Source organism: Ischnura elegans, chromosome 7, assembly GCF_921293095.1.
Source record: "Ischnura elegans chromosome 7, ioIscEleg1.1, whole genome shotgun sequence".
Taxonomy (NCBI): domain Eukaryota; kingdom Metazoa; phylum Arthropoda; class Insecta; order Odonata; family Coenagrionidae; genus Ischnura; species Ischnura elegans.
The window spans coordinates 90123883-90268061 of NC_060252.1; the positions used below are offsets into that span (position 1 = coordinate 90123883).

The 144179-nt window shown below is 38.2% G+C and overlaps 5 protein-coding genes and 4 long non-coding RNA genes across 16 annotated transcripts; 6 read left to right on the forward strand and 3 right to left on the reverse strand.

Annotated features, from left to right (window-relative positions):
• The first annotated feature begins 10398 nt into the window (after window positions 1–10398).
• Window positions 10399–14315, forward strand: LOC124163098. Its single transcript, XR_006865717.1, has 2 exons — window positions 10399–10589; window positions 14169–14315. It is a non-coding gene; the product is annotated as an uncharacterized LOC124163098 (long non-coding RNA).
• A 9162-nt stretch (window positions 14316–23477) lies between these two features.
• On the forward strand, window positions 23478–26241 carry LOC124162600. 2 transcript variants are annotated; one of them, XM_046539187.1, is made up of 3 exons: window positions 23478–23665; window positions 24002–24160; window positions 24301–26241. In XM_046539187.1, the coding sequence occupies exons 2-3, from the start codon at window positions 24018–24020 to the stop codon at window positions 26120–26122; spliced, it is 1965 nt and encodes a 654-aa protein (XP_046395143.1). In that variant the 5' UTR covers window positions 23478–23665; window positions 24002–24017; the 3' UTR covers window positions 26123–26241. The 2 variants fall into 2 exon arrangements, with proteins under 2 accessions (XP_046395143.1, XP_046395144.1); XM_046539188.1 differs by lacking the exon at window positions 23478–23665 and having other exon boundaries at window positions 24070–24160; window positions 24290–26241.
• Window positions 26242–40273: 14032 nt separating this feature from the next.
• On the forward strand, window positions 40274–64607 carry LOC124162392 (farnesol dehydrogenase-like). Of its 3 annotated transcripts, none has more exons than XM_046538913.1 (7): window positions 40274–40387; window positions 44598–44782; window positions 50880–51048; window positions 55372–55504; window positions 55988–56117; window positions 60874–61023; window positions 64219–64607. In XM_046538913.1, exons 2-7 carry the CDS (start codon window positions 44651–44653, stop codon window positions 64258–64260), a joined length of 756 nt encoding a protein of 251 aa, XP_046394869.1. In that variant the 5' UTR covers window positions 40274–40387; window positions 44598–44650; the 3' UTR covers window positions 64261–64607. The 3 variants fall into 3 exon arrangements, with proteins under 3 accessions (XP_046394869.1, XP_046394870.1, XP_046394871.1); XM_046538914.1 differs by having other exon boundaries at window positions 40277–40366; XM_046538915.1 differs by lacking the exon at window positions 40274–40387 and adding an exon at window positions 43542–43623.
• Window positions 64608–67280: 2673 nt separating this feature from the next.
• Window positions 67281–83554, reverse strand: LOC124162302. Of its 3 annotated transcripts, none has more exons than XM_046538790.1 (5): window positions 83536–83554; window positions 81119–81281; window positions 75288–75800; window positions 73973–74133; window positions 67281–67805 (listed from the first exon to the last, which is right to left on the reverse strand). In XM_046538790.1, the coding sequence occupies exons 2-4, from the start codon at window positions 81257–81259 to the stop codon at window positions 73981–73983; spliced, it is 807 nt and encodes a 268-aa protein (XP_046394746.1). In that variant the 5' UTR covers window positions 81260–81281; window positions 83536–83554; the 3' UTR covers window positions 67281–67805; window positions 73973–73980. The 3 variants fall into 3 exon arrangements, with proteins under 3 accessions (XP_046394746.1, XP_046394745.1, XP_046394744.1); XM_046538789.1 differs by lacking the exon at window positions 83536–83554 and adding an exon at window positions 81600–81743; XM_046538788.1 differs by lacking the exon at window positions 83536–83554 and having other exon boundaries at window positions 81119–81743.
• Window positions 83555–85051: 1497 nt separating this feature from the next.
• On the reverse strand, window positions 85052–91874 carry LOC124162217 (60S ribosomal protein L27a). Its single transcript, XM_046538677.1, has 5 exons — window positions 91776–91874; window positions 91243–91306; window positions 90941–91038; window positions 86765–86914; window positions 85052–85221 (listed from the first exon to the last, which is right to left on the reverse strand). The coding sequence occupies exons 1-5, from the start codon at window positions 91857–91859 to the stop codon at window positions 85093–85095; spliced, it is 525 nt and encodes a 174-aa protein (XP_046394633.1). The 5' UTR covers window positions 91860–91874; the 3' UTR covers window positions 85052–85092.
• A 1776-nt stretch (window positions 91875–93650) lies between these two features.
• LOC124162891 lies at window positions 93651–94679 on the reverse strand. Its single transcript, XR_006865700.1, has 3 exons — window positions 94325–94679; window positions 93874–94026; window positions 93651–93790 (listed from the first exon to the last, which is right to left on the reverse strand). It is a non-coding gene; the product is annotated as an uncharacterized LOC124162891 (long non-coding RNA).
• A 776-nt stretch (window positions 94680–95455) lies between these two features.
• Window positions 95456–96740, forward strand: LOC124162279. Its single transcript, XR_006865527.1, has 3 exons — window positions 95456–95497; window positions 95601–95808; window positions 96699–96740. It is a non-coding gene; the product is annotated as an uncharacterized LOC124162279 (long non-coding RNA).
• Window positions 96741–97597: 857 nt separating this feature from the next.
• Window positions 97598–99845, forward strand: LOC124162158. Of its 3 annotated transcripts, XR_006865498.1 has the most exons (4): window positions 97598–97616; window positions 97933–98185; window positions 98950–99114; window positions 99196–99537. It is a non-coding gene; the product is annotated as an uncharacterized LOC124162158 (long non-coding RNA). The 3 variants fall into 3 exon arrangements; XR_006865499.1 differs by lacking the exons at window positions 97598–97616; window positions 97933–98185 and adding an exon at window positions 99806–99845 and having other exon boundaries at window positions 98854–99114; window positions 99196–99318; XR_006865500.1 differs by lacking the exons at window positions 97598–97616; window positions 97933–98185 and adding an exon at window positions 99809–99845 and having other exon boundaries at window positions 98854–99114; window positions 99196–99318.
• A 10877-nt stretch (window positions 99846–110722) lies between these two features.
• Window positions 110723–119072, forward strand: LOC124163038 (suppressor protein SRP40-like). Its single transcript, XM_046539821.1, has 2 exons — window positions 110723–110881; window positions 118788–119072. The coding sequence occupies exons 1-2, from the start codon at window positions 110723–110725 to the stop codon at window positions 119070–119072; spliced, it is 444 nt and encodes a 147-aa protein (XP_046395777.1).
• The last annotated feature ends 25107 nt before the right edge of the window (window positions 119073–144179 follow it).

A 144179-nucleotide genomic window follows, 5' to 3' on the forward strand; every position in this document is an offset into this window, starting at 1 on the left:
CATAGAGATGTTTACGAGGGACTTTTTTTAAAGCTCCGATGGGCCATGAACAGAAGACGAAATGATTGATTAAAAATTATTTCATTTCTAAATCTTGAGTACAGTTGTGGTGTCCTTTCGACTTAATTGCGTCGGCGATTGAGGAATTGGTCGAGCCTGTGGACAAGCTTAACTATACTTTTTCTCAGGAAGGTGCCGCCAATGACGTACTACGAATTTTGTCTTAGCCTTGAAGCCAGTGGCGGCTGGTGGTAAATTATCTAGAGTGTGCATTACAGCAGATATACGATGATTTAATTATATTATGTTAATCCTAATCCATGAGCGTCATATTTCGTCGTAATAGAATGCATAGCAAGCAAAACATATCACTGGTACACTCTACCCTTAAAATTGCATGAACAGAAATAATATTAGCATGTATGAAAATAATTATTCTCAACACACATTTACAAGTGACGGTAGTTGAAATTCATTCTCTATTCCTTACACCCTATGAGGAAGTAGTGTAGAAAACGGCTATACAGATGGCTCTGTAGACGGACTAGGATCCTGGGCGCAGGTAGTGTAGGTGGCGGCTACACCACTACACTACCTGCTAGTCAGTCACCAAAAACATGCGCGTGCGCATTCGCATGGTTATGAGGGTTATGAGTCTGCTCCCATCGCTCCTTTGAAAAGCACATACCCCCCCGCTTAACTAGTCCCGTACTAGTAGAGCTCCCTCAAGCGATCGCACAGACCGAAAATGCGCCCGGCACGATGCCACGAGATCGCACATTTGTAGAGCGGTGAATTCGAAAAGGAGATAGCTGTAGCGTTCGGAGGCTCATTTTTCTTGCATATGCAGACAGTAATTTTATCCTTCGCGTTGCAAAGGAATAGTTTTCTTTTATAATTTATTCATCTTTGGGTGTGCACTTGCTAACATGCGTATACGCACAAGCCGCCACTGCTTGAAGCTCATCGCCCGTTTGAAAACGCTTTCCTCTTAGCAACTTCATTGTGTCAGCGTAAAAATGGGAGACGGCTGGTGGCCAAAAATGTCCCATTGAAATTGCTCAAGCAGCGGTTGGGCTTCACTGCATCGGCTTCACTCAGCACTGACATGAGATAACGGGAGTTATCATGGATCAGAACACTTCCAGAAGTCAGTATGTCTCTTCTTTTGTTTTGAATAGGAATGGACGTAATATTTCACATTGTTTCACGATCTAGTCATTAAAATACATTTCTTTCATTGGCATTAAAGTCAAGACATGTCAATTCTGAAGCCATTGGGCGTGTTTTCTGGCTGTATCTCCGTAGTGCCATCTTGTCTAGAGAATCAATTGAGGCAGTGTAGTTAATGACTTTGCTACTAGCCTTAAACTGACAAACTTACGGTCAGCTTGTGGCTCGTGACTTGAGCGTGTGGTACGGAGGGCACGCGATTGCCCTAGACGCGCAGTACCCACCTTGAGGTTGAAAAAGACGCCCTCGTATTTGGATTTCAATAAATTTTCCATTCCGTGCGCACGAACATCGAGAGGAGGTATCTTCCGAGATGCAGAGATTGTCAACTGTCTTGGATGAGTTCTCATAAGGCTCGGTGAACATGCTCTTGAAGTGGTAACTTAATAAATTCCCTGAATCGGAACTATTTTTCAACACATCTCCATTATCGTTTCTTAGCAAACACACGGTAGATCTTTTACCGTGAACTTACTTAACATAAGACCAAAATGCTTTTAGGTTATCCCGTAACTGCTCTACAAGTGTTATTCCTTTAAAATTCGTGACCCTATCAAAATTTAGCTCCTTCAAAAATGAAAACTTTCCGTTCTTTTTTTTATAACTTTTAGCGATATTTATAGAAAACTTGGCTGCTATTAATCTATGGACGCTGATTCCTTAGATGGCGTTCACGTTCATGTGGTATATTTGTCGCTAATTAATCGAGAATATCTTCTCCTCTGTTAGGTACGGAGGCTATATAGCAATAGGATATGTGATGCAATGCACTTGATGAAAAAGCGTGCAGTAACGCTTCGCAAATCACTTTATACACCTTTATTTCTCACTAGGAAGGAAGCTAAAGGCCTACCTATCTATGGAAGGTACATTAAAATCTCCACCTACAGTAATATTTGTTTCAGGATATTGGATACAATTTTATATCGTTTTCAAAATCCAAAATCAATGTCTTATTTTAGTTAAGTAGTCTATGGTCCCTTATTGCACGCGGAAAAGAACGACATTTTAAATATTTCGCTTTTGCAGTTTATTTACACATTCATCGGTCGTCGATTGATCGTGTGGTCAAGCGAAGTGAAGATTACCACTTCTTCTTCTAAATCTTCACTGCGCTTGACCACACGATCAATCGACGACCGATGAATGTCGGACTGCTCTAGAAAAGTCCCACCTTTATTCTCTCTCGCCATCCCGGGAGTCGATGAATTCCGGTCTACGCCCACACTCTGCGTTAAATGACTGTATGACTGTATTTAGAAGTTCCAATAAACAAATGAAGTCAAGAGGATGGCGTCGTACTAAATAGCTTTGCAATGAATCATGGCATGTTTTTTCTGTGCATCGAATCTCTTCCGTTCACATGATTATACAATGATGACTTTGATTCCAAACAGTGGTCGTAAATATGAGTAATTTCCGGCCGTTAGCGACTGTGTTGTGATATTTGTAGGTAATTGTACACGATGCAGCTCTTTGGCTTGGTTCTCCCCTTTTAATGACGTTGATTGTGATTTAATTTGATTTCTTGTGGCGTCAACGGCTACTATAATTACGTACTACTCATTTCATTTCATCGAAAGAAAAAAAGCAATTGTTACGAAATATATTACATTTTTTTATTCCATTCAACTCACTACTCAAATGAAAAATTAAATATTTATATCCTTGTATTTATATGAAATCAAGGGAATTCCCATTTTGCTTAAAACAAGATCGTTCAAATTTTCCTTGCGATGAGGATAGTGTATTCACAGGGCCGAGCAAAATACAGCTATTTGACCGAGGACCATTTGAAATCAAAATATCTCTCCTCATGTATTTGTAATGCAAAAAAATATGCAAAAGTATTTTAAACACTCCTAAAAATACAAATTACATTTAAATGAAAACTAAGATATCATAAAAAATTACTTGTAGTAGCACGTTGAGTATAGTTACAAACAGTGAATGTTAGTCTTTCAAAATAATTTTTCGGACAGAGAACCCCTGTCAGTGGAGTGTATAGAGCCTGACTCTTCCTTCGAAAAAATGTAATCACCGCATTAAATGCTGACTATTTTATTAACTTTATTTGTGAAATCCCAAAATTCTTTTTAGTCATTAAATGTCACGAAACATCGAATAAATCCCAAACGTCCCAAATAGTGTTACAGGTTCATGGAAAAAGTCCTATTTGATATTTAGGTTCCTCCTCTATATAGAGTCGAAAGGTTATTTCCGCGATCTAGGTATAGTCACTTTCAAAAGTCGGTCTACATACCCGGCGGAGCCGTCACCGTTATTCATCGAGGTTGACCTTCGCGTAGGTACTTTTATATTTATATTATTTTCCATTCGATAATGGGTCATCTAAACAGCAAATATATGTTATTAAAAGAAAAGCACGTATTTGGAAAAGGGAGGTCTTGTGAAACTAACCTCGTTCTTTACGGGAGCGTAGATCGAAGTTTATGCACAATTTTATTAGTAAATTCGGAGAAAATGTTTTCTCTAACGACGTGTAAAAAATCTTACGCTTACCGACGTACTATAAAATAATATAATAATAGTTGATTGACGGGAAAATTACCCAATTACAAAAATGTACAGTTATCATAAGATTGAAATGTTTTTAAGCTCTGTAAAAACCAACAATAGAAAAAATAAACAAAGTAGTTAAAAATAATAGCTTGAACAGTCACATATCTCTTAAACAGTGGAAATAGAAATTATCATTATGCACAAGAGCAAATTACGATCTCACGAGAAGAAACTAAAAGAAATAGACTGCAAAGCAGAGAGATTTAGACCGCCATTCCTCCCCGGTACTATTAAGGATAGCAACGGTGTCTCAATCAATAGAATTATTGGCCTCACTCGTGCATGTTTTGTTTTTCTTTTTAGTGATAGACTTGCATGGATTCGCCATAGGAATTACTAACCATTGGCAAGTTATGTCTTTGCATGAATGTGTAGAATATTTCTATAAAATTACGACGTGAAATGCGGCGGTCATCTTGCATGCTGCATGTTGAAGATTGGTCATCCAATGCCAAACACCCTAGAGGTGGCTCGCATGGTATTTCCATTTTCCAGGTCGGAACTGGGTTTGTCATTCTCGGGCGTCTAGCGCTTTGGGCCCGAGAGGACTTCACTACCCAGCCCACAGTTGATGGCTGCAGCGTTGCCAAGTCAGAAGGGGACTTTTATCGCAAATTGGACAAAATTCTTAAAAATCATCGTAGAAAGGCGATCAAAAAACGCCCTTATTTCTGGAGTGATCAAGAAAACGATAAATCCAATAAATTGTCGATAGCACTAAAAGAATTGTAAAATGTAAAGTGTACTACACGTGGCCCAGATGGGTGGGGGCTCTCCTGGTGTTTTGGGTCCGTCCCTCGCGAGCTCGGGCCATCGGGAAAGGGTCGTAATAGGGTCGTCGGTCTTCCCCACGAGAGCGACATAAACCATTTACTCTGCCCATGCTCAGTAGCTATTTCTATAGGATAGGCTGATCCCAAAAACCTAACTTCATGTGGACCTGAACCAGCATCTTTTGAGAGCAAAGTTGAATACCATTCTTGGGTGTCCAATGTTTTGCTCGTCTATGTTTATACTCCTAGCCGCAAAGTTAAATTACGTGGCCCATGAGAATACCTTCACAAAAGTTAAGTTTACAAGAATATATTGCTGCAGAAAGTAAATTGTGCTGCCCTTTAATTGATAAATATTTGTCTCTCTTGTTTCTCTCTAAAATGGTATATTACCCCTTTCAAATTTTCATAGCAGGAAAGTTTGAATCTATCTACAAAGTTTGAATATCTTCCCAGTGAGTAACTTTTCATGATCTGAAGTAGTATTTTTGTAGGCATGCCAAATAATAACCAGAGAAATTAAGACAATTGTCTTAAGTGATTGAATAAAAAAAATTTATTTCATGAAAAAAAAACTAAAGATAAATTGCTTTTACGGCAACATGATATTTACTTAATTCCACAAATTGAACTGGAACGGCATTTTTTAGACAGCACTCCTCTAATTGTATACCTTGCGCTATGTCTGTGGTGTGTATGATGCATCGACATCGACAGGTGTCAGATTTCATTGCTCTGTGCACCTTCTTCTTTTCCTGTGTCTCTACAGTCCTGGAATACTACAGCCAAATGTGGGCAGTGGCACTGCTCTCATCATTAAAGCTCCAGAAATGCCCATTGAATTTTTTCCTCTCTTCTGGTTTGCCATCATCACAAGTCTTTTCGTAACTTCTCCCTCAATATGATTAGATCCGGCCTTGGTATTGCAACTTTAGCTGATCGCTGAGTCCTCTATGTCCACAGACTCTTCTTAAATATTATTAACAGCCAATTCATATCATCTGACTTTCTTTCTCTTTTCCTGCATCGTGTTCCTTTTCGGGCGGCAAGATCAAGTGACCTTTTTCTGTGTTTCACCTCCCATCACAAGTTACCAAAGGCGAATATACAATCATAACAACAAATAGAGATTGAAACAAAGAAACAGAAACATAAAATCATAAAATTTATGTTTCTGTCTCTTAGTTTCAATCTCTATTTGTTAATATGGTTGTATGTATAATAATATGTATATAAGGGCCATGATCTTAACGTTCTTTTCTTTTCAGACTCCCATCTTCCATTAACTCCCATTTAGAACGTGTACCCAATTTTGATCCTTTTCTTCATCCTTCATCTAGCTCACGCCATCTCCATCGTAATTTCCACCTACCTTACTCCTTGCAACAATCTTATGAAGTCTACCATTCTTAGTTATTTATTTTTAAATACCATTGAATATTATTTTGTTCATTGTTGGTTACGTTTTGCTTTATATTTGTCATTTATTTCCTTTGTTATTGTTAGTCCTCTGTAATTGGCCTCACACTGTTTTTGGACTGCATTAAATAAATAAATAAAGGAACAGAAGCAGTGGGATGACCATCAAATTCAGAGTCGCAGAAGAGTATACTACAATAATAGAATAGATGATGAATGAAGAAAGCTCTTTAAGAGACAACCACGGAAACAGCCTCCAATCCCCATACATCTACCTACATAGGTGGACTGCATGGAACACTGCTTTAAATTGTGTAACATTTCACCTTGTTTTGATTAGTACACAAACTAGTTGTCCAGAATTTTAAAATAGTAATTCCAAACTATAGTAATCCAGTAAGACGAGAAATTATCATGCCTGAGGTTGATCAAGGAAATTACTTTTTTAATTACAGTAAAAAGTTAAAAATTAATATCCTGAATCATATTCACTAATGGTGTTGTGATTTACTCTTTATTACTTACATGATAGCTCTCCTGCCATGGTCCAGAAGTATTTTCTATCATGTACATCTTGATTATTTATGATATAATTATAGCAAATTTTTCATCATACACTGTATTCTCTTTCCAATTCTGGCATATCAAGTGGTAACTCATAAATTTTTAATATTTATAGTTTTCATGGCAAGAATGTTTTATAATGCAGGTTTCATTTACCCATTTACCTTGCATTAATGAATTTTAATAATTTATGACATAGTCCAGAGAGAAATTTTTAAAAATATGTATCAGGTGTAAAATTACCTGTGCGACTTGTTTTCTGTATAGTATTTAGTGTCTAAGTTTGATTGAACTTCATATCATTTCATGTGATAGCATCCATACCAATATTTGGAAGCATGCTCACTCTTGTTCATCCCATTGGTGCTTCACCCTTAGGCTACGGGAGTTCACGATTTTAGCAGTGGCGGCTTGCCCATAAGGACTCTCGGACGCCGCCCCTCCCAAATATTTGAAAAAGTAAAAAAAATAAATATCCATTAATTTATAATTAAACATCTAATTAATCAAGGTTTTTTTTCAGTCCCATACATTGAAAGTATTGGAAAAACACGAAAAGAAATGGCGCGAGAAGTTCGTATTTGTAGCCGTGGGGCGCTGGCCAGAACGTCCCAATCCATCCCCATGCAGTTATATGGAGAGTGGTAGTGGTGGGGGCCGCTGGTGCTATGACGCGTCTAACGTTGTGTCTTATGGAGGTCTTGGGACGTCGTCCGAGAATGCGCAGAGCGACGTGTGAGTTGACATCGCTGCGCAGGCCGGCGGGCGTATAAACTGGCGTCTACTTGGTGCTGCCACAGAAAAGGGACGTAAGGAATCAGAATGGTCACTGTACTGGGTGTAGTTATACGATTTTAATTTTTAATTACTGGTAAGTATTGCTACAGAAAATAAATTATCTCATTATGCTTGCGTTTTTGGGTGTTTGAATTCCGGAACACATAAAATCCAACCAGTTAAAGGCCGTATTGACGTAGGAAAACTATTCTCGAGTATTTGCCACAGTTCTGTTATGATTAGGAATTTCAAGAAATTTGGGGAAACTAATGTTATAATGTTTAGGCCTGAACAATGTATTCATATCTTCCCGATGATTAGAAATGCGGTACCTACTTTTCAGATAAATTTATCAAAAGACCTGCAGTATTAGGAAAAATCAGTTAACATTCCCCACTGATTTATAATTTAAGAAATAGGTGCGTGCGTGATAGGGTGAAGGATTAAACATGATTTAACCCGTAAAACGTGACTTTAAATAGAGTCATTCAATGAATGTCAAGAAGTTTCGCGTACAATGCACCTTTTGTGTGTAGGTTCATCATTTTTCTAGCCGTCCTTGTTGTATTAGTTCATGTTCACCTAATTCCTCAGTGGCAGAGCGGTAGCTGTCTGACGGAAAATGTCCACTTGGGTCTGATTTAAGTGGCTTCGAAGAGTTCATATCAGTGCGGAGATCCTTACAGCTCCTATTTGTGGTTCAGAGCCGTCTTCTTTTACGATCTAGAATTTATTTTCTATTATATCATGGCAATGATTTCGAAGACATGGTTATTCCAAGTGCAACCCGTTGGCGTTTCGTGTGTTTGCCACATATGAATCTTAGACTCAAGGAGATGGTGCGTGACGTCTTTTGTTTGCTTGAGTGCCTTTGCTGACCTTAAATTCGTCCCTCAGCTGAATCATCATTTGTGGACCACGACTTCTATCTCCCTTGAGTCTTCCTTAATCCTTATAGTAACGCAAGACTCTCCTTAAGAACGGAGTGAAATGAGTTCAGACATCATTTTTGAGGAGTTAACTGTGCTTAATTGCCGATTAAGAAGTTTCTTAGTGCTAAGTGTACATTCAAGAAGACAATTTTGAATTAATCAACAGTGCTCGTTTTTGTTTTAGGGAAATATAGGGAAAAATTGTCCCCAAATCTGTGTCCTGGCACCTTGTTCTTTTTGGTCGTATTTTTCGTCGGCTCATTTTGTGTCGTCCCTTGTTTATTTATAGACTAGTGCCCTTGCTATGTGTTCAATCGGAAAGAAATTGTTGTCCGGCGCTGATTTCAACGAACGTGTAATTGATCACTTTGCTGGACAAAAGGAAAGAAGGATGGACTTGTGCAATATAACTAAAGGCATGTGAGTATTTCAGATTTTGTTAAAAATGTGTGAGAAATATTTAATTATTGATTTTAAATCATACTGTATTCAAGAAGCAACGCGAACACCGCAATCAAAGTTTACATCTACAATAGCAAAGCGCGCGCATTCTAGTAGTGTTTGTTGCCTAGTGGAAGTCAGTGACACTCCCCTCCCTCCTCAGGTGTTACAAGTGTCATTGCTACCTAAATCTTTGCAAATGTCGAATAGATTTGACAAATAACGCATAATGATTGCAAAACGAACAACATAAGTGTATTGCGGGCATATCCGCACGAAGAATGTAGGCGCTAAAACCTAAAGTTACGTATTTTCGTTTGTATTTGCAAAATATCGCAGCAATTATATTTTCATTCTTCAAGATCATTGATCAGTATAATCGAGAGTCCGGACTAAGCGGATCCGCATGAACGAGAGTCTACCGCATTTAGTATTTATTAATCAAGCTTTATTAGGAAAACAAGGTATTTTTGTTGAAAAAAACGGAACATATGGCATTACTAAATTTTATTCCTAGATTGCCGTAAAAACTTAATAAAATACATGAAATATTAAAAAAGTGGAGTGGTGCCCGGTGGAGTGCGCCCCCCCAGGCATTTGACTCACGAGCCGCCACTGGATTTTAGCTGCCAGCCACTGCAGAAGAGACGCCCTGTGCATGAAGTAACCCCTGCCAGGAGGGCTGGTCCACTTGAGTGTTTACCCTATAGTGATCCTCATGGTGACGGAGAGCACCTAAGTGCAAGATACAGTGGCGTACGTAGCCTGGAATTTCGTTTGGGGGAAGGTCCAAAATCAGGGGGAATTTTTTTTTAAACAGGGTAGTAAGTAGAGGGTTTTAAACTAATTTTAACACTTTTCATAATCGAAATAACTTCATTTTTCAAAGAAGTCTTTTGTAAATTCATGATTTTTCAACATTTTATTTTTATGAATGAAGGAAAATACAGTGGAACCTCGTTAAAGCGAGTACGGGCTATAGCGACACCCCCGCTATTACGAGAGATAGCCGATGCACCGTCAATTGACCCTATAATAAGCGTGTTAAAAAATTCGTTTTTACGAGACCCTTTCGGTGTTGGCTCTCGCCATAGCGAGGGTTTCACTGCCGGAAGACTTTCATCAAGACTCCTTAACCTCTGTAATTCCTAGCGATCTGTTAGAAATGAAGTTAATGGAGTGCTCAGTCTCAAATGTATGTGGTAAACTGTCGTTCGATAAATATAATGATTGACGAAACAATGCTTTGCACGATTTTTATTCAGTGCGGCGCTTATAAATTGTTTGAATAGTTAGTCGTTATTTGAGTAAGGAAATTTAGTGATGCAAAAAAACATCGCCTTTCGTCCGGATTTATGATTACGTTTATCGGATAGATGTTTATCTGTCGCCGCACCACTCCTGTTCCTGTATATCTGTTCGCAACAGGTGTATTGGCTATTATTTGCTCCACCTCCGGTAAAGCGACAATTCGCTATAGCGAGTGTTTATTAGTGCTCCGTGGGGTGTCGTTATATCGAGGTTGCACTGTAATTGTGTTTTTAAATTTTGGGGGGAGGAGGGTCCGGACCCCCCAGATGCCTTGGCTACACCACTGGCAAGATATCAGGAAGCAATAAAAATTTTGGTTGAATGCCGCAGTCAGTGTGCAAAATGTATAAAAACGTTCCCGCACTCTTAGGGTTAAAATTTCATTCCTCCTGTGATTTTGGTGTTTTATTGTATATTATTTTGTTACATACTAAAGCGTAACTCCTTTAATTTTAATGCAGGGTAGAAGTTAGTGACGTGAATGTCACCGGAAAACCACTGAGGAGGGAGAGTGTAGACGATGTGAGCTGAATCATTTTGTGGAAATGTCAATAAGGTAGGATGCTACCAAAGCAGTGTCAAATCAGATATTGCTGCTCTATATACATAACATTGTTCATCATCTTACTTGTAAGCATAATTAGTGAGTAGACAGACTTGTAGTCAGGTATTTGGTTTAGGAAGCATCAAACCTGATATGGTATAGATCAAAGGGATAAACTCGTTAGTTCAGGTCAAACATTGGAGATTTAAAATCACAGTGTCCCAATTCCCAAAAGTTTAGAACGTCATGTTTGCATTGTTTTTAGCCAATCATTATAGCAGGTCTTTCAAACTATACGTAAATGTTCCAAATTTTTATGGGCCCTTAACACGTTGCGCATGGATGGCAAGAATTCTCGTCATTTTTTTCCCGAACGTTCCAGACGGATGACGAAGATTCTTGTCATTTAGGTGCGTCAACCTAAACAATTTTAAAGCGTACAGTACGTATTTGCTAGTACGTTTTCAGTAGTTGTTCGTTATTCATAATGAATTGATGCATCATAACGTTTGACTGGGTAAAGTTATATTCTAAACATTAGCTTTTTAACCATGTTTAAACCAAATGCATATTTCCAATCTCAACACCTCCACCCAGAATCGGCATTCCTAGGAATTTAAATACCCTGGTACGCAACGTGTTTATACTTTACCAATGAAGTACATTCTGTTCTCATGGCTCCCCCTCATTTGCGCAAGGACATTACAGTATGTCCATATTAACTGACCATGGACAGTCCCGGGATAACAGGTTATTCGACACATCTATTTATTGAAAACTTCTGTTACAAAATACACCTCATGATAAACAATCACTTTCATTTGACAATGAGCAACCACCACTTACATTTTCCTGATGGCAAAGTACAGCCCAGCAAAGAGTCATGCTAATGAAAATAAAACCTTCTCAGACAACCACCTCAACATCAATGTTGTCTTCAATGTGCTCAAGACTTGTGGAGATGCAAAATTACAAAATCCTTGTAGCCACAGAAAAATATAAGAAGGTTAGCAGATTAAGAGTTTCCATTGATATGCTTTATTCAATGTCTCAAACCCACCAACCACCAGAGTTTTGGCCATTTCCTGTTATGATCCTTCAGGTTCCATTGAGATAGGGAATGTGGTTGGTAGCCAACTAAAGGCTGACAAATTTGAAGCTAATAGTTACAGAATAAACACCCAGAAATTGAACAAAACACAATCAATATGCCCCACTAGCAACTCATGAGAGCTTTAATTAAGTAGGGAAATTCAAGACATTGCTTTGAGATGCTACTTTGGTTTGGAGCTACATGAGTATAGGCATTTTTCCCGACAGTTATTTTGCAAAAATAAATATTCTTTTTGCTAGATCAACAGATAGAGTTATTTTTTAATGGTATTGGTATATTTTGTGCGTACAACTGTAAAACTTTAGCCCTTAATATTAAAAAGTAGTGGAGTAATGAATTTTTTCTGAAAAAAGCCATGTTTTTGAAGGTCCTACATTCATGACCAGTTTTTAGAGCGCCATCTATAAATTGGCACACTAAAATCATTTGGCTTTTTAAAAAACTATTTAATAAAAATGAAGCACCCAGTAGAAATCCTAAAGTAGTCATATGTTTCGTGCAACTAGGTTTTTTCAGCAAGGGGTAGCAAGTTACCTGGTGTGTCTGCAATGTGGCTGGGCTGAGGTGTGACTGCTAAGGGTTAAAAAAGCATTGGTGTTTTTGATTGGCCACTAAATTTTAATTTTGAAACTTTGTTTCATAAAAATCATTAGGATAAATTCATAGTTCATTATGGTATAGGTTGGGTGAGTAAGTTAAAAAAAATATTTAACATTAAGATTAAGTAATAATAGGTAATTGCACAATATCAATTTGACTTTTTTCCACGCCCTAAGCAAAGGCTTCTTCTTTGAAGACAACTTCAATTAGTAAAATATTGCTCCAGAATAATAATCACCGAATATATAAATATAATTCATTACTGGTATTTTAGGTAATAGCACAGACTAAACAAAATATTAAAATGCAAATACTTCATATCAACTCTGTTTTCAGCAAACTATCATTAAAATTCAATTTTGATTTAATTACACATCCACAAATACAATTTGTTCAAATTTGGAGACTCGAATGGTCAACCGCAGGTTGAATTGAGATGGAGTGACCTGCAAACTGTTTTTCACAACTCCCTTACATTTAATCACCCGTTAAAAAGGTATGATCTAAAAAAATTATCAGGAAATGGGCCCTGATTTTTATTGTTTCATAGAACGGGGAGATTGTCTATATTCTCAGCCATTTACCAAGAACTACTTTTGTAGGTTGTTCATCTAGTTACCTTTCTACCCTCCTAGTGGCATAAAATTTATTACCTCACCGAGGTAGATCACTTTTTTGAAGAGAAAATTTGTGGAAAAATAATGCAATGATGAATTCTTACAAGGGAAAATCATTGATGCTATAGAGTAGTGTTAAAAAGAAATAAATTTAAATTTATAATTAAGAAATACTGTATTCCACATCCCATTCATCACCAATTATGTTGCTGACGGATTTTTCTGGTTCATGTATGTTTATGCTTCTTCGTATCAGTGTATATCTATAGTGGCCAGCACACACGAATACGGCTCAGAAAACTTCCCAGGAAAAAAAATTTTACACATTGCAAAGTGGGGAATTGGGTCATGACTAGACTTTTAAGAATTGTATAAATACATCATTTCCATTTCATTTATTCATGTAATTTAAGTGCAATTGTGTACATTGGTGATGAATATAAATTATTATGGCGTTTCAATGTAAATTTATAGAATGTAATATAAACTTATTATGATATTCAATACAATTTGAATCGGATTGATTTCGAATCCCATTCATGAAAGCGAAACCTCATAAAAACGCTTTCACATGCCCCAATTATTCTTTTTCCATACTCTTGGAAAATTTCATTTCATGTTCATTATTCATTAATATTAATTATTAATATATATGGCATTACAATGTTAATGTATAAAACTTTGAGACCAAGCATCCTCCATTGATGACGTGCCAGACTCTGCCCAGAGCTGAGCGTCATCTATAGATGACAACAAGCTGTGCTCAGCAGCCGCTTCGTTGCTTGATTTCCCTTTGCTCAGTCTTGGATCTTCACAAATGTCAGCAGTAAGTTGTCAGGCATATACTGTTGGTTCTGATTTCAAGCCCTCCTTTACAAGACGTGTTGCCGGTGCCCTCAGGAAGTTCTTGCACTTTTTTACATGGTAATTTTTGCATAATTGTATTGTAAATAATATCTCTATAATTTTTTCAAAATTTTTTCACTTGTTTATTGATAATCATCCTTTGTTTTTTAATAGGCATGGGAATAAAAATTTCCAACTAAAATTTTTTATTTTGAACTATGGTCTCTTGAAAAGTAATCCTTTGATGCAAGTGAATTCTATTGAATTGAGTTTCAAATTTTTTATTGTAATATATTTTTAATGTTTACAAATAATTTTTATATTTATTAATAAAAAATGAAACTAACTTTTACTTGTGATCATTCAGTATACAATTCAATATACAATCCAGGATTTTTTTATTTTACAATGAAGCGCACCACCTCTCTCCTGCAAATAAAGGAAGGCGCCGCAAGAAAGAGACGCTCACAGAAAGGCAACGGAGGAGGACTTCCCTGCGCGAGAGATGATAGCAGTACACATCTGTATCATTCTCCATTGGAATAAACGTGGTTGAAATTATTTCTGTCCACATAGTTGAATTCAGGTTAATTAAACAACTTTCCCAAACCCCGTCAATGGATTTCAATATCTAGTTCTTCTAGGGGTGTGTTACAGTGCTGCTTATCATTTGATTTTTAATAAAGGAACCTTAGTATTAGGGTCAATGAAATATATATTAAGCTAGCTCCTCCTATGGGGAGCCCTCTTATCATCATCATAAGGAGATCTATATATCTCACCCCATTACACCAAAGGAGAATCTGTTTTTCAAGCACCCAACACCAAGTAAAACTCTCTCACGGAAATAAATAAACCTATCAACAGCAGATTAGAGAAGATGTCATCAAGTGTCTTCCTGGCCTTTTTAATAGAGCATCGAAGTTGAAGTCTTGATGACATTCACACAATTTAGCTCAGAATTTTCATTGGATCAAACTAACTTTTAACCCTTTTGATTTCAGATTGTTCTTTCAGTCAGTTTGCAAAATCAATATTTGTTCCTTTCTCAAAACATTTAAATAAGTACTATTGAATTCTTGGTCTTTTGACCAGCATTTACAATTTTTAAATGTAATTCTTCCATAAATATTAACTAATATCACAATTACAGTATAATGCACTGAATAGTAGAGGCCTTCACGTTGTAGAAATCCATCTTACTGATTTGTGAATGAAAAACTTTGCTGTTTCTACAAAAAATTGGAAGCCTATTTTCCTGACTAGTTTCGATACACTGTATCATATTCATAGGACTAGCAGTACAAGTAGCGTTGCTGTGGGTTATATACCAAAAAGGGAGGAAGAGTGGAAGGGGTGGGGAGACTCCATAAACCCAGCCCTCCATAGTGGGGTTTACCAACTAAAATGCAGTGATTGTGACGCCAAATACGTGGGACAAACAGGGAGGAACCTAGCCATTAGAGGCGAAGAACACAAACGAGACTACATCAAGAAAACGGGGATGTCCCAGTTTGCCTCCCACCTCCTTGAAGAAGGGCATCAGGCGGATTTCACCCCGGAGTTGCAGCACCGTGTGAAGAAAGGGTCCCATTCCCATTCCACTCCCTCCTCCTGGACATCCCAATTTTGCACCCGAAAAATCCCCATGACGCTAACCTACGCCACCTTCCCTAAGTACCCTTCCTTTCCCTTTCCTCTCCCCCTCCCTTCCTACGCGAAGCGCAACAATGTAGCGCTCTACAGACATCTCCTCTCCTCCCCTTTCCCCTCCCCACCCCTTCCACCCTTCCTCCTTTTTGGTATATATATACCCACAGCGACGCTACTTGTACTGCTAGTCCTATGAATATGATACAGTGTATCGAAACTAGTCAGGAAAATAAAGTTCCAAATTGTAGAAACAGCAAAGTTTTTCATTCACAATTACAGTATAAGCATCAACATGGAAATTGTTAATGTATTAAATCCGATAATATGTATTGACCATGCAGCTTCATTCAAAATTTGAAAATGCTCAGAAAAAAATGAGAAATGCAATTCGGAGTCTTCAATTTACATGCAAGCATCCATGTAGCTAATTTATATACTTGATCAAATCATAAGTTGACCACAAACTAATGTCGCTGGTAAGGCTATAAACCTAGAAAGGAGGATTCCAACTACCCTCAGAGTCCGAGATAATGCGGACTCCCCACTAGGAAGGGTCGAAAAAGGTTGATGTTGAGAGTGTGTAAATAATGGGTTAATGTACCCTCATCAAAGGCATAGATTCTTTGATGGTAAAATAAATTAATTAACCACTTCGTGATAATGCACCAATTTGAGGGAGAAGGTTAGTATGGATTAAGAGAAATAGACAGTATTAAATATTTTATTAAAAATTCAAAAATAATTTTTATTAACGTTAAATCCAAATTCCAAATATTTTAAATACCTATGAATCTAATCAAATCGAGGTTGAGCATCATTCTTTGCTTGCATCCTCCTGTCCCTTGCACTGGCCTGCTTCAGCCACTCTGCCACTGCCTTCCCAACCTCTTTTTTAGAGTGGTTGGCTAACCTGGGTCTACCCTGTATTGCTTCTGAAATGAAATATTTCAATTTAGTTCGGTGCCATAAAATGCCATAGCACATTTCGCATATTGTTCTCTCGAGGCTGAAAATTCAATAGCCAGTGGCAACAGAATGAATAGGAGTGTTACCACAAAGACAGTTGAGAGGTTTATAAAATTGTGGTGATTTTTTTAATATTGAATAAATCATTGAATTTGAAACTCACTTTCACAAGTCCAAACAATATATGTACAACAATATATATAAAGATCATAAGATATAATTGATACAATCTTTCCATGAGATTTCCATGTCATTTTCCATAAAAAATCAAGATAAATGAAGTTATTTTATAGCTGAAAATTATATTACTCATTACTTGAATAACTTTAATACAAGTACTCAATTTTTTCCCTTGTTACATTTGTACCAAGTAATAGACATTTTGATTACATATTTTATATTTGACATTATAAAATATCATAATAACAAAGGATAATAGAATAGGTTGAAAAACAAAAATATGGATAAAAAAACTAAATAGATGCCTAAATTAATAAACCGCTAACCAATAAATCGTGCCCAAAAATAAATTTTGTGGATTAGTTTAAAATAGGGCAAAATAAAAAATATTGGATCACGGCAAAGTTAAAATTTTCACCTTCACGCTGAAAGCGTTATACCTATAGGCGTGTATTTTGAGAAATATTTTTTTTGCAAAATAATACATTCCACAATTGATAAATTTCATTCAAAAAAGGGGAGAAATGATTTTACATATGTTTGAAACCAGACGGCATGTGTAATATTGAACCATCAACTTTGGGCCTGACTAACCAGATGCTTACCATCTGAGCTATCTCAGTGAGAAATGGGTGGTGGAATCCACGTGGAACCCACGTTGAGTGGTGGATATTTGGTGGTGGTGGATATTGAGTGGTTGGACCCACGTGGAATCCACGTTGATTTCAAGTGGATTTGTGGTGATTAGCGTTAAATGTTAAACAGAATTTCTAATTTGTGGAACTTAACTCTCTGGTGACATTGCGTCATTTATCATCCTGAAACCATACTAGTTATGTGAAAATGTATCGCACATTCTATTTTTATATAATACGTGGAAAGGCAGCCATGAGAGCACATGAAAATTCGTAGACACATATATAGAAGGTTTAGATATAGAGTGGTTGAGGTTTTAATGGTTTTAGGACAGCACCTACTGCTGTTTTAATTTTTCCACCAAATTTCCACGTGGGTTCCACGTTGATTCCACGACCAAAAACACGTGGTATCCACGTTACATCTCCACGTGGGTTCCACGTGGATTCCACCACCCATTTCTCACTGGGATCTCCACTGCATACCATGTATGGTATTTGAAGCCTTTATATCCACACCAATAGTCTTCAGATAAATTTCCCACAATGTGTTTATTATTATTCTGAAGCATTTACCAGCCCTCCCCCTCTCATGTTTTTCTTTGCAATTTATGTGTTCTCCCAGTGGGATCTATAATGTGAATAAAGGAATGTGAATAAAGGACTGGAACTGCATACAGTGAAACCTCGATATAACGACACCCCACGGTGCACTAATAAACACTCGCTATAGCGAATTGTCGCTTTACCGAAGGTGGAGCAAATAATAGCCAATATGCCTGTTGCGAACAGATATACAGGAACAGGAGTGGTGCGGCGACAGATAAACATCTATCCGATGAACGTAAGCATAAATCCAGACGAAAGGCGATGTTTTTTTGCATCACTAAATTTCCTTACTCAAATAACGACTAACTATTCAAACAATTTATAAGCGCCGCACTGAATAAAAATCATGCAAAGCATTGTTTCGTCATCATTATATTTATTGAACGACAGTTTACCACATAAATTTGAGACTGAGCACTCCATTAACTTCATTTCTAACAGATCGCTAGCAATTACAGAGGTTAAGGAGTCTTCATGAAAGTCTTTCGGCGGTGAAACCCTCGCTATGGCGAGAGCCAACACCGAAAGGGTCTCGTTAAAACGAATTTTTTAACACGCTTATTATAGGGTCAATTGACGGTGCATCGGCTATCTCTCGTAATAGCGGGGGTGTCGCTATAGCCCGTACTCGCTTTAACGAGGTTCCACTGTACTTCCCTGAAACAAGAAAAACATAATTGTGTCAATGATATTTCCATTTAAAATTATGAATTAGAGGGCACATTACTGCTTATCACTTTGCCCCCTTCATTGTCAATTAAAGAGAGTTACACAATAAAACTTTTTGCTATCTATTCCACTCCTGTCCCTTAGTTGAAAACCACCATTCCCTATTACTAATTTTAAGTATACTGGGACTAGCCACCAAGGGCGTACCCAGGATCAAAACTAGGGGGGGAGGCAAGCCATGGTTGTTCAAGTTGTACGTAAGATTTAAGCATCGAAAAGGTGAATGAAATCAACATTTTAAGGAAACTGTAACAACTCTTTATTAGTTTTTAAAATTATTTGCTTGAAAAAAATTATTTTCCTTAAAGACATTTGCAACTTTTGCTTCTGGGGGAGGGGGGGGGAGCAGCTACCCCGTCCTGCCCCTCACTGGGTACGCCCATGCTAGCCACGGTGATAACTTTATGGGAGTCATCAGCAATGCACAAATTATGCGAAAAATCCACAAAGAAAAAATCATTCGTCTTGACCAGGATTTGAGCCTCGATCCCCCAATTTACTGTCAAGTGATTTAGCCAGTTAAGCTACTGAGGCATCTTCCTCTCTGTGGATATTTGTGGACACAACCGGACTAAGTGTTACGGACTGCTCAGACTGAAATATGCTCAGCACAGCTTGCTCCACAAATGACAAGGCAAATGACTTTTTCTCTGTGGATTTTTTGCACAATTCCCTGTTACATTGAGACATATCCTATTAGCAGTTTTTCCAATAATTTAGTCAAGTAATTAAGAAAGGAAACCAAAATAAAGTTGAGAAGATTTTCAAGTGGTTAAATTTCATGAAACATCAGATAAGAAAGAAGTCGAAGAAGTTTCAGCCACGTATTACAAATTAAATTAACCTAGATATACTACATATAGAGAAAATTCAAAATGAATACCAATCGCAATGCAGACATGGTAAAAGGAAAAGCTTGACAGTAGCATAGGGAGGAATAGCTGAGTGAAGAAGTACATATTGAATTTAATAAAAAGAGATATATTTTCCATAAGACAATAAAATACAGAAGACAATGAAATACAATCCATAACCAAGTTCCAACCAAATCCAACCATAACACGGGATCGCTAAATGGTAATGCTGGAGTAGGCATAATGCTTAGAAAGAGCGCCGGGATGCGTGTTAAAAGCTACCTGCAGTTTAATGAAAGGATAGTAATGGTGAAGATAGATACTAAACCCGTAGCTACTGTAGTGGTACAGGTTTACATGCCTACGTCAGATTATGAAGACGAAGAAGTAGAAGATGTCTACCAAGATATAGCGGAAGTTATCAAGCAGGTAAGAGGGGAAGAAAATCTTATTATTTTAGGGGACTGGAACGCTGTCGTTGGCGAAGGTCAAGACGGAATAATAACTGGGAAATATGGGTTGGGTAACCGAAATGAAAGAGGAGAAAGGCTACTTGAATTCTGCACGGAGCACAGGCTAGTGGTTGCCAACACTTTATTCAAAAATCCCCTGCGAAGAAGATACACGTGGAAGATGCCAGGAGACCGTAGAAGATTCCAAATCGACTACATTCTAGAGAAACAAAGATTCAGGAACCAGGTGAAGGACTGCAAAAGCTATCCAGGGGCAGATATCGATAGTGACCATAACCTAGTTATGATGAAATGCCACCTTAAATTTAAAAAGTTGAAGAAAGCCGTGAAAAACATATGGCAGGTTGAAAAATTGAGGGAGGTTCAGCATCGACTGGCTTTTAAAGAGGCTGTAGAAAATAAAATAGGGGAGGATCCGACCAACAAACCAATGGAAGAGAGTTGGAAAACCATTAGAAGTGGTCTGCAGGCGGCAGCTGAGGAAGTTCTTGGTAAAAGAAGAGTCGTTATGAGAAAACCATGGATCACGCAGGAAGTATTAGATCTCATTGAAGAAAGAAGAAAATACAAGGCTGCGAAAACAGAGGAAGGACAGAATCGTTACAAGAGGATAAGGAACGAAATATGTCGTAAAGCGCGGAAGGCTAGAGAAACGTGGATGAAAAGCATTTGCGAAGACGTGCAAAACAATCTTAAACATGGAAAAGTAGAGGCCGCCTATAGGATAGTGAGGAACCACTTTAAGGAAAGGGGCGTAAGATGTAATACCCTTAGGGACAAAAACGGAGAACTATTGATTGAAAACGAAGAAAAAGGGAAGAGATGGAAGGAATATCTGGAAGATTTGTACAAAGGAAGTCGCCTCAGAACGAATGCTATCGAAAACGAGAGGGAAGTGGATGCCGATGACATGGGAGCCCCAATTTTAAGATCGGAATTTGATACGGCTGTAAGAGACCTCAGGATAAATAAAGCGTCTGGCATTGATGACATTCCTGCAGAACTAATCAAAAATTCAGGAGAGAAGACGTTGAACCAGCTAAACAAAATCATTAGTGAAATGTATACGACAGGTGAGATACCAAAGGATTTCGAGAGGAACATTATAATCCCTATTCCTAAGAAGAAACGAGCGGAGAAGTGCGAAGATTTTAGGACCATAAGCCTTACTACACATGCATCAAAGATACTGACAAGGATCATCTATAGAAGAATAGAACGAAAAGCAGAAGAGTACTTGGATGAGGACCAATTTGGATTCAGAAAAAACAAAGGCACAAGGGAAGCAATATTGGCCCTAAGACTGCTCATAGAAAAGAGAATGGAAAAGAACAAGCCAACATTCGTTGCGTTTGTGGACTTAGAGAAAGCATTTGATAACGTGGATTGGAGCACAATGCTTGGAATCCTAAAGGAAATTGGGGTTCTTTATAATGACAGAAGAATCATCCACAGTTTATACAAAAACCAAGTAGCCGTGATAAAATCAGGGCCCAGCTGTGAAGAAGCAAGAATTAAGAAAGGAGTGCGACAAGGCTGTACATTGTCACCCGTAATTTTCAATGTTTACATTGAAAAAGCCATTAAGGAAATCAAAGAAAAGGCATTGGGAGTGAATATCCATGGAGAAAAAATAAGCATGCTAAGATTTGCCGATGACATAGCCGTTATAGCAGAAACAGAGAAGGATTTGAAAAATATTCTGGTTAATATGGTTAGGGTAATGAGTAGATATCAACTGAAAATAAGCACGAAGAAAACCAAGATCTTAGTATGCAGCAGAAGAGAAGAAGTCAAGACCAACATTAAAATAGGGAGGCAAAAACTGATAGAAGTGGATGAATTCTGTTATTTGGGAAGCAAGATAACTAGTGACGGGAGAAGCAAGAAAGAAATTATCAGCAGAATAGCCCAGGCGAAGAGAGCATTCCACCAAAAGAGAGACCTTCTTACAGCGGGAAACTTAAATATGGATGTAAAGAAACAATTTATAAGAACCTACATCTGGAGTATGCTCCTATACGGAAGTGAGGCATGGACAATGACTGCAGCGGAGAAAGCAAGGATAGAGGCCTTTGAAATGTGGTGCTACAAAAGAATGATGAAAATCAAATGGATCAACCGAGTTAGTAACGAGGAAGTCCTAAGAAGGGTAGGAGAGAAGAGAAGCCTCATGAAAACCTTAATAAGAAGACGGAACAACCTTATAGGCCACATCTTGAGACATGATGGCCTGATGAAGACAATCGTCGAAGGACAGGTGGAAGGCAAGAATGGAAAAGGAAGATCTCGAACAAAATATATGGAACAAGTAAAGAGAGATGTGAAAGAGAAGAAATACGTAGGAGTGAAAAGATTAACTGATAGGAGAACTGAGTGGAGAGCTGCGTCAAACCAATCCTAGGATTGTTGACCAGTGATGATGATGAACCAAGTTTCAAAAGAATAAATGACCTGCCTATTTATTTAATGAGAGCTGCCATTCTTACGCCTGGTTTACAACTTGATATAAGCTGCAATGCAAAAATACCATTCCAAAATGGACATATGCAGCAATCCGGGAGCTGGATGGCTATATGATTTGGTCTACCCCAAAAACCCATATTTCAATATCCACCAAAGTAAAATTCCGCAAATATATAGTTTTTTTCCTCAGAACAATCATACGAAGAAGTTCAAAGGACATGGCAGGATAAGAATGATGAATCAGCCCCCAAAAGATCTCAGATGACACAAACTAAGAGAGTCATCTGTTTCTTGTGGTTTTCTCATAGAAAAAATTGATAAGCAGCTTATCACTAGCTAAGTGACTTATATAAGGCAAGGATAAGATTTTAGGGAAGAATAGGTAAGGAATGCTGCCAATATCCTCAGATTAACATGAGTCGCTTCTGTTGGAGTGCCAAAGGCAGCATAACAGCATACTACACATGCTACCCTGCTCATCACGACATTAATTTAAAGCCTACCAGTGAAATTCAGCAAGTCTTCATAACATATACCTCAAATATTCTTGGGCTAATAGTAGGTCTTGGTGAAGTATTTTGAGAGAGCATTTGGTAGAGCAGTAGGGTACCACTGGGTCGAGTTTATCAGTCGGAGTCAGTCAGAAGGAGGCATTAATGAAAAGGAAGTGTCTGATGAGAGGACCATTGAGTCAGAGAGTAAAGAAATGGCTGATGAAGAGTCAGAACTGGAGTATTGTGGAAGCAAGAGAAAGGAAATAGAACGAAAGGATTTATAGATAGAATAAAAGGTAATAGGTCATATCATGATGTTGAAGGAAGGGTCAAATGTGGCAAAGGGGTGGGTGTGGCATCACATAAATCAGGGTGTCCTGCCAATCAAAGCAGAAAAATTCATGCATAATTTTAGGTTATCCAGGGAAATTTTACATCATTCCTGGTTAATCTCATGTGATTACAGTGAAAATAGGAATTTTAAAACACCAAAAATTACCGTATTTGTCTGAATATAGTTCCCCCTTTTTTTTCACTAATGCCCTTGGTGAAAGTAAAGGGGGGACTATATTCAAACCCATTTTTTGAATTTTTTCCGGAAAACTCAAGCCTCAAAATTAGGGCGGGGGACTATATTCAGAGGGGAATTATATTCGGAGAAATATGGTAGGGGAGGGTGGGGCACAGTGAAACATGGGGCAGGGTGAAACAATTCAAATTTCCCTCCTCCTGACAATTCTATGAATTAGTGCTCTCTGTGTTATATTAAGGAACTAACACCACAACAGCTGCTGCAGTCTCATGGCTTGTGCTCTTCTAGTCTCCTGTTGATGGATCAAAACCTATTTTAAGGTGAGAAAAGTAAATAATTCCAAAGAATTATTTCACACTGACAAACTTTTCCTTTTCATGGGAAATCTTAACTTATCATTGTATTTACTGTTACCATTTCTTAAGTTTTGGAGACCACCAAACATATTTCTATATCTTCATTTGTTTTCATGCAGTAAGTTTATTTATTCAAGATGGCCTGGTGGGGCACACTGAAACAAGATAAATGGGGCACAGTGAAACATGTTTCACTGTGCCCCATGTCTCATTTAGGAAGAACTATTTGACTTGAAATATGCAGTGTGGATTACTATAGTAATTATTATTGTTATTCTGATGGAATTTCATTATTTTCAGAATAAAGATTCCAAAAATGAGGAATAGAATAAGAAAGAGCCATATTGGATCCTTCACAGATGGTGAAATGCGCGCTGCAGTTCATCTTGTTCTGCATGAAAACTATTCAATCAGGAAAGCAGCCAAAGAATGTAATGTCAATTATGTAACACTCAGTCGGTATGTTTATTTGTTTTTTGCATGTGAACATCTTGTAACATTGAAAGTTTTCTGAAAATTTTTTTAAATTTCAAATAAACAGTAAACGTAAACTGACATTCAAATTTTCCAAATAATAATTTTGAAAAGATTCTTTTCAGGTATGTGAGTAAGCAAAAAAAGGCTAGTGATGAAGGGACTGGTGAACATGTTCGCATGACACCAAAATATCAATCCAGATTGATTTTTACAGCTGAACAAGAAAAGTGCTTGGCTGACTATTTGATAACATGCTCAAAACTCTGTTATGGTCAGTCGACTCGTAACACTCGAGAGCTAGCTTATGAAATGGCAGTGGTGAACTCTATACAAGTGCCAAAAAACTGGCATGATGACTCTGCTGCAGGTTTAGACTGGCTACGATTGTTCTTGAAGCGAAATCCAAATTTAAGCATTCGGCAGCCTGAAAACTGTTCTCTTTCTCGTTGCACATCATTTAATGCACACACAGTGAAAACATTTTTTGACAATCTTGGTGCAGCCTTAAGACGTTCAGAATGTTTTGGTGATGGTTCCAGAATATGGAATCTAGATGAAACTGGTACCTCAACAGTCGTAAATAAGTCTGCCAAGGTGATTGCAGAAAAGGGATCCAAAGGGGTAAATAATGTAACAGCAGGTGAAAGGGGAACTCTAGTTACTACATGCTGTTTTGTGAGTGCATCCGGAAACACCATACCCCCTGCATTTGTTTTCCCAAGGGTCAAGTTCAGTGATCATATGTTGATCAATGCCCCTCCTGGCTCTCTTGGACTGACATCGAAAAGTGGTTGGATGACAGCAGAAATATTTCCTGAAGTTATTAAGCACTTCATCAAACATACAAAAACAAGTAAAGAAGACCCTACACTGCTAATAATGGATAATCACCAAAGCCATATTAGTATACAAGTAATAGATTTGGCAAAAGAGTATGGCATAATGATTGTGACTCTTCCACCTCATTGCAGTGCCAAATTACAGCCCTTGGATGTTTCCTGTTATGCTCCATTTAAGACCTATTATGCCGCAGCAGTTGATTCCTGGAACAAAAGCAATCCAGGTAAAGCTCTTTCCATCTACCATATTGCAGGATGCGTCAATTTTGCCCATCAAAAGGCTATGACTCCAGCTACTATTATTAATGGATTCAAAAAAACTGGAATATATCCATATAATAGGCACATTTTCACCGAGGCAGATTTCTTGAGTAGTTCTGTAACAGACCAGCCTTCTCCTGAAACTGAAGAGTGTGACTTATTGAGCCAAGAATTAAGAGCAACTGCAAGTACTTCCAGTTTAAACAATGGTCAAGGTGAAGATAAAAGAACTTTTCAAAGTCCTGCTCAGTTCAAGGGCTATCCTAAAGCCGCTCCAAGGAAAAATTCAACCAGGAAAAGAGAACCAGGCAAAAGTATGATCATAACAGACACACCAGAAAAAATCCGTATGATGGAAAAGAAAAATACAGCTATAGGAAAAAAAACTTCTGAGGCAACTAAATCATGCAGAAGTTTATTTAATGCCAATGTTGCCATTGATAACTGTGAGGGGCCCCATCAAAATTCAGACACCACGTCAGAGGGAGGACTTTCAAACCCCTTGGAAGGTAATGAGGATATTTTAGAAGGTTTTGGAAATAAAGTAGGTACAGTAAAAGTTGGTGATTATGTTTTGATTGAGTTTTCATCGAAGAAAAAATTCTACTATGTAGGTAGAATAATTAAAGAAGCAAGAAAACACAATGGCGCTGAAGTTACATATTTACGAAAAAGTTCCAAAGTGCCAAATTCATTTTTTTTCCCACATATTGAAGATATAGCATCTGTCAGCATGAAAGACATTAAATTAGTTTTACCACCTCCTTCTTATCGCAAAGGAACTGCAAGAATGAAAAGGTTTATTTCATTTAAAATTTCATTTGCCAATTTAGATGTTCGTTAAGCTTCTAATTATCACTGACTAAGGTGCAGTTTGTTTCATGTTTTTTAATCCATTACTGTATTCATGCATTGTGAGTTTCATTCTAGTGAAAATATTGCCAAAGGTAAAAATAAATGGTATTATAAAATCTGAAAAAATGTGTTTCACTGTGCCCCATAAGTAAAAAAGGCCCTGTTTCACTGTGCCCCACACATGGGGCACAGTGAAACAATTGACATATCACTACAAAAATTGATGTAAATCCATTGCTTTTTTAAATAATTCCATTTTTTAAAGTAGGAATAGTGAAGAAAATGACAAGCACCATTTATATATTTTCATTGTTATTTTATTTTCAAAAGCAATGTTTTTATAGGCAAAATAATAATTTTTGTTTCACTGTGCCCCACCCTCCCCTACTTCAATACTTTTAAATTTTACATTTATATAGTATTTTAAGTTCCTAATTTAAAGATTTACACTTCATAAAAAAAATGTTATGCTTAATTTATGAATGTTTCACTTGGCACCACGAAAAATTCCTCGTAATTTAAAAAAAAATGGGTGTTGAACTGGCAAAAATTTTATGCAAAATGTATTTGAAATTAAAAAATTTGAAATTCCAGACTGCAGCAAAAATTCATGAATAACGATGCATAATTCCAGGGACTAAAAATTCAGGCATGATTCCAGATTCCCCCAGTTTTCCCAGTCACCAGACACAATGTAAACCGGGATTCAAGAGGAGAATTCATACCTTCAATAAGGATTTCATCATTTTTATGATGCTAACGATTATGAAATATCACAAAAACACATATATTTCATATTCAAGTCGCTTAAATTTTAATCAATTGAAGTGAATAACATGTTCACTGCCATTTTGGCCGTAATGACCAAAACGGGTACTTCATATTCTCCCCGTTTCAGTCATAATGACCAATAAATGAGTCACTATTTAGGCCACTAATAGCATGCCGTTGGTACAACTATTTCGGCTACGCATACATTATGTGACCGACATGGCCCACGTAGCCGAAAGCACACAAAAACTCAAATGGAGAGGACCCAAGTATTACAACAAAAGTAAAAAGGAAGACATTTGGCACAATCGAAGAATTCGTCTCAAAATCCGCAGGAGGGAACATGTTAATAAAATGAATACTTACAAAAAGATTGCAATATATTCAAAGAGCATAGAACATATAAGAAATTGAACAAATATTGTAAGGAACTGAAGCAATTTCTCATTACAGCGATTTATCGTTTCAAATTAAATGCAAAAAGAGATAACCATAATATGTGGTAGACAATGAAAAAATAGGTTTAATAGTTCTCGATATGGAATGCTTACCTTGGCTTTAATATATTAGGGATGTGTACTAGTCTAGTGGGTAGAGGGCCTACCTGCTGACCGGAAAGGCCCAGGTTTAAAATACCGAGTGAAGCCTTCGGACTACCACAGCAAAAATCCACTGAGATCAAGGTGACTAAAGGAGCAGTGGCCTAACGAGGAATATGCTTTGGAGGGGGATGGGAGTACTTGGGGGGCGACCCCGGAAAACTTTTGAATAATGACATGCCTGGAAATATATTTAACATCAAATTGTCACTTACAATTTAACTTTAAGCAGATGCAGTTACTGTATATCAAAACTAGACAGTTACAGTAAATAATTTATTTTATTTCCCTGAGGCTTTGGGGGGGGGGGATTTATCCCCTCATCCTCCCGATACTTACGCCACTGCCATGGAGAGAGACTGGTCTTCCTACCTTGAATGTTTAGTAGCAGTCATATTCCAATGATATAGTTTAGGGTGAGCTCAATCCTCACTCATCCTTGCCAACCTTCAGGTTTAGTCACTGAGAGAGTGATCAAATATTATCTATGGGGATATTTGTTTAAGGTCCATTGAATCTGACTCACCTATATTGGTATTCCATCTACATTGGCAGGGAGGGATGAGTTTCTAAAGAGAAAAAAATCATGATCATGCTTGAAATGAAAATACTGGAGAAAAATAAAAATTAATTAAATTTAGCATGTCCTGGAGGCCAGAAGGTTTGATACAGTATAAATAAATACCTATCTGGTGCTTTGAGAATAATAAATAACAAATAATTTAAAAGATAAACAAAAGAAATGGTTCCATGAAGGGCAATACATACTTGTATAATGGCAGTAAAGCTAAGTATGGATGGGTTTAAAAAAGATAACAACTAAAATGTTGGTATAAAAATTCCTAAATTCCCACAATACGGAAAATTCCTCAAAATCTCACAATCCTCTCTTCAGCATTGGGCTGTGACCTGATAAATTGTAGGTCTATCTAGGTTCATCTTTTAAATTCTACTGCGCAATGTGTTACAATTTTCTCTGTAAATCCTGTAATTTTGCTTTTTTATATTCCACCCAAATTGTTCTTAAAGAAACTGTATATCCTATCAATGAGAACAGCAAAACCTGCTTTTATTACTATTTATAGTTCTATTGAATTAAGAATTGATTAAATATAATATGAAAGAGATATACTAAATTCCTTGGAATTGTGATGATGCTATTTTAATTATTCATCTTTCGACAGATTGTACAGATTAAGGTCATTTGGGGGGGATGTAGATCGGGGGGGACGGATTCATCACTTTCCTCAGTGCCTTAGTAGCATGCAATACTTCTCAGCAACAATCAGTCTCAGGTCAATTATTATTACACATCTTTTTAAACTGGTTAAATAAAAACTTTGATTGGAGACTCACTCCCTTAATCTGCCACTGTTTTGGAGTTGAAACATTAATAACTCCTTTCATCAAAGCACTTTATGAAGCAAGACTCTTTATATGCAGTCACACACATGGGTGTAAAGTTACACCAAGGATGAAGTTCTGCATACAAAGTCATGCTAGTTTCATGCAGAGCTTTGAAAAAAAACCAACTAATGCTTCACTGTGTGGTATTCTTTTATAAGGTTTCTTGGCTATTTCACTTTTACTTATACCATTAGTTTACAAATAAACAAAATAAAGTAGGGTTTTTCACACAGACAGTGGCCTATTAAGCACTACCTCTGCCTCATGTGCCATCACTATTGTGATGTCAACACCTTGTTCGGTGAAACCCATCCCGAAGAAAAAATGGCTAAGTGGTGAAACTGGCTAACATGCCTGACTGACAATTGGGGGACCTGGATTCGCATCCTGGATACGTCAAATATTTTTTTGTGGGGAAATCCACCCTTAGTGTATTTTCCTTTCATCAACCCTGTATTAGGTATATATAATGCCTTCTCATTTCAATACTTGATTTGGATTCTGTGTACTCAACAAAACATGTTGGAATGCCAGATGACCTACAACTGCACTGAATCTGATGTGCACGAGTTGGACTTCTTGATGTCTCCATCTCTTATTCTCTCAACCAGATGTTTTGGCTTGGGTCATTTGAGATTTTCCTCCTCAGAGTTGTTTCTGTATCGTTCACTCTCAATTTAGCCATCCCTGAAATGGAACAAAAGGAGTTGTCTATGAAAGAGCATATTGTTATGCAAAAGTTTAAAGAAAAGGCCGACAAATAGCCTGATCTGGAGTGGAGTTTTTTTACAGCACTGGAATGTGGATTTTGAGGTAATAAGACGAGAAAAGATGGGATGGGGCATATTGTTATGCAAAAGTTTATAGAAAAGGCCAACAAATAGCCTGATCTGGAGTGGAGTTTTTTTACAGCACTGGAATGTGGATTTTGAGGTAAGATGATGAGAAAAGATGGGATGCATATGAGATACGGATGTCGAAAAGAATGAAAAAGCTGAAGAGGACGGAGAGGAAGAGAGCGACAAAGTTCTAGACATGGTTTACACACACTTGTCTCACTCACCAGGTCTCAGCTTGGGCATCTGGGAACTTCATTTGTATTAAGTAAGTTTTATTAGCATGGAAGATGGGAGGGGGGTTCCCTTCCACTACTCATCAAATTCTTGGGAATGCCAAACTCGACTTGTTTTCTGTTTCTAATTCCTATGATTAATCAATTGGGCCTAAATACAATAATCCTAATACTTTACTTATGAAATATCTATTTCAAATTATTTGCATGGATAAAGAGAAAATGGTTATAATCCCTAATCTCACGCCTGGACAAGGCTCACTGCCTGACATATATGGGGGTGATAATATTTTCACAGTGTAATGGGGCATTAAAAGCCCAAACGAAGGCTGTCAACAAACCCATCACCTAAACCCATTTTTACCCAACAATAAAATAAATTTTTACACTGACTTGTTAAAGCCGTACAGTAAAGTGATGTACATAAACTGAAACTACATTGCGACAGATTCATGTCATTAAAAATAATTTCAACAGGTACTACAGTTGATATCAATATGGTTATCTTGACTCAATTTGCATCCGTGCTTAAGAGAGGAAAACACTGTTGGCACATAATGTAATGTCTTACATCTAATAATGCTTGATTTTGGAACTCCCAAGTTAGGGCAGCACTCCCAAATTGTTTCAAACTATAGCGAGAGAAAATTTACTATGCTTTGGGAGCTAAAAGTACCTTTCACGCGGCCCTAGACAAATTTCCCCTTTTCTCTGAGTGGGTTTCAATAAGCAGGGGTGGATTAAGGTCATCGTTTCAGGAGGAAGGGGGATGTTATCTGTAGTGCCTTGTTCATATACAACTTTTCAGCGATAATGCCTTGACAAGTGGCTTACAGACATTCATTGACTATTTTTAAACTTTGTTGGTTAAGCTCGTGAAATATAAACTTACATTCAGGAGCCACGTTAAAGTTTGCCATACTTTCAATTCTTACAGAAATTACGGGGTAAGACTCGATGCCTTAAAGTAGTTTGAAATTTTAAGAAGTGTCAAAAATAAGGAAAATATGGTGAACGGAATTTTGTATCCTTTCCACCACTCCCCCTCTTCTAGACCTTCCTTTCTTACACACTTAAAGGAAAACAAACCTTTTTCCGACCTTGTCTCCCCTACTACCTCAGATGACTATGTTTTCATGGATGCACTCAGGGGCATCCACGAATTTCTCACAAATTTCTTCTGGGGGGGGAAAGCACAAGTGCCTGATAGCAGTGGCGCAGCAAGGGGGGGGCTACGGGGGATAAAACCCCCCCCAGAGCTCAGATAAATTTTTAAGTTAAATCCATTTCACTTAATTGGATTAACATTACTTATAAAATAGTGTAAATATTAATAAAATATCCCTCAGAAAGCCGTAAAACTCACCATGTTGAACCATTTACATGAAAATTTTTCAATGGGGGGAGCCCACTCCTCCCGCTAACCTTGGTGGGGATTCCATACCCTCAGATACCCCAATGTTTTGCGCCTAAAACCCCCCTAGCCTTAATTCCTAGCTGTGCCCCTGCCTGATAGGTCTTCTCATACTTGAGATTAAAAACAAAATACCGACCCACACCGCTAATTCCCCTGACCCTTTTTTTTTTTAAGAAAATTGGAAATCCCAAATCCTCTCCATGCTCTTACACCCATTCCAAACCTCTTCAGCCAAACCACCCCGAGGAATTCTACCCCTTGACCCTCTCCTCAGACCGTCGTGTTTTTGAGATTTTTTGAAATAATTTTACTGTCTCTACCTTCTGTGCATCTGTACCAGACGATGACGAGCAACGTCAAAACCTAGGTCGTACATTAAATATTTATGTATAATAACTGTTGGAGATATAGTAACAGTTGATGTTTGCAAACAGTTTGTTATCACCATTGCTGTTCTAGTTTACGTGCCTTTCTAAAGTAAAGAAAAATAAAAGGCTGAGCTACCGAAAAGAATAAGCTGCATTCTTTCTGCGCAAAATCCAACTATAACAAAGTTTTCTTTACTTTCCTTTAAGTTGATGCTTATATACACAATCGGTTTTGGTGGACTGGCACGGAAAATGTGTTTGCATGGACCAAATTACAACAAATTCCATTTTTATTACATGCAATTGCACAAGTTGGGTGGTTCATCAGGAATTTTTTTGCGTTCGTTCATGCATTCATGAATTTGCACATAATCTCGTAAGGGTTGACGTACTACAGTGTAAACAGACCTTTAGAGTGCATCTGAGAGAGAGAGAGAGAGTAGAAAAAGGACATTGCTGAGTAAGAGGGTGAAAAACCCCCCTCCGGGATTCTTCCCGTACTAAGGGCATTAAATTTGGGATCAAATAGGACTAACCTCCCCACACTTCCAGCCCGCTAGAGGTCTACCAGGGCCGGTGTTGGGTATTTCCCCCCTCCCCCGCGGTGAGTGTCGTCGCCCTCGGGATTTTCCAAGGCCCGGCCAAGTCCCTTTCGACTCCTTTCTCATGGTCTCCGCCAAGGGGACTCAACTCACACCCCTTTGGAGTGAGGGAGTGCCGCTACTGAGGGTCAGTAACACTGAGACCCTAGCATCCATGCCCTCGCCGACGGCGTGGGTTTCAAGTCAGTGTTTCGCAAAAGCCGGGATCGTGTGGACGCGGAGTTTTGGTCGTACGATTATTCGCGAGTTGCGCACGAAATAAACCAAATTCGATTGAAGGTGTCCTCGCCTTTCATTTCATCATAACCCGGGGCACACGTCCCCGCGCGCACTTCTTCTGAGCCACCTTCGGGCCGGATTGCGCGAACAGCCGGCTAGCTCGAAAATACGATTTTTACTTTTTTTTATATCTCGGACTAGAAAGCACATTTTTTAATGCGGTTTGCGGCATTTGAAAGCTTATTTAATGGAGCAAATGTCCATTTTTTTCAATAATTTTAAGCGAGACAAGGAGAAATGGCGTAGATTTGAAATTTTTTATTAAAAACGTGTTTTTATAAAATGTTTTTGACAGGGCCACAAGTAAAAAATGTTTTTCGGCGGCATTTTGAGATATCTTTCGGCTAGTGAATTGGGAAAAATGTTTAGGTGGTGGAACATTGCAAAAAATATTAAGACATGCGATTTTGGCCATTTTTTGCTGTTTTTTTGTCCTGGCCCTACATGACACCCTTTACATGTCATCTTACATATATTTCGTCCTTTCATGAACGCCCACACACATAGCGATTGTAATACCTACCAAAGTGACAGAATTTTCTGGAAATTGGGGCCGAAAATGACTTCAGGACCTCCGAAAACTGCCGGAAATTAAGAATATAGATTATGAAAATGAGCTCGATTTGAGTTTTCTCCGCATTGTATCTACTCACAAGTATTGTTTCATTGTGGATATACCGCTGCAATATATCTTCTTCCCGTATTGTTGGAAGCTAGAATGCAGGTCTTCACTGAGATGAGGTTGATCATTCCCTTCAAATATGTGGTCTGTAAAGATCATCTGCTACAAACATCGGATATGCAATGAATGGAGATCCGTTTGTCTCTCCCTTTCACTGCATCGATTAATAAATCCCTCCCCACAGGAGTAACTCCCGAAAAATGTTTTGGATATGACCTCGCTCCTCTTCCCCTCCTCACTCTGCCATCATCAGAACAACAATGACTTCGGCGCCCTCGCCAGAAGCATGCTGATTACACGAGTAGACCGAGCTTTCTAACTTAAGCACCTCAACATATAGGAGACACCAGGGGCGCAGCTAGGAATTAGGGCTGGGGGGGGGGGTTTAGGTGCAACTACTACCGGAGTGTGTGGGGGTATGGAATACCCACCAGGATAAGCGGTAGGTGCGAGATTAATAAATTGCGGAATTTTCAGATAAACGGTTCAAAATGGTGAGTTTTACGACTTTCTGAGGGATATTTTATTAATCCACACACTATTCTATTAGTAATATCAAACCAATTAAGTAAAATGGATTTAACTCAAAAATTTCTCTGAGCTCTCGGGGAGGGTTTATCCCCCAAAACCCCCCCTCGCTGCGCCACTGGGAGACAGCAGCCCATTCGTTGAAGCTATATTTCTGTTGTCACTTTGGGCGCATTTTAATCGGCTTCCAAAAATGTCCATACGGCATCGGTGAAAGCCATCCTTATATTCTAAATACTTGCTGTGTAATACTTACAAATGTTAGATATCTCGTTGACAAGTTAAGAGTATGATAGATAAGGTCATCACAGGTATAACCCTTTTAGTGCCAGCCTATTTTTCCCGGTATGCTGAAGAATACCGGGACTTTTTTGGGCGAATTTGCAGGTTTGGGCTTAAAAATTTACATATAGCCTAATATGCATTTTCAGAAACTATTTTTTTATTTGCTCTTTACGGGTATGTTAAAGCATGACAGATACTAAAAATAGTTACCAAAGCTACATGAAATAAAAAAAATAAAAGGCGTGAGTGTAAAAAAAACCCCGAACGATAGATCGGCCCTCGGCACTCTTCGCACATACCCTCCGGGATGATGGATCGGCCCGCAGGCACCATTAGGGTTAAATTTCGGTTAGCATCCCAAACTATTTATTTCTCCTTGAAATTCAGATCGCTGTCAAGCGACGCGAGTGGCGACTTTTGTAAACCCATTTAAATACCCGGTGGATTACAACAGGCGTAGAGGCCTTCTGAAGAATCCTCTATCATGATTTTCGTGTTGTAGACATTGAGGATGGGTCCTCAAGTCGCTTTCGCCGGCGCCGCGGCTATGAAGAATGTTATGAAGAATGAAGAGGGCTTTCAAAATTGATTACTAAGTGTAAATTTTCATCTTAGCGCAAAAATCTTAAACACAATCAAATACTGTCTGTCAGTGGAAGATTAGAAATACACCGCAAATGCATTTTATTTTGGTTAATATGTACTTAAATTCATGGACACAGAAAAAATAAATCGATCACATTTGATTGTAAATTTTATCATGTCAATTAAATCCTTTCTAACGTAAGCAAATTTCTTCAGAGGCTAGATCTTACCAGTAGGAGCAAAGACTTTGCCGAGGGGGTGAAAGGGAATCTCTAGCAAGCGGTGCGGGCCTTACCGGTGGCGCCGCGGTGCGGGGTGCACCCTAGAGAGTGGATCGCATTACGACGGGCGATATTTCGTAAACGCTTAGGGATAGGTCTAAAAAACAGAAATTAGGTCTTAAAGTTCTTTTTATCACGTTTTTCGTTAAGATAGTGCTTTTTCAGCCCCAAAAAACTCAATTGAGGGTCCTCAGTACTTGGGGCCCTTGGGGCACTGGTTGCCGTTATTTTAAAGTAAACAAATTTTAGCGCGTAATAAGCCTCATTTGGAACATTTTGAGACTAGGAAAACATATCTTTTATCAATTCTGAAAAATAAGGGCCTGCCTACTGGACACTGACTGGATTCTTAGTTAGTGAAAATAACTGCACTAAACGTTCTTTAAATATTCTAGGTAAATTAGAATAGATCGTAATGCCACTAACACATGGCGATTCCAATATTTTTTACATTTTCTGGTACTTTCATCAGATCCGTGGATTTAATGAGTGATTAAGAATAATGGAATGATCTCCTCTCGAATATTGAGATATCCCTGTAGTTCACAAGAACATCTTTTACATTTCATCCTCTTCACGATACTTTTTCTCCTCCTTATTCATCCCCCCTTAACGTACGATACAACAAAAGTTTGCCATCTAATTAGTATTTCAGCAATCCCTGCCCCTACATAGTACACTCTCCATGCATATTATCTGTCTTCTCCTTATCTCCTCAATGAGTTTCCTGACTCAGCATTCGTAGAGCTTTCTCGTTTGTTTTCCCTCCGTTTACCTCCTTCTTGCATTCAAATGACGTACGAAGTCTTTTTCTATTTTCGCGCCTACATTTCCGCACCGTAAAGCGCAATGCTTCTTATCAGACTATTCAGCAACCATTTTATCTCAGACTTAGATAACGATCTTCTTTATCCCGTCCGTAAACACCTCCCGTGCTGAAGGCATTTTCATCCTTGCGTCTTTACTGCCGTGCCCGTTTTCCTCTGGTGTCCTGTCCAGATGGCTAAATTGTTTCATCTGATCAAGTTTGTAAATAACCACTACTATGTTCTTCGTGGTATTAAGGCAGTAGCATGAATATATGTTAATTGATTTTATATCCAGTGGCGCCGACTCCATGGGGCCTGAGGGGGCCCGAGCCCCCTCAAAGATTCGTTTGGGGGGGCGGAGCCCCCTCAATAATTCAAGAAAATAATTATGTTATATTATGCTTTGTGAAATCACAAAAATATATTGGTAATTTTTATTTCCCATGTTTGACGATAGTTACCTTTTAAAATAAATTCAACAATGTGTTAAAACAAATAATTATTAGGTTAAGCAGGTTAACTGAATCAGGTGGTGTGAATCATGATAGTGTTTCGGTGCTACGACACACTTTGAATTTAACCTCTTCCCGGGGCAAGACCTCGGATATGGGCCCCCCCAATATTTTTTATAAGTCGGCGCCCCTGTTTATATCTTATATCCTCTACTTTTCAGTGATACAAAAGAGGAGCATGTTGGAGAAACCCAAAGTCATTCTTACAAAATTGCTATTATGAATAGACTTGGGGGGATCGGGTGGGTGGGGTAGCTAGAGTGTTGGCTTCCCACCCAGCGGGCCCCGGTTCATATCCCGGCAGTGGCAGAGAATTTTCAGAGACTGCCCGATCCCTGCTTGAATGTTGTGTGGAGGAAATTTCAAGCGTAACACTCCGTCCGTCGGATGGGACGTTAAGCCGTGGTCCCCTTGGCGCCTTCCGTTAAGAACAGGCTAATGCCGACGCCGGGTTTCTCTCCACCCTTCCTTCCATGCCCTAACCTCATGGCGCAAATGACCTCAGCTGTCGGTCGCCTCCTCCATATACCATACCATATCATAGACTTGGGTAAGCATTACATCTCGCGCAAGAATGAAAATATTTTTTGAAGTCGAGTGTAGTACTTGAAGACAACTCCCAAGATATTACGTAAATCTTTTCTTATTCTCCGAGAAGATAAATGTAGATAAGCGACCTTTTTGCCTTTCTTCTAGTTGCACGTAGAAAATAATGAAAACACAAAATATAAATTCAGTTTAAACAAAAAAATAAATGAATATTTGTAAAATAAATGTAAGCGTTTGAATGAAAACAATAAGTTTAGACTAGTTGAGACTAAAGATTTCTATCCACGAGTGAATGATTTCGCCTAGATATGTGATTCCAAGGCCTTTACCGCCATGATTTTTTTTCAGAAATATACATGACTACAATAGCATTTCTATGTATTGTGATGTTAATGAGATGTTAGCTGGACATAAAATATATGATATCACCACTACTTGAAATTAAAATCGTACTGATGGCTGCTGAAAGCAAAATATGAATTGTTTAGAACGATTCACGATAGAAAAATAATTATTTCTTATTAATCGTAAAATATTTATTACAATTACTTCTTTATTTTGCGGTTTTTCTAGCTCCTATTTGAAAAACGAAATTCACGCTAAATGGTAGTCCTGGTAAGGCAATGTATGTATCCCTCAACCTGTAATTTTTTCAAAAGTTTAAGTCGACTATATAATCCCTTTTCCATTGAAATATTGTGTCCATGTTCACTTCATTTCGCGCGTTAATTTGCAAGTAACTTCATAAGTTATGTGATGAGGTTTTCATACTTTATTTTTCATGATATTAGTTAGTAAAATAATGAACCTAAAATACGTTTTTCACCTGTTCTTTTTCCAACGTATGGAACTATCACTTGAAGAATCTGATTGATACATCTATTCTTTAATACGACGCTCAAATCCCTCTCAACCGGTCGTATTTTGTTCTTATCCCCGGCGAATCATTCTTCTAGCACTTAAATTACCGTGATAAAATTTCCTGGGTACGTAGACATTTCTTACCCAAAATTATTCTGTATCTCAAAATAAAAAATTACTGGTGAGAAAACGATGAAAACTTCAAGTTTGAGATACAGATAGATTTTGAAATAGGGTACTTAAAATACCCCGAAAATTTAAGGTGGTTGAGTTATATTGCCTCTCAAGAGGGATTGACGCCTCTTCTTGAATGAGATTTTTCAGCCATATCGTGTAAAAATTAACCGTCATTTTAATGGCAATCAAGAGCGCTTTTAAATTCAATATGTGAATGATAAAACGACAAAATGAGAAACGCAAATGAATATTTTTTAGGTGCGCTCATGGAAGATGAAAATGAATTTGAATAATTTTTATTCAATAAAACTCAATTGTTGAATAAATGATGTGCATAATTAACGGCCGTATATATGCTATAAAATCTAATCTGAACTTCTTAAAATGAATCGAATGCCTTGAAATGTAATTTTAAACGATAATTAACTAAAAGAAGTCATGCGAACACTCCTCATGACCCTCATGAACATGCACATGGAACTGGCCTAATGAAGTCTTAATGCTAATGTTCTGATTTTTATCTTAATTGGTGTTTATTCACCAAAACATATGGGCAATCTGACCGAAAATAATATAGGAAATTTTTGTTTTTGATTAAAATGCTGAAATTTTTAAGGAAAATGTCTCCCATTATAGATTTGGGATAAAAATCACTACAGAAATATCCGTACGGAAGGGCAACTTTTCGCATGTATTAATATTAGCTCCGAATATGAAAATCTACATAATGCCCCCAAACCGCCTCAATCGGCGGAAGATGCTAGGACGCCAGCCGTTCAAATGTAACGTTAACAGATGAAATGGGACGTCCAGAAGATTCGTATACTCCACGAGTAACCTGTAGAAGAATCCCACCGAAGAGATGGCATCGCATACACAAGTTCTCAATATTTCGCAAAATTTCTTACGTAAAGAACATTGCTCATTTGGCGTGGTCTCTCGAAGATGAGGTGAAGATTTTGTGATACACTAAGCAGGAGCGCGTGACGTCATCAACTTATCTTCGAAATTCTTAAATAGATTTTTTGCCACGAATATTATATTTGGCGACGCGTCGCGACGGATTGAGAAACGGAAAAATATGGGCCTCTTGATTAATCTCACTTGTCAGTTGCGAACGGCAACGAAAAATATTGACCAACGAGCCCATTGCGTATTTACCGTGAATTACGTGGAATCATCGAATACTCTCTTTAAAAAATCCCAGGGATAGATCATTTACATACATACTACCCCAAAAGCTGACTTAAAAGGTGTGTAAGGACTCCAGCCGTAAATTTAAAAAAATGAAATTAAAACAAAAAAGATATTTGGTTACTGAGTCCCACCCAGTAACGGATACAGAAAAAAACTCAAGGGGGGACGCAAAAGTTATTTCAAGCTGCTTAATCGCTCGAGCAACCTAACAAGCCACGCAAGTAACGTTTTAATTATCTGGCGTATGTTGGTGATGGTTCACCCCCTGCCAAACACCTCTGTAGGTGGCTTGCAGGATAATATGTAGATGTAGCCCACGAGTCTGTAGCGGCTCCGAGACTAATACGTGTAAAAGCAGTGTAACACTCAGCTGCAGTCTTTTACGAATCGCGGAGCTTTCCTCTGTAAATTACTAAGTTCCAGTGGCGGATACAGATGGGGGCGCGCGCCCCCCTTAGTGGGGCCACCCGTATTGCCAAACGTAGCAGAACCGCGGTTGTAACTTTTTTTATATCATAAGATGGCATTGTCTTGAATATGTGTATAACCACTTCAATTAAAAATTTCTGAAGCTCTGCATGTGACTATATAATTTTTTATTACGATAAAAGAAAAGGTAACTCAAGATATCTTTTGCGCCCCCCCCGCCCCGTATCCGCTACAGCTAAGTTCACGGAATATGTCTTTCAGCGCCGTATCCTACATGCTTGCCGAATATTCTAGTTGCGCCCTGCAATTAGAAGTAGCACCTCCCTTTCTCTTTTTCGTCCGAAAACCTTCCTACAGCACGCTTGACGAATAAGATTGGTTTAAAGTCACTGTGACTCACAGATTAGTTGGCGAAACAAAAACGTGAAGGCGCATGAGAAGGCTTTTTCCTTTGAGCGACCTTTTCCGCCAAAATGGGTGTTGATTGCAGAGAGAGTACTCGCTTTTTCATTGCAACTCCCCCTTCCACCCTTTTCTCTCCAGACGTAGGGGAAGGGGGGGCGGAGACGGCCGACGTCCAAGGCGCTCCCACCCCACCCCCGGGGGCCGTTCTAGCAAGGGGAAGGAGGCAGACATCAGTCAGTTCGCTCGCCTCCGTCCGCGGGAAAGGATCGCATCTATCGGTGCACCCAACACGCCACGGAGAGGAAGGGATTGCATATTCGATTCTGATAAGGATCTCCCGCTGCTTGCCGGCAAGTTTAGCAACAATCGTCGACGGATCACAGAGCCAGATAACTCTAACCACCACTGCAGCTTCAAGGTGAACTTTCCACACGACAAGGTAGATCGAATTACAATTACTTTCCAGTCTATGGCGCCGCCTAAGGGGGAACGGATCGCTAGGGTGACAACAGCACGCAAAATATTACTCTATATGGTTCCACGTCACAATATTGTCAAACAAAGTCATGTTATTTAGAAGAATATTGCCATTCAAATTTTTAGATTAACACAGAGTTTTTCGCTTGAAATATTTAAAAGAAATATCTCCATTCTGTGAGTTCAATCACTGATTCATTCCGAAGGTTGATTATTTGGAAGTTGGTTTTCTCCCAATACTAAACCACAAGCGTATGATACCACACATTAAAAAAATGGAGGTTAATTTCTTTCCCAGTGCCACCTCAAATTTATATTTTTGACTCGTGATTTTTGTTTGGGGGGTGTCCGAAGACATGACCCGGGAGTCTCCCATCACAAGGCCAACGACTTCGCAGAGCCGCCATACTCACCTCTCTGGTAGCAATAAGTACAAAAACTTTTGATGTTTTAGTAAAAATAAACTCCTTCGAAAGTTAACCCTTTCTAACCCAGAGCTGCTTCTGGGAGAAATTAAATTTCAAGGCTTCTCATTTTGAAAATGTGAAAATTTTCTACTCAAATATAATTGTGGCAGTTATATACATATTTCGCTATTAAACTTTACATCACAAAAGAACATATAGTTCCAATCTTTCCTGAATAGAGCTGAAAATGTTTAAATTTATCACGGTACTTAGAAGCAGCATTGGGTTATAATCAGTGACATCATGGCAAAATTAGCAGTCCCGGAACGCACTTCCCTTAACTTTTTTAGAAGTGAAACATTACTGTCTTTTTTTTAATACAAGTTATTATTTGCATTTTATTACAATTTTTACTATGGTTATAAATGTATATATTAGAAATTTTGAGGAACAAATCTAATAAAAGTGTTATTTGACTATTACGTCTTTTGTCAACCAGTGCCGGGACGGCGTTTCGGCACCAGAACGCCAGTGTTTATAATGGATTAAGGTGGTGATACCAAATGTTACCGTACTCAGTGACAACAGCGCCAATGAGGCCACTACTTTAAAGGCCGGTTTAGGCAAAGTATTGGCAATTAATAATAATATATAATAATAATTGGGCATAATGTATAATTGGGAAGTTTACTCCGGGAAAGAAATCGATGCGGCTATGAAAGAGCTCAACTCAATTTTAGTGCTCAGATCGGTCTGAAAATTCGTTTCTCGATGTATCACGTGGTGAAGATTCGAAAAATGACATTTTTGAAAAATCAATTTTTTGATCCCCTATATGCCCCAAAAAGTATAGAGTCACTTCGCAACATTAGTAAAATTGGACATTGCAATATTTCCATTGAGTTTTATTTTGACACTAGGCGTTGTTACACACGAAATTTTTAAATGTTATATAATGTTGTTTGTAGCAATGTTTCGTTGTTACAAACAACATTATCAAGTGTTATAAAATGTTTTTTTGTAACAGCGAAACGCGTAGTGTCAAAATAAAACTCGGAGAAAATATTGCAATGCCCAATTTTACTAATATTAAGAACTTCCACCGCATCGTGCCTCACATCATACAAGATATCAGTTGGCAACACTGATGAATAGAAAATTTAGTTTTACGACAATCTCACCTCGTTCACCCCAAAGATTTGTATGAATCAGTCAGTCAGTGGTCGGAAGTGGGTATATTACAGTACACTAGCAGGAAGATAGTGTCCAGAGAAGTGGGAAACATGGAACTAGGAATTCGTATTTAAGACAGGATTTTTACGTTTTCTCATTGAGCGTGTCAAGAGCTGTGCCTAACTGGCTGGATATGGAACCGCTGAAGTTGTATAAAGTGATATAAAAAACTATAATGAGTAAACGCAAGGGACGCGTCATTTGCAACCGAAAGTAGCACTATGGGGTTTTGGAGCATGAGATGCACCCATGTGCTAACCTTGCTTGCAATTCGGGCAGCAGGTTGGAAACGCATTGCGGATAGACAAACAGACACCCTCATTTGTACCTATAGAAGATAGATAGATGCGGCAGTATGATTTTAGAGTTCTGCCGAAGATTGATGACGAGCAGTACATGCTAATTTTTTTCTATGAACACCTCGAAGCTGTGGAACTAGTTTTATCGATAATCCTGATTCATATCTATTGCTAATTTTTATACGAGGGCCGTTTATTTTTCAAGCGCCGATGGACCACGAACAGAAGAGGAAGAGATTGATTAAAAAGTATTTCATTGCTAAATGCTGAGCACACTTGTGGTATCCTTTCGACATAATCGCCTCAACGATTGAGGAATTGATCGTACCTGTGGACAAGCTTAACTACAACTTCTTCATAGGATGTTGCCGCCAAAGACTTCCAATGAATGTTACCTTTGTCCTGAAGCTCATCGCCCGTTTGAAAACGCTTCCCTCCTAGCCACATCTTTATTTCAGCGTAAAGATGGAAATCACACGGCACTATGTCAGCACTGTACGGCGGGTAATCAAAAATGTCCCATTGAAATTGCTCAAGGAGCAGTTGGGCTGCATCAGCGCTGAGATGACGGGCGTTGTCATGGATCAGAGCACTTCCAGAAGTAAGCATGGCTCTTCTTTTGTTTTGAATGGGAATGGACGTAATGTTTTACACTGACCAGCTGCATTAACGTGAAAATTCTCTTTCATCGGCATAAAGGTATAGAAAAGTTAATGCTGAAGCCATTCGGCGATTTTTCAGTCTGTCGCTCCGCAGTGCACACTTCAGCGGGAGAACCAATTGAGGTAGTGTAGTTCATGAGATTGCCACGAACGATAAACTAACAACTTACGGTCAGAAATGACTTGAGCGTGTGGTGCGGAGGACGCACAGTTGCCCTATTCACACAGTACCCGCCTGTCACTTGTATGGTGCTCTTGCTGAGTTATAATAATATTAATAATACTAATAATAATAATAATAATAAAATAATAATAATAATTAGATGTCTTTCTTCTGGCGAGGTTGAGACTAAGAACTCTTCCACTTTATTAGAGTTATCTGAGGTTGAAAAAAAACGGCCCTAGTAATCTGGCCTTAAGCGTGAAAGGCTAACACACATTCTCCTCCCCATTGATAATTGCTCATGTAAATCGAAAAACCCCGCATCTTGAGATTTTATTTCCCATTTAAATTGGCCCTATTATTAGCGTAAGATCTTCTCAAGATCCTGATATTACGGCATGGGGACGAAAAAACAGTGAGTAATCAAAAGATGAGTAAGTTACACAATTGTTTAATTACGACGACTAGATAACTTTATCACGTGCAGTACTTGCCCATCTTGCGATAAGATAATTTAAAGTGAGTAGCCAACTGGGTCGAAAGGAGTTCACCTTAAAGGGAGCACTCGAAAATCCATTTATAAGGTAGATAAAATCCCCATTTTGCCTGACTTGGCTCTTACCGGGTTCTAGCCAAGATGATTGTTTCCATTCTTCTCTTTGTAGATCCATAGGTAAATAGTATACTCGATCTACATGCCAGAATCGGAATTTAAATAAAGAAAAGATAGTAGATCACTTTTCCACAAAAATGTTTACAGCGTACAACGCGTTTCGCCTCACTGAGCTGGTACAAGACGTAAATCTTTTTTTGACAGATGATGGCTCAGTGAGCCGAAACGCATTGTACGCAGTAAAAATTTTTTGGAAAAGTGCTACGATCTTTTATTTATTTAAATATGTCTAACTTCCACCAATTGAAGCCTGAATCTGTTGAACTTATTCAGAATCGGAATGTTTACTTCGTTTCAATTAGTTAAAAAGTAATTATTATTCCACTAATAAATTCTATAATATATATGAATATCTTATCGTCCCTTTAAGTTCGTATCTCAGCAACTTTCACTCGGGAGGTATGATGTATTCGCAATATTCTGTAAACATGATATAACGTAACCCTGAAGCGTAAACGGCGGTAAAATTCATACTGTCCAAAAGGGGAAAAATTGGAAATTTCTGCTAAAACATCATCTGTGATCCACTATATACTTTCAGTAGTAAAAGTTATATATACGCCTACCTCCTTAATTGTAAACCTAATACGTCAACGCAGTCAAATTCACATTAATTGCCATTGGAAGAAAATTGGAATATATTTACTGACAATGTGACATCCTATACTCTCAGCCATTTATTTTTTCTTTGATATTGTTGGTACCATAAATGTTGAATGTGTGCTTTTTCCGCAGGGTGCATAGCAACTGGTGCCTCGTGAGGAGCAGCTGACACATCCAGGGAAAGGATGGAGCGATGGGTGGGAAAGATCGCTATGGTGACGGGCGCAAGCTCGGGCATCGGCGCCGCCATCACCAAGGAGCTGGTGCGCGAAGGAATGGTGGTGCTGGGTGTCGCCAGAAGGGTCGAAAAGGTCAAGGTGAGCGCCTTGGAAGGAAAAATTAACAGTTGATGGAGGAGTGGAAATAAGGTACTTTCGAGTTCAGATTAGACAAAATTGGAGGAAGTGAAGTGGACGGAAAGGGGGAGAAACGACGAAGTGCTGGACATGGTGTGAAGAGAGGTAGCACCTAGATGAGAAGGACATCTGGAGAGTAGTGCTTTACGGTGTGGAAACATGGACACTTAGGAAGGAGAATGAGAGAAGGTATGGGTGGAGCGAGTATTTAGCGGGGAGATGATGTTGAAAACAGTGTCAGAGGGTAGAATGTTGGGTAAACGAGGGAGAGGAAGGTAGAGAATAGGATTTTTAGATAGAATGAAAGGCCTAATTGTGAATATAATCTCAGGTTTCAGGTAGAAAATAAATTGTGGAAATTGCTCCTGCTTTTTTGCCTAATTGTGAATTTAATAGGGTAGACCATGAAGTCCACGCGCGTTTTTCGATCGAAGCGTTTGTGATTCCATGTCAGTGTGATGTCGCACAATCCATCTCGTTGTTTTCAACTTTCCCTTGTTGACACACGCGGTCACTCTCCAACTAGTGCGAAGAAGTTAGCTTGCGTTGATGGTATAAGGTAGTTTGCTTCATCAAAGAAAACGGAAGGCATTGATTGCGATTCCTTACCCACCATTAGTGTATTCATAATATACAAATTATTTGGTTTTAGAAATTCCAATTTATACCAATGTTAATGGTCAATTTTAACCTCATTTGAAAAAGGCCAGATTGGCGCCCATGCGATTCCACTCCAAGTGACGTCACAGGGACCTAGTTTTTATACGAGTAGATAGGAGTTTTACATCGTCTGAGATTACAAATGCACGCATGAGGCACAGAGCTCAGGGAAATATGTCTTAATAATCACCGATTAAAATTGCCTAAGGTCGGAAAGTTTCATTCGTTTTATAGGGTAATGTAAGGGTAGGGATAGGGTTCTCTCCTACCTGGTAGCAGCCTTCATCGTATCAGCGCTCGAATCCTCGCTCCAAAGCCACCTCACACGGCGAAAGCTGGAACCAGAAATACGTCACACGGACTTTTCCCAGCATTCCTACTTAGCCGTCACGTTTTATTGTGCTTGAAAATTTCACTTTTCGTTTAATCGCGAAAAATAGATATCGTAATTTAAAAATCTAAGAGCGTGAAATGCGTACTCAAAAAGTAATAATCTTTCGATTTAGGCAATAAAAAAATAATAGGAAACCACCCTATTGAACAGAGTGGGAGTGTATTTTTAGACTCAAGCCCTAGAAGTACTCGGCCGCGTATGGATTTAGACAACGCACGCACGGTACAAACGCGCGTCAGAGCTTGAACAATGCATTTACTATCGCCGCAGACATAATATCCACTCGAGTTTGGATAAACATGACTAGAAAACGAAGAATGAAGTGGGAATAATACTCAAATGATTATTCCCTTTGTATTATGACAGTAGTAAAGAAATGGGTACTCTTTTTTGTGGGTGATCAAGTGAAGCACCAAATAAGGTAACCCATAACTCACTAAGGAATCATTTATTTGCCACCAAACTTCATAACCTGCAAAATAAACATCTTAAATATACGATTTCGATAGTTACTATTGAGTAACTATCGAAATCGTATATTATTACTATTACTATTGAGTAACAGAAAGAAGTGTCATCAATTTTGTGAAATGCGGGAAAATATATATGAGGCGTCGTATAATTTCCTTCTTGGTGACGTTGTAATCCTTACATCCACAGAGTAACGAATATGTCATTGTGTACAATGTCAGCAAGTTTTAAAAATCTATATCAGTCAATATGTGCACTGAAGGAAGTATTTTCGGCAAGCAATCCTCCTTACCTAACGGTAAATAATCTATACGGAGTTGTCAATTTTTCCCCGCTCCCAGTTGCCGTGGAAACAAGACAATAATGACTTTGCTAAATGCGGCAGCGACGCAACCCGAGTTTACCATTTGTCCAAAAGATCGCCTGCTAAACAAATATCTATTAGATCAAAATAAATATTAATCGACGCAGATTAAAGGCAATTTCTTACTTTTTTACAAAGGCATATTCGTCATGCTGTGAGAAAACATATTACAATAACATCAAGAACGAAAATCTACGACACCTGAAATCTATATTCCTCACATTTTAAAAAATTGATAAGAGGTCTATTTTATATAAGATACGTGATTGGAACTATCAGAATTAATAGATAAAGTGTGTATCTAGCAAACACAGAGGTTTGATGACAATAAAATAATGCATTACCGACTCTTGGGTCACCAAGTTATTAACAGCTCAATTTGTGAAAAAGGTACGTAATAAAAACCGGCAGGATTTGTGGTAAAGATGTCTTTATAGCTATTAAATAAGTTTGGTAGTGTTAATTTCATTTTTACTCAAGTCATGGGTTACCAAAGTTGGCGTTTCCCTCCAACTCCCTCAAAAATGGGTACTGTTTTCGTTTCAATCGTGGTAAATAACGTATGATGTGTCTATCAAGCAATCGTTTGAGTTAAAAGCAACGAAGAATTAACCTTTTGAGAGCCAACCGATTTTCAAGATATTATGCTAAAATTACCGAGGCATTTTCGATGATTTTCATTAGTTTAAGTAAAAGTTATGTCTCAAATACAAGTGAAGGTAAATATTCAAAAATCTAAGGAAAACTTTGCTATTTGTGGTTTCCCCTTATTAATACATTATTTTTTTACAAGACCTGAGTTTGGTAATAATTTAAACATTATGTATTGAAATATAGATAGAATAAAATAAATATTGACTCGCAATTTGCGCGAGAGACAGGAACGCGATAGTGCTCCCCGGTACTCTAAGGCGTAAACAAGGAAAAAAGATAATGTATTAATTACTTTTTCAGTGTTTCCGTTCGTTACTTACAGTTAGTTATTTGTTACCAAACGCAAATGGACATTATTTCTGCTCCTATAGAAGAAAACGCACGGGTTTCATGCGCTTCAAAAACGCTGTACACGAACACGGTCTAAGGTAATCATAGAGGAAGCAAGGAACATTATATGTTACGCCCCTCATCAACTGTCCGCCTTCGTCCTTGGCGTGTCCGAAACCGCTTCGTCATGCTCGCACGCTATTATTCATCCGCCTCTCTTCTTTTCCCGTCGCTTTGGCGCGAGCGCAATTCGCCACAAGAGACGGATGTACACCCTCTTATGCCATCCGCCGAAGAGCAGACAGGCCTTGAGCGAGGGTGAGTTCACGATAAAAAGAGTTCACGATTTACCCATGTCTAACCAACGTCCGTCTCTCACACATTTAGTCACTGAGTCCCAGGACAAAAACAGCTTCATTTCCGGGGAGAATTTTTATGACTCTACCCCTTGTATTTGGCACCATATGCGTCACTTTGCACAACATATACGAAGGCATTTTCAAAGAGTGTATTAGCACTGCTAAGTAAGATCAGAGCCAGATAAAGAGTTGAGATGTTGAAAATCCTTTGATTTAATGACAACTAGAAACTCAAATTTGTGAGTCCCATGCATTAATATATATAGGCGGATCCAGGGGGGGGACGGGGGTACGAGACTCCCCCCCTCCCCCAGACCCTCAAAAATATGCAAGATTTTTAATACGGTCCCATTATCATTGCGTTCGTTTTGTATTACGAGATATCCTTGTGCCCCCCCCCCCCCCCCAGAAAGAAATCCTGGATCCGCCACTGTTAATATATATCACCAGGTATCACGACAATGAGGAATAACTTCCGCATACCCTCCACATCATAAAAAACACGCTATAAGCCGCTTTTTGAGTGTATTGTTCGAAGGTGAGATTTGTCTAGCATGTGAACTATTACATATGTGCTGTAATATTATTTCAATTGCAAAAGCTTGGATGAAAGCTCCTACTCATCCCTTATGGGGAAAAACGAGCGTCATCATCATCGTTGAAATTGCAATGAGGAACCCACTTCTGCCTTGTGCTTACTTAAAAAAAATCCATACGCTAGGGAACTCGATGATTAAACATTGAACAACAAAATTCGAGGGTAGCCAACAAGTCGCTACAATTGGGTCGATCTCTCAGACCTGATTTCGCAATTTATTGAAAGATTCCGGTAGATAGAAGGGAAAAATAAGTTACAACGAAAAAAATCGTTATTTCTCTCAGTCATTCTCTCACAATTACATTATGGAAAAACGCCATTTCGTGACTTTTTTCGCGTTGACATCATAAAGCTCCGATTCATGAAATCATTCATTTAAGGAAGGAATCGCTCACTATAGTCTTAACAACAATGGACCATGCAACTTAGATGCGAGGAGCCTATTGAAGCTGATGTACGTTTTTGTGATAAAATAACGCGTGGCATCATCAACTTATCTCTGAAACCTTGGGCCGTCTATTTTTCACCCCAAAAAGCTCGAAAAGTATGAGACGGATCGCAAAAGGGAAATATATTTGTTTCTTAACTTTTTACACTGTATCACAATCGAGAGGAAAAAAACTTTAGTGAACGATTGGTGAAAAATTCTGATTCATTCAGTAACATATCCGTCCCAAAACGCCTCTTGCACCAAGCCTTGTAGATTTGACGGCTCCACTTCATGGTGATGAAATTTCTGAGAAACTTCGACTCGCGTTCAAGGTCTTACGTTTGAGAAAAAATATACATCATGACTGGCGTTTCCATGACAATCTTATATGATGAATTGCGAATTTCAACTACGCGATACATGTGATAAGTACACAGCTTAGGTCTTATATATCCCACTGAGAGAGTGAAGGGAAAGGTATGATTTGCCTCCATGGAGTGCGTGGGTTTCTTCATAACGAAATTAAAGTTTAATTATATCACTACACGCAATCAATATGCGCTGATTTCAGATTGTTTCTGCTCGCAATTAGGGTTGGCAAGTGAAACGAAACAAAAACGTTTCGTTTCGACTCAGAGGAAAACGAAAATAACAGGCCTAGGTTTAGTTTTGTTCCCGCACGAAATTAAAATCACCAAAGAGTAAATTTTCGAGCCGGGACGAAACTTTACTCCCGGTAATGAAAGTAAATTAATCGAAACCCGGCAGCCGATAGTTGAGTTTCGATCCCAAAAGTTGAGCGGTGTGGGATAAGAAAGAATAGATTCGACCCATTACGTTCGACAAACGTGTAGAGAGGTTAAAACATAGAGCTTAAAAATGGAATGACCATTTTGCGTTCACTGTTCTCTTGTTAGTAGTAAAATATGAGTGCTACAAACAATGGCGTAACTATGGAGGGGATGAGGGGATAGGTCCCTCCCCAAAGCCTCAGAGAAATTAAAAATAAATATTTAACTATTGTCTAGTTTTGACATATTTTAACTGCACCTGAATAAAGTTAATTTTTTGTGCCAAAATATGTAAAATGTATTTCCAGGCACGTTATTTTTCAAAAAATTTTCAGGGCCTCCCGTTACCTGGGGAGCGGGGGTCGCCTCCCCTCAGGCCATCTTCCTCGTCTCATTCCTCCCCCCCAATCATAATTCTAGTTACGCCACTGGTTACATGCATCTAATGGAGGTAGGCCGAACCTCTACTTCATTCGCCCATACTTCTTAGTCTGTGTGTGTGTGTGGAAACTAAACCGTTCGAAGGTGAGGCACGTGGTCCCTCCGGTGCGAAACATTATCTGCGTTTCGATTCGTCGCAGAGTTTTAGATTAGTTTCGACCCGGAATAGTTTTGACTCCGATTTCATTTCGACCCTGAGTTTAGCTCCCCGGGTTTAATTCTTTTTCGTTAAGTTTCTACATTTCGCTCCCGGGAACGGAACTATTGAAATTGGTAGCAGACTTCATCGTATCAGCGCTCGAAGCCTTGCTCCAAGGTCACCTCACACGGCGAAAGCTGGAACCAGAAATACGTCACATTGGCTTTTCCCAGCATTCCTACTTAGCCGTCGCGTTTTCTTGCGCTTGAAAATTTTCACTTTTCGTTTAATCTCGAAAAATAGATATCGTCGTTTAAAAATCTAAGAGCGTGAAATGCATACTCGAGGAGTAATAATCTTTCGATTTAGGCAATAAAAAATAATAGGAAACCACCCTTTGCAAATAGCCTGCCTTCGACCATTCCAGGAGCTGGAGTCCAGCCTGAAAGGCGCAAAGGGCAAGCTGCACGCCGTCAAGGGAGACGTCGGAGATGAGGCAGACGTGTCCAGGGTGTTCGAGTGGGTTCGCAGCACGTTCGGCAAGATCCATGTGCTCATCAACAACGCTGGGGTCAACAGGAACATCCCTCTCACAGGTAACTAAGGGGCCATGACTGCATGCGTTCATTACTGCTATTACTTAAGGAGTCTGCGATATCAACATATAGTTAGGTAATAGACTATATTAATACTCGAAGCGCCGGAGCGGTCATTTTGACCGTTTCTCAATTTCAAATGGTCTCCTCCTCCTTCAGGATGGTAAAAATTATTGAATATTTGGTAATGTTAATGAATTTTTTTCCTCCGACAAAAAGCAAAAATTTATTTTATCGGCTACTTGAATTATAAAATATTTGATTGTTTTTACTTAAAAGCGCCAGAGCAGTCATTTTGAGCAGAATCAAGAATTTTTACAGCATTTTGAGTTACCGTCATGTCACCGGATTGAATTCACAACTGATTTCCTACATGTTCCTTGTACAATTTCTTTTTTTACGCCATATGTTACAAGATTATTGCGTAGGTACACTACCTCAGAGTTTACCTACCAAAGTTTGTGTTCAAGTTGATAAACTAAATTATGTAAAAAAATTTATGTTTTCAAAATATGTTAAATTTGAGATGAAAAATAAAATAATCGTACTTCTAAAGGTAATATGCGAAAGGTATGATTAACACATACCTCTACAATGAGAGGAAACACCTATCGGTGAAAATTAATCGCTGCCGCCGCTTTTAGGCACAGGAAAAAGCGGCGCGCTTCTAGCGCTAAGAATATCGCCTCGAAATTTTGGATGCCTCCATTCCATGTTCATTTCAAGTATAACCGTCATTTTCCCGTTCTTCCTCTATTACCCTCCCTATCACCTCCTCCTTCAAATTGTAAACAAAGATATTGTGCTACCCACTAAATTTTATTTAAAAGCTTTAATACACGTAATTTTGATTGGCTTACAATAATCATCGGGTACTTCATATTTCTTTTCCAGACAGATACGCTTATCTTCCAAAAGTAGTGGAAGGGGAAAGATTAGATAATTCCTTTTGATCCTTCCCCTCCAAATACTTTTGGAAGATAAGCATATCTGTAGAAATATGTATAATATGTTAGTACCTGATGATGATTGCAAGCCAATCGAAAAACGTGTCGTAGAGCGATGAAATAAAATTTAGTGGGCAGCACAATATCTCTCCGGAAAAAGTTGACTTTACCTCCTCGTTCGATTTTTCCAAGCATAATCTCTTCTTCGCACTCCGACCTCCCCTCTTTCCTATTCGTTTGACCTCCTTCTTCCAAAATAAGTATGAATTATTACACTTATCACCAGTTTTGTACCTTGACGATGACGTTTTTGTCCGTAAGATTCTTGCAAAAGCGTTTAAACTGTTAGTAAAGAGCAACCAATTGCTACTAAAATGGAACATGCACTAAAAATATCTAAGAGTAAATCTAGTCTTACACTTTGTAGGATGGTTTTTACGGAAGAGGTCAGGGACAATATCTATGAATTTGCCGTGTCGCTTTCATATCCCCTCACCTCGTTTGGGGTCATTCGCAGGGGCGCCGACTTATAAAAAACATTGGGGGGGGCGCCATATCGAAGGTCTTGCCCCGGAAAGAAGTTAAATTCAAAGTGTGTCGCAGCACCGAAACACTACCATGATTCACACCACTTGATTCAGTTAACCCTTTATAACCCAGAGCTGCTTAAGGTAGAAATCAAATATCAAGATTTTTTATTCTGAATAGATGAAAATTTTGCACTTGATCGTAATTGTCAAGGCAGATAAATATTTCGTCATCAAAATGTACACCCCAAAATAATATGTAGTTTAGATATTTCCTAAATAGAGCGGAAAATGTATACATTTTTGATGTTGCTTTGAAGAAACATTGGGTCATAATGGCTTAACCAGCTTAACCTTATAATTATTTGTTTCAACACGCAATGTTGAATTTATTTTAAAAAGTAACTATCGTCAAGCATGGGAAATAAAAATTACCAATATATTTTTGTGATTTCACAAAGCATAGTATAACTTAATTATTTTCGTGAATTATTGAGGGGGCTCCGCCCCCTCAAACGAATCTTTGAGGGGGCTCGGGCCCCCTCAGGCTCCATGGAGTCGGCGCCACTGGTCATTCGAGAGAGGCGGCCACAAGATACGCCGCTCACTGGTTGATAGACAAGAGGGAAAATAGCACACGCAGCGACTACAGGAGTGAGTGAGACTGCCAATAAGAAGCCAAAAAACATTGAAAAAAGATGGCAAAACATTGTTTTTTTTTATGGAATAAAATAAAAATAGTAAAGGTGCTACCTGCTGAATGCTACCTGATGATAGCATTAGATGCTGAAACCCGGGTCGTGCTATTTAAAATAAAGTGGGGAATAGAACAAAGTAATTTTATTTTATTCTATGATTAAGCAATTCCACAAAGTAACGCCTGAGACCGTGTCTTATATTGTATTTTTTGGGTTTTTTGCTCATACCGCTATCTATAAAATTTTAACATTTGGCTTCTTTTGTTCACATTTCAACTACTTTCGTACATAAAAGTTCTTACAAATATTTCGCCCGACTTTTTTCTCAGATGGAACGGTTGGACGCGAAAGCCTTTTGATAATTGGCATCTTTTGGCCGTATCCACAAAAATCAACTTTAAAATAAAATAATAAAATTTGCAATGAGTAAAAAATGGTAAACTATTCGATGTCGAAATTTCCTCGAAACTTATTTTCTTTAAATGAATTATTCGGGTTTTAATATATGCATTCATTTTTATGGCTTAATAGTTGATATGTCTGAATAGAGTAAAGGAGGCTCACGTGATAGGTATTTAGTTTCGAATAAATTGACAAAAAAATAATAAAATTTGTGCAAAAAATGCATTTGCATCAGTTTTAACTGAAAAGTTGGCAGCATACCGATACTGGCTTTCTAGTTATGAAAAAGGCTAAAACAATAATCCTTGTTGGCCTTTTTCGGTTATTTTCCATTTTACGTCACGCAACTTTGTACATTATCATCAGATTCTGATTTAGGCCCCCGATGTTATAAAAACTAGTCCAAAACTTTCCTAGTGGGCCCTTCCTGGTTACTTACTACCTGACTGCACTAACTGATACTGATACCAAGTAGTACCTTGTGGTAACCCTGGGACGCCGTGAAATCTACTGCCCAGCATTTCACACGTGAGTTTAAAGTAACATACCACTCAGGATGACCAACATACTGACGTGCCATTTCTGGTCAGAAACACTGGTATACTCCCGTACTACGTCGATTTTCGTCTATGAGATTCTTTGAAATTAGACTAATCAATACATGGATTTTCATCAAGATCGATAAGGCTGTTGCGCTCCCATATTTGAAGGAACATACATACATATGCACTAATCACTCTATCAGTAGATACTGCTCTGTGGAAAGGTAAGTACATCAAGAATGTAACAGCTGCATCAACTGCTGTACGCGGTTGTGACTCCATAGATGGCCAAATTAATTTTCTATTGGAAAATTGGATCAAAATACCACATCTTGGTAACAAATCAGGCTTTAAAATGTTAGAGGTCAGTCAAGCAGGCGGCCCGACAAGCAGCGTCGGGTGAATTTCTCGAGTATGTTTTGAGTAGGTGGTCTATTAGTCGACCAACTAACAGCTGCAATTTACTTTCCATTCCTTCTTAGCGATGATAACACTTCAAGACTTCCGTCATTGAGTTCTATCAGCGTTATCATGGCTCATGTTATCATGGAACCCTTAAACCACATTCAATCTTCTAGTTGCGATTTAATTCCATTCCTTTGCCAAATCGTCAAGATTAAATTTAAGTCAACGAGGTCGAATTATCGAAGCAGGCATATCCGCAACATTTCCGTTTTTTGGCATTTTTTGAAGAACTAAAAAAAAGATTTGCCAGATTCGCATACATTATATAGGCAATCACAAAAATCCTGGAGGCATTCAATGTGTTTGCGTAAAGAAGAATAGGTGAGGTGAGGTGGGCGAAGAGGAAAAAGAACGTCGAAGTGCTAGACATGATTTACAAGGATATTACTTCTAGACGAGACACGAGATATAAAGAGATTTCGAAGGACAGGGGTTTGGATTAAATTAGTATTGAGCGGGGAGGGGATGTTAAAAACCACGCTAGAGGGAAGACTAGAACGTAATCTGGTGAGAAATTGAATAGGATTTATAGATGGAATGTAAGGGAATCGACTTTTTAGTTAAATGAAAAGGGAAGGCGTAGTAGGGGAGATAGGCCGCGGATGCCAAAAATACTCCTTATAAGCCAACCTTAACTGGTAGAAAAAATGACGTAATTTAAATGACGCGATTTTTTTCACACCTACTATTATTTGAGTTGTCTTCATTCGGTCTTGAAATCATCCACTTCTTATTCTCGTAGGGGGAGCCAACATGGCAGACATGCGCGCCTTGTTCCAGACGAATGTGTTTGGGCTTCTCTACTGCACGGATGCCGCCGTGACACTCATGAAGGACTCCGGAGTTGACGATGGCCACATCTTCCACATGAACAGGTAACAACAACTCAGGCTGTGCCACTTTAGATTTCTAATAGTAAAAAATAAGTGATTTCCGTAAATTTTACGGAACGATAATTATAGCAAAAGATTAGCGAGAAGTCTATTTAAAGTTTATTTTAAATTGTACTCAGGAAAAGTAAAAATCCTCCCAAATTACCCTCCAAGATTCAAACTTAATATTAATTTTAACTGAAATTGGAAAAACTGAGGACAGCTCTGTTAATTTCTGTTTTGCCTTATCGTTTCATAATAGTTTTTTGAAAGTGCCTAAAATTAAGTATTTAATCCAGTAAATTAACAAAAAAATGAGGAGTTAAGACAACCCCACAAATCGAACAAGGGCGTATATTAGCACGTTCGCTGTTCCCAAAGGCCTTTGCTTGAACCGGCCATGTGCTACGTAAGCTCTCTTGCAGGTAAAGATTTTTCTGTTCTTGTTCCACTCCGCATTGGCGCTGACACTGATTTTCCTTTCAGCATCGCAGGCCATCAAGTGGTGCCCATGCCCGGCAATTACGTGTATACGGCCTCCAAGTTCGCGGTGACGGCGCTGACGGAAGGACTCCGGCGGGAACTGCGGGACGCCCACATGAAGACCAGAGTCACGGTCAGTACTCACCGATTGTGTCACCCGAGTATCCCTTGCGGCGGGAATCGCGTGGTGTAACCTAAGTCGCCCAGACACGATGAGCACTTGAGATTGGATGCGAAAAACTTAAGTAACGGAAAGAAACACTGGAGAACTATTCTCACAATAATTTTCATGATCAATTCTTCGTTGTTTTAGACTAAATTTTAATTCTTGAAATGAAAATTTAACTATAGGTACCGGGACTCGCCATGTTCCGGTATTGTCCACAAAGGGCATAGCCGAATATGAGGTTGAAAAGTCCCCCCTCCGGGATTTTTCTCGGACTTGGAGCATAGGATTTGGGATAAAAAATCACTTCCAGCCGGCTGGGGGCTCACCAGGGCCGGCAAGCTCGAAAATTCGATTTCCACTGTTTATTAAATATCTCGGGATGGAAACCATATTTTTCAATGAAATTTGCGCCATTTGATGGCTTTCTTAATGGAGCAAAAGCCCAATTTTTTCACAACTTTTCAGTAGCACAAGAAGAAATGGCGTCGATTTGAAAATTTCAAACGCTAGTTTTCATAAAATATTTTTGAGAGGGCCACAAAGAAAAAATGTGTTTCGAAGGAGTATATTAATACCTTTTGGGTAATGCAATGAGAAATGAACATTTAGGTGGTGGAACACCGCGAAAAACAATAAAATATGCGATTTTGGCCATTTTTTGCTGTTTTTTCCATGACCTGTGCCCCCATATCACCTGTTTCATACCATCTTGCACATATTTAGTCCTCTCACTAACGCTTTAACACATACCGATTTTAATTCCAACTATAAGGGACAGAGTTTGGTCAGTACTGGTACCGGAAATGGCTTCAGGACTCTCGGAAACCCCAGAGTAAGCTATTTCAAATAAAAAATTCCAGACACCCAAACCCCTTCCCCACTCCTTCAAAACATAGAATATATTCGATTGGGAAGTGTACGAGATTTATTCAGCGTCCTCGAGGACCTACTAGTCAGATATTCCAAATTGAAAAAAATCATTAAACATACCCAACCTACGCTAAACCCTTGGGATTTTATCATAGGTTAATGTTAGGCAAGTGCTAAAATGAAAAGTACAAAATTCTCAAGTTTTCAACTTTTTTTTATTGTTGGCATACAAATAACAAAAAATAATTATGAACAATATGATCAAACATGGATTTTTGGTGAATTTTCACTAAACAATTTTATTCGTCTTTCTCTGAATCTTCATTGATGCATATTATAATATTTTCCTTCAAAATTGTTCTAAATAAAATCTCGGCCGAGCTTGAAATTTTATCTTGGTACCACCCATTGGTTAAATAATAAATTATTGCTGCTACATGAGCGCAACACCATACTGTTCGATTGCCGTTCGCACAATCACATCAGTATCGTAATACACTGTCTGGTCCAATCCCAATTGTATTGCAATTGTATTTCGCCTTTTATGTCTAGATGGCACTGGAACACTCAATATCCCATCATTCTTTTGAAAAATAGCTTACTTTCAGCATCTTGTTTTCATCCAGAATCTCAGCTAAATATGATAGGCTCTGCTTTGGCTGGTAACTCCCAGTAAAAAATATTCTGGAAAGTCTAAAATGTAATAAGTACACTTTAAACTCTCTTTTCCTCTGCTTCCAGCGCATGTTTTCAACTTCTGCACTCTAAGTATTTTCGGAGCGTTCTCTTGCTTTTCTTGCCTTTATAACCTCCTCACTGATATCAATATCGCAATCAAACCATTTTCCAAATCTGTTATTTACAAAAGATGCTATCCTGCAGTAATTTCCTGTTTTTGGCAACATTTTATTATCCAGCCTGTAATCTAACAAATGATATTTTTCCTTGATAATGCCATGGACGGCCTCCACAACCCATCTTAATTTAGTCACGAATCTGGATTGATTTGATTCTTCAGTTGTCAATTGAGCTCACTTGCCTTTCAACGCTGGCATCAGTGCACGGAACTTTAGATTATTTTCTTAGTATGATAAGACATCACTTTTTTTCTAGATCTTTTATCTATAATCTTTTATCTAGAATCAAAATGTCACCCTTTTCCATGTAAGTTTTCATTGGATGTGCCGATTGCTAGATTGATTTCAAAATATCGGCATCATTTTGTAGTTGGAATTACAATCGGTATGAGTTTGAGCGCTAGTGAGAGGACTAAATACATATGTGCAAGATGGTGTGAAACAGGTGATGTGGGGAAACAGGTCATGGAAAAAACAGCAAAAAATGGCCAAAATCGCATATTTTATTGTTTTTCGCGGTGTTCCACCACCTAAATGTTCATTTCTCATTGCTTTACCCGAAAGGTATTAATATACTCCTTCGAAACACATTTTTTTCTTTGTGGCCCTCTTAAAAATATTTTATGAAAACTAGTGTTTAAAATTTTCAAATTGACCTTGTGCTGCTGAAAAGTTGTGAAAAAATTGGGCTTTTGCTCCATTAAGAAAGTCATCAAATGGCGCAAAGTTCATTGAAAAATATGCTTTCTATCCCGAGATATTTAATAAACAGTGGAAATCGAATTTTCGAGCTTGCTGGCCCTGGTGGGCCCCCAGCCAGCTGGAAGTGTGGGGAGGTTAGTCCTTTTTGATCCCAAATCATGCTCCAAGTTCGAGAAAAATCCCAGAGGAGGGACTTTTCACCCTCTTATTCGGCTATGCCCTTTGCTCATAGCTTAACTGGCATAAGTGTTGGACTGGATATCGGGAGATCCGGATTCGAATCCCGGTCAAGGTGAATGATTTTTTTCTCTGTGAAATGTTCGCACAATTTTGAAATTCAATACTGAAGTATACACTTCAGTGATAACAAAAAAAGTACAAGTTTACAAGGGCGTTCAAGCAATGGTGGGTTAAGGGGGGTTATGGTATACCCCCATAATTTCTGGAAATACTAAGAATATGGTAATCTTTATGGATGCTCTCCAACCAATTTTTTTCTTTCCCTAGCTTGAGAAAATATGTTTAAAAATAATTGATAAAAATCTAAAAACCAATTATCGTCCCATATCAGATTAGATTCATAGCTATTTTAGCACACAGTCTACACAATTTAGAACAGCTCCTTTCCTGCAAAAAACAAATGGCCATAACATGAAGATGTCATGGCAAGCACAGCTATCAAACGATAGCAAAAATATGATTCTAATATAATGACATGTTTCCAAATTGTGGGTTACTGAAGTTAAAGCTTCTCCCAAACCTGATACTTTTTAAGTTACTGATAATAAGATACTAAATATCAAACTGCACCTCTTCACAAAAAATTTTATCTGAAACAAAGCAGAAGTAAGAAATAATATTAATACTTCTTATATTAATACCATGATAAGAAATGTAAAACTACACCTCTTTGTTTAAAATTTAATATGAATCGAAGCAGAAGTAATCAAGGAAAATTATCGTGCATTTAGTTTCTCCCAATATGTTTTCGTTGCTTAGCTATATTAGCATTCAAACTCAAGTGCAGACAACTTATGCACCTACTGCAGATGTAGGGAGGAGATTGATAGTGGGAGGAAGGAAATATGATTTAAAAAATCTCTCAATCAATGGATTTACTCTAGCCCTAAAAGAATTGACCTCTGAGATGGGTTGACGTATCTGGTAGCCTAAGCAATACAGCCAAAAAAGGATGATATTTTCATTAAATTTTGCAGAAAATCACCCACCCTAATTTAAGACTTCATAGGTGGCCAATATGTAATTACAACCCAAAACATGTCAAAAATTGATCATTCACGGATTAAACAAACAAAAAAATATTACTATCACATAGAGACAAAAAAGATGATTTTTTAAATTTTATTTTGAAGATAACTACCCCCACCGAGGCTTCAAAAGTAGCCAATATACATCAGTAATCCAAAATACGACAAAAATAGATCTCTTACTAATTTCGTATTAAAAAAATAGTCCTATCTCATGGAGCCAAAAATAATAATATTTTTATCACATTTAGCAGAAAAATATGTACTTACACATCAACCTGAACAACCCAAAATACAGCAAAAAATGTTTTTTTATGAATTTCATAGGCAACAAAAACATTCCAGTGCAAACAAAGAAATGACTGACATAGCAATGGTGTCCCAATTGATCAAAATACCCAAGTATCTGTGTTTTTACCCCACCTCACTCAACTTTTAGAACACTAATTTCTTAAGATAACTTATCGCCTGATAGTCACATTTAAAAAATATTAAGTCTTGAAATCCTCCAAAAACTTAATTTAACCCTTTTACTGCCAACGGGCGGGTATATCAGCCCTCGCTGATTGAGCAAAAACTGCCGAATTATTTCACTTTTTTCGTGATTGTGGCCTTTTCAACGGCTGTAATTTATGCAAACCCCCATACTCTATCTATGGTTATAAGATATAAATATATTTTAAGAATTGGGGAAAAAATCTAGACGTATTAAATAAAATTAAGTAGCTGAAAAATTTTTAAATCTGAAATGTTGCTAATTGCGGAAAATAGCCTTGGCAGTCTTAAAGTGAATCCCACCTGAAATGGACTAACAGTAAAAGGGTTAAACAGCATCCCTTAGCATATCCATATCATTTTCAACCAGGCCAGAGCCAGAAAAAATATTTGGGTTGGTTACCTTGAGAGAGGGTGCATTTTGGGAGATTTTGTGTAGTTGGTACACCTTATACATACTGCCATTCAAAAATTTTGAGGGGCATTTGATCTCCAAGCTCACTTCTAATAGATCTCCTCTTGGAACAGTGCATCAGCCCAGGATTTGTGAAGACAGATATAGCAGCTGCCGGCCACATGGATGAAGTGGCTAAGTTGATGGACACCATGCCTGCCCTAGACCCATCCGAGATCGCCTCAGCTGTCACATATGCACTCTCAGCACCTCCCAGTGTGCAGGTGAGAGATAACGAATATTGCAAAATTAGCTATGCACTCTCCTTGCTATCCAAGCAAGAAGGAAAGTCTCAATGAAACGATCACAATATTAAAAGATCAGTATCAGTCAAAGAAAGTCCTATAATAACAATATTTTATCACATTAAGAAGGCCTCATTGGTATTAGTATTGGCCAGCAGGTAATTGGTCACTCATTTATAGATGGTTCTAACTTACAAACATAGAAAAAAATTTACCCTACATCAGTGGCCGCCAATAGTCAATTGTAATTAAAAACAGACTAAGTAACCTGTGGGAAAATTTCACACTTCCAGGTTATCAGTGAATAAGTTTGTTAAGGAAATGGATTGATTTGGTTTTAAACAGAGAAGAAGGTGTATCTTAAAGTGCTGTCTCCATGCTTGTTTTTTAAGTGTTTTTTGAAGTTTAAAATAAAATTAATGGGTGGAGTCTATACACCTCGAGCTAGTAATTGACATGGAAAAAATCAAAACTTTTAAGTCAAATTAATGGGTAAACAGTGAAATTGGAGATTGAGATTGTATTTTTCATCAAAAGCGTGTGATTCAACCTTTAAATTGATACCTCATTTATCACTGTAGGCAGTGGCGGATACAGAAAAAACTCAAGGGGGGGCGCAACATATCTTGAGTTGTCTTTACTTTTATCGTAATAAAAGATGATCAAGTCGCGGGCAAAGTATATGAAAATTTTATTTAAAGTGATTATAAACATGTAAAAGACAATGTCATTTTATGATATAAAAAAGTTACAATTGTGGTTTTGCAATGTTCGGCAATACAAGTGGACCCGCAAGGGGGGGCGCGCGCCCCCTGCGCCCCCCATCTGTATCCGCCACTGACTGTAGGTGCAGTATTAACAGAGCATATACAGAATGACAGAAAAAGACCTTTCTGTATTAATATACATGATGTTTTTCATCATTTTGACATTTAAAAAAAGTTGAGGTAATGGTGTAACTATGACGATATACTGATGCCGCCAATGTGCATAATGCATTGTGCAAATCACTATCAAAATGTCTTTTCTCTCCTACGCTCAAATGAAACCATCACTTTCATGCATGTTTTCCTCTCCAGCTATCTGATCATTAATATCACTTCAGCTTTGTAACTTAAAAAAGGCCTATAATAAGTTGAATGATGCAAATCAGAAGGCGATAAATGACATTGTAATAAAGCAGAATAATAACATACAGCCCCAAACTAAGTTCCAAGTGTTATTGTTAACTGATGCTACTGTTTACAGTTGCTGTCCCCACATTAGTATCCTATAAGTAACAGACAATATCCATCGGATGTCTAAATAAGGTTGATATATCCAAAACACATTGCTTTTACACAAAGGATAATTTGGCACAGTTACATAGCTTTCCTATTTGTAACATCCCGGACGAGTTTAAAAAATAATGTTACATAGACATCTAAGTTACAACATCCGTGATATTAAAAAATTGTTATTCCAAACAGTATCCAAAGGTAGCATTTGTTTTGTAATTAATTGAAGAGCAGAAATGTTTTGTTTGCATGTCCAGGGATAACCAAAAACCATGATAAGAACACTCATTATTTACTCATTAGATATACTGAAGATATATAAGAGATGTAGTAACGTGGAACTCCATGTCAAATGTTGGATAAAATTTTTTGTTTAAAATTGTTATTAAATTTTTGGCAAAACCAAGACATAAAAACAAAACATGGGATATAGAATCTTAGATTTATCAATATACAACAATCACAAGCATCTGATGATATCCATCTCATATCTAAATAAGGTTGATATATTCAAACCATGTTGTGTTGTTATTAAATGATGGATATTTTGACCTTAAATTGATATCCTATTTCTAACATCAATGACGAGTTGTAAACATAATGTTACGTAGATATTCAAGTTGTAATATCCATGATTGTAAAAAATTGTTATTCCAAACGGTCTCCATATGCTCTGTATAGAATTGAAGAGTAGAAACATTTTGTTTTCACACCCATTATCTACTCCAAGGGTAGATAATGGGTGTGAAATAGATATGAGATGGATATCATCAGATGCTTGTGATTGTTGTATATTGATAAATCTAAGATTCTATATCCCATGTTTTGTTTTTATGTCTTGGTTTTGCCAGGATCAAAACTAAGGGTAGTTGGAGGGACAAGCCATGGTTGTTCAAGTTGTAGGTAAGATTTAAGCACGGAAAAGGTGAATGAAATCAACATTTTTAGGAAACAGAACCAGCTCTTTATTAGGTTTCAAAATTATTTGCTTGAAAAAATATTACTTTCCTTATAATCATTTGCAATTTTTGCTTCTAAGGGGGGGTCAGCTGCGCCCTCCTGCCCCTTGCTGGGTACGCCCATGATCTGCTCATTATAGTCTATTTACTTTATGTCTGCGGGTGAGCTTTTGTGAGAGCCCGGGCACTCTTGGATGGCTTCGCTGATAGGGGAGGGGTGGTACCGAGAAAGAGAGAGGAGGAGCGAACATAACGTTGCCAAATGAACACCCTACTTTGTCACTGAAAACATGTGAGTCATAGTCAGGCCACAGGTATTTTGGGCCCGGCGCCGAGACAATATACCCACTCATTTGGAAGGCATTGGGGATAATCCTTTCACAAAAGCCCATGACATTGTCAGCTACCGCACTGAATAAGGCACCGTTGGTAGAAGGCATGCTAAGTCACATGCAAGGAGAACGCGTGAGGTTTGGTAACATTGCTGCACGAGCAGATTCACGATGTTGACTCGGCGGAGGTCTGCGAGCGACTCACTGAGGCCACGCCTACTGTTTGCTGATTGGCAAAGGCAAAGTCACATGTCGAGAAACTTTCCCTCCCCACATCTCCACTTGCTTTGGCCACACCAGCTCACCCGCAGAGATAAAATGAACAGAGTATAGATATGCTTTGAAGATATCTAAGAGATACTGTAACATGGACCTGGCTGCAGCATTGTTAGGTGGGTCCTTTGGATATTTCACACATATCCAAGCAAAATTAATTAAACTAACAAGAATATTGCACGGATGTCAAATGCTAACGCCGATAATGTTGTTGGGATATTAATTGCTGCTAGGAATCTATTTTCATAAAATTTACTTTTGATATCTCTAGCATTGAATAGAATGGCATTCTCCACCTGAGTTTCCCTAAATTAGCTGCTTCCATTACAGGTTCATGACGTGGTGATCAAGCCCTTGGGTGAGATGATATGAGTGCACATATCAAAATACTCAACCAGCTGATGGAGACATGAAATCCTGGGAATTGTCTCCCAGTCTATTGCAGCAGTATATGCACTGAAAGAGGATATGCTTGACAGACCAGGGGATGGGGTGGGCTGTCCGAATAGGACACACACTCATTGACGTTTCATTGGCAACCGACAAGAAGACAACACAACTCAAGAATGCTTTTTCTTTCTTGTAGGATTTCTGCTGTTTGTGGCAGTCCATCATAATTATCCTTAAAAAATTATTTTCAATCACATGATTTATGAAAGCACTGAGTAAATGTTGCCTACCTTTCCCCTTTCATGAAATAAATGTTGAAGAAAAATGTATTCTTCCGAACCCTTCTTTACAATACGTAACTTCATTGGAAATATAACATGCATTTAAAAATAACTTTCACTGTACGAGGCAAGATGTAATGAATAGGTTAGGAATAGGTATTCATTCATAAATCCTCTTACTCTTTGAATGTTTGTACCTATATTTTCCTCAAAAAAAGTAACAATTTTTAAAATGTACAATCCAGTTGCCCAACTTTGAGCACTTGGTGTTCTGGTACTTTTTGTTCCAATAACTTTCAATTTTTACATAGTACACCTAAAATATTTGAGGAGGTTGAAAGTAACACAAACCTATATAACCAAGGGTGGATCCAGGATTTGTTTCTGAGGGGTGGGCACAAGAGCCTGACAGGCAAACGATCTTCTCATTATTGAGATTAAAAAACAAGATATAACAACTACTGCGCAAAATATTCTCTTTATTTTAATATCTAAGTTATTAATATGAAATTAAATGATTGAGACTCCGTATTGCACAAAACAAAGTGAACGTAATGATAACCGTATTAAAAATTTTGTCTATTATTTGAGCATCTGGGGGGGCACGTGGCCCCCTTAAATCCACCAATATATATAACTTTGAAACCAATGGCTCACCTGAAAACTGATGGGTGGTGTTGTGTGCTGAGGAATGAGAGTCATTCAAGCACTAAGAAAAATTAGATTTAACAGCATCACCATCATCATCTGCAATTCATCAGCATAATTTTCCAAGAGTGGACTTCCATCCAGGCACTTCCATCATGGAACAGAGTAGAAAGAGCTGTGTGTTTGCCACCAACAAGCCCAAACTTGCAAACAGTTCATGATTCATAAGCTGCCAGGTTGCCATGCATCACAATACACATTGCAACAATTGATGGGTCCAAAACTTTTTTTTTTACTTTGGTCTCCTTCAATAGGAAAGGAGGAATTCAGCAATCAAAGGATGAAAATATAATTAATAACCACCAATATTATTGTATATACTACTGATATCTAACCTGAATACTCCAAGTACCTGCAATGACAAATGGTGTACATAAACAACTTCTTGAGTTGGTTAATTCCACTGCAAAGTTTCATTAAGATAAGCCTCATAGTTTTAAAACAGTGGCATTTCAAAGTTCCCAAGTTGCCGCACGAGATAGAATTAAGTCATGAACAGTACCACACAATAATTTTCTATGCCGTATATGTCTGAATATAGTCCCCCTTTTTTTCCAAAAATGCCTGTGGTAAAAGTAAATGGGGGGACTATATTCAAATGCATTTTTTTAACTTTTCCCAAAACTGAAGCCTCAAAATTAGGGGGGAGGACTATATTCAGAGAAATACAGTAACTTTCGACGAAGCCTCACCCAGCAAGAATGCGTTGCAGAACTTTTCGTTGTTGTTGGCAAAGAAGCACCATCAAAGACAACCGTTTATTGCTGGTATGCAGAGTTTCAGCAAGGATGCTCTAGCCTCAGTGACGAGCCGTGTGAAGAGCAACCAAAAACCGCCGCCAGTGAAGAAAACATAGATGCTGTGCTGACATAACATGGTTATGGAAGATCGTCGTGTTACATACCGTGAGATTCAGGCATCATTGGGCATTTCAGGGGCCTCAGTTCCATAGATCTTACACAAAGAGTTAGGTGTTAAAAATTTGGTTTCCCACTGGATACTGCAACTCCTCACAGAAGAACAGAAAGCAGCTCGAGTCAAATGGTGTTGATATACTCTGCAACAATTCAACTCAGGAGCATCAAAGCATGTTCAACAATATAAAACATGAAAAGCGGTGATGAATAATGGATCTATAGCTATAAGTCTGAATCAAAATGCCAATCTTCAGTATGGGTATTCGAAAGTGAACTCAAACCAACAAAAGTTGTTTGCTCTCTCAGTGTTGCCAAGAAAATGATCGCATTGTTCATAGCCAAATCAGGCCATGTGGTGACGATTGCTCTTGAAAATCAAAGAACAGTTAATGCTCAATGGTATATGACCATTTGCTTGCAGGAAGTGATCGCCGAGCTTCAGAATGATGACCCAAATCGATGCATAACGCTCCATCAGGACAATGCAAACTCACACACCGCTTGAGTCACAAAGTCGTTTTTGGAACAGCATAACATGGAAGTTCTTGATCATCCTCCATACAGCCCAGACTTAAGCCCCAATGATTTTTTTACATTCCCCAGAATCAAGAATATGCCACGAGGTAAGTGCTTCTAGACATCTGAAGAAGTCGTCCATGCCTACAAAACAGCCATTTTGATTACCCTTACTTCGGAATGGAATAAATGCTATATGTAACGACTGGTTCCATTGAACGCCAAATTGGCATTATTGTACCTCTTACAGTTTTTTTCATTCCCGACACTTAAAAGGCTACCCTCGTATTTGCAATACATAACATGCAATCAGATTAATCAATTTCAAATTTAGCCATTAATTTTGAAGTTAGCAAAGGTTTGCGTTGGGGATAGAGTAGTGTTTAGCATAAGCATTCAAATGACTCTGCATATGACTCCAATTTAAGAAAAATCTTCGAGAAACCGCAACAGAGGGAGAGAAAATGAAGGCTGACACTTGAAAAGGGCAAAGAGGAGGGAGGATAACATAAGGAAGATAACAACATAAGGCACTCAACCAACCAATCAAGGAGCTAATGGATTAAAATATTGGACAAGGTTCATTTATATTAAAATATAATTTATTTGTTATCAATGTCATTATTAAAATAAACTTAAAAACACACCATTTACTTAAACACTACATCCATTGAAAGGGAGAATAATTAGATAATTAACCTACTTGACAGATTATTTCAAAAAGAACACACATGAGTTCAATCTTCAGCCCCAAAGAATTACAAAACTAATGTGGAAAATATTCAGCAATGGAAATGACAAAAGCAATCACAACATATGGGAGGATGCCCAAATTATGAAAATACTTAAGACATCACTTCAACAAATACGAAAATTTGTAGAACACTAAGAAAGAGAGAATACTATGAAAAGCACTGCGAGGATAAATGGAGCCCAGGTAAATGCTGATCATGTCGGCTTCTGGTATATGATGAGAGTTGATACGTTCATCCTGCAGCACCCATAAATAAGCATTGATTTATTCATCCAGCAGCAGCCACAATGATCCTTTTGTAAAGTAACACCAAGTAGTTTCACAGAGAAAATCCAGCAACAGGAAATTAATCTGAAAATATTTCAAAATTTCACCATCAGCAATAGAAGGACTAACTGAACTACTAAATTTTATTGAAACAATAGGTATCCTGTGAAAAATGAGCTTAACACAAATCAGGAGACTTCAATAGGATACAGATGTAAAGTTTGCAGTATTCTGAACACGAACCACCGACAATTTTCATACTCAGAAAAATCAGCCATAGCCACTGTGCCACCTTATATTAGCCAGCAGCAGATGGAAGTGATTTCATCTAAATACTCATAAAACGGATGTTTTTAGTTGTAGTTAAAGATTACATGAGGGTGATGTAGTGGTTCAAGAGCTGGACTTCAAATTAAAATGGTGCAAAACCTAATGAACAGAAGATTGTAGAATTTGGATTTATCTTGAAAGAATGAGGAAGAATCATGTTAGAAGGCATACTTGCAGTACAATGAAAAAATAACCGTAGTCAAATTGTAGAGGACCTGACAGACAGAGTAATAAAGCAGCTGTAAATGCCCACGCCAAGCAATTCAGAGAAAGAGATAGAAGAAATATACAAACAACTAGCAGAATCCTGAATACAGTCTAAAGGAAGGAAAACCTGATATTAATGGCAGATTGGAATGCCATAGATGGAGAGGTGAAGGATGGAACAGAATTCAAGTAAACCTATCAGAAAACCAGTTTGGATTTAAGAAAAGAGGAACTAGGGATGCAATACTATAACTTAAAACTACAGGCTTGATCAGACAATGGTGATAAAGCATGGAAATTAATCACAAGAAGATCAAAGTAATAGGGTTTTGTAAAGCCTCAAGAGCAAGGAATATTAACATTCAAGTAGATGGGCACAAAATAAAGTACATGGAGCAGTTCAAATGATTGAGTAGCTCATTAAAGGAGAATAGATACAACAGTACGAATATCAGGAGGAGAGTTACATCACAAAGGAGGTGTTATGAGTAGAAAGAAAGTAATGAGAGGATCATTTCGTAAAAGTGTTTGGAAAAGGTTGTCAAAAAGGCTGCTCTAGAGTAAAGGGCTATATTGAATGCAAACTATGATACCAAGTAAAAAGAACAAGAAAATACTGGTGTTGTTTAATATGTGGGTGTGGAGAAGAAAAAGCATAAGTGGACACTAAAGAAGAGGAATCACCATGCACTAGACATGTTGGGCAAGCAGAGGAAGGTTCTAGCTGAGACACAGAGGTGATAAAGGGAGTGGATCAAGTGAGTACTAACAAGGAGACTTCGCCTAACTGATGTCAAGAAAGAAGATGAGACCCTTTTTATTTGAAAGTAGACAGTTAGGTAGGAATATGTACTGCTGAAGGGTTTTGTCCAAATACGCCCGGGTTTGAGAGAAAAAAGCATTTAAAAATTTAAAAATACGGTCACGTTCAATTTAATTTAAAAATTTTGCCCCATTGTTTATAGGTCGATTTGGCCCAGTGGTACCGTATCGCGCTTATGTTTTGAAAGTCCAGGGTTCGAGGCTCGGAATGAGTAATTTTTTTCCAGTCTGCCACTTTCTCCATTTTTTGTACTTTGTTCCATCTTCTTCAGATTTGTTGATTTCAGACGTTACACGTTTTTTTTACTAGACTGCTTTTTTAGAATAAGCCTTAAATTGACATTCATGTCCCTAGCTTACCTTGCTTCGAATTATTCTTTCCGTTGCCGAGATTCATCCAAATAGGAGTGATATAACTCTGATGCTGGCGTCGTAGTAAAGGGAACTCGTTTCCAAAGCAAAAGATTTTAAACATACCGACTTCGAAGAGTTTCCCAGGTTCCTACTTCGAGTAGAGTTTTACCTGTCTACCTCTATGATCAATTTTGAGTACTCCAAGTGCTAAACGTTGTTCTTCTTACATTTATTGCTGTCAATTAGTCTATTTTTAACTTGGTAATTGTTAGAAATGTTTTATATGCTAAATTTTCAGAATGAAGTGAGAATCGTTACTCATTATAGCTCTCGCAGTCGAATGGACCCCGACTATTGTTGGGCGGGCGGCAGGTACGCGGCTATTGTTGGGCTAATGAGCGGTGCCTTAATCGATTAAGAGATCTCTTACCCGCCATCTCTGTTTGGACACACTATAGGACGAATTTTATTTTAATCCAAACTGGCGGTCGAAGTTCCGTCTTAATTTTTTTATTGAATTATTCAATTTGCATATCCTTTTTTGAAAGGATATTGATCGTATTTTCCTATCTTTGGCATTAGTTTGAGCCTAAACCTTCATCAGTTGACATCCGAAGGCAGAAGTTTGGAATAAGGGCTTCATAATTTAGTATACCGTGCGATATAAGTATTTTACCTGTGTATACAATGGAACCAGATCCAATCCCTGGGCCTTCTAGTGGCAGTGCCGTAGCCGATTGTTAGTCAACGTCAAAACATGCTTTTAGCAAAGATGATTTAACGGGAGCTGTTCGTCATTTTGAAGGTAAGCATATTTTAATGATGTAAATAATGCTATTTGTAGCAAAAGATATTCGTGGTCCATTATTTTCAATAGTATTTATTATTGAATGCAAATATTTTATCACATTACAGACACTTTGCGTGGGATGCAGGCTATTAACGACCCTAAAAACGCTTCTGTCACGCGATGCTCCAAACTAATCGGAGATGAAGTTGTTGGGAGTTTTTTGGATATTTTGAATGAGTTCAAGTTTGAAGAAGTAGAGGAACTGTATAGTGCCGGTGAATCTGACAATCTCCTAGTGCCGGATGATGTAATAGGAATTTTAAGCGAAGAAAGGTCCAGTGATGACTCATCGGCGACGGACCTCAGCGAGTATGAACCCAGCCCCAAAAGGTCGACTCACCAGCACATCCCATTAGATGTTAAAGTGAAAGTTGTGAATATGGCTAAGGAACATCCTAAATGGAGCCTTGCCACCCTTCAAACCCTAGGTTCGGTGCATTTAAAACATAAGGGAATGCTAGCCATATGGGAGAAAGATATAAAATCAGGAGGAACGAAACGCGACAAGCTGGAAATGATCGACAGATGGGTATACGATCGCTTTGTGAAGCCAGAAACATGAATGAGCCCGTGATGACCCGGTCTTTACAAGAATGGGCCATTTCCGCGTCGTTTCAGCACATATCGCAAGAGTTTGAATTCTCTGCGAGTGCTTCATGGGTGGCATCTTTTAAGAAGAGACACCGAATTGTACAACGCAAAATAACGAAATACGTGTCTACAAGGGAGCATGCTTCAATCGAAAAATCCTGCAATTAGCAATGAAGTTTCAGAAGCAAGCAAGAAGCCTGATTTCCAATTATAATAAGGATTTCGTAATAAACACAGATCAGACCGGGTGTGCATACAGGGTTGATATGAAGAGGACGCTCTCTAATAAAGGAGACAAAATTGTTAAGGTGGCTCTTGGGAGCGTGAGGAAAATGACACACTCATATACAGCGCAGTACGCTATTACTGCTTCAGGAAAGCTGCTTCCTAAAGTTTTTTTGTGCATGCAGGAACCTGGAGGTGATTTTGGTCCGCGAGTGTGTGAAAGTGTGAAGAAAATGGAGAATGAATTTGGAAACGTTTCCATTGTGTGTTCCAAGTCTGGAAAACTTACAACTGCGTTGTATATTAAGTTTTTAAAAAATGTTCTCCAGCCATACGCTAAAAACAATAAATTTTTATTGCTTATCGATTCCTGGGGGGGCCAAACTAATGCTGCCATTTACGATGAACTATTTATCGACGAGGAAGGAGAACCGTTATGCAGCATAAAAATTATACCACCGAAGTGCACAAACGTATGCCAGCCGTGGGATGTGTATTTTTACAGACAGATAAAACAGTTTATTGCACGAATCCAGAACTGCACCTTCCTTCTTCAAGGGCAAAGGGAGATTTCCTCACGTGAGGATGGAATAAAAATTCATTCCATTGTTCATCATCAATTATCCTCGCCAGCATTCAATAATATGCTTAGGTATGCTTAGTATGCGTCAAAGTTAGTAGAAAATAGAAGTGTTTTCAAGAACTTACGGGAAATATGTTTCCCTGAAGACTTAAAAAAACGCAAGTGCAAATGCTCAGGTAGCAGTTTAATTAAATGTTCATGGTGCTTTTCTTGTTTTTTTGACGCATATCATCCGAGTTCATGTAAAGGGGAAATTAATAAATAAAAAAGGAAAAATTAGAGATGACACTGCCAATATCAGTAATATTCAATTCTTTTATTCTGGTGCCCTATATTACTGAGGTATTTCCTAAAATAAATGGTCCTGTATACGGCAACAATTCCTCGCGGGGTTATACCTTATGGTCTCATGAAAGGGAGGGTAAACTGAATGATATCGTGCTGCAGAGAAAAGCACAAGGAAGTAGCAGAAAGTGGGAGTCTAGGTAGGCCATGGAAAAAGAAAAGGGAAGGGATGAACCAACAAACCAATCTAAAAATGATACGATCGTATGGACATCGACTTCAAGCATTGCGGGCCATGAACCAATTTCAAGTTAGCCTAGTAGTATAATCCAGCTAATAAAAAGTTCATATGTGCCAACAACTCCTTCCCCAGTTTATACAGTTTGTTTGAAAGCTCTTGCCCGCTAAATACGCAGAAAGAAGGAGACTGATATTGAGGGGAGGGTTAGTTAGGGGGAGCATACCTCGCCTAGCGATCGGTTAGGGAAGAAGGAATAGGGGATAATGGTTGACAGGGTGGTCAAAAATGACTTTTTGGACACTTTACACATTCCGAAAAAAAAATACAGAACTTCAACCTCCTATCCAGTTTATTAAGTGTTAAACAAACCTTTGTCCTATTCGTTCAGCCCTTCAACTATCCAAGTGTAAAGGACAAAATTTCTTTTCAAAATCCCACCTGCCGCCCGCCAAACAATAGTCGGGGTCCATTCGACGGCGAGAGCTATAATGAGTAACGATTCTCACTTCATTCTGAAAATTTAGCATATAAAACATTTCTAACAATTACCAAGTTAAAAATAGACTAATTGACAGCAATAAATGTAAGAAGAACAACGTTTAGCACTTGGAGTACTCAAAATTGATCATAGAGGTAGACAGGTAAAACTCTACTCGAAGTAGGAACCTGGGAAACTCTTCGAAGTCGGTATGTTTAAAATCTTTTGCTTTGGAAACGAGTTCCCTTTACTACGATGCCAGCATCAGAGTTATATCACTCCTATTTGGATGAATCTCGGCAACGGAAAGAATAATTCGAAGCAAGGTAAGCTAGGGACATGAATGTCAATTTAAGGCTTATTCTAAAAAAGCAGTCTAGTAAAAAAAACGTGTAACGTCTGAAATCAACAAATCTGAAGAAGATGGAACAAAGTACAAAAAATGGAGAAAGTGGCAGACTGGAAAAAAATTACTCATTCCGAGCCTCGAACCCTGGACTTTCAAAACATAAGCGCGATACGGTACCACTGGGCCAAATCGACCTATAAACAATGGGGCAAAATTTTTAAATTAAATTGAACGTGACCGTATTTTTAAATTTTTAAATGCTTTTTTCTCTCAAACCCGGGCGTATTTGGACAAAACCCTTCAGCAGTATTCCTACCTAACTGTCTACTTTCAAATAAAAAGGGTCTCATCTTCTTTCTTGACATCAGTTAGGCAAAGTCTCCTTGTAAGTGCGGAGACGATACTGAAAATCATTTTAGAGGGAAGAATGCTAGGTAAGCAGGGAAGGGGAGAAACAACATATGGTTCACAGATATAGTGAAAGGGAATATGCCTTACAGTGAACTGAAAAGGGAAATGCAATTTTTGCATTGGGACAGTCAGGGTGATTCAAAAACTACATGTAAACCACCCGCAACTCATAGTAACCATTCAATTTACTAAAAATGGATAGCATTCATTGGAAAAATAGAGCCGACAGAAGGTCAAATGTAATCAACAGATGATTCAAAAGTGCACTTTGTTACTCCACAGTTAACCAAGAAATATTAAAGTGATTTTTAAAATCGTGTAAATTTCGATCTAGAAAAAGTATTCACCATGAGGAACAATGTTGGTAATAGACAATATCTCGGAAGAGATAAAGACCACGTCAATAGAGTTGGTCCACACCAAATGTATTCTCCAAAGAGCACGAAAGAAAAAAACATGCAGATAATTATTGACAAATCCTTTTACCTACATCTGCTCAAGAACATAATATGATTAACTACTCACCAAATGTATTAGTCCCAATCCTGAAGGCCATCTACGGACAGGATGAAAGATGAGACATCAGAAACAGTACACATTTTTGGCAGGTTAATATTCATTTCTTCACAATGAAGTTTGGTACCCTTGAGATATAACTCAACATTCATTTCTTCATCTAGACAGACCTGCAAAAATTTTTGGAGGAGAAATTTAATATAAACACTAACCTAGGACACAGCCAGAAAAAGATTTTTGGGGATACATAACTAAGTTGGAGAATTTGAATGCTTCGACCCCCCTACAGCCTCGACATTAGCCCTTTCACAAGACACATTTTTGTACCTTGCCATTGCTTGTACTGAGGTAGAATCAACCATGAGAGATAATAATTTCAGGTAGAGAAAAGTTGTTAAGCATGCAAACATTCACAGTGGAGGTTTATATGATTTTTGACTATCATTCCATCATTAAAAGTCCCTTAAAAATTCACATTTCTGAACTAACATATTTACACTCTAGACAAATTACTTGAATGCTTCAAATCGAATCCTCAAAATTACTATGCCCTTCTAGGTGATTATTGTGACACCACTCTAGCATCAATTTGGCTAGTCAGCCAGTTCAGAGGCTAAGCAACATAAAGTGAAGTCAACAGCAAATTGGACATGAATTTCAATATCATAGAGTTATATTACAAACTGAATTGGCTCAATTGCTGAAGTTAAACTAAAAAAATGATGTTTTTGACACACTAATTCATTCCAATTTCAGGGTTCACTAAATATGGGGATAAAATCTTATTTTGAACTTAAGAAGAAAGCATTACATGCAAATGTTTCAATACATAAATTATGCTCAAGTAATGAGGTAAATTAGGTGATTTCAATAATGTGAATCTATCAGAGAAAGTACCATTGGTGGAAGATGAAATTATTTCCTGCACAATCAGCCAATCATTTATAAATTAAACAATAAATATTCCGAACAGTTGATACGAAGGAAAAAAGTCTGTGGCCTCTTCAAGAACCCAGATCTGTACCCATTTACAAGGTGGAAAGTAATATGGATGCTACAAAACAGTACCACAGTTTGCTTTACGGTAGCACCCGTGGTCATAGAAAAACTGTAGCGGATGAGTTAATAACTTCCCATGCCTCTTTCGGTAAAGTAATAAACAACATTTAAAATACTACACGACCCAGAAGTGGACCTCAGATCCCGTAAGAGAAAATTGAGTTCCATTAGTTTTCAAACAATTTTCAACTTGATAGTTTTTGTTTTCCCCAGTAAATGAGACTGAGAAAAACAGTAGCCTTATCATACACCTTTAAACACTTACCTGCTTCACAGGGGAAGGGGTGCCATCATCCATGAAGCCCATTTGTGATATCACTACTTTTCTTTTCCCATTTGTCTCCAACCTAAACATCGCCCAAGATTTTGATGGTAAGCTTAGAATTTTAGAGTCACTCCACATATCTTCAAATAGTCTAGCTATGGTTAATGCATCACCACGCTTCACAATATCATCACACCTCTGCCTCACTTCAGGACTGTTTGAACATTTATCTTCACTATCATCACAAGAGTCATACAGAGGATCAAAACCTTCCACAACCTCTTCACCATCAGTCAGGTTCAGTGTGAAGTCCTCATCATCCACGGAGTCACTCTCAACACGGTGACTTTCGATCACTTTCAACTTTCTTTCATCACTTTTTTTTCGTGGCTTTTTCAATTTCAAATCATTCTTGACAGGCAATCTTCTTTTCTTTCTTGAAAAACCACTGTCAGAGGTGGGAAAGTAGCATGGAACAGCACCACTACGTAAACGAACTCTCTTGTATGCAACCTGAAAAGTACAAATCATAAGCCATTCCTATTACTATGCCAATTACATAATTGATTCACAATTTTGAACAGTACAGAATTTAAATATGAGAGCAATGACATGGGAAGATAATGTTCCAAATTTAAGAAAATTCATGGTTTTTACTGACATGGCAGAGAAAATTAATAACTTTATCCCGTGAGAGACTGAAACAATTTTCGGCTTTCACCTTGGCACTGATTCAAAAACTTCACTGTGCATGTCCATTGTCTCTTTTGATTTTCTAAATTAGTTCAAGAAAAAATTATAAAGGAGTATCAACATAGGCGGCAGGCCTACAAGCTGGTGTGAAGTAAAACATAGAAGATATACAAAATGAAAATACACACACCAAACGACGAAGAAGGGCTCACCAAGGTGGGGAGCAAAGTAAGTTGCAAGATGAGATAAGAGGGCAGCAGAAGGCATGCATGGATAAAGTTATTGTGGTATAAACATACTATGTTGTTGATCTTAATTTTAATAATTGTATTTGTCGTGGCAACACTTAAGTTGTTTACTTAAACTGTGTTATTCTTGCTGAATAAAACCTTGATTAGGTTTTTACTGAAACTGATATTTTACTACAATTTATTCAGCAAGAATTCTTTAGTAAGATGGAACAGCTTTTAAAGCCAGAAAGATTTGATACTGACCCTTCACATGTGGGTGCTGAATCGAAGTGGAAACACTGGAAAAGAACATTTGCTAATTTCCTGGGCCAAGTGAACAAGGTTTCAGAAGATGGTAGACTGCAATTACTCTGCAATTATGTATCTGCTAACGTCTTTCGGTATATTAGTGACTCAGAAAACTACTCAGATGCCATCAAAATACTAGATTCATTATATATCACAAAACGAAATGAAATATTTGCAAGACACTGCCTAGCATCTAGAACTCAGCAGACGGGTGAATCAGTCGATGAATATCTCCAGGTATTAAAACAAATGAGCAAAGATTGTGAATTTCAAGCAGTAACAGCTGATAAATATAAAGATGAGTACATAAGGGATTCTTTCATACGAGGCCTCAAGAGCTCTCGTATTCGAGAAAGATTACTGGAAAACACCAACGTCACATTAGAGAAGGCCCATGACCAGGCTAGGTCACTTGAGCTGGCTGAGCTACATTCAGCGTCTTATCTGAATACAGCAGATTCAACTCCTGTTGCTGCTGCTGACCATAGAGAAGATAGCCCTGAAGATACTACAACAACATCAGCTGCCTTGGTACGATCTGAAAAATGTTTCTTTTGTGGTAACAAACGGCACCCAAGGGACTCTTGCCCAGCAAAGGATATTATCTGCAGAGGTTGTGGAAAAAAAGGACATTACCAAAAAGTATGTAAATCAAGATTTAAACATTCATCTACAAATTCAACAGCTTCTACGTCGTTTTTGGCTTCTGCAGTAACAGCACCTCTATGCCTTCAAAAATCCATGACTAAGGTATTGATCAATGGAGTGGAACTAAATGCACTTATCGATACTGGAAGTTCTCTTAGTTTCTTGAATGAACGTTTTGTGGAGAGATGCGGAATAGTCGTTAAGCCTTACTCCGGTAAGATAACCATGGCTAATTCTTCTTTGAGTTCTGATGTTACTGGATGTGGTACGCTGACCTTGAAGATTCAGACCTATACATATGCAAATATTAAGGTGTTAATCATGAAAAATCTGTGTGCTGACTTCCTGATTGGGCACGATCTTCTGAAGAGTCACTCATCTGTAGAAATAGAATTCCATGGAGAACAAACACCTCTTAAAATCTATTCACTAGCTACTGCTCGAGTTCCAGCAGCATCGCTATTTGCCAATCTCACACCAGACTGCAAACCCGTCATAACTAAGTCAAGACGTCACACAGAATCCGACAAAATATTCATCGCTGCTGAAGTGGAAAAATTGCTCAAAGAAGGTGTAATAGAACCTAGTAACTCACCATGGCGTGCTCAAGTTTTTGTAGTTAAGGGAGAAAATCATAAACCTAGGATGGTAGTTGACTACTCACAAACTATTAATAAATTTACAATGCTTGATGCCTACCCTCTCCCAAGAATAGAGGAGTTGGTACGGAATGTATCACAATACAAGATATTCAGCACCATTGACCTCAAGAGTGCCTATCACCAAGTACCTATTCTAGAATCAGATAAGCCATATACTGCTTTTGAAGCTGCTGGAAAACTTTACCAGTTCCGCAGAATTCCTTTCGGGGTAACTAACGGTGTCCCAGCTTTCCAGAGAAACATTGACAGAATTATCAAGGAAGAAAAGCTCAAAGGTACTTTTCCTTATCTAGATGATGTAACAGTTTGCGGCCATGATCAACAGGAACATGACCAAAATTTGGAAAGATTTTTAGGTGCAGTAGAAAAGTATAATCTGACATTAAACCAAGATAAATGTAAATATTCAACTAAATCTGTGAAAATATTAGGATATCTGATCGAAGATAGAGTTATAAAGCCTGATCCGGATAGGCTTGCACCTTTGATGAACCTACCTGTCCCAAATGACATGCCAGCCCTTCAGAGAACCTTAGGTATGTTTGCTCACTATTGCCGATGGATTCCCAAATTTTCAGAGAAGATTCGCCCTTTTCTGGTAAAAGGACCATTCCCGCTGTCTGAAGAAGCTGTGACAACATTCAATTCACTCAAGAAAGATGTAGCAGAGGCATCACTCTCTGCAATAGAAGAAAATACACCTTTTCGAGTAGAAACTGACGCTTCAGAGTTTGCCATTGGGGCCACCCTGAGTCAAGCCGAACGTCCCATTGCCTTTTTCTCTAGGACACTTAATGCAGCTGAGCAAAGACATTCCTCTGTTGAGAAGGAAGCTTATGCTATTGTGGAATCACTGAGGAACTGGAGACACTACCTTATCGGAAGACATTTTGAGGTCATCACTGACCAGAGGTCTGTTGCCTTCATGTTTGATCAGTATCACTCAAGTAAAATAAAGAATGAGAAAATTATGAGATGGCGACTTGAATTAGCTAATTACAAATTCGATATCATTTACCGACCAGGCAACCAAAACACAACTGCAGACACAATGTCGAGGATTACAGCAAGTACCTACTAGAGGGAAGAATGAACCTCAAAGAACTACATGATGCTTTATGTCATCCGGGTGTAACAAGAATGCACCACTGGGTTAGAGCTAAAAACCTGCCCTACACACTAGAAGAAATTAAAGGAGTGATTAATTCTTGCACCTGCTGCAATGAATTAAAACCTCGATTCTGTAGAAATGAAGGGCAGCTTATAAAGGCAACTTCTCCATTTGAGAGATTAAGCTTAGACTTCAAAGGACCCTTACCTAGCTCATCCAAGAACCGTTTTCTACTGACTATTGTTGATGAATATTCAAGGTTCCCTTTTGCATTTCCTTGTACAGATATTTCGGCATCTACTGTTGTGAGAGTATTGACTATGGTGTTTTCGCTCTTTGGTACACCAGCTTATATACATTCCGACAGAGGAGCTTCGTTTATGTCACATGAACTGAAATCATTTCTCACCTCCTTAGGCGTTGCTACAAGTAGAACTACTGCCTACAGCCCACAAGGAAATGGTCAGGTCGAAAGATACAATGGAATAATATGGAAGACTGTACTTTTGACCTTAAAGTCAAAAGGGTTAAAGACAGAACAATGGGAAGAAGTGCTTCAGTCAGCACTTCACTCTATTAGATCACTGTTGTGCACCTCAACAAATGCTACCCCACATGAACGTATGTTCACTCATCCCAGAAGATCTTTCAATGGTCGCTCCTTGCCTACATGGTTAACTAAACCAGGTCAAGTTTTAATGAAAAACCATTTGCGGCACAGCAAGTATGACCCGATTGTTCAGGAAGTCGAATTAATAGAGGCAAATCCAGACTATGCATATGTAAAGCTTCCCAATGGGCAAGAATCAAGTGTTTCCATTAGACATTTGGCTCCAAGAGGGGACTTCCCAGTCAAGCTTGACGGACCTCCCTTGAGCCCATCTATTGACTCCGGAGAACTGACATCACAAAACTCCTCATGCGATGAAGAGACAGGGCAAGATAAGGGCATACCTAATTCGAGTAAGAGTGTCTCTGAACAACCCAAGAGTCCATCTCCACAGAAAGGTTCTCCACGTGGACGGCAGCGAAGGCTACCAGCTTATCTAAATGACTACATCAGATACTAATCGATTTTTAGTGGGGGTGAATGTGGTATAAACATACTATGTTGTTGATCTTAATTTTAATAATTGTATTTGTCGTGGCAACACTTAAGTTGTTTACTTAAACTGTGTTATTCTTGCTGAATAAAACCTTGATTAGGTTTTTACTGAAACTGATATTTTACTACAGTTATCTTGGCCAAGATAGGAGTAACGATGTCAGGAATCAGGGAAAAGGGATGGAAGAAAATACGGATACTTGTTGTTGAAGTTAATATACACTCGAGTGAGAAATACAATTGGAGATCTGAGACTTGAGAAACGAAAATTAATGGCAAGCCCAATGTAATTTCAATCGCCCTTAAACTAATAACATAACGACAGAAAAACGTTTGTTTGGTCCACAGAATTATTTTATTTATAAGTAACACGTAATAATGGGTGCCATTGGGCGGTCACTGAGCACCAGAGCTGAGGATTGGTCAGTCTTATTAATGAAAAACAGTATTTAGGTTGAAAGCCTGGCCTGGGGGGATAAAATTTATTGGACTAAAGAAAAGACATTTACTGAGTTAATAATCTGGCAAAAGCACCATGGACAGAGCCAGTGGCACGCCAGTCACCTGAAGGATTATGGCCATGGCAGAAGCGTTACAAAACATACACAGTGTGAGTGATTATGAGGGTAGGAGGATTATGAGGACATGAAATTTAAAGTTAGGGCTCTGAAGAATAGGGAGGGATTAGCAGTGAACAGAAACATAGCAATTACTAATCAAAGATTAAGAGCCAGAGTTTAAAGTCAAGAATTCAGAGGGTTAGCTTCGATAATATCTCCAAATTTAGTCTATTGTGTTATTGTTTTTATAATGTAAATGACTACTTAAAACATCAGCAATGATTGTGTATGTCTTGCCAGAATTGATGTTTTTTGACGTGCCTTATATACTTGGAGCTTGCCTAAAATGTATCCCTTGGGCAAATAAAAGTTATTATTATTATTATTAGATAAATAAGGGTGAGCACGGAAAAATGTCCTCATTCACCTCATTGACTATTAGTAGGCATTCACGCATGCCTTGAATAACTTGCATTCACGCGAAAGATCGAGAAAAGGGCAATGACAACTCACCTTCATAACCTCTCCACCATTTCTATCAAAAGCCCTCCAGAACCGGATGACATCTTCTTCCTTAAAATGTTTCTCACAAATACAGTCAGATGGACGTAGGGGTCTGTCTTGTCGAGCTACTGCATCAGCCCATTTTTGCATGCCCTCTTCATCGTTGGGACAGCTGAACAATGTCACAGAATCATGGCAAGAGTTATAACCAGATCTACAGTATGGCACAAAACACTTGCGGCCCATTTCTATCCTTGAACTACCAACAACATAGATTTCCACTCACACACAGCTTTGGGTACGATTTTATTAGTTTCAGGCATGCAAAAAATCGATCACATTCTTCATATGCCGAGGTTATGTGTACACTACTAAAACAACTAGGATAAGATAGCTTTTTAACATTACTACAAATAATGACAGGCCTGCCAATTTTCGAAGACAACAACGCATATAAAAAGTAATCAATTTCGACAATTATCTGTTTTACCTTCTAATTCTACGCTTATTTCACAGACATGACAGGTTCAAAGTAAAAATTTGTAGGCAAATATCTGCCCCGTTTTGGAGATTTTGAGTGGGTACCACCGGTGCCCGTTAGTCATTTGACGACTGTTCTTGGCGCAGCAGCGCCAAATCAAGTGGCGTCGTCGGTGTCAAGAACTGCGAGACTGCGACGTCGGTTCGCGCCAAGGAGAGAGGGGTTCATACAACACCTCCCCAAAATGCTTGAAATATAGTTTTTAACGTACCCCTTCCGACTGACCTTCCTCTTTTAATTTTTTCTTGCTTCCATTTACAATACAACCTTAGTATTGTATTTTATGCCATTTAATTCATTATAGTTGGCTGATTTTTCAAAATTTCCTCGTATAATTTTATGCGAGTAAGTACATACTTACTTGCATAGAAAGACTCAAAACCAATATTAACCTACAACTGCCAATTACAGTCAACCATAGCAATTTAATTTGCATTCTTTTTACCACATATTAGAAGGAAATGGTGTACGACTTTATTTACACATAGCTCATTTGAATGTGGATCAAAAATTGACATTATTCCATCAAGAGACCTACCCCCCTATCGTTGTGCGACTGTTAGTGAAATCCATAGACAAAATCTGAATGCTTTAGGAAGTTATTGATATTATGTCATAAGAATGTTTGAATTTCCTGTTCAGCTGCTTTTCCATACCATAAACTTGCCACTGTTATTCACTGATCCCCAAGACTTTTAATATTGAAATGTGTAGTGTCATTTTTTAACAAGGGAATTTTCTCTGCTGTTTTATTTTTAGATGTGGTAAATAAATAATTGTATTTGGTATGGTAATACGCTTTGACAATAAATTCATGTTTGCTCAATCATACTGGACCGAGTGAATGTCTGTGTGAGGAAGTGGATTGAAATTGCCTCATATTAACCCTTAGAGTGCAGGAACAGTTTTATACATTATGCACTCTGACTGCGGCATTAACCCAAATTATTTATTGCTACCTGGATATTTTACACTTGGAGAGTTTCCTTCACCATGATTATCACTATGGGGCTTAACACCAACACACTGTGATAGGGGGAGCCTCCTGCACAGAGGGTCTTTTCTGGACTCGCTGGCAACTACAACTGTAAAGTCCCGCACCCTAGTTACATGGCCTCGAGGATCCATGCTTGACATTTAAGTTCCATTCCCCTCAAGGAATACCTAAAGAAGTATCATACATGTACAAGTTTGGTAGAATTACTCAAGGTACACAGGGGAATATCGATTGATGGGATCCAGTAAGCTGTTGAAACTTTTGTGATGGCTCATGAAAGAATGTGTACAAGTAAGGTTACAAATGCAACAGTTAAAATCCCTAAAAATATTAGTGGACAGGAATACAGGACAGGTTTTTGAGGCTGAGTCATCAACTCACAACAAAGGGATGACCCTCAATTACTGCATTAGTGACAAATTGATTACATATTACTTCTGAACTGAAGAAATTCGCAGTAACATACCTTAAGAGCTCGCATTTGGAGAGAGACTTTATCATTCAACAACCTGATGCTTAAACAATGTAATATAATATAATACGCTCCCCTCCAAAAGATCCAATGGGGCTGCCATTTGTCAACCTTACTAATGCTGCAATTGAACTTGGATCATATCAATTCATAGCATGTAGTAGAGCCCACATTCTTCTGTAATCTAATGCGCTAAGCTTACATTGAAACTGATCATGAGAATGGACGGCAATATATGCATATCTTTCCATTACTGAACAAAGGAATGTGCAAGCACAGACTGAGTTCATCCATAGCAATGCTGTCAGTTGGCAAAATTCACGTTGATACCATACACGAAGTTGGTAACACTCCACAATTGGCTTCAATTTTTAATTATTACCATAAGTTTAAGAAAAAGAGATATTTTTCCATACCTCAACTAGTAGCCAACTTCCTTAGGTATAAACAGCTGAAGATTGATGCCCTTAACCCTTTCCCAGGTAAGTTGATGACACCATTAACTCACGCCAAGCAGTTCAATGCTTCTCTTAAATTTTTGTTTCCTGGTTGTCGTCACACTCACAGGGGTATTCTTCCCACATAGAGCCTTTCTAAGAGAACCAGACCTAATGATAGCACCAGCGAAGTGGCCGTTTTTTCAATTCACAACTGTGAGAGAATGGCTGAATGAAAGAGATATCTCTTAGCAAACTTTTACATCCGTTCCATCATAGAAATGAAACTTCAGGTTTGAATGGATGACCTAATTCCAAACCACCACAGCATATGATGCTACTGCTTAAAGTTTGCTTCCATGGATGTCACTTTTGTATGCAGAAAACCAATTATGACACACTCAATGGAAATGAAAATTAATAGACTAAAATTGCTTATGAAAAAATAACTAACCGAAGTCAATGCATACACCTAGATAATACTAACAAGAAGTGCATAAGATTATCTCCACAGTTGACCCCAATGACTTCACTAGCACATACCACTGAAATGTCTGTTCCCAGCATCAACATCCTGTGAGATACTCAAGATCTCTTCCCGTAACCATTACATCATGAAACAACACAATGGCTGGTGTCCTAACATCCTCTGCCACACACCTTATTATGCTGTTTGCAGGGTATTACATTACATAGATGTAAATTCAATAGCCAAGACTAAAAAAATTTCACTGTATCGTCCCATTACTTCCCGTCAGTCTCCTGTAACATTCCCTTACTAACCTTGTTATCTATCCTACTAATTTCACCTCATAATTAGATTAGTTTCCTAATACAAGCTTGACGTACATTGAAAGTATGACAAAGATCACAAACTTTCTAAGAAAATATTTATGACTTGTCGGTATCTCAGCTCTACACAGAGACTTCACCCTCCAATATGAGACACTCTTAAGCTCAACGACACAAAAGAAATATTGAGGACAATTACTTCTACTTCCATTTTGCAGTAGCACTTCCTTGATGCCTTCCGTAACTATGTACCCTTTTCCACTTCATCAAGAGGATATGCAAACTATTATGCTCAAAAAAGTAATTTATTACGCACTCGAAAATCCTAAGACCACCAGTCATAAGAACCATTTCTATGTGGTACATGGATTCTTTAGCATACTATTAATTTTTATTGAACATGAGGTCAACACCCTAAGTTATAATATCCCAAGGATTATCCAATAATTAGAATGGGGAGTACTAGTCTGATGATCTGAGAAGAAAATATTTTTGACCAGATAGGGATATCTCATGAATAAAAATATTACCATTAAAACAAAAAGAATCACGCCAAACCTGATTTAAAAAGACACTAATCAGGATATTACATTGGCAAAGTTGCAAATTGCAAGGTCCATGACGAACTGGAACGGAGAAATCATTTGAAAATACTTAGCACTAAAAAATGACTGAGAAGGAAGGTAAAAGAAAACCAAGTAGACATGTAATAAACTTATTTTATTGATTTTCAGAGGAGAGATACTACGCTTGTAACACACAGCATCCTCCTACAGATTTAATTTTTTCTTCTGCTGACCTTGAAAAGAACTTAGCACGAACAATCACTGGCTGCTTGGGTAGACGACCCTTGCCAAGAACCTTGTAATAACCCTGAAAAGAAAATATCCAAATCAACAAAAAATAGAACCAGATTTTTCTCATCCCTTTTATTTTGTTAATAATTGCATGAGAGTTAATTAAAAACTTAAAAATATAGATTATGAAAAATCCAGACTTTTCCATTAAAAGGACAACAGACTTCATGATTCCTCCTAATTAAATGCTGTTTGCAAGTGCATTTCTGGTAAAAGTGGCTATCTACAATGACAAATCAGAGCATAGTTTTGAAATGAATTGTATCAAGAAATAAATCCATAGGTTTCACGTTATAGATGACAAGCAAAGAATTTTGGTATTCACACATTCAATTTGTTTTTAATGTAAAAACAGAGAAGCAAACAAAGTTAAAGTAGTAAAACTGATTATGAAATCTGGCATCAACCATTATAACCTCCACTTTCAACGTAGATCTGAGATAATGATAATCTTCCAAACGAATTCAGTTAATTCTTTACCAGGCATTTAACCTTAAAAAATTCCTGCTCCACAAGACATTGCATTTATATGTCCATGAAGCGAAGCATTTTTGAGGCGTGGGCAGCCTGGGAGTTAGGTCCTCAGTAGACTCAAGGACTGAAAGGAACATCAGCTAATATCCATCTATGATTCCATCATTACTAAAAAGCAAAGCAATCCTTTTGCACTAAGAGACCTGACACATACCATTGATCAAAATACAATTGCAACAGCAAGGTTACCCATTTTAACTAAGTAAATACATTTACACTGACTTGTAAGTTTTTTAGAGCTTTACCTTTAACACCAGGAGGAAAATTTTATCATATGAAAAACAAAAGAGGGGTCTAAAATAATTTTATGCACCTAATCATCAGGATAAATATTTGAATACAATCAGAAGTGGCCGCCCTCGGTGGCGGCGAAGTAACGTCCTCGCCTGCCAAACAAGGGGTCGCGGGTTCGAGTCCCGCCTGGGTAGGTTTAGCCGATCCAGGGCATGGTTGTTCGTGTAAGTTAACTTGTTAAATTTGTTGAATACCCTGGTATAAAATGGCCAATGAGAGCTGTATCCGGTGGTTTAAGAATAAAATAAAAATAAAATAAATAAATAAAGAAGATCTTATACTGACTAGACTTGACGCAGAGTGATCTAATGATAAGAAAAATTTTCCCAGAAGACTATAAGAACATCAATTAACCCATTCATAATTTCCATTAAAATGGAAATGACCCTTAAAGGATTTTTACTTCTTGAGCTTCACACATGTTGATAGCTAAGGATATGGACTACAAAATTGACTGTGTGAAATATTACCTTTATAAGCCTTTGGCAAAAGTGTTTAAAAGGTTAAGCATTTAAAAAATAACTTTCTACAAACATGGAGAAAAAAGGTGTTATTGAAAGAGTTATGACCATTTCACACTTAGTTCAGTAGCATAAAAAATCGACAATCAAAAATAAGGTCAGAAAAAGAACAATCAGCATCTCAAGCCATAGGCTTTATAAGATGGCCGTTCTAAAGTCATCATTCCACAGTCAAATAACACTTCAATCTGCTAATTACACACTACTCACCGCCTTCACAACATCAATAACGGGAGCCTTCTCTGTGTTGTCCTTATATCGAAGCCTTGTCTGGTCACTCACCAGAGTCCAGAGCTTATCAAGATTTATTGAGGGACACCATGTCTTGTTTTTCCTAAGATGGAAGTTCCTCATACCTAACTGTTGGTGAGAAAGTTAAAAATTAGAAAATAAAGAAACACAATTTTAAACTAACTTTACATATCACAAATTTATTGAACTGGTTGAAACCATGAAATAAGGAAAAGGAAATCAATTGTAATCAAAGCACAACCATCGCATCAATCAGTGTGAACATTCTGCAAAGCCAAAATGGCTCAGACCGCCCGTTCATATATCATCATAGATGCAATTCTAGTCTGCTTCACCATTAACCCTTAGATTGCGGAAACCTTTTAAATTTTTTTTTTTTTCTGGGATGGCCGGGTAGTGCTAAGCCGTATTAGTGATTCTAGATAGTGATAGAGCACTTGGGCTCTACCCGGCAATATAAATTTAGGGAAAAAAAGTAGGTAGTCGAGCAATGGTGAAATGTTTAAGAGTTTTTCTGCAGTCAAGCGTACAAAATGTTTTGAAAACGTTCCTGCAGTCTAAGGGTTAAAATTCAAGGTGAAAGAGATGACAATAAAGTTTCATTAGCCTATATCAGTATGACAATGAAAAATCTGATTTTTAATGTTGCTTCATTCTAACATTACCACAGGCTCAGCCCATACTGCTGAATTGCACTGGGGCTTTCGCAGCAGCAGACATCTCATTAACTCTATCCTAGTATGGGAAGTACTAAAAGTGATTTAAATGAGTACCTTTTTCTATTCTTATCACAGAAATATGCATTTAACTAATACAAAATAGGCTTTTAACTAAGAAGTTTGACAAAAAAATCTTACGTTCTACTTAGTTTGCAGAGTTAATGAAACTATACACAATTCAAGAAAAGACATTTACATTGATACAGACAAATGAAGCTACAATCTAAATGCTTCGCAACCAAATATAATACTTGTAGATATAAAATCATATTCACAGAAAACTAGTACCAATTCCCTTGCAGAGAATATTACAATTTTAACAAGAAATCGAGATTCCCCCTAGTTTTCAGCACAGCGACAACTATCTTGGAAGCAAAGGGTGAAAAGTTAGAAGAATTAGACTATCTGTCCTTGATGCAAGTTCAAATTATAACAAATAGTGGTTCCAATCTGACATTTGTCACGGTTACAATTCCACAAAAATATAAATTCACCCAGAAAAATATTTCATAATCATTTTAATTGAAGATAAATGCATGAATATTGGATAGAACATCTAATGTTATAGTTTTCAAAGAAAGGCAATTCAAAAGCAAAGAAAGTGAAATGCTTCTGTCAAAAGTCAATGCTTCTTACATGGAGATCATTTCCTGCAAATGATAAGTCATTCCCTTCAGGGCCCCCGTGCACTGGCAACTTTTACAAAGCAACTATTTAGTTGCTTTGAGGAAGTCCTTATGAAACACGCAACAGTTGCGGCGACTATAGTCTCCTGTGCATGGGGCCACAGTCAATGCTGTGTGTTTCATATGAACTTCCACAAAGCAACCAAATTGTTGCTTTGTAAAAGTTGCCAGTATGAGGGGGCCCTCAATACAAAATTAACTGTAAAGTGTATGTTCACCTAAGTTCATTTCAAAGTTGTATAATTATTTTACTGCTGATTTATTTAGGTGAGGTCAGAAAAGAACAATCATCATCTGGAGCCAGAGGCTCTCTAAGATGGCCGTTCTAAAGTCATCATTCCAAAGCCAAAAAATTTGTTATACTATTTAATAAGAACAAGAGAAAAAATTATGTCATAATTCAGTGGCTGAGGGCTTTTTCTAAGAAGAAAAACACGCTCATTTCTTCAATAACTTAGAAGGAATTTCTAAAGTGACAGAGATATATGCAAAAACTGAGAACATAACCACTCCTGGGAAAGCAAAAATTATTCCTTACTGACACATTTTCATTTAAAGGCTCAAAAATGTGAAGATGCAGGGTAACCTGCTAAAATATTTGAACTCACATGAACAATTATATAACGAACATTCCAGAAACGATTATGCTTAATTATAAAGCCATAATTTTCAAAAGGAACATAATAGTAATTACCTAATGCTAAGCAAAATATATCCACAGGCAATACTCATAAATAAACTATATATTCCAGTTCAACAAATCTAAGACTAAATCAAACTATTAGTCAATGAAACACGCGAAGCAAATTTTTCTCAAGAAAATTGGATGCTGCCAGGACAATCATAATTCAAGATAACTTATCCCAAGAAAAGTATTCAAGTACAGGTAGCTTAGTTCTTCCAAAATATCACAATAAACCAAGAGCATTTAGACTAATCACAGATGCTAAATATGCTGTATTATTCATATTTCTTGCTAGACTCAACCAAATTCTTCAATTCCATGACCTAGAAAGTTCACTAGACATGCACTATTAGTGGCAATAGTTATAAACTGTAATTTCACCACTGTTAGAAATGACATTTAGATGAGTTTGTGGTCCCTCGAGTATTAAAATTATTTGACCATTAAAGAACCTGCATGTTTTTCCCATGCACGAAATTTAAACCCATTCACTCTAACGCTTATTTCAGATTCTCCAATAACTCAATAACTCTAAGAAAGCTTAAGCCTGATTCAAGAACATCAGAAATTGCATAAACAAACATCTATATCAATAACTTATTTTGCTTATATGGAAGACGAAATACCATAGAAGAAATACCATTTCATCAGGAGTGATGATAATGCCCAGTATAAAAGAGAAACTAACTCCAAATATTAGGAAAAAATATTTTTACATCGGATTAAACATGGGGCCAAGATATCGGCACCTAGAGCACAGAGACAGAACAATTTGACATTTGACGAACAATAAGGATTGATTCTAAGTTAAAGAAAACAAAATTTCTTGTACGATAAGCTATCAACATGTTATATTCTAATATATTTAGGACAATCTAACAACAGCCACCAATTCCCTGGAAAAAAAACAGGAGAGTGGCAAATTGCCTAATGATACAGTTGCTGCAATTCACTATGGAGTAATCACAATAAGGACTTAAGTTGGAGCATGGTCTTAAAGATAAGGAATTACACATGAAAAGCCACTAAACTAGCAATTCGATAAAGATGAGAAAGCAATATAGTTATAACAATGAAACTGGTGTTTGACATTCATTAATGAGCAGAACTATATGTTACAAGAGTTAAAGGATTTACCATTACAGAGTTAAACCAGCCTTTCTTAACATGAACAAATAAGAAAAAATGTTGCGTCCATACATAGTACAATCAAAATGACTTCAAAATTAACCCTCAACGAAACTACTTTTAGGTAAACACTCTTGAAAATCAGAAGCTTAACGAAAATTGGGGATTTCCACAAGATGTCCACAGTAAGATGCATGTTACTCCAACAAGAAACGTTCCTTCTACAGAAAAACCAACAGTAAATAAGTTTCACCATAATTTTTAATGGGGGTTCAGATTAACCAGTGATGAAGCTACTACTCCCTAAATAAGCTTGAAATATGGAGAATGCATTAGGCACCCATGTACAGCATGCTTGACCATTTATTTACAGAGTTGGCAAGCAGTTATCCACAGTAATCTTACTTACGAATAGTACTAATATTATACCTAGATTTACTGTCCTAACTGCAACGCCAAATAACACTCCATTTGGTACATTTAAATGATTCATTGTTGCCAATCAGAAGGAACACTCAGCAAAGCTCGAATTAGCTCAGTCCGCCCGTTCAAACTCATCATCTGGCAACAATTATCGATCAATAATACAAAGATTGATCACATTTTAAGTACCAGTAGGGAATTCTAGACCGAACAAAATTTCATGAGGGACTACCGAAGAACGAAATACCAACATATATACGATAATGGTTACAAAATATGACCACTAAGATAATGAAAATAAGTCTAGATACAAATATTACATATACACTGCTAATTGATGCACGTTATGATATCGCGCTGCTTAATGTGCTCATTGGCTACACGACTAGGAAATTCAGCACACACAAAATAAAATTCACGAGCAAGAGGTGTTTCAGAACTTAATAAGCAAAGGTAACTCGAGAAGTGAAAAAGGATATAACATGAAACTTACCTTTCCAAAATACCCAGGATGGTACTTATCGAAGTTTATCCTATGGTGGTGCATGCCTCCAGCGTTACCACGACCTCCAGGATGCTTCCTGTGCTTCCCTATTACGGAAAATAATTGATGCATTTACTGCCCAAAATACTAGTACCGTTCAATCAAGCTCATCGATTAATTCTCCAAACGAGCACCAGCAATCAACAAGTGATATTAGTTGTATTGTTAGTGAATTTCTTAGAAGTTATTTCTAGACTACAAACTGTATTTACAGACAAATTCAACGAGCGTAGATAAATTTAAATACATACCGATACGTCCATGCCCGTGGCTGACGTGACCACGAAGCTTCCTAGTCTTCTTCTTGTGTGTAGACTGGAAAGATTACTTAAATTAGAAAACGAGGAAAATCTATACGAATACATCATGTGTAAAGCATGTATTTCAGGTAGTGAACTTTAATCATGATTTCATACCGCCCGTTCACAATTTCATCATACATAAACATGACTACTGCCGGCAGGAAATTAAGTTATGACTTAGAAGACTGTTAGAAGCAGCGTTAAAATAGAGTTTTCGTATACACAAAAAAATAATGCATTTATCAAGGAAACGAATACAATGAACTTTCACCAGTTAAACACATGGAAAAAACACAACCCAACGTGGCATCTACATTCACAACGCAATTAACTACTGAAAATCCATGGAAATCCTAAATGAACACATAACATACGCAGGCTATTAGTTCTAAAATAATTCTGTTACATTTATACGTTTAAAACCACTAAGATGATATAAAAATATACGGATTAAGATTAGCACATAACTACACGAAACTCACCATGCTTCCCTGTCGTTTGTGGAGGTCTCTCGAATCGGAAGATCGATAAGTTAACTTCCTCGATTCTATCGATTGTATCGCCATTGAAACGAGATATCGAAAGCCTCGACTTGAGATGCAACTCGACTGCTGCGAAGGATGGCGGCAATTAGAATGAAAGGAACTAGCACACATGAATCAAGCAACGTCCATTAGATATACGAAAATAAAAAAGCAAAAACTGATATTTTTATTGGTCACTAATACATATTTATTGAAATATTATGAAAAACCGTGAAATATCAGCCTGATGGGAAATCAAATAATTCATTGAAAACCAATATGAAAATTTAACCAATTTAACAAAAATATGAATACTGATCATACGTGATACAGTAAGCGGTACCATAGGCTCGCTAACATATATTGGAGTATTCCTAAAAAAAACTTGGTGGATAACGTCAAATATCTCTAGGGTTGTGAGAGTTTCATTCCTGTTCATCATGAATTTCACTGAATGAAACGAAACATTTTATTTTAATGAAAGTCGTTGTTAACTCGAATATAGCGATTTGAATTAGGTGATTTTTCAATAAGTGATTAAACCTCATGCTAAACTCCCTACAAAGCTTGTCGTAAGGCCTAGTTACATAATACATTAACACGTATCAATGGGTTAAAGTATAATGTATGAACGCAAGAATGAATGCCAAATTAATGCACCGTGTAACCACCCAACTTGTGCGAATTCATGCAGAGAAAATAGAATCTGTTCTAATTTGTCCATGCATTTGTATATGTTCCATTCCGGTACACCAAAATCATTCACGCAAGCATACATTACCTAGTACATGTTATAATGTACCGTGTAACCAGGCCTGAACAAGTTCACTATAGCCTGCAGCCCTCTTGTTGAATTGCTAGCCAATGCCTGATCATCTGCAAATCTCACATATTTAAACATCATTCCCCCACTTTTAATCATCCCACATCATTCCCCAGCTTCCAAATCATCACACGCCTCTCTTACCATCTCCTCAAGAGTACAAGTTGAAAAGCAACTGCAACAGCGTACAACCTTGTCTCATTCCCAAGCCAATGCTTGCCCACCCAGATTTTCCATCCATTACCCCCTTTTTTTGCAGTCTTGGACATGAACGGATTACAAATGCCTATCCCTCCAATCTATGCCTATTATCTGAAGAATCCCATGTCGCACGGAAACATTGCAATAATGTTATACGAATGTTCACCAATTGATTGCAAGTACATTACACAAACATTTAAAGAATGGTTCAGTGAATGTTCAAAATGTCACTACTTGATATGTTCCTGCAACTTTCATAATGAACCTTCAGTTAATGTTCTTGCAACCATTACTCATACTCCTTCAATATTATATGAACGTTATATTATTCATAATTTCACCCAGTCCATCGTATCACATGCTTTTTCAAAATCTATGAAGCAGGCATTCACATATTGGTTCCCATGAAGGAGGAATGAAAAGTCATTATGACATCATCTTGATGTCATTTTCTAGTCATGGCTTGGTAGTCACGGTGACCTCAAAATGGTCCCTTGAAATGACATCCTTCGTGACTCATGATGATGTCAATATGACTTCTAATGACTACCTATCATTTTGACCTCACTTTGACTATTTGTGACCAAATCTATTTGTTCCTCTTACGACAATTCATACTATAATTTCTGTATTTAGATTGTCATTTAGGGATAAATTAAACACTTCAGATATGAAACTCCACCTTTATTACGATTTATTGCAACAAAAAACAGATTTTACAAGAAGAAATTCCTCAGGATTTGTTTTTAATATTCCTTTTAATGTTCCTTTTCTTCCTCTTCAAATACAAATAAAAAAAATCATCTACATTGGCCATTTCAGTTGATTCTGTAGCATTTCCTTTCCCTTCAGTTGCCTCTGGTTGATTAAGGAATTGTGTTTAACCACCGCTGAATCTTTGCCCTCGTCTTAATTACCTTACCCTTAGGGAAATTCTTCCATTGTGGGACTACAAACAAAGGAAAAAATAATACCAAGATGCTGAAAGTTTCTAACTTTGATGATACATTAAATAGAAAAATTGATACTAACTGCAAATAGCCTTATTTATGTAGGGTTTCTTGAACATAATTTTTTCAAGCTCTCCATCCTAATTGATGCAGCGAGCAAATTCATTTGTACACGTATTGCTGAAAACTCCATCTCATCAGTATGATCAACTGCAATTTGTCTAAGATGTTAAACCTGTGAGAAAGGAAACCAAAATTAATTTTAACTTTAACATATGGCACAAGAAGGGAAAATAGAAAGGGTTAATTTGATAGATGATGTAGAGCGGTTAACTGGCCTAGTAACAATTGATATCTATACAATATCCATAAAATATCTATAATATCCAAAGGATATCCAATTTTCATCCAACAATATTGCTGGGATACCCACATAATATCCGAAGTTGCCGCCAAATGCCATCTATATAATATCAAACTTGGATATTACCTAATAACTAATTTTCATTCAACAATATTACATGAATACCCACATAGTATCGAAGTTACCACCAAAAGCCATCCATAGAATATCCAACTTGGATATTAATCTGATATCTAATTCTTATCCATCATGGATATCAACGAGATTGGGGTCCCCATCCTCCTCATAGGGTAGGCGCACACTAGCGCGACAACGACCACGACAGATCTCTGTCTCACACCTTCCGACCAGAGCACGACCACGATAGCAAAACACATTCACCACTTGCTCAGTTGGTATGGTCGGGTCGGAGTGAAGTCGGAGTCAGTGTGTGGCGCGCCATTACAATATGTGTAATTTCTGGCCGCAACGACCGCAGGGTCGGGGACGACCAAATTCAAAAAAATTGGACCAACGAGTCACACTTGGCCCAAGGTCGGTAAAAGCCAGGTCGTGTCACGCTCCCATAGTGCATTTCGGTTTGATCATCTTGGTTCCCACCTGTCTGTTGTTTACATGGTGTTTGCATAGGGCATATGAATTAATTTCAAAAAATTGTGTGCTGCAGTGCTCCGATTTGCTCCAATTCCACGAAAAACGGAGTAAGAATATTTCTTTTTCCTTCTGATCGTAAAAGAAAGGCTCCTTGGTCGATAGATTGCAGAAGAAACAAATGGAAATCTACAATAACATCGCACATTGTGAGGTAAGGAAGTGACAATATTATAAGTATTTTTTGCCTGTATTTGTACTTTGTAAATATTTATATATTCAACGTAAGTCTTAATAATTCTAGCAATAGTCTATGTCAATGAGGGAACGTCACATAGTAGAAATATAGGCTTCTCAAAAGTTGTTGACAACGCTGTTGTCACCAGCATATTTTGATACGGATTCATCACGTTTTGCCTTGAAATTATGTTAAGTAATGCAAAAGTGCCAAACTTTTCAATGTTATTTATTACTTCGGGTCATGTTTCATACGGAATAATACGGAAATGGTGCATTTTCATTGTAAATTAGTAGAATAATCGGATCGTATGTAGGCTCGCTTGCGCCAGTATACATTTCTTCAATTCAGTTTTATACGTGCAATGGATAATGCCTTCTCTGTTCAGAAATTCCTCAATTTTTACGAATATTATTATTTAGGTTTGTTTCACTGCGGAGAAGAGTGTCGTCAACAGGATGGTCGCAAACTACATAAACAAACTGCCGTTCCAACAGCGATTTCTGGAAAAAGGTATGTATTCTGAAGATAAGTTATACAAAGTTTGAATAAGTTTACATAGTTTTAATATTACAAATTGGCGACAGTCGAATCTAGTCTTTTCTAATAATTTCAGTTTTTTATGCACTTTTGGAAGTCGTAATAAGATGTCCTGTTAAACTCATGCATTCGTTATACGTTATGCATAGAAATTCTTGCATCCAAACAACTCGGATATCAACCCGTGTGCTGGAGGAGAGTTGGTGGAAGAACCAGACGTTTCCGACTGTCAACAGGACGAGATGTTGGTGATTAATTAGGAAATCCGAATGCTGAAAGGAAAAGTAAGTGTATTATGATATTATGGAAAAGTATTTACAAATTATGATTGTGAAGTTCAATGCAACCATGTACGAGAAAGTTATATGCTTTACTCGAGTTTTAATTCTGCTAGTGTGTAGTAAATTTATGAGTTATGTAGTAGAATATTGAATTATCACTTGTTACGTTATTTGTTTGGCTTTCAGTTAACTTTTTTGTATCAGTGCTGTTGAAGTGATATTTTCATGATACTGGATATTATGCACACCGAATTGCAGTAACCTATAACTTCATACATGGACTCCTTCGCATATAAATTTATATAAAGCCTATGTACCGTTTATAAAGTTGTCTGGTAGTTTTTGAGAATGTCGCAAAGTATATCTTCATTTAAAGGAAGGGTCTATTGACAGGAATTTAATTTAAGTGTGGGCTATAGGGATATCAATATATGGCAGTTCAATTATTTGACAGTTATTTGAGTGCAGTCATTGTGTGTTGAATTCATGGGAATAAGGACATGTGGTATTATGTGAGGTTAAGTTATTGAGAGTGTAACAGTAGTGTGGGAAAAATAGACCTTAAATCTATGCTATCATTCATTTACTGTGTAAATGGTGCAACAACATCAGCCCATTTTATTGTGGATTAGTGCAAAAGTTGAACATTATATGGCCAAATCCATGCAAAAAGTAATAAATATTCAACATTGTAATAGATACTAATCATTATATGTGTTAATAGATCACCCACTGTAGGATGTGAATCAATACGGTGAAGCCTAATGAAAATGACCACATACAATTTATAATCTGATATTATTGTGATGAGCATTGCTTTTTGCTGGCATTACCTGTCCTTCCTATGCAAACTATTTCCAAGGTTGTTCCTATTATTTCTGCCATTTTTTCAGGTTGAAATATGATGAGCTAGTCAGGTGAAGCAGCAACAAAATAAAAATGTACTCATGAAAGCATTTGAACTGTGGAATGACTGCTGGATAAATTAAGGAAGCAAGTGACAGTCATATGAGGAATACTGCCTAAGTCTTGGAAGCTGTTTCATAAGTACACAGGTGTAAGTAGATGTTTATTTCCATTGTCCTCCCTTGCAATCGCAAAATATTGTTATAAATTTATAACATATTACCAAGGTTGTTTTTATCATTATTGTCATCCTTCTAGGTTGAACTAACTATGGTCTATGGTCAGTTGAAGCGTGTACATATTACTCATGAGAGCTGGTAAAATCATTGGAATTGTAGAATTTTGCTGGATAATTTAAGGACAATGTGACAGTTTCCTGGGGGAACATTATTGAAAAAAGTCATAGATGCTGTTCCACAACCATATAAAGGTGTAAGTAGATGTATTTTTTCATCCAGTCCTTCCCTTGCTACATATTTCCAAGGTTGTTCTTTTAATTCTAATAATTCTTCTAGGTTGATATATGATCCATGGTCAGGTGAAGTGTGAACATGTTACTTATGAGAGCTGGTAAAATCATTTGAATTGTAGAATGTAGATAGAGAAATTAAGGAAGCAAGTGAGAGTCTTATGGGGAACATTGTCAGAAAAGTTTATGAAGCTGTCTCATAACCACACATATGTAAGTAGGTGCATTTTTTCATCTTGTGTTCCGTTGCAACATATTCCCAATGGTGTTCATATCATTATTATCATTCTTCTAGGTTGAATTATGATCTATGGTCAGTTGAGGCATTAACACGGTATTCATGAGTGATGGTGAAATCAGTTGAATTATGGAATGATGGCTGGAGAATTTAAGGAAGAAGTTGGTTGCCTCATGAGGATTATTTATTTAAAAAATGGTAAGTCATGTGAGAGAATTAGAACTTGTTTCAATAATGTTAATGTGCACATTTTTCCCACCCTTTTATAGGCTACAAAATATTTTTGTAGGATTAGTTTGGGAACTGGGTAGTATTTAGTAATGGCATGAACTAGCTTGTGTTATTTGAGAATATGATACCTTATATATTGCTATGAACAGCCTTTCATATAGCTGGCAAATGCTGAATGACATGTTAACTTTATTCTCATGTTTGGTTAATATGTGAGATTTTACAACCTGTGAAAGTTATGTAGCATGTATTGTTTCAAATAGTCTTTGTAATTCTATTTCAGATGTACAAGGATTTTATTTGGATCTTACATCAGGGAGAATATCAGTTTATTTTAAGAAGTTGATGACTTTAAGTATAGAATTGCTGGCATTTGGTTTACTTTTTATAATGGTTTTTATATGTTGTGTTTGCTAGCAGCCTGGTGCAATGGTTATTGATGAACTACTTGAAGAACAGTTATTCTTATTCCAGGATGATAATATACATATTATAACTATCCCTCTTAATGATCAGTGCACACTCATATGACTTTTGTGAATATAGATACAGTTTTGTGATTAACTTAACCGTGGAGATTTTAATGAATTATAATATAAGAATGTGATTATGATGAGCCTGGATGATTTATTTCTCTCTCCATCAATGCAACATTATTAGTATAGTTTGACTGCATATTGAGATGCACCATATCTTTCCTTTTGGGGTAATCTCCTGCATTTAGCTCGGTATTAATCATTTCGTTTCATTTAATACCCATTATGTCTGTACCCCACCCTGTATCTATAGTGCATTTCAACCCATAATATATCCATTAAAATTAACACATGAGCGCGGTATTCTACTGGATTTGTAAAACTACTTCCTACAATTTAACAGGCTTTATGCTTCAGTTATTTACATCCATGATTGTCTTGTCATTGTTAATTGTCTGAGTCTAATTGCTCAATTTGGAATGCATTTGCTCCGTGCAGCATTTGCTGACTTAAAATCAGTGATTGAGTTTGGAATCCATCCTATTCTAATTAATGCTCTGGTGTATATTCATTTATTGCAGTTATTTGTAAAATCTTTAATGTACCTAAAGGCTCACCTGAGTGCACACTGACATCACTGTGTCAGAGTATTTGCCGTGATTCTTGGAATATTTGCATGCGGATTATTATAGTATTACATTCATTATTGGGATTGGCAATATTTACAATTTCTAACTAATTAACATAGGCCTCAACTTTAGACAATTAATAAGCATTCAATGAGAGTTTATTATTATCATATGGACATGTTATCACTTTCCTAGGTTCCTTTGTCATCTATGGTTTGGTGAGTTGTGAACATGTTAGCCATGAGAGTTGTTAAATGATTTGAAGAATGGAATAACATCTGTGTTAACTATGGGAGCAAGTGAGTCTCATTCGGAACATTGTGGAAACAGTCTATGAAGATGAATGATTGGCAAGCATGAGTAAGTAGGTGCATTTTTCATTTGTCTTGCCTTTTCGAAATGTATCCAAGGATATCCTTATAATTATTTTCTTTCCTCTAGGTTGATCTGTCTTCAATGGTGGAGCAAATCAGATACCCATCAGGGACATTGCTTTAGGAAAATCTTAGTATTTTTGACCTGTGGGGATGGTGAAGTCAGATTATCTTTGGTAACGTTGGTGAAGTAAGTTTGATAAGCTGTCTCTAATCTGTCTCTTAAGTTAGATAAAATCAGGGCAAAGCTGTTATAATGCAAGAATTTGGAAGGTAGTGAGACAAGGCTGTGCTTGTCACTGATAACTTTAAGCATTTACCTGGATGAAGCCATCCATGACAATTAGGAAGAGGGTTAGTGAGTGAATGTAAATGGAGAAAAAATTAAGTATGGAATTGATGTTTAGTACAATCCATTTATTTGAAGATATTATTCTATTAACTACAAACACAATTACATAGTTCTGATTTTTTCGGGATCATGGTATAAGTGTTGTTGGGTATTCTATACACTGACCTATAATGATAACTTGGATGAACATAACTTTTTTCCTTTTGAATGTTGATTTCCCATGAACATACTTGTGCATCTCAAAATGAATGGTTTGTTCAATTAATTACATTGTTAACTCTTCGGTTTACTTTGTCTCATGGTATTTATATGTTATGTTTTCTAGCAGCCTGGTGCAGTGGATAATCATGAACTATTTGAAAAACTGTTCTTCTTAATCCGGGACAGGATACTATGCATTAAGTGGCAGGCTGGATTTGTAATCCTGAGGGTGATACCTGTTGTGTGGACCTTACTGCTACATTTGCCAGCATTAGCAAAATCATCATTCCTTAAAGTTTTTTTTATTTTTTTTTAAATATTTTTCTTTGAAATTAGTTTGATCAAATTGTACTACTATTTCAACAAAATTATATTTTATTTATTCTGGAAAAATATTCTATTGCCCATGACTTTCCGTTTTAATGATCAAACATTACTTTATATGACTGTAATTGTAAATAGTTATGTGATTTACTGAACTGTGGAGATTGTAGTGAATTTTATTATAATATAAGGATGTGATTACGATGTGCCAGCTTTTTTTATTTCTATCCAGCAATTCATCTCAATAAGTATTTTAATTGTTAATGGTCTGGGTGTAATTTGGAATGCATTTGCTCTGTGCTGAATTAAATGCAGTTGCAGTCGGATTATTTGTCATGATTCTTAGAAAATTGTCAAGCAGATGGTTCTAGTATTACATACATGATTTGGAGTAGCAATGTTAACAAATTCACAACCCTCTTAGATCAGTCATCCTATCGCTTGGTTTGGGCATTTTTCGAGAGTCGAACCAAGGTCCTCAGACTAAAATACCGCCCGTATTATCAGGTATGCTATAATTTCCTATAACCTTGGGAGATTTCATGAATCTAACTTCATAAATGAAGGAATGAAACATGGTTCCTTGTACCTATTCACCCGGATCGCTGAAGACAATTTTTGTTGTGTGGGTTGGGTTTTTTTTCAGAGTTGAACCGAGATCTTCAGGGTCAAAAACCGCCCTTATTATCTAGTTTAATGTAATTAACTATGACCGTGGAAAATTCCATGCACCGGACTTCCTAATTAAGGAAGAGACATGGTTCCTTGTACCTATACACACGGAGCGCTGTAGAACGAAATTTTTTTTTTCGCTTGGCTTGTAAATTTTTCCAGAGTCGAACCGAGGTCGTCAGACTAAAAACCGCCCGTATTATCAAGTATACTATAATTTCCTATGACCTTGGGAGATTTCATGAATCTAATTTCATAAATAAAGGAATAAAACATGGTTCCTTGTACCAATGCACCCGGAGCGCTGAAGTAAGAAAATTTTTGTCGCGTGGGTTGACAATTTTTCTAGAGTCGAACCGAGGTCTTCAGTGTCAAAAACTACCCGTGTTCGCAAGTATATTATAATTATCTATGACTATGGAAAATTTCATGTACCAGACTTCCTAAATAAGGAAGTAAGACATGGTGCCTTACAACCCATGCATCCAGAGCGCTGCAGTGCGAAATTTATTTTTCCCGTGAGTTGAGAATTTTTCTAGAGTCGAACCGAGGTTTTCATTGTCAAAAGCTGCCCGTTTTCGCAAGTATATAATAATTATCTATGACCATGGAAAATTTCATGTACCAGACTTCCTAAATAAGGAAGTAAGACATGGTGCCTTAAACCCCATGCATCCAGAGCGCTGCAGTGCGAAATTTATTTTTCCCGTGAGTAGACAATTTTTCTGGAGTCGAACCGAGGTCTTCAGTGTCAGAAACTTCCCGTGTTCGCAAGTATATTATAATTATGTATGACCATGGAAAATTTCATGTACCAGACTTCCTAAATAAGGAAGTAAGACATGGTGCCTTACAACCCATGCATCCAGAGCGCTGCAGTGCGAAATTTATTTTTCCCGTGAGTTGACAATTTTTCTAGAGTCGAACCGAGGTCTTCAGTGTCAGAAACTTCCCGTGTTCGCAAGTATATTATAATTATCTATGACCATGGAAAATTTCATGTACCAGACTTCCTAAATAAGGAAGTAAGACATGGTGCCTTAAAACCCATGCATCCAGAGCGCTGCAGTGCGAAATTTATTTTTCCCGTGAGTAGACAATTTTTCTGGAGTCGAACCGAGGTCTTCAGTGTCAGAAACTTCCCGTTTTCGCAAGTATATTATAGTTATCTATGACCATGGAAAATTTCATGTACCAGACTTCCTAAATAAGGAAGTAAGACATGGTGCCTTACAACCCATGCATCCAGAGCGCTGCAGTGCGAAATTCATTTTTCCCGTGAGTTGACAATTTTTCTAGAGTCGAACCGAGGTCTTCAGTGTCAGAAACTTCCCGTGTTCGCAAGTATATTATAATTATCTATGACCATGGAAAATTTCATGTACCAGACTTCCTAAATAAGGAAGTAAGACATGGTGCCTTACAACCCATGCATCCAGAGCGCTGCAGTGCGAAATTTATTTTTCCCGTGAGTTGACAATTTTTCTAGAGTCGAACCGAGGTCTTCAGTGTCAAAAGCTGCCCGTTTTCGCAAGTATATTATAATTATCTATGACCATGGAAAATTTCATGTACCAGACTTCCTAAATAAGGAAGTAAGACATGGTGCCTTAAAACCCATGCATCCAGAGCGCTGCAGTGCGAAATTTATTTTTCCCGTGAGTTGACAATTTTTCTAGAGTCGAACCGTGGACCATAGACTCAAAATAAAGACGTATCATAAATTTCCATTTTATTAACTATTTATAAAAAAAATTTCATATCCCTGCATCGATTGCGTTGTGAGAAAACCGTGTTTCCTTTTACCTATGTCTCCCATTTAAATGCACGTAAAATTTGAATTCCCGCCGCGCCTGAGAATCAAGATGGCGGATTACATTGGTCAAGTGCGTGACACGACCTGGCTTTTACCGACCTTGACTTGGCCTAGTGCACGTCGCTCCATTTTATGCAGTGCTACAACTGGTCGTGTGCCACAGGTCGTGGTCGCGCTAGTGCGTGCCTGCCCTTAGGAGAATTTGCAATCAGGACTAAACCACGCAGTAATAGTACATGTGATCGCTGTGCCAAATACTTTTAGCCTTAGCTTTAAAGACCATGAGCAGGGTTGCCGACCTATAAAAAATATTGGGGGGCCCGTACTGGCCCCCCAATATTTTTTATAGGTCTTTGGCTGGTCTTGCCCCCCTTATGAACTCCCCATATTGTTGCAATCAATATTCAACCATACAAATTCTGCATACAATCGCTCAACCTAATTTTTAAAGTCTAAATTCTTTACAGAAGTGTGTAATGCATTTTCAAGAGGGAGATTGAAATTATAAATTTCACTCTTTCACTGGAAATGCTGAAATGAATATGCACATAATTTATATATGGTTTCATATTCAAATGGGAAATTCACTAGAAATTAAGTAAAGCCGATGTCCCACGGTCAAATTTGCATCAAAATTTTTGTCCAAATATTTTGATGCAAATATTTTGATGCAACTGGACGGGGGGTGTCCCACGATGCATCTCATTTTGATCAAAAACAAACGAAAGACGATATTTATGTAAAAAATTTGGAAACTTGTGGAGGTGAAGGTCTTTTTTAGCTGGCGATCGCAAATCGCTTTCAAAATTGTCTAAACAGGCCTCTTGAACATTAAATATGCGAAAAAAAGAAAACAGAAGGAATGCTGAACTTGGCCTTGGCTGAAAAGGGGGTATGAAAGCGTTAGAATAAGCATGCTAAACATGTTGGAGAAGGAGTTGGTCACCGATGTTCCCGTATATTATCGATAATGATTGACGATAAGTGAGGATATTTTCATGTCCCTTAACAAGAAGATTGAGGGCAGAATAAAACGCCAGGATACAAACGTGAGGCAGTTTATTCCCGCGAGGAAAATATTATTAATAAATTATGGACATTGTGGTTGAGGAGATGTTATGAATAGTGCTGTAAGCGTGCATTTAAATCATATTTTTCTCTCCTAATCTCGCAATTGCTAAAATAAGGTCCTTATCATAATCATAGTAATAGAAACGGGCAGCTGTAGTGTTTCACAGGTAAAATCGTTAGTTCATAGTAGTCATTTCTCCAGCTGCTCGCTCGCATTGTATGCCCTCTACAAAGCTAACCTGTAAAATTCTCCCTCGATACCTTAAGTAAATCTTTCATTCTTTCCAAAACCTCCCTCCTTGTATTGCGATTCTAAATATCGCTTCCTTTCTATTAAAGATCAACTAATTATTACGGATTTCCTAGTTGAGAGCTTCCATCGCCTATCAAAAAGACCAAATTTTGCTATTATTTACTTTTAGGGCCACACCAGGCGATGAAATAGACGATCACGAACGTATATATATATATTTGAAATAATGTTTAGTGAATTCACTTCGTGGTATAGTGATATTATAAATTTAAAACTAAACCTTTTAGTATTCCATACAGTACTAATTAAAAAACTCAACCGGTTTCGATCTTTTCAGGTCCTTATCTAGAGGTTTACGATTAAGATAACGACCTGAAAAGGTGGAAACCGGTAAGCTTTTTGATGCATAAAGTGTGGAATTCAACAAAGTTTATTTTTGTGTCCATAATATACATAATTATTAATTAAAATACTCATGCAGACGATAAGTAAGTTTAACCTATTTGGGCTGTGTGTCAGCGCTTGGCGATGCTTTTTTATCAAAGGCCCTGTGATTGGTTGGTTTCATCCAATTGGATGAAAATTTAGAACCTGTCCTATCCATTTGTACAAATCGGTGATTTGTACAAACGATAGGACCAAAAGCCAGTTGGACAAAATTTTGACCGTGGGACAGGGTGTGCGTCAGTTGCATCAAATTTTGATGCAAATATTTTGACGCAAATTTGACCGTGGGACATCGGCTTAATGAACACAATCAAGAGAATATAAAGATCAATTTCATTGAAGAAGTCATTAGGAACTGGCATGTTTAATTTTAGACGATTCATTTCACAGCAGAAGTTAGAAAAATCAATCATTAATCAAACGCATTTCGTTATTAACAGAAAAATAAATTCAAGTATTTTTATGCATTTATGTAATCACAAATCTATTTATTTTCCAATGTATCTTATTGCCCAACATGGAACAACTAAAGTAGTATTTTCTAAAAGGATTTTAAAACAAGCTACACAAATAAACAGCTTTAGAATACTTCCACAAAAATATCAAATTTAACATTATTAGGGAAATTTATCATTGTTATTAAAAAAATCCACAGAGAAAAAATCATTCGCCTTGACCGGGAATCCTGGTCAAGGCGAATGATTTTTTCTCTGTGGACTTTTCGCACAATTTGTGCATTGCGGGTGACTCCCGTAAAGTTATCACCGTGGCTAGTCCCGGTATACTTAAATTGTTATTCAATATAACTTAAACGTTAAAACACCAATTGACATAATATGGGAAAACTAATTCCACAGTAATGCTACTGATAAGTGAGAACTGCACTATTGATTAGGATGATCAATATGATGGCTGTAGCGTGGGGATGATTACGGACGTGGTTTGCTAGTTTCGCAAAGAAACTACCCATAACTCACCACGAGGAAGAGGCTACCATCGAATTCCACCCGTCCCCCCCCCCCCCCAGCCAACCTTCCGAAGGACACCATTATGAAAGCACATCAATTGCTCTGACAAAATTATTTTGTGATTTTTTTCAAATTTCGGCTGAATTTCTCCGTCTCTTATGCACGATAATGCCCATCCATGCCTACGTTCTATACTGCACACGGATTTTGATGCTAACATTATTATTTGTACCACCTTTCAACTGCTTGTGTATGGCAGGGAAAAGGTACTTATAATACAGATATTTCCGTAACAAGGTCTTCCAAGTTTTTGTTTGTCATCCCAGCTACTATTGGTGGTTGATTTACCTCATTTGATTCCCATTCAACCAATTCAATATGATTTTGAGCATCGAAGTTTAGAAAGATTTTGTGCTTTCCCGGCGAATGGACTGAGTGAAGAGTTCTCGGGACCGCCACCGGGTCAGGAACTCCATATCTGCCGACGTTTCGATGCCCAACTCGGTCATTGTCCTTAGGGCTGTGAAGTGTTCATTCACTGCATTGAGGACGATGACCGAGTCGGGCATCGAAACGTCGGCAGATATGGAGTTCCTGACCCGGTGGCGATCCCGAGAACTCTTCACTCCATCGAAGGTTAGCTTTGGAAAATTCGAATTTCCTCGATTCCTCCTGCTGAGTTTCTTTCGATTTCAATGTATTTGTGATAGCCATTGCACGAATTTGTCTGCGTTCATCGGCTAACATTGCAAGCAGAATTACATTTCGCTGAATCATAGAGTAGCGGCGTAATTTGATGTCTCTATCTATATATTTCATAAGAAGAATCATGTTCATATTATGCTTCGGGCCTTCTGTTCAATATTGTCTCAATTTTATTGAAAACCGCATTGGAGCGTAAACTTCGATAAAAAATTTTGCCACGGTCATCAGTTCTTTTGACGGTGCTGAACGATAGTTCATTGCAATGAAGCAGGCAAACAAACCAATGCAAAGGTCTTCTTAGGGCCATTTCCATTCTCCTGATTACTCCGGCATGGCTTCCGGTGTTAACCTCAGTTCCAACGCACACAATTGCTTGCAGACCATCGATAATGATCATTTCCTCCGCTATAAAATTCATGATGGAGGCCAATAGCTTTGCTAACACATGGGGTGACATGCCATAAGTAGCGTGAACCGGGCTCTTGAACGAGAGTTACATGCTCCTCCACTATTGTTTTTCGCTTTGATTGACTATAAACGAAAGCAGAGTCTTTCCTCACGTCGAAGTAAAGCGCTTGCAGTTTAACAGTTCCCACATTCCTCCGAAGACACGAGCGCAATCTTTCTCTTTCCCTTCTAACTTTGTTCTTGTCAACAAAAAGTACATTGACTCCTTGAGTAACCAACCCGATATCTATTAGGTGCGCAGATGCAAGTGCTGCAGAGGTATGGTTTGATATGCAGAATTATTCACAGGATGATGCAAATCTTGGCTATTTCAAATTACTTACACTAACCTTTTTCCATGAAATCCTCTCCTTCACTTGCATTACATAACTCTCTGTTCAATTTCATTTCATCACCTGAGTCTTCCGAACTGAAGTGTTATGACAAAATAGGGTGGAACATTCGGGTGTTCCTTTTTTCTTTCCAACCTGCAACGCCTCGTCTTCCTATTTTTGGTCTCCTGCACATCGATGGCGCTTATCTTCATTTTCCTGCCACTTCTCTGTCCTTAGGGAATTCCCATTCTAAGCAAGGCATTTTCGAAAGAATATCACAAACAGAATCAGTCTCACTAAAGCAACTTACATACCGCAACATCAAAAAGCTGACGTGTGTGACGAAGGAAGTCTTGCTTCAGATCAATGAAAGCATTCTTGTTGACAGATCGAAGAATATTGCGATTATTTCCATGATATTGAATAATTCGTCAAACAATTTGCCTATATCCAACAACTGGGATAGAGGATCTATGCCAAATGCCTTCAATGGCGTAAGCCACTGTCTCCGCGATTCCCGGCAGAGAATTAATGGTATTTTAACTTTATTCTTCTTCTTCTTCAATGTACCGAGAGTACAAAAACATTTTAATCATCTCTTCATAAGTGGGCAAATCATTACCCATGAAATTTTCGGGTGCAACAAATATCACGCACTCCACTCCACACCTGGTACGCTTTTCCTCTTTTTTAACCATTGCGTCAATCCTTCCGTAACCCTTTGGAAGGTTGGTTGGGGGGACACGGGTGGAACTCGATGGTAGCCTCTTCCTCGTGGTGAGTTCTGGGTAGTTTCTTTACGAAACTAGCAGAGAGCTACTTAGTGAAATGCTTGGTGTTCAGGTTCTGTTTTTTCTCAGCCTTGGCTGAATTTCTTGTTGAAAATAGCTCCACAGGTACGTTATTCGTCATTATGATTGATGTTAATTTCAAATAATTTACCTTATTAATACTTTTTGTGGGATTATTTACTACCATATGATGACTTATTTGATAAAAAATGAAATAAAATCGAAATAAATGTTATTTTACCTGCAATTTAGCCCCCAAAATGGAGTTTTAGAAATGTAGGCAAAAATGAGTTGTGTCGTGCGGGTGGTCTATTCTCTAATTTTGTTGTTAATTCATAGACATTTATTTAACCATAAATCTTGTCAAAAAAACTTCAAATTTCATTTTCATAAATTATAAACATGTATCCACTCTTTGATATTATACGTTATCCCATATTTTCATAAAATTCGTCTTAATAACTGTTTGATTTTGAAATCAGCCTGATTTTTCGCACAATTTTAAACTTTACAGCTCGGCCGGCAGTGGTTAATATTATCCGATTTCAAAAAAAATTTGTATGCGAGATCCTTATATCATTTCGCAACTTTCCCGCATAGGGCAAATTTGATCAGAAAAAAAAACCTTTTTTCGGCCCACCCTAATGTGGGTGTCACTAGAGGGTGTATCTGCAACTGTGTCATTTTCTACAAATGCAGGTTTCAGTCCATCCACAGAAACTACCACTTCACGCCCATGCACACTGATTCTAAAAGTTTTTTTTACCCCGATTGAGTACACGAAATGGGCCGTCATAAGGTGAAGTCAAAGAAGCATGCACCCTGTCATTTCTCAAGAAAACATGGGAGGATGTCTGCAAATCTTTAAAAACGAAAACATTGTGTGTGCCGTGGCGACTGGCTTGCTGAGGACGGAACTTGCTTAGATACCCACGTAGGGAAGTAACATAGTCTGCATCAGCGATTACCTCATTACGTGATTGAGAAAGGAATTCTCCAGGCAGTGTTAAGGGCTGACCATACGGCACCTCAGCAGGTGTGCCATTCAGATCCTCTTTCCAGGTTGCTCGCAGGCCCAGAAGTACAGCAGGTAGAGCCTCATACCATTGCTGATCAGAGTGGCAGCGTAGGGCGGCCTTCAGCTGACGATGGAACCGTTCCACCATCCCATTAGCGGCAGGATGATAAGCCGTAGTCCTCCGGTGGTTTGTGCCAGTGAGTTTCATCAACCCATGGAACAGGCTGCTCTGAAATTGCCTCCCCTGGTCGGTTGTGATGCGGAGAGGCGTACCAAACCGAGACATCCACTCCTGAAAGAAAACTCTGGCCGTTGTGTCAGCAGAGGCATCCACTACAGGATAGGCTTGAGGCCAACGGCTGAAACGATCCACACAAGTCAACAAATAACGAAACCCTCGGCTGCCTTGGGAGAGGACCAACAATATCAATATGAACATGCTGAAACTTTGCACTTGTCGGAGGGAAATCACCCAAAGGGGAAAGGACATGTCTGGTCACCTTGTTTCTCTGAAGCTGCAGGCGCGAACGAACCCAATTACGACAATCTTTTTCATGGAGGGCCACACAAAACGTTCTGCAACCATCTGCGTTGTTTGTCGAACTCCAGGATGAGAAAGGCTGTGGAAGGATGCAAAAACTTGCCTCCGGAAAGGTGATGTGACAAATGGGCGAGGGTTTTTAGTGGAAAAGTCACATATAAGGGGCTTCTCTGATCGTGGAAGTAGAATTTCCTTTAATATAAGCGAGGAGTGTAGGAAAGAATCGGACAGCTCTTTGTCATGCAACTGTGAATCAGCCAACGATGCAAAGTTAATGGGACCAGATATTTCCTCCACTCGAGACATCGCATCAGCAACGACGTTGTCCTTCCCAGGAACATGGACAATATCAGTGGTGAATTGCCCGATGAAATCCAGATGCCGGAATTGTCTAGGGGAGCACTTGTCTCGCTTCTGCCGGAAAGCAAAAGTGAGCGGCTTATGATCCGTAAAAATGGTGAAGGCTCGTCCTTCCACCATGTGTCTGAACTGCAATACCGCTTTATATGCCGCCAAAAGCTCGCGATCATAGGCGCTGTACCGCTGCTCGGCATCATTGAGCTTCTTGCTCCAGAAAGCAAGGGGCTGCCAACCGGCAGGAGTCAGCTGCTGGAGTGCCGCGCCGATAGTTTTATCCGAGGCATCTGTGAAAAGACCAAGCTAAAAAGACGGATTCGGGTGGGCCAGAAGGGTGCAACGGTAAAGCGCTGCCTTGCAGGCGTTGAAACAGCTATCCAACTCGGGAGTCCAGTCAATGATGTCACCGCTTTTCACGTTACCCGCGAGCAGCTCGCTGAGGGGAGCCTGGAGTTTTGCGGCTTCTTTGATGAACCGACGGTAGTAGTTAACCATCCCAAAAAATTGTCGCAACCCCCGAATGGTAGATGGACGAGGGAACTTTTCAATGGCCTCCACCTTGTCTGTTAGGGGTTTCGTCCCATCCTTGGACACGGAACACTCAAGAAACTGTACTTCGGCAACACCAAATACGCATTTAGCGCAGTTAATCACAACACCGAAGTCACGCAAACGGCCAAACAACACACGTAAAGGGCGCTCATGCTCTAGTTCGTCGACGGAGGCGACTAATATATCGTCAATGTAAGCATAGCAGAAATCCAGTCCTTTCAACACTTCATCAATAAATCTTTGGAAGGTCTGTGCTGCATTTCTTAGTCCAAAAGTCATGACAGGAAATTCGAACAAACCGAACGGAGTTATGATTGCTGTTTTCGGGACATCGTCACTGTTCACGGGAATTTGATTAAACGCCCGCACTAAATCAATTTTGGAAAACACAGCTTTGCCACACAAACCGTGCGCGAATTCCTCTATGTGCGGCACGTGATAGCGGTCGTGTATGGTCCTGGCGTTCAACGCCCGGTAATCCCCACATAAACGCCACTCGTCACCAGTCTTAGGGACCAAATGAAGAGCGGAAGACCAGCAGCTGTCGGATCTACGTGCAGTTCCTAATTTCACCATTTGCTCCATTTCGCGCTTGGCAACCGCTAGCCTGTCCGGCGCGAGTCTGCGGGGTTGAGTGAAAACAGGGGGACCTTCCTTGGTGCGGATAAAATGTTCAGTAGAATGTTTGATTGCTTTAGGGGCACCCGATGGAGAGGTTATTTCAGGGAATTCCGCTATAAGGCGATGGTATGCGGAGGAACCACTGAAAGCAGTTACACGGTTTTCCGAGTACGGGGCCACGATTCCAGCGACACTCAGTGTTGTGAGGCCATCCACCAATCGCCCACGACGTATGTCCACAAGAAGGCCAAAATGACGAAGGAAGTCAGCTCCAATGATCGGGTGAGACACATCAGCCACCACAAACGTCCACTCGAAAGCTCGGCGGAGGCCCAAAGAGAGACATAGGCTGCTATTCTGGATAAGCGTTGCAAAAAATAGCATATGCTATTCTGCGGGTCATTATTGCAACGCGAGTATTCTGAATGAAGCGTAGTAATAATTTTGTTCGGAATAGCAGCATGCTATTTCTTGCGCGAGCTATTTGGAAGCTCCGCCTCTTCCCGTATGAAAAACTTTCTGAACACGATGGCTGCTAATTTCCGGGTTCTCCAGCCGCGTCTGTCGTTTATGGTTGACTACAGTTTCGGAAGCCATCCTGCTTCCGAAACTGTAGTCAACCATAAACGACAGACGCGGCTGGAGAACCCGGATATTAGCAGTCATCGTGAACAACGCCGCGGAAACCTACGCACGAATTTAACTTTCTGAACAGTTTTCGCAACCAATGAGGGAGAAAATATTTTATAAAATTTTCTGTATTTTACGGAATATTGACTTGCAATTATAAACAATTGTTTTATTTACATTTAAAAATTATATTAAAATCTTGGATTTATATAATACACTTTGAAAATCCCATTTAGGAAATCAGCTGTTTGTTGTGGCTGTGATAGATTTCACAATGACTTCAGACAGGTGGGTTAGATTATAATTTGATTATGATAATGATGATTTATCGGGAATAAATATTGAATCAATTGCTTGTATCCGATCGGTTGTTTAACGTGAGATATTTGCTATGCGAGGTAATCATTGAAAGCTAAATATATTTGATTGCCGCTTCGAAGTCTGTTCGTTGCATGTCAAAATAAATATGTATCAACTTTTATTGCTTTGATCGTGACGATATAGCTTTACTGTATGAACTAGAAGCTTTCGTTTCCAATACTAGCTTATTATTATATGACTCCCTAATTTCAGTATTCATTCTTTGTTTAGGAAATGAAGTAGGTGGCAACGTCACCCGCTGTGCTTTCATGTAATACGATGGAATAGTATCGATATTTCAGCTGCAGATTTGAAAAAAGCAGAGGGAGGTGATGGTGAATTTGAGGATGGATGGAACAGCTGTGAAAAAGTGAATCTAGCAATAGTGAATCGTGTGGAAAGTGCTGTTGTGTCAGTTATTATTGTTTTCGTATCAGCTGATTTTAATGTGCTCACTGAAATTTTTGATAGACCCTGAACTGTGCCGATATACTGAAACTTAATTGTGTGAATAACTTACTTGTCTATAGAGGAAACAATTTGTATTGAATTCCACATGATATATATTGCATTAATGATGTACATGGATATTCCATTAAACGTTTGTGGCGAATCATATTTGTTCGGAAACTTTATTGGTGTTCGGAGAAATTCTTTGTTTTCAAGCAAGTAATTCAAGTCGACTGCCCGTGTTATAAGTTTGTAAATTTTAAGTTTTAATTGTAGAAGGTAGCGAATAGTGGGGAAAATAATTTCGACTCGTTGCATGTATTTGTATATACTGTCCAATTGAGGAAATGAACGTCTGATCAGAGTATATGGCATTATTATGGTAATATATGGTTTTCATTGAAAGCTATAACTATTATTATATTTGGCGAGTTAGTGTGTTAACACAAGCTTGAAAATTTTCAAGAATCGACCTAATAGCCTACATTGAGGATATTTTTAGTAGCAAGTCAAGTGATGAAATAAAATTATGAATAAAACAATTAAAATTTGGGCTAATCGTAGTAATTCTTTGCATTTATTGTTTTCGTACTGTCGATGAAGCAAGCATTGTGCTTCATATATTAAGCGCGAATGTTAATTTCTACCCAATTCACTTAACTAGTTAAATATTCATCACTTATGCTACTATTATTTAATTAAAATGAAGCTGATATCATTTTATTTTTGGCTATTATTCCATTTTTCAATGCTTGATTAGGTTACTTTAACCTCAGAAAAACAATTCGACATCGCAATGCGTACGTTTTCTGGGTTGCAATTCCGAATAGCTCGGCCTCGAAGACCGCGTAATATTATTGCAACCCTACCGGTTGCAATTCGCCGTTCAGAGTAGTGAATTGCTACGAGCTTATGCTATTCTGAGAATTACGTCTTCCGGTGTAGTAAAAACACGAATTGCAACCGTTCTGAATACCAAATAGCATAGGCGTTGCAATACGCTATATTATAGCAACCTTGGTTGCAATATCGGAGAATAGCATAATGCTATTCCATCCAGAATAGCAGCCATTAATTCATCACACATTTATAAATATATTTATTTTATATCTATAACATATATTTGACTCCTCTCTTTTTTGTAACATTTTTGCCCAGTTCTATTTCAAAATGATAACACGGTTGTGTTTTCTGATCTGGCTCATTGGTCGTTTTTATAAGTTTTTTACAGGATGAATAGTATTACTGACAAAATGTTTACGTTCTTTTACTGCTGTAACCCAGCTGCCGAAAATATCTTTTGTATTAGATGACCGGTATTTACATTCCTTCACACTAGGACGTGTCGTTATTAATATTTTCGGCCTTTTGTCCCAAAGGGCCATTTGTTGCGTAGGCTTTCCTCCCGACATTCATAAGCTTGCAGTTGTCCTGAGGATACCTGGTCATTATATTTTTATTGGAGATGGGTCGAATAGCAGATTTCTCAAACTCGAATTTCGAATTCGAATATTAGATCATTGCTCGAATATTCGAATACCTCGAATACTAGAATTGTGCAAAGCATATTAAATGTACGTTTTTTCTTCTATTTCCCTTGATGAATGTATTAATAAAAAGGTATACAGTGGAACCTTGATCTGTCGTTTTTAAGGGGGGACGAAAAAAACGATGAATGCGGAAATGTTTGACTAGGTTGCCTATGCAGCAGGAATTAACCCAGTATTTTGGCGAGTAATTGTGATTTCCTTTAAAGGTTTCAAACCGGAACTTGGCTGATTAATGGGATAATTTAATTTTATGGAAAAATTTAGGCATTTAGTTGATTCAACTAAGATCTCTTTCAAATATCCTAATGGGACACACCACCTCGCGAAAAAATGTTTGCATGCCGTCTCGGCATTTGCACTGCTACAATGGATCTCTGTCTGATGTATACATTCTTATTTAAACCAAACGCCATTTCAGCGCCACGCCCGTATTATACTCGGCTTCGTCCAACTTCTTTTTTTCAACAGGTAGCTCGCTTTACCCTCACTCCTACTGTCAAGTGTTAGCGGACAATCCGAGGCGTTTTGCAAAAAACACGCGCTTCTCCCCCGGATTTTTTTCTTCTTCTATTATTTTCAGTCAATCCTAGGAAGTTCTCACGAGAAAAGCAGATAAATTCGATTTGCTAGCACGGAGAAACCAAATACCTTGAAAAAATATCTCATTGTCTGTGGCAATAGAGATTTATAGCATAACTCATAAATTGTAACTTGATATATGTTTTCACCTTTCCCTTGGGCTACAACTTTATGGCGGTGGAAAGGCTTGCGCGTTCCTATGACCCTTAGAGCTGCGCTGGCGGGATTAATTCGCAATTATTTCCGGTAGGGCCACCCATGCCAGATAGGTCGAAGGGTAGGAGCCAGACGAAAGGTAGTCCACGTGATGGTGTCACGTAAAAAACACTGTTGGAATGAAGTCGGAAATCCTACCAACTATCTCTTCCCTGAAAACATGGAGTTTGATCAAAATATAAAAAAAACACGAAAGCGTCTTATTTCCAAGCCGCTTGCTTACTTTCGTGTATCAATGTATACAGATAAAAACACTGCTGTTACGACGTATTAGTATTCTCTGTTTAGGGTATCAAACGAATAGGTAAATACATTTCATAGTATGCATTGATAAAAAACTCCTTTTCCGCCCGAGAATTTTCCCTCTGCGCGCAAGAAAAAGCAAGAAGCCCGGCCCAGCGGCACCGTAATATTTTTTCTTAAGATCAAAACCTTGTAACTCGCTTCAGAATTGATGTAAGTTAATGATTTGTTCACCAAAAATAACCTTGTAGTTTTCTTCACATTTTATACGCAGCATATAGGGACCCACGATGTTAGAAACGTAGGTTAGTAAGCAACTACTTTTTACCTTGCAAAAATCAAAATTTTCTTGTCCTAAAGGGTGTTACGTCGGCATAACAACATTTAACTCAATATTTGTACAATTGGTGAAGACTTTCAAAGATAAAATAGTGTGAAGAACTTTGCGCAGAAGATTTAATTCAATACAGATAACGGCCAGGCAGAAATTGCGAGAAGAAGTTAAAGTAAAAAAATACACGTTTCTGACGGAAATCGAAGGAAACGTTTTTTATGGCTTTTGTTATATTTTTTATCGAAAAACTATTTAAACCAATGAATGCAGCATCTCTTTCTACATTAGAATTCAATTTTTAATCAGTGCATAACGCAACATAAATTTTCGTGCTGTTATTGACAACACCGCGCTCCCGGCCTTATGGAGATTAACATGGGAAATGATTCTCCATAAGAGCCCATACTGTCAACTAAATGTGGTGGAATCGCGAGACCCAGCCCTCAAGGGCGGGTGTCGTAGGTGGCAACGAGATCGGCAAGGTCCTCGGGGTCCGAATCATGCGAAATCCTTGCAGAGACATATCATCATCATCTTTTTCAGCATCAGCAGCAGCATCCCAGGAGCAGGACAAGAAGACCAAGAGGATGGAGAAGAAGAAGTCATCGATGAATATAGGGACATGGAATGTGAGGACTATGATGAGGGCGGGAAAGTTAGAAAACATCAAAAGGGAAATGGATAAAGGGAGGATAGATATCTTAGGATTATGCGAGGTGAGGTGGAGGGATGGGGGTGGGGGGACTATAGGAGTGATGGATATAGGGTTATATATAGTGGAGGGGAAGAGAGCCAGCGAGGGGTAGCTTTAGTATTAAACGGGAAGATGGGTAAGCGTGTGTTAGGTGTAGACCAGGTGAGCGATAGGATTCTGGTGGTAGAAATTGAGGCGTGGCCCACCAACCTTGTGGTGGTCCAAGTTTACATGCCCACCAGCAATCATAGGGAGGAAGAAGTAGATGAGGTGTATGAACAGCTCGAGGAAATAATTAGAGGCACACCGGGTAAGAAAAATCTGGTAGTGATGGGGGACTGGAACGCGTCAGTCGGGGAAGGGAGGGATGGAAACGAAATAGGAGAGTTTGGATTAGGAATACGGAACGACAGGGGTGAGAAAGCAGCAGAATTTTGCAAGAGAAACAAGTTATTCATCACAAACACGTGGTTCAATCATCATAAAGGGCGAAGGTACACATGGAAAAGTCCAGGAGATGTAGGGAGATATCAAATAGACTACATTATGGTAAGACAGAGGTTTAGGAATAGTGTGAAAAACTCGCGCAGCTTCCCAGCAGCAGATGCGGATTCAGACCACAACCTAGTACTTATGAAATGCAACGTAAGATTCAAAAGACTCATGAAAGGCAGGAGGGTGAGGAAATGGAATGTAGAAGCACTGAAGGGGAGTACGAGGAGAGAATATCAGGAACTAGTGGATATTAGTATACGGGAGATTGAAGGTACGAATACTGTTGAGGAAAAATGGGATAATATTAAAACTGGAATAGCCAATGCGGCGGAGAAGTCAATTGGCTACGTTGACAGCAGAAGGATAAAGAAGCCCTGGGTTACGGAGGCAATGGAAAACAAATGGAGGAGAGAAGGAAGTGGAAGTACGTGGGTACAGAGCAGGGCAAAAGAATGTATAGGGAACTAAATAATCGATTACGACGTGAAACCAAGAGGGCAAGGGAGGCTTGGTGGAAAAGACAGTGTGAGGAAATGGAAAAGTTCCAGAAGGATGGAGATGTAGGCGCGTTATATGCCAAAGTTAAGTCGCTATCGGGCGGCAAGAGAGGACAAGCCATGTCTAAAATTAAGGCTACAGATGGGAGGATGCTAACCCAACGGGAAGAGGTACAGAGTAGATGGAAGGAATACGTGGAGGATCTGTATGACGGAAGAAACAGGCCGGAGAGATTGAGTTTAGAGGAGGAAAGTGCGGTGGAGGATGATAATCTTGGGCCGGGGATATTAGATTCGGAAATAGAGAGAGCACATCGTGATATGAAGGCTAGGAAAGCAGTAGGCGTGGACAATATCCCATGTGAGCTTCTGAAGAATCTAGGGAAGGAAAGTAAGAAAAGGTTTTTCGAACTAGTGCGCAGGATCTACGAGGAGGGATGTTGGCCGGAAGATTTCGTGAAGACGGTTCTAATTCCGCTTCCGAAAAAGAAGAAAGCTGTGGAATGCGGAGATTATAGAACTATCAGCCTAATATCGCATGCGGCGAAGGTGGTACTGAGGATATTGAACAGACGAATGGAGGCAGGGGCAAACAAGTATTTGGGCGAAGATCAATTTGGTTTCAGAAAAGGGAAGTCAATTCGTGATGCAATAGCAGTAATGAGGTCCTTCGTGGAGAGGAACCTTGAATATGACCATGATGTATATGCCTGTTTCGTGGATTTTGAGAAAGCGTTTGATAGGGTGAACTGGGTAAAGTTAATGGATATTCTCAAGAAAATAGGTGTAGATGGGAGGGATAGACGACTAATTCGTAATCTTTATATGGCCCAGACTGCACAAGTGAGGGTAGCGGACGGAAAATCTGGGTGGGCAAGCATTGGCCGAGGTGTGAGGCAAGGCTGTCCTCTATCGCCGCTTCTTTTTAACGTATACGCTGAGGAGATGGTAAGGGAAGAGTGGGACGAGTTGGAAGCTGGAGTGAAAGTGGGAGGAATGATGTTGAAATCGGTAAGGTTCGCGGATGATCAGGCGCTGATTAGCCAGTCAGCGAGGGGACTACAGACTATAGTGGATGCTTTATACGAGCGGTGCGAGGAGTATGGGATGAGGATTAATCACAAGAAGACTAAGGTAATGCGGTTTCGTAAAGTATCGCGAGGAAGGAATGTGAGACTCAAGATAGGTGGGGAAAAACTTAAACAGGTAGAACAGTTTAACTATTTGGGCAGCACATTAGAGGAAAACGGACACAGTAGCAAGGACATCAGGAAGCGAATTGCACTAGCAAAGGAGGCGTTCATGAACAGGAAGGAGCTTCTGAGAGGATCGTTATGTAAGAGTTTAAAGAAAAGGTTAGTGAAGAGTTTGATTTGGAGTGTAGCTCTCTACGGTGCGGAAACGTGGACACTGAGGAAAGAAGACGAGAGAAGATTGGAGGCATTCGAGATGTGGGTATGGAGAAGGATGGAGAGGGTTAAATGGACGGAGAGGAAAAAGAACGACGAAGTACTGGACATGGTGGGTGAGGAGAGGCAGCTTTTAGATGAGATACGGAGGAGACAGAAGGTATGGATTGAGCGAGTACTTAGCGGTGAGGGGATGTTGAAAATGGTGTTAGAGGGTAGAATGTTAGGGAAACGAGGGAGGGGAAGGAAAAGAATAGGATTTTTAGATATGTTGAAAGAGAGTAGGCCTTACAGTGAATTAAAGAAGGCAGTGCTTGAAGGAAAGGGAGGCTTCCAGATCACTTCTTGAACACTCCATGGAAACCTACCTTAATCGGTAGAATACCAGAATAATAATATGTTTTCGGAAAAAATACCGCATCAACTTCCGAGAAGCTCAGCTGCGAGGATATCGAGTTTCGCCAAAATGCTGAGTCTCCGTCGTATTTCTTCGTCTTTCCGACATTTATTTTCTTGCGTAAAATGCTTAAATAAAGTCTTAAATACGTCGTGTTTCGTCTTATTCTTTTTTAATTACGCGCTCATAACTAATATTTCAATCCAATAAAGGTGTAATGATAATTGCCGAAAGTCATTGTTAGACACTTTTCGTGCTAGTAGATGACCCATGCAGCAGTTGATCTCCAGAAAGGGGGAAATTCGAAGCCGGTAGGTAGAAAAATTAATCCAAGGTGGCCAAGGAGAATGTCGAGAAAAAGGTGAAGTGTCGCAGGTCGAGCAGCAGTTCAAGCACTAGCAGTACAGATGACAGCAGTGGCTCCAGCAGCAGTAGTAGTAGCTCCAGCAGTAGTAGTGAGTCGTCATCGAGTGAGGTGAGCAGTGATAATTCTAGTGACTCGGACTCTTCTTCTAGTTCTTCTTCATCCTCGTCGTCTTCCCGTGACAGTGATGCAAGAGGAGGTGGCAGAATGAAAAGTCACGTGGTGAAAATGAGTGGGCCTGGGGGTAAAACTTAAAATTCAACTCGTGGAATCCATTTTTGCTGTCACGTGGCAATCATGCGAAAGGAACATTACCTCATAGGTGTAACACATGCTTAACTATAAGCGAGTATAATTTTCAAATGCATTTGATTTTTTATCATATGGATTATGTACAATTATTTCTCATTTTGTACAATTGAATTTCTGTGTTAGTCATTTTTTTTACATTGACTCAATTATAATTTTATCTCAAAAGTTTCAGGAAGTGGTAAGTGGTTTTGAACAATGTACATAGACGATTCAATGAAATTATGCTTTTAGCTACTCTCCAATAAAGTTATCATTTTCTATTATAGAAGAAAATGGAAAGTATAAGCATTATGATTATACCATTTTTCTGAACTGATGGCGGCTGGGTGGAAAATAGCAGGTAGCCAATCAGAAGCGCTGCCCCTTCCAGCTCTCCCTTCCCCTCCATCCCCTTCCCTTATCCGCTCCGCTCCCCTCCATCCAGCCGACCGGCGTTGCCAGCCTTGAGAATAACGGTACTTTCGGGGGCGGCGGAAGATTCTCGGACGAACGCTGAGCAATTCGATTTGGCAACACTGCTAGCTGGACGGCGATCTGCATAGCACGGAGTTCGGAGAGAGACTGCGGGCTTGTACATACTTTCTCCTGTCGCTCTTCTGTGATTGGCCAGAAGAGTGGGTGGGTTTCGAGCACACTCAAGGTCAGCCGCCATCAGTTCAGAAAAATGGTGTAGTATTTATTTAATGGTACAATTCAACTTGTGGTCAACAAGTACACCTCATTTGCACCAAAATTAGGTAAATATAGAAAATATGATCACTTTTTTGTGTTCAAAGAGGAGCAAATAATGCTGTGAACACTAAGAAGTATGGTTTATGAGCTTGTTAATTAAAGGAAATCTTACAATTCAATTTGATTTTAAATAGTGCCAATTGAACAGTAATCTCCAGGGCAAAGGTTCCACTATTTACACAAAACTACCGACAGCCAAGATAATGACAAGAAGATCTTCATGAAAGAAAACCCAAGAAATGGCATTAGGCTCCCTTTCCTCAGCAAAATTTCAATTGGGATGGGGAGCGAGGGAAGTCTGAAATTATGATATTTTACAACACAACAAAATATGTTGTGGGTATTGTTAACCTAAGGCCCTAATACATATAATCAACTCAAGGTCCAACAAATTGCTTTATTTTCTATAGCATAATATGTTTTAGGAATGCTAACGTAATTCCCTGTTGAGTAATACCGTATTTCTCTGAATATAGTCCCCCCATTAATTTTGAGGCTTCTGTTTCCGGAAAAGTTAAAAATATGTGTTTGAATATAGTCTACCCCTATACTTTTACCGCAGGCATTTTTGGAAAAAAGGGGGGACTATATTCAGACATATATGGTAACTAAATTCAGTGTTATTAATTAAAAATTAATGATAACCATGCGGAATTAGGAAAAACTAACTAATCAACGGTTGCTGTAACAAAATGATTTTGGAAGAAACAAACAAGGCAACGAAGGTGGAAACTTGGGACATCACCTAAAAATAACTGTCAGAGGGAGTAGGAAATGATGCATCAATCAAGTTCGATGCCGGACGAGAGGTAAAAAGAAGAACCTGAGTTGTAATGGCATTGATTTGCCCAAGGGTGACAGGATTTACATAATTTTGTGATCATATACAAGGTAATACTTAGGAGATCAGGGTGGATACTACAGCATATATAAGAATAATAAGTACCCAATGCTATTCAGAAAAAGAATTATAATATAATTTTTAACTTTTTCTTTCGAAAATTTGTTTCCTGTAAGTAGCACGGCTTTCATGTAATCAAGTGTTGTAAGTTACCCGGAATAGACTTTTATTTCTTTCTATATATCTGGTATCCAAATAGAATATTTTCAATTATTTGTATTTTTATCCTCATCAATATTCAATGGAACTTTTGCTTTTGCAGTATATTGTTTGGGTGATGAAAATAGAAATGTACAAATGTGCTGGATGAAGATAGAAATGAACAACTGTACTAATTAACAGGAATGTACCAATGTACATTCCAGTTAATTTGGACACACATCCCTAGTGATATTTTTTCCCAGGAAGTAGCTGCCCCACTATGTGTATAAGAACTATAAACAAATAAATGTTTTTTATGTAATTTGAGGGATAAACTACATTTTTGTGTAACTATGTATTTGCAAAAGTCCTCTCTGTTATTAGGTAAACTATAATTATGGAAAAATAGTAAATTTCTTCTGAAATTCTGGTACATCAGAAATTATGCATATTTTTCTCAGCATCCACATTTGAGGACTTTTGTTTGTTGATTTAGCAGCAGTAAGGAAGATGGTGAAAGAGAATTTAACTCGAAATTAGTTCAATGGGGAGGGAGAATGTTCAAAATTGGTGTCTATATAGTTCATAAAAATTGCATATCTTCTTGCAGATAAATAAAATCAAGTAAGTGGCTGCCCCTAACATTAGGTGGCCCAAAAACCTACTATACATTGTAGTGTGAGTTCTTCTTAAATTTCAGCAGTTTTGACGGTGTTGGGGCCAGTTTTTGATGGTTGCGAAGGTGCAGGGTCATATTTTTGGAAACCTCGCTTTGCTGTCATCTTTGCTGCATTTCTATACTGTCTTAACTATCTGCTCCTGCAGTATTCTCCTTTTCATGTTACTTAGAATTTCCTAATTTTTCTACCATCTCCGCCATCAACACGTTAGTCTTTGAAGGTGTAATACCATTTATTGGCATTAGATAACAGGCAATACCATGGCTAGCATTCTGTGATAGTCGAATGAAAGACAAGTAGATAGATTCCTTAGTTCTTATCATTTCCTTTTCTCTGATTATCATTAGTTTTAGTGTTCTCTAATGTGATAGGGAGTCTGCCACCTGGGTAAGATATCCAACACTCAGTGGAATGAGTTTTCTTCGGTAGATCTGTGGGAAAGAAGAAACAAAAGAATTGATTTTGTATTTTTGGGAGTGGTTGGAGATTCAACTGTTAGCTTTGGGGGAGAAGGCGCAAATTTACGTACGTGGGCAGATTGCTATGCGCACTGCAATCTCCCATTTCACCCAATACCCCAACAGTCCCTTCACATCCTCATGTGTCTCCTTCCATTTAACCTTGTTGAATTGACTGCAGAACTGCCCATTTAATTGATTCAGAGCATAGCCAACTCATTGTGTTCTTGTGAATGCGTCTGAAGAAATAAATATGAAATGCCTGGCATGACAAGGAATAACATTTACGTATGTTAGCTGATTTTGCAGTAATCAGAGGTGATCATGCTTAATAATGATATTCAGGGTGGCTACTGGCAGTTATTTTATAGATTTCCTGACTTTTTCCTCACCTTCTCTGTGTTGGAATTAACAATTTTAATTTCAAAGGATGCCTAGAACAGCAATTTGTATGGTGGTATAACATTCAAACCTGAAGTTTCTTGTCAAAATACGCCACTCAAGACAACACTCTTTTCAATTGCAGACAGCATTGAATGAGAGAACAACAAACACAACAATCACCAAGCATGATCAAAGCTTCTAGCTTATGCTTTACAAATAATTATTTGTTACGACCTGATTCACAGCAATAAATTCTTTTCTAATATCCTTAAGGGACAAACTTGCATGCTAATTTTTTTATTTTTCATAAAATAACAGTATCAAGAAATGCACTTTTATCCTGAATGGATTAATGTGATTTATACCATAGAGTAAGAGTATTCTAGAGGGCTCACGGCATAGGCGGAAATCGTATCGACAGGCTTAATTCTCAAAGAGCTGATAGATGGCTCTGGAGTGGCGAACAAGAGGCGAGATAGTCAGCTTTCAAGGACGTTACCTGTCCCTCGTCTGTCCATTTTCCTTCCCGCCGTCCTCTCTTCCTAACTCTCCGTCAGTCTCCCAAGCATCGAAGGAAGGGAAGACGATGTTTGCCTCGGGCTGATTGTGAGAGAAAAAAGGCAGGGTCCTATAGGGATTTCTTTCTCTCCTGACGAGCTGCGTCTTCCCTCTTCTCTCTGCTTGGCTTTCCCCTTTACTACCAACTGAAAACATTTTTACAACGTACAGCTGTGAATAAGTGTTGAAACTGTCTCATTTACTTCAAACATTGCAGTCCGAAAGCCAAGAGGAGAGAGAGGGAGTTTTCAGGGGCCCCGGGCCCTTTAAATATATATTGGCAAACTAAACGAATAGGCTATCAGTTAGATACGGTCACGGAAGTATTCATGACCACCACAGATTTTGATGAAATTGTGAGAAGAGATATGCTCGAATATCGAATGGACGTTGGAGGGGTATTACATGTATAGCAGTGTTATATTATGCGAGACAATGATTCCTTTGACGAAGTACTACAGCCTTCCGCAATGCAGTACTGGAACATTGGTAAATTTGAGAGATAATATCGCTGATAATATTTTGTTGGAAGACATGATACTGAGCCACTTTGTGAAATTTTCTACACTCCATTTAATAAGGCAAGGAAATGTTACCCGAGAATCAGTCCAACGCTGAAAATTTGATGCAAAAGTAGAGACAAATTTATGATAGTTGGAGTTTTTGGTTTTGAGTTTCTTATTTCAGGACATATAAGACGAAATGGTTTGCGAACAACAACAAGCGAAAAAATATGCAAAAGAATACACATTTTATTAAATAAAAGCTGGTACCAATTTTGCACATTTTAACACATTCGACGCGATGCGGCTCACAGATCCATCATCTTGTACAAGAATCTGTCTTACATTTAATCATCATCTTTATACCTTGTATCATATGAGGCACGATATTGTGGAATTATATTAGTAAAATTAGACATTACAATATATCCACCGAGTTTTAATGTGACGCTACGCGTATCGTCGTTACAAACATCATTATCAAGTATTAAGAGTTCCTCCTTAAGCGATGTAATACTAACGAGTGGTAAAGGTTAGTTTTCGGTGTCAAAATCGGATCAAATATGTCTTGGTGCTTGAAGGGAGGGGGTAAGATGGAGGATGGGGTTTGGGTGACGAGAAGTGGGGATTTGAAGGTTGTGGGAGATAAAAAACGACCCTTCTTAATTTCTACAATGTTAGTTTTTAAAGCAATAAGTATTTTAGAAATTTTTTAAGACCGGCAAGACGAACCAGACACCCGTGGCGTATACATTACGCCGCGCTACCGGCCGTGCACCGCATGTGTACCTTTATATCTGTATCACCTACAAATGTACAAGCTCGTTAGCAAAGTACGCCACGCGCCCATTCGTGTCAAAATATCTGGCGCGCGCGCTCGATGGCTAACGAAGATGTTTTACCCATACAGCACAAGCAGTGCGAAACCCGTGTAAAATCGTGATAATACACGGGTAAAAACTGGTGTATATCCCGTTTCTGCTCGTGTAGAACTGGTGTAAATGCGGTGTATTTCCGGTACTATGTCCGCTATTTCTGGTGTATACACGTGTATTATCCGTATATTATTCCTTAGGTCCCACGTAGTACCACGGTTCTCGAGGGCGACGCCACCGTCGCAACATTGAGTTACTTTCAAATATGGCCGCTAGTTGGCAGTACTGACGCCTCAGCCAAATCGATTGGTCGATTATATCGAGCTATCGATAGGTCGCTCTTGGCAATTTATGCCCCGTTTACACCACGATCGTCGCGACGTTGATCGCGACTACTGCACGTTTACACGTCTAAAAGTTACCATCGTAACTCAGTGCTGCCCTCGTTGCGGAATTGTGTCAGATAACAACTGACGACGACACTGCGTGAGAAAATTGAAATCTTGGAAATTAAGAAGCAAAAGAATATTAATGTTTTCATGTGCTAAAACTGAAGCTAGACCGAACTGTCGGTAAAACGTTAAAGAATGTAGGTTTCTTTATGGGAATCTGTCCAAAGTTTAGCAATATTCATGCGGTAAAGACAGTGGATATGTCTCCTTGCTACGTTCCAAATTGGAATATTTAGCTAACTGGTCACTTTATTATAATATCGACTCAATCCGGATTTAACGTGTCCAAAATAAATTTTTCAAATTAAATAATTGCGATTTATTAATCTCTTTGTCTGATTACAACACTTCATATATTCTTTCCCTAGTTAATTTGAAAACTCTTGCACGACCAAGGATCCTCCAACAAAGGCATATTCCTCTACAAAATTATCAATTAATATTTAGATTGTTCCTATCTCCTTTATTAGTAACTTTTAATGGATCCCGTCATAGCTACATAAATCCTCACCTGCTTGTTTTTAATTACCATAGAGCAAATTATGCCTTCAACTCCCAGCTATGATGAGATAAAACTAAAACTAGTCATAACAGTCCGTGAAGTCTTAAACTAGATTCTTCGAGAGAATATGTCAAAACATTCAAGAATATTCACGCATTAAAGACAGTACATATTGCTGTTATAATTTAACTAGAAAAGGCTTAGATTTCGGCTTGATTCGGCACAAGTATTGATATCTCCACGTCCTCATCTAAATGTTATGGTTATTTCTGGCGAATTTTATTGTGAAATCCTTAATACAATGATTTAATTGGTTAACATTTTGTGCATGTTTGTTATTTTCCATCATCTGTGAAGTATAATGTAAGGATACATGGGTATGGGTTAACCTGTAAATAAAGAAATACATAAAACTGGTATAGTATAGAATATCCGATATCATTTGGTAAATAGAACATCAGAAAAAACTTTCCCATCACGTCCTTCCATTACCTGCTCAATAATGTCTTCATTCGTTGCCATATATCTTTGATATATTAGAGTTATTTATGAAATTTCAATTACTGTATCAAGATTGCAACGGCGCGAAAGAATCGTATATGCATCGATCTTCATTTCGATCTCTTTTTTCTTGGCACACTAGCGCTAACCATCGTAAGTTCGGCAGTGTTAGGTACTAAGGCCTACGATGGTAACTCTGCGCGTCTACACGACGTTTTGAGGGTACGATCGTACGGATCAACGTCCCGACGATCGTTGTGTAAACGGGGCAATATATTAACTCATCGATAGGTCGCTCTTGACAATTGTTCGACCCTGAACGATTAGGATGAAAAAATAAACATGGCTATTCCACAGATCAAAAAATTAAACTTTGCAGTTACACTGATTTCTGTGTAATTACAAAGCTTAATTTTTTATCTGTGGAATAATAAAGTTCAATTTTTTCATCCTAAATGTAAATTCCATGAAGTATCTATAGGGTGAATTTTATGACCTAATAATATATTCTGTTGAAAGACAAAGTTTAATATTTCACCCAAAAAGATTAGTAAATTCAATGAACTATCACCAGGAACCACCTATGACCCCGAATGCATAAAAATCGGAAGCTTGTAGTCTACCAGTGAGTACATTTAAAGTGGTGCATTTCAAAGGCTGTATCGCAATGTTTTTTCATTGACAGAAGTTCCTTCAGCATTCCTGTAAACAAACGTGACAAGGTGATCCTCTCAAAATGCACCATTTAATGTGATCAACATGTGGTGTTTAATACAACGAAAGCAAGTAGTAGAATTCACAATCAATGCAACCCCCTAAACTTACAATTAGAGGTCAACTAAAATTATCCTGGATCTATAAGTTCCTATAGATCTAGACCCTATAGACACTTACTTCCCCCGAACTATTAAATTAATATCCCAAGAGGTTGATTTTGCTCCCCAGGGGTCAAACAATGCATACTTACCCAACTCCCCGTGGTTGCCACTGGCGTCTGACATCTCATGGATGAGGAATGCTTACCAATCCTAAGCATGAGTACTTACACAGAAAAAATCACCTATTAATGATGGTGATCACTGAAGAAGCCCACCTAATGCTAGGTGACTTATTTCTTTTAACTTTTTAACCGTTAACTTTTGCTTTTGCAGTATTTTACTTGGGTGATGGAAATAGAAATGTACAAATGTGCAGGATGAAAATAGAAATGAACAACTGTACTAATTAACTGTAATGTACCAATGTACATTCCAGTTAATTTGGACACACATCCCTAGTGATATTTTTTTCCCAGGAAGTAGCTGCCCCACAAAGGGTATAAGAACTATAAAAAAATAAATGTTTTTTATGTAATTTGAGGGATGAACTACATTTTTGTGTAATTATGTATTTGCAAAATTCCTCTCTGTTATTAGGTAAACTATACCCTAACAACACCGGATATCCTACGGATATCCATTTCAGGTACGCTATGTCCTATCTAGGTCCGCCGGTAATCAGGATATCCGTCGGATCTCACACGGATATCCGAAGCCGGATGATCCGATAAATGTCCGAATGGGATGATCATAGGATATTCTGTTACAGAACTATAAAATTAATATGTAATTGTAATAATTATTGCATTCAGATTTGCAAAATACCAATGCAGATACGCCATATCCATTGATGAAAACTAACTGAATACAAATAGCAACTCTGAATGCAGTCGAAGTTTTCCTGCAAATTTTGGTTTTCGCTCATTATTAATATGGGTTTTCTGTCAAATGCAAGCACAATGCAATGGAATTGGTGATTATAGCATTTACAAATTTCCTCCACAATGACAATTATTAAATTTTTCGTTGAAACCATTATATTACGTATCTATCTAAAAATAACGGATTAAAAATCGTATTTCGAAACTTGCGCCATAACCGGCGGCCATCTTATATAACATGTGACTTACAGCGCCCACAGTGGGATTTTCGGTTCATTTCCGTGATTCGATTCATTCGGTTCTATTCATGTGAATGAACCGTTCTTTTATGTCGTTCATAAAGAATCACATGAACCAAATGAACACAGCGAATCAAATGAACGCTGAGAACCAAATGAACAATGTGAACTAAATGAACTCTGCGGACTAAATGAACAGTGTGAATCAAATGATTGCAATGAGGCGAAATAATCCAGAGTTCAGTGAAAACATTGAAGGCTATACGCATGGACTTACATAATTATATATGTTATTATTAGTAAGCATATCTCCATATAAAAAATTAAGGTAATAATTAATAAATACGACTAAAAATGTTTCCTTCCTTTTCGGTGATTCATTATTAAATTAGGTTCTATAAATTAGCGTTACACCCAAAAGGAACTTTCCCAAAAAACAGACAGATTTATTGGGAGCACAGTGGTCATGAAATTATTCCGGGTAACCCACGCAAACCCTCTGACTCAGTGGTGTTAGCAATATAGGCCCATACATTAAATTTAATAGTACAGAATTAACTTACTGAGGTTAGGGACCTCCACACCAGAAGGAAGAGTTTTATTGAATATTTTAAAAAGAGCCCTTCAGCCAACATAAAATTTTAAAAAAGTCAGGGTCAAGGAAACTACCCAACACTGAAACAAGAAGTTCCTACGTGGTGGAATTCTACATTCCTCATGTTCCAGCCAGTAATAAAAAATAAAGAACCACTACCAGCGCGCTCTTGCACTAACACACTGTAAAGTTACCCTTCACGCAATAGATTTTACAGTCATGGAGCAAATATGCAAATTACTTCTGCCATTCTATGAGGTAACTAAGGAAATTAGCTCAGAGAAGCAAGTAACAGCTTCAAAAATTAGACCTTTTAGTCTAGGTATCAGAAAATATTTTGAAGGTACGTTAACTGAGAAAGAGGGTCTCAATGATGAGGCTCAGCAGATATTTGGAAACATTCAAAGCGAAATTGAAAAATGATTTTACAAAATTGAGGAAAATTCAATTATCGCAGAAGCAACTTTGCTGGACCCAAGATTTAAGAAAGTTGGATTTGACGATGCTGTTGCTGCAGAAAAACAAAGAAAAATTTGATTGGAAAGGCAGCAGCTCACTACATGCAAGACCACAAAGAAAATCAACATTAAGGAACTATTCAGCAAGAGGAAGATTCTACTGAGTCACCTTCATCTGGCAGCGTTTGGAAACATTTTGATTCTATGATCAAAACCAAAATATGTGTCCCTTCTCCAACAGATGCAGCCTTTATTGAGATGGACAAGTTCTTAGCGGAACCATACCTGGAGAGGCATGGAGATCCTCACAAGTGGTGGTGGAGGAATCGAGACATTTATCCTCGACTCTTTTCAGTCATGATGAAAAGATTGTGTGTTGTTGGTTCATCGGTGCCATGTAAAAGGGCATTTTCGAAGGCAGGGGCAATTTTATCGGAGAGGAGACGGGGCCTTAATCCAAAGAGGTTGACAAAACTGGTTTAAAAAATATACAATCTTCACAGTTAATTGTTTTTATTTCTGCACTTCTTTGCATTAAATATATTAATATTATCAGAACCCATCTACAAAAAGGTCATGCTGGTTTCTCGAAAGAGTATATCGGTACTCTGAATTGAATTAAACTTAAATGTTCTGGACAGGCAATTTTGCCATTATATTGTACAAGAAAATCAACTCATAAATGAGATGTGTAAATGGTCATGTTTATCAAGTTCATCAGAAATGCTACGTAATATTCAAGCTTAAACCTATATTAAAATTTTTTGTTACACCATCTTTATATATTTACATGTACCTACATCATAATAAGGCTCCTACATACCCAGTGGATTCATTACCCAAATGGGGTCTCACTAATGAATAACACATAATGCCAAAATTTCAATTGACGTAGAATTTAATCAATTGATATACTGGCTTGAACATACGGAATCTTATAAGTAAGATAAATGAAAATGATGAATTAGTGAAGGAAATGGGTAGCAGTTTGAAAAAAATCATGGAGGAAGAAGAATGAATTTGAATAGTGTTTGGAAAAATTATTAGCCATAGTTACTCCATCAGTTGCTTCCTCAGTTCCCGCAAAACATTTAATAAGGAATATTGTTACTCTTTTCTCAAAGAATTTAAGTAATTCCTGAATGATTCCTAATTCATCAACTGTCGGAGGAAGAAGACCCTGATAAAAATAAACTCCTCCATTGAGGAGAGGTCTACCCTCCATTGAGGGTAAGGGAAGGATAGGTGTACCCTTCCTATACCCTTCAGAAAGGGTACACGAAGGGTATTTTAGAACATTGGTGGGTACGCCCTCTCCTTCCTGGAGTGTACGGGAAGGGTACAGGAAGGGTAGGACTAATATAAAAACTAAATATCCATAAATTAACATAAAAATTTAAAAAATCGCTAATAAACTAAATTAAACGAATGGGGATGAGTTGCAACAGTGATTTCTAAAGTTATAGGGGAGAAAAAAAATTAGCCTTCATATGGTCTTAAACCCAGGACCTACATATTGGAAGATCATGAACTAGTGATTTAGTGACCCAGCTGCTGTGTCATTACGCATCCCTCATTAATATTCCATAAACTTATCGAGTTGCATTGGATGGATTATCGATATTGTTTTTCTCAATTCAGTCCCATAATATATTTCAAGTACTGTATTCAATTTCTCGGATTACCTTCCTGTATTTCAGTAATATTTATTCCATGTAAAAAAGGTGGTCACTTATTGACATCTTAGATTACCATTACTTTATTTAATCATCTTATGAATATATTTCTAGCAGTTGATGTAGATAACGATAATTCTATAAAATTTAATCCAGCTACCGGTTTCATGCAAGGTCTAATACTTATATTTACTTCCAAAAACCTTCCTAATGCTGTATTTTTTCTTTGGTGTAATTTTACAGTGATGCTGTACCAATCTTTTTCCTGGGCATTGATCCTGGTGTTGGTCTGGGCTGCTGTCACGGATAAGAGAAATAAGCAAGGGAAAATACAGTGTCCACATTTGGTACGAGTATGGCATCGGAGCAGGAAATCAGGGGAAATAATTGTAAACACGTGAGTGAAGAAAATGGAATTTTCATTTGAAATTGCAATCTACACAGGGGTGCCAACCCCCCCAACCCCATAGCTGTACTACAACTCACCCTCACTGACGACCAAATCCTGCGAAAACAGATGTGACTAACCACGTATGTAGGGGGGTAACTGGGGTCATAACCCCCCAAATTTTATCTAAAACAATTTATTTTTATTGGTCCCACAATTTTTGTATCCTTGTAAAGAAGTAATGAGAATGTTTATAGAGGGAGTTAGATATATTATGAACGCCAACATAATACGGTAGATCAGATAATAAAAATAAAATAACGGAGATATATAGATTGTAGGACACATTGATTCAGAATGTCGGTTTTTCCACGATAGATAAGACGAGACTATAGAGGCATCGTTAGGACTTACTTAGAAATAGGTTAGTTAACTTATATTGTAGACTACTACCTTATTGTACTCCTTAATATATGCTTCTGTATATTATTATTATTATTTCTAACAGCATTCTTTGCATATTATTAAAATTAAAAGCGTACTTATTGGTATACGTGAATGCCCGCGGAGCAGAAATTCGTATATTTCACATCCATGTTAATTCTTTTCATTCGCATATTTCACTATTTGCTGAAATTAACAGGAATATTCGTGATTACGTGAGTGAAAGAATGTAGCTACCGTGTAGTTTAAAGTGAAACTGCAATCTTTGTACGGGTTCAATCCCCTCCCTGTCTTCAAGACGACTGACCGCCCTCCCAAACCTCACGACTAATGCCACAACAACAAAACAGATGCGAATCGCCTCCGTAATTTTTAATTCGTGTTTCAATAGGCCTACTATTTGCACATGTGTGATATTAGTGTTCGTTGGGGCTGCTGCCAAAATCCAATTAAAGCCTAATTATTAAATTTTTAAATGCTTTTCTCTCTCAAACCCGGGCTTACACGGACAAAACCCTTCACCAGTATTCCTATCTAAGCGTCTACTTTCAAATAAAAAAGGTTTCGTCTTCTTTCTCGACATCACTTACGCAAAGTCTCCTTGTCAGAAAAATACGTTATTTTTTAAATCATTCGTTTATCTGTAATCGCTTTCTCTCGTTGTAGGGGGTCTGCTCCCCCCAGACCCTCTTCCCCCTGAAAAAGGCTTCTCGCCTTTTCCGGTCACTCTGCCAGCTTTTATAATTATTGTTAGACCCCATGACGCAACAGCTTACCTGCCTCCATTGTTGAGATAAAAATTCACGAAATAGTGAAATTGCACGATTTGGCCAGAATTACTCCTATTGGACTTAAAATCGGATTCTCGACGCATCACGTGGTCTGGAATCGAAATATTACGTTAGAAAACGATTTTGTTGACTCTCAAAAATTATAGGCACGGGTAGGCAACAATGTTACAGATAGAAAGTGTAGTGTTTTCAAAATTTATCCCAGGGTTTGAGACCATTTCGGAGGGAATCGATTCGACGACTTTTTTTGTATATTGTCTCGTTCACTCCAAAATATTTCTATGAATCAGTCAGTCAGTGTTCGGAATTGCGTTTTGCTGTATATTGATTACCCTGTAGCCGTTTCGTCAGGCATATCCTAGGCAACTACGGGGTTCCCGAGGTTGGGGAAAAGGAAATGACATTTGCATAGCCACGAGGAAGGTTGAGGGGGTCCGGAACCCCCCCGAAAAATAAAAAAATAATTACTTTGCTGAATAAAATATATCAAGATATTGCAAAATCACGAATTAACAAAATTTTCTATGAAAAATGAAGTTTTTTCGATTATGATAAGTGTTAAAATTAGTTGTACACCATCTACTTATTACCCTGTTTTTTATTTTTTCCAACTTTCCCACCTAGTTTTGGACCCCCTCCGAACAAAATTTCTGGCTAATTAACTTTAATAGCTTATGGAGAAATAAAAAACCTAGTGCCTACTGACCCACAATCTTTTTATTTCTTGCTGTCAACTAGTTTCGGCGTCTATACTGTCATTATCAAGAAGGGCAGACGGTATAGACGTCGAAACTAAATGACAGCAAAAGATAAAAAGTTTATTGAACAGTAATTGGTTTTTGTTTCACCATGAATACTTCATCGTTCCATCAAGTAACGCCCAAATCAGTTGATTTTATCATTAATATCTTAGGCGGAAAGTGTTGCAAACCTGTGTGTCAATAGACGTCATAAACTCTAATAATTCAGAACGAGAAATTACATATCAAGAGGACATTTTCCTCAATGAAGGCATAGCAACAGGTGATCCGCGTGTTGACAACAAGTGCTATAAAAAAATTAACATTGCGCATTTGCGACTTCGTTTCATTGACCAAACGGAAATAAAATAAAACTATTAACGAAGCATGTAACAAAATGAAATAACGCCCCGGCTGGGCTCGAACCACCAACCTTTCGATTGAGAGCTGAACGCACTAGCCGATTTCGCCACGGAGGGGATGCAGGAAGAGGATTTCTATTGGTCGAGCAATAAGGATTTGTTTACGCGATACCTTACTTTCGCTTGATTAAAATTAGATAGAAAATATAGTGTTCCTAAAAATTTTCCTGGAATTTCGGAAGGGGTAGATTCCAGGATTTTTTTTTCGTACCTAGTCCCGTTCACACCAAACGTTAGTATAAATCAGTATGTCAGTTGTCAGAAGTGGATTTTATAGTATAACTAGCTGACCCGGCGAACTTCGTACCGCCTAACAATCAATGAACTTACAGTTTATTTACACCATTTATAAATCAAGAGCGGCTGTATCGTTTTCAATCATGTTTAATTTATTATAATAAAATAAGGATACAAATTCAATAAAACTACGTAAATGAGTACCAAAATTGTTTGTCAGAAAGATATTTTCTTTATTGAATCTACATAGGGTGGATCGGATCACGTTTACGCGGATTTTTTTCAACAAATTTTCTTACGTTTTAGCTTAAGAAATTTTGGGCGTTGTGGTTTAATAAAGCAGTTCATGAAATAAAAATTACACGCATTCAGTTGTCGGCTATTTGCGTTATTAGCTGTAAAAAATGTTTTTAGGTCTAAGTCTGTTGCATACACTTGGCCCATTCAGGGGGCAGGTTGACACGACGCCAGACCGACGCTTGACTGATGCTCAAAATCGTGCAAGAAAAGCCCCTATGAAGCAGCATTCGCATTAAATGACTTAAGGCGCGCCAGTTTTAGTATCTCTGTTTGAAATAAATTCACTGCGTAAACGTACTGCATGCGTAAACGCACCGCGGTGAGCCCTACGCATTCGGGTTTAATGCCTTTCGTCAAGCACCTTCTGATAAACAACAGTTTTTGTTTTATTATCAGGCGCAAGATGAAGCGGATGAAGCTAAATAAATATAGCGAAGCAAAGCAGTGACGCAGAGAGGGGAGGTTTTGGGGGATAAACCCCCCCCTCCCCCCCAAGAGCTTAGAGAATTTTTTTATGAAAGATTTTGTTATTAACATTAGGGGGACGGATGACTAACAAACAAAACATTTAACTATTCACACAGCCAAGAAACCCACTATTTTGAACCATTTATCTTAAAAAATGTCTGGGGGAAGTGCCCCCACACTTCCCGCTTACCTTAGCGAGTTTTCTATACCCTACAGACCCGTGGTATTAGCTGCGCCCAAAACCCCCTATCCTAGCTACGCACTTGAAGCGAAGGAAGAAATACAGAGGATGGTTTATCGACTCGTGAACATAGCACGCTAAATTGACCATGAGAAAATCATGGGTTTTCATTAGCACATGAGCACAAACAACACAAAAACTGAAAGAATGACCATGCGATTTTTTAATCGTTATCACGAATGCAACACGAATTGTAAATTGAATACGTTTAAGCTCAGAAGGGCATATGAGATGAGATCATGGAATCTACGGAATGAGGACTTCCTAACCTTTGAATTTTCCTTTGAGTAAAGTTGCGTGAATCACATTCATCACCAATTTTTTTAATGATCAAACACGTTCCGTTGGATAGTTATGGTTGGTTTAGGCTTCGAAAGATCATGAGCACAGATACTACATTTCTCTGTAAATCGTGCCTTGGTAAGCCAGGTACGTCCAAGGACTTAAAATATTCAGATAGATAGTTGGTGATTTCGTCTTCGTTTGTTACACATTTAAAAGATTCGAATCCATGCAGAGTAGGAACTATTTGAATTTACCTCGTTTTAGTCATCCACATCTTCGTTCTTGCTCGCTAAATCAACCATCTTTGATTCTTTTGGTGATCAATCATATTCTGGAACTCTTTGTTGATGAGCTCACCTTCCTTTGTTGATGAGCTGAAACTAATTTGCAATCATTCCAAGGAAATGAGTTAAAACTACTCGATTCCTCGACAGGAACACGGACATTACCGTTTGTCAACAATTGCTTGGAGATTTGTTTACAAACACGGTAGTGAAGTGTCAACTCGAGCTGGGCCACGGCTGGGCTTACAATCAGCTCGAATTAAATTTTAAAAATGTAATTTCAATTTAATTAATATTTTGAATATATTTAGTAATTAAAATGTTATATTGTTACTAAATTCAGTTATTAAAGTGGTAAAAACAAAACAAATTATTTAATTTGTAGTTTTGACCGACTTATCAATTGTTGTGTTACTATAACTCCTAAAAGCATGTCCTTCGGAAAGAGATGAATTTTTTTTGTGAAATTATCCTTTTTTAATGGCCTATATGTTAACCCCGCCTGAGACGAATCCAAAGAACCAAATCTCATTGAAATCGGTGCAGCCGTTCTCGAGTTATAAGTGTTCTAACAAACACGATTTTCGACTTTCTTTTATATATATAGATTATGCTACACTTTGGCGATAAAGAATTCTAAATACACTCATTGTGGTTAATAAAACCAATAAAATTTTATTCCCACATGCAAGAGTATAGATAAATATAATATAATTAGTTATAAAAGATGAAAATTATCCTTACTTGCTTATTTATTAATATTTGGAGCCATTAGACGCTTTCCACAAGAAAGAAGCCATCTCGTAAGATCCGATAATCGTTTGATACTTTTCTTCCTTAATTTATTTAATGTTAACACAAAAAACTACACAATACAACACAATCACCACAACGTGCTTCCGCACGTACACAATCGAACACACTTCACACTATATGCACCATGCGCTAATTCAGCGATTTCCAGATTCGCATTATTTTATCAATCCACATTAACCAATGCACTCATTCACTTTGTACCACGAAAGATTAACATCTTCGATAAGTGTAAAGCACTTCCTTCACGTTATCAGAACAGGGGAATAATTTCTTCACTAGACAGAAAAGGCACACTCATGAATAAAATTCGACACCCTCGTCACACGGTTACCCAGCAACTGAACGATATTCAGAGTCACTTCGCATAGTCGATGCGATATTTTTTCTCCTTCCTCAACTCTGAATTGCGTCATGCCGAAGGCCTAAAGACTCACGATCTCTTTCTACGGTTAGTACGTGACCACAGTTCACTGTACTTTCAAGCCCGGTCACATTGAAGAAAATGCGGCCAGCCGAACTGCAGTTGTTCGTCATGTTAACCGCGCGAGTGAAAATATTAGCGATCTGACTACGTAGATTTCCGCGGTGTTCAGGTTCCAATTTCTCCATATTCTCCATTAACCGACGCGGTTGCACCGGAAATATGGAGAAATTGGAATATTAGCGATCATTCACGATGACTTCTTACGGGATCTACAGTGATTCTTTGGGTATGTGTAATGCTAATCTACGCACCTCAGTGATTGTAGTCTAATATATAGGGTTGACATTTATCTCATGTTTGGTGAAGATTCGAAATATCCATGGTTAAAACTTCGAAATAATAGTGAATAATGGAATAAATAGCATTCGACACTCCCATTAGAACCACACCTGCATATTTGCATACTTACAAGCTCCCCATAAACAAACACAAATTCGAAATCCCAGGCATACTGCCGCTTTCACGCAGAGAAAATCCAACGCGATAAGATTTTTCTGCGATTACGCAGCGAGTTGAACTGCAGTGATGCATCGTGTTACAACCGCTCGTGTGAATGCTAGCGATTATTCACAATGTCTTCGTGTACGGAATCCATAGAAATTATTCCCATTGAGCGCACTGCCAAATAGTTTTTAAAAGGGGATCGCATGTCCCCAAGGGAGAATGATTATTTATCAATCGGTCGAATCGTTAACCATAAAAACCCTCATCAATTTAATCACTCCGGGGAGAATCGACAAGCCGGACACAATTTTTTCCTCAAAACCCATAACGAGTTTTAGAGGGGGCACGGGCCCCCTAAAGGCCTCGTGGAGTCGGCGCCACTGTCTAGATAACCATATCATCAAACATACTGATCTTAATTTCTTCCATTGTATTTGCTGGTAAAGTGTAAAACTTTACCTCAAATTTTGGTGCCCATATTCACAATACACATGAAAACACAATCATCCAGGGATGGATTCACCCAAAGTTACGCTAAAGGGACATATCCATTGAGTGTCCCTCCTCACTTGAGCTCCCCCCAATTTTTATGATAAGGCATAGCCACCCACATGAGGTAAGGTTGGAAAAAAAGAATTAAAGGCCTTATGGCTGACAGCATCAGTTTATGCTTGAATTTGTACACAGGGAAAACATGGACAATTCAATTAAAGAAAAACAGCTTCGAGTAAAACTACATGAAGCAGTTAAACTTTTATGCAACTAAAACGCTTTCCAAAAATAATGTCTAACCTTAATTCATACAATAAAAATATAAGAGTAACTTCAAAATTAAAAACATTACGTACTGCTGCAACTGAATGAACTGCGGTAGCACGAAATGTAGTATAAATTAACAAATTTTATAACACATGAACGAAAGCAGTGGTACGAATGACATTTTCAATTGAACAAATCCTCCAAAATACAGATACGGCCAACTGCACATCTGGTGCGAAGGCTTCCGCGGTGCGCTGGTGCTGTAGGCTCCATTTTCCGGGTTTCACCGCGTCGTTGTTGCGTGGGGGACAACAGTTTCTCCTGCATTCCAGCAGGCGTCTTCAGGTTGAAGGCATTATGCTTGCATTTTAACCTAGGGAAAACGTTGACAATTCAATAAAAGAAAAACAGCTTGGAGTAAATCTACATTAAACAGTGCAACTTTTATGCAACTAAAACACTTTCCAAAAATAATGTCTCACCTTAATTCATGCAACAAAAAAGAAGAGCAACTTCAAAAGTAAAGCCTCCAAGCATTCCAGCAGGCGTCTTCGACCTGAAGATGCCTGCTGGAATGCAGGAGAAACTGTTGTCCCCAACGCACCACGACGCATTGAAAACCGAAAAATGCAGCCTATATTAACTGCATATCTTCCAGAGAAATTGAAGTGCAGATTAATAACATGAATGAAGACATAATGGGGCCTGCCTCAAGCACAACGGGAACTAGTTCAAAAGTGATGCACAACAATTTTCAGTATGGCAGAAGGAACCCAAGGTACGATGAGCCTGCTGACGGCGGTGCACTTCGAGGCCCATCCAGCACAGATCATCGCCGGTTCATCATCAGAAGGACATGAGCGGGGAAGATATTTTTCCGTCGACCCCCGGAATTAGGCTGTCCCAAAAAAAAAACTTTTTTTAAATTTCAAAATCGTCAATCGAATTTCGGTGACCCTCGGGTATAAAAGAATAGACAAAAAAAAATCAAAAGATTTTTAATAGTTCGTTAGCGAGAGGCACCCAAATACCAACATCGTTTTTTTTAGTTTTACATCGTCTGAGGTTACCAATGCATGCATGAGGCACAGAGCTCAGGGAAACATCACCTAATAATAACACATTAAAAATACCTAAGGTCGGAAAGTTTCCTTCGTTTGATAGGGGAATAATAACCCTCATTTAAGCCAAGCGCTACCAGCTAGCAGGGTAACTTGCTACCTGCTAGCATCCTGCGTCGTATCAGCGCTCATAGCCTCGCCTCAAGGTCACCTCACAGGGCGGCAGAATGACGTCACGCGGAATTTTCCCAGAATTCATACTTAGCCGTCGTGTTTTCGCGCGCTTGAAATTTTTCACTTTTCATTTAATCATGAAAAATAGATATCATCATTTAAATATCAAAAAGTGTGAAATTCGTACTACAGGAGTAATAATGTTTCGATTTAGGCAATAAAAAAGAATAGGAAACCACCCTATTTGCGGAGGCAGTTTGGCTATCTAGGGGGTGTCTCCTTGGTATGATAACTGGAGGTTTTACGCTATAAAGAGGTTCACTAGAAAGAGGTTTGCCAAAAATTAACATGTTGAATTAAAACTTTTGGGCTATGTCGCCGCGTCAGATTTTGGGTGGCCCCAACGTTTCACGACCGATGCTGGTCGCTTTCTCAAGGAAATCTGAAGATGTGGGATTTAAAATTGATATATATAGGTGTCAGGTGCTTGAGTAACACCCACTTCCCCCTCCAACCTTCTCAAGTCCCTTCCTGGTATAAATTTACCCGACTTTTGACAAAATTTTGTACTCATAAATGACCGCTCAAGGTCGAAACATGTCGTACCGTCAAAATAAATTAGTGGAAGAAAACGAAGTCGTTTTTTCATTTGTGAATGGTTATTTACTTGTTCCGAGTAATCTCGTGGCACAACTTGGAACTAATATAAGAGTTGGAGTTTGACATTTCAATCGTGCCTGAATGTATGATACATGTTCAGCTGTTGGTAATTTTTGGTGAGTACCGCCTAAATTTTTTCCCAACTACAGCACTGGCATTACATGCTGTAACGCTGCCATTCGCGCATTATTTTTCTGAACTTCGTTTTTACCTCATTACACGGTATATCAGTAGATGGATAAAACTGCGTCTAACTACTGAAGTAAAATATTATAAGTGGAAGTATTTAAGTTCTATTAAGTGCTAATTGCGAGAGGGTGCGGGAGGCTCCTTCAATAGCTTTGTAGCGCGTGGGATTAGTGTGATTCTTGGGGTCTATGCTAGCATGTGTGCCGATTTCTGGCCAGAAGGGGCAGGGAAGATAGCATTCAAAGCGGCTCTGATTGGGTTTTCACATGTCGATGAATATCCGACACGTCCCTCTTTATAACTATTATTTTGCGTTGAAGATAATGCAATATTAAGTTTGAAAGGCGTGATTAAAAAAAAATGAAGTTTAAACCATAGGTTGTATGCTATCAACTATGATGTAAACCTATTGGAGGAGCCCTTCTGACAATACCTGTAACTTAAGGACTGCACACTTGTTGTATCCCTTCCTTGCTAGAATGCAGATTTCACTTTCGGAAAACACGTTGTTTCTCGCACGGACGGGGTTTAAACTTGGGTACGTAAGTTTCCTCGTCGCTATCAACTGCATTAATCGGTGTTATGTCATTTCCTCTTTCATGGGCTTGCAATAGGAGGGATGTTAGAAAGTAAGGAATGGTTGTCGAAAGGGACTTCATTGAATAACTTTATGAGAAAGCGGTGAAGGGTACTACATCGTAGCGTCAATCAATTGAAATATTAATGCTCACAATTCCCCTACAGGGATTTTCAGAAGTAGATTTTCTACTGCCTGGATTTCCACCTTCCCCCCTCCCGGGAATGGGAATCGAATATGCCCCCAGTGAGGTAAGAGTAGCCAAATCAAGCCAAATTCTACGTCCCAGAGATGCCCGTGCCCCAGTCATTGATGAGAAGGTGTGGGTTGGCGGATGTTCCGCATATATTTTCCCCCGGGTCGCGTCTCTGGAAGTCAATACTTAAGCTATATCCAGACCTCTATGGAGAGAGGGGAAGCCATCAGTTCTCTGTCATGCGATGTTTAGTAGAAATATGACATGGCAAAGAGAAGGGATGGAAATTTTTATGTATATTTTATCAGAACATATTTCGGTGTCCGAGAACTAACTAACCGTTGATTGAAATGGAATGCATTAAGCTTCAATGAATTTTATTCTGTGCTAAAGTGACATCTCTTCCTTATGGTATAAAATTATTGTAACTTTTCGGATCGGCAGATTTTCTTTTAGCACCTTTCCCGACTTATGGTTGTTTCGTGCCATCCCATCTCTTGCCTTTTCAGTTTAGTGACTGAAATCAATTGCGGTCCGAAACTATTGACATTTGGTGATTTGAAGCGCTTTTTCCTATCATAGCACATCGGTGGTGGAACTGATATGACAGCGGCCGCTGCCATCCATGTATGTTATGATATTATTTCTCCCTCTAACATTGCGTAGGCAAAAATAACTCCAACCATTTCCCACTCACCATCTACTAATGTAATTTCTACGTAGGAAACTTTCAGGCCAAAATGCACTTCATCAAATATTTTTTTGTTTATTCTCTCTCAACCTCACACCTGTATACAACATCAAGAAGTGTAATTTGAAGGAAAAAGTCATCATTTGAATACTTCTGCACATTTCAGTGGTCCAACGGACTGAGTGCAAAAGGTAGGCGTGGGCTTATTATTTTGGTGTACTCAAACCATTGATGATTTAAAAGGTGAAGGGAATTCCCTAAAAAAATTGAAAATAAATTTAGTAAAAATTTTACTTTAATATAATTAAAACGCCATATCAATCGTATTTTAAAAAATCACACTTCAAAGTTGTGATTCATACACTCACTAGCTGACCCGGCGAACTTCGTACCGCCTAACATTCAATGAACCTATAGTTTAGTTGCACCATTTATAAATAAAGAGCGGCTGTATCGTTTTCATCATATTTGATTTATTATAAATTAAATGAGAAAATATTGGTGAAATAAAAATTATACGCATTCAGTTGTTGGCTATTTGTGTTATTAACCGTAAAAAAATGTTTTTAGGTCTAATTCCGTAGCGTAAGCTGGGCTCGCTCACGGGGCAGGTTAACGCAACGCTAGACCGACGATTGACTGATGCTCAAAATAGTGTAAGAAAAGCCCTTATGAAGCAGCATTCGTATCAAATGACTTTAGGCGCGCCAGTTATAGTATCTCTGTTTAGAAAAAATGCACTGCGTAAACGTGCTGCATGCGGTGTGCCCTACACATTCGGGTTTAATGTCTTGCGTCAAGCGCCTTCTGATAAACAACAGTTTTTGTTTTGTTATCAGGCGCAAGATAAAGCAAATGAAGCTAAATAAAAATAGCGAAGCGAAGCAGAGACGCAGCGAGGGGGGTTTTTGGGGGTAAAAACTCCTACAAACATATCTCTAAGATAAAGTTGAATTTTTTTGTGAACTTTTCCTATTTTTTAATGCCTTATATGTTATCCGGGGCAGAGACGAATCCAAAGAGCCTAATGTCACTAAAATCGGTGCAGCCGTTCTCGAGTTATAAGTGTTCTAACTAACACGATTATCGACTTTCTTTTATATATATAGACGAGTCGACGGAAATGTCCAAAAATAGATAATCATTACTTCCCTATCCACACGCTGAAGGCATCGCCGGTATCCCATAGCAACGGTATCTCGTTCCCTCCACATGCCATTTCCCTCAAGAGGTAGCAAGATGCGACAGGGTCTTGGTCCGGAGTCGTTCCGAATGGACAGAGATATAATCTTCTCCCTCCATTAAAACAAACGCCGACAATTCATTGATGTTGCTCCAAGAGGGAAGTCGTGAGATCAAGATACCAAAACACTTGATAGGACGCAATTGAGATATTATTGACAAGTTAATTAATTTTTTGAAATTCTTAAGTCACGTGCTTTCGTTATGACATAAAAAAATTGGTGTTCAATGCGGCATTTGTGCAGGTGTCCGTGAAAAAACATTACAATACGTTATGAAAGAAATAAGAGTGTGTGCCGATGGTGAGAAGTCTTCACCCTAAATAATCGCTGAAGGTCTTCATTGACTAGGTCACATTAGGAGTTATGCGACAAATATTGCATGAACGTAACTACAAAAAAGAATTTCCATCAGTCATTAATGTACTGGAACGGTTGAAATAGGATGTAGTGGATTTTTATGATGTACACCCAATTAAAAAGCCAAGGTGGCTAAATATGATCTCGGGACTCATTTTTAAAATAAAAAAATAATCCCGCGTTATTTGAATACCCGCGAGGGGTAGATGAATGAATGTATTTCCAACGTACCAAAAAATCTGCGATCATTAGGTGGGAAGGTATAGGCATTTTTTGGATGAAACTTGTTGCCTTGCTTACCGTATACTTTGGTCAGGGAAGTCATGCAATCCAATATTCCTTTAGTTAATTGGTGGACGATAGCAGAAGCACTCGCAGTAGCAGCGAAGAGTTTTTAGTTTATCATAATCATAAGAATACATAAGAATTATATTTTATTCGAAATAATGTATCATTTTTTACTAAACCATGCACTGAGTTTTAGGTATTTATCAGCAAAATACATCGGCGCATCTTTTTGACGTCGGCAATACATCTGCATCTACATTATACCCAGCGAACCAACTCTCGGAATTTTTGCAGAAAGTAATCAATTAATAGGATGCAGCATGCAATAGGATTGCCAAATGAATATCACGTGGAACAAAAAGTAACGCAAAGCATCATATTGAAATACTTGATCCTTTCATAATCTAAATTAGCCAACTATTCATTAATTTTTTCTGCCATAATGCTAGAGCACCAAAAATACGTTGTTGGATTTAAAAAAATTCAGAAACATAAACTTAGGTAGGCATAACATATTAAATTATGTAGGCAATACGGTCAATTATATGGCCGCTCCTGGGGTAGGCAGACGATGAGAAAAACCACGTTAAACTGTGATGTTCAAGGGGTGCCTTGCGGCAGTTATATTTCATTTAATGCCTTTAGTGCAGCGAATGGGCAATCAACTCCTGTGGCATGTCACTCGTGAACTTACGGTAACTCATGCTGAAACTGAAGTCATCCCATCCAGAACGACTGTCATCCGGGAAATTTTGAAAATATTTCTTGTAAAGACATTCCGCATTAATAGGATCATCTCTAAGAACCCTGTTGCTAATACATGGCTAAGTTCTCACAATCTCTAAATTTTGCCGGGTTGAGACAGGTATCTTAAACAAAGTGCTCTGACACCTAAAAAATAAAATTCAAGCTAGAAACAAGGCTTTTTTTTGCAAAAACATGCTTCTTTTTCTGTTAAATGAATTTTTGTTAATAATTTCAGAGTGCAATAAAAACATAAATCGATTCATTTGATCTACTGAAAAGATGATATTTTTTAGATACGTTTCGTTTGAATTGTTATGCTCTCTTTAAAAAAAAATCAAATCTCTACTAACTTCGAGGCATACCATGCATACCTCAGCTTATCATTGAACGCTGGTGGGGACAACTGATG

Bases quoted from the DNA above. Each gene is read 5' to 3' on its own strand.
- LOC124162600 (XM_046539187.1), top strand. From the start codon at position 24,018: ATGAGGAATAGAATAAGAAAGAGCCATATTGGATCCTTCACAGATGGT. The intron at 24,161-24,300 runs GTATGTTTATTT...GATTCTTTTCAG, and splicing joins AATTATGTAACACTCAGTCG to GTATGTGAGTAAGCAAAAAA.
- LOC124162392 (XM_046538913.1), top strand. From the start codon at position 44,651: ATGGAGCGATGGGTGGGAAAGATCGCTATGGTGACGGGCGCAAGCTCG. The intron at 55,505-55,987 runs GTAACAACAACT...TTTTCCTTTCAG, and splicing joins CACATCTTCCACATGAACAG to CATCGCAGGCCATCAAGTGG. The intron at 61,024-64,218 runs GTGAGAGATAAC...CTTCCATTACAG, and splicing joins CAGCACCTCCCAGTGTGCAG to GTTCATGACGTGGTGATCAA.
- LOC124162302 (XM_046538788.1), bottom strand. From the start codon at position 81,355: ATGGGCCGCAAGTGTTTTGTGCCATACTGTAGATCTGGTTATAACTCT. The intron at 75,801-81,118 runs GTGAGTTGTCAT...TGTACTTTTCAG, and splicing joins ATGGTGGAGAGGTTATGAAG to GTTGCATACAAGAGAGTTCG. The intron at 74,134-75,287 runs GTAAGTGTTTAA...AAATTTTTGCAG, and splicing joins CCCCTTCCCCTGTGAAGCAG to GTCTGTCTAGATGAAGAAAT.
- LOC124162217 (XM_046538677.1), bottom strand. From the start codon at position 91,859: ATGGCGATACAATCGATAGAATCGAGGAAGTTAACTTATCGATCTTCC. The intron at 86,915-90,940 runs GTAAGTTTCATG...TCTCACCAACAG, and splicing joins ATCCTGGGTATTTTGGAAAG to TTAGGTATGAGGAACTTCCA. The intron at 85,222-86,764 runs GTGAGTAGTGTG...TTTTCTTTTCAG, and splicing joins TTATTGATGTTGTGAAGGCG to GGTTATTACAAGGTTCTTGG.
- LOC124163038 (XM_046539821.1), top strand. From the start codon at position 110,723: ATGGTATGCGGAGGAACCACTGAAAGCAGTTACACGGTTTTCCGAGTA. The intron at 110,882-118,787 runs GTGAGACACATC...AATTAATCCAAG, and splicing joins AAGTCAGCTCCAATGATCGG to GTGGCCAAGGAGAATGTCGA.